Genomic DNA, 121,896 nt, shown 5'->3' with positions numbered 1-121,896 from the left:
GAAAAGCACAATGGCAGAGAAAGTGGCCGGCATCCTGCCTGCTTTTCAGCTGCTCAGTCCCCAAAATGGCAGGCAGGAAGTGTGCACACATTTCTGGCCAAGTGCACTGCCCGCCATATTGGGTAAGGACAAACAAGAGATGTCCATTACCCACGCCTGAAGCAGGCCTTAGGCCCCTTTTTTCCATTTGCTAAGTGCCTAACACCTGCTTGAGGTCCCCGCTCCGAGTCCGGTTTTGCCTCAAGGCAGCCAGCACCATCGTGGGAAACTGGCCGAGGGATTGGCTGGAACATCGGAGGTCAGTAACTTACTGGATGCACGCACTGCTGCTCCTCCCGCCCTCACACTTCACCATCCTCTCCCAACCCCCAATACAACCCCGATTGGTCGCAATGATTCCCTGACCCAGACCCCGACCCCTGACCCAGGCCCTGAACCTCTGTGACAGCCGGCCTTTTCTCTGGTCTTCACCGGTGAGACGGTGCTCTGTGCTGGCTCCATTATAATGAGGCTCCAGGCCCAATATCTGGGGAGCCTCGGGCCCTCACCATTCTGGCACAGGGAACATCCCCCAGATTTCTAGGCCAGTGCGCAATATGTGTTGTGTTACTGGGAGCAATGCCAGAGGATAGCCACATCATCAAATAATGGCAACAACATATTCAGATCCAAACAAAATATAAATTTATTGGACACATCACAGTCTCATCTTCACGCTAACCTGAAGGCTGTGACTCCTTGAGGAAGCTGGTCAGTAAACTGGCCAGAGCTAACAAGATGGTCATCACACGGAAGAAGCAGGAGGCAGTCCAGAGGGCTCTGTATTGTGCCTTTACTGTGTCTGGAGATTGTGAAGGGATCATGTTGGTGAGATTCAGCATATACCCCAGGGTCCATCCTATATCCGTGTTACTGGCCTGGCAAAGAGAGGAAGCACGAATGAAACTTTCAGGGACTTTGCATCACCCACATTGCACTCTGTGAGCTCAGGCTGCACAATCCTATTTACATCACAGCTACTCTCAAACAAGGCACCACCTGGTCAATTAGTTTAACAGCTGCGTCCCCCCTTTCCTGGAGGTACTGACTATTACTGGGATTGGGACTCCGGGACCTCACCCTAGTAACTATTCTTCATGTGTGAACTTACATCATGTTGACAAGCTATTCAACCATGGGAAACAACACGCAAGCCCAATCCCGTTCTCATTTGAAGTTCTCAGTCCAGCAATTGGGAGCAGAAACCATCCCTCGAGCCCAGGGATGTTGAGGCTACTTCTGGCAGCCCTGCTAAGAACAACTAACCCTGCACAAAAAGGGAGATTGAGATTAAGAATTTCCTGGTCTCTACAGCTCCACTGCTTATCTTACATAACACATAAATGTCACACCTCACCAAGCAAGTGCACAAACTAGTTTACTCAATGTCCAGTCACTGCCTTGTGATTTGGCCCAGTGACAGACTGGCAAAGACAAGTCAAAGACAAAAGAACATAAGAAATAGGAGCAGGGGTAGGCCATACGGCCCCTCGATCCTGCTCCGCCATTCAATCAGATCATGGCTGATCTTCGACCTCAACTCCACTTTCCCGCCCGATTTCCATATCCCTGGATTCCTCTAGCATCCATAAATTTATCTACCTCAGCCTTGAATATACTTAATGACTGAGCATCCACAGCCCTCTGGTGTAGAGAATTCCAAAGATTCACAACCCTCTGAGTGAAGAAATTCCTTCTCATCTCAGTCCTCCTTATCCTGAGACTATGCCCCCCTAGTTCTAGACTCTCCAGCCAGTGGAAATAACCTCTCAACATCTACCCTGTCAAGCCCTCTCAGAATCTTATATGTTTCAATGGGATCACCTCTCATTCTTCTAAACTCCAGAGAATATAGGCCCATTCTACTCAATCAATCTAGTGAACCTTCGTTGTACTGCTTCTAAGGCACTTGCATATCCTTCCTTAGGTAAGGAGACCAAAACTGAACACAGTACTCCAGGTGTGGTCTCACCAAAGCCCTGTACAATTGTAGCAAGACTTCCTTACTCTTGTACCCCAACCCCCTTGCAATAAAGGCCAACATTCCATTTGCCTTCCCAATTGCTTGCTGTACCTGCATGTTAACTTTCTGTGTTTCTTGTACGAGGACACCCAAATCCCTCTGAACACCAACATTTAATAGTTTCTCACCATTTAAAAAATATTCTGTTTTTCTATTCTTCCTACCAAAGTGAATAACCTCACATTTCCCCACATTATACTCCATCTGACACCTTCTTGCCCACTCACTTAGCCTGTCTATATCCCTTTGTGTCCTCCTCACAGCTTACTTCCCACCTAGCTTTGAATCGTCAGAGAACTTGGATACATTACACTCGGTCCCTTCATCTAAGTCATTAATAGAGATTGTAAATAGCTGAGGCCCAAGCACTGATCCTTGCATCACCCCACTAGTTACAGCCTGCCAACCTGAGAATAACCTGTTTATCCCTACTCTCTGTTTTCTGTCGTTTAACCATTCCTCTTTCCATGCTAATATATTACCCCAACCCCATGAGCCCTTATCTTGCATAACAACCTTTTATGTGGCATCTTACCAAATGCCTTTTGAAAATCCAAATATACTACATCCACTGGTTCCCTTTTATCCCTTCATCTCCACAGATCCCTGAAGGTAGCAGGAAAGGTAGATAAGGTGGTTAAGAAGGCATATGGGATACTTTCCTTTATTAGCCAAGCCAGAGACTATAACAGCAGGGAGGTTATGCTGGAACTGTATAAAACACTAGTTAGGCCACAGCTTGAGTACTGCGTACAGGTCTGGTCACCACATTGCAGGAAAGATGTGATTGAATGAGAGAGGGTAGAGAGGAGATTTACGAGGATGTTGCCAGGACTGGAGAAGTTTAGCTACGAGGAAAGATTGGATAGGCTGGGGTTGTTTTCATTGGAACAGAGGAGACTGAAGGGAGATTTAATTGAGGTATATAAAATTATGAGGGGCCTAGATAGAAAGTGGGATTAGGCTGGGTAGCTCATTTCCACTGGCACAGGCACGATGGGCCGAATGGACTCCTTCTGTGCTGTAAATTTTCTATGTTTCTATCTACCCTGCTAGTTACAACCTCAAAAATCTCTAATAAATTCGTCAAACACAATTTCCATTTCATAACTTCACACATTGGCAAAGACAAATCACTAACTTGCAAATACTGACAAAGATGAGTCACAAAGATGACAGATTGGCAAGGACAAATCATAGACTGGCAAAGGCAAGTCACTGACTGGGAAAGACAAGTTACAGGCTAGAAAATACAAGTCGCAGACGGGCAAAGACAAACTGTAGACTAGCAAAGACTAGTGACAGGCTGGTAAAAACTAGTGACAGACTGGCAAAGACAAGTTACAGACTGGCAAAGATAAATCATAGACTGGCAAAGCAAGTGACCGACTGTGAAAGATAAGTGACAGACTGGCAAAGACAAAGACTGGCAAAGATAAATCATAGACTGGCAAAGACAAGTTAAAGACTGGCAAAGATGAATCATAGACTGGAATAGACAAGTCACAGACATGCAAAGACAACGCAGATTGGCAAAGACTGGCAAAGTCAAATCACTGACTTGCAAATACTGATAAAGATGACTCAGAAACTGGTAAGGATAAGTCATAGACTGGCAAAATCCGATGACAGACTGGCAAAGACAAGTTACAAACTGGCAAAGACTGTGACAGATTAGAAAAGACAAGTCGCAGATGGGCAAAGACAAGTTGCAGTTAGGAAAGACAACTGACAGACCGGCAAAGACAAGTCACAGACTGGCAAAGACCGGCAAATAGAAGTCACAGACTGGCAAAGCTTGAAATTGACGAGTTACAAACTGGCAAAGACAAGTGACAGACTGGAAAATACAAGTCACAGACGAGCAAAGACAGAGTGGTAAAAACTAGTGTCAGACTGGCAAAGACAAGTCACAGACTGGCAAAGAAATGGTAAAGACCGGCAAATATAAATCATAAATTGGTAAAGCAAGTGACCGACTGTCGAAGATAAGTGACAGACTCATAAAGACAAGTCACAGACTGGCAACATCAAGTGACAGATGGGGAAAGGCAGGTGAGAGACTGGCAAAGACAAACTAGAGATTGCCAAAGCAAGTGACAAACTGTCGAAGATAAGTGACAGACTGGCAAAGACAAGTCATAAACTGGCAGACATGGCACAGACTGGCAAAGACAAATGGCAGACAGGAAAAGACAAATCATAGATTGTTAAAGCAAGTGGCAATGTGTCGGAGTTAAGTCACAGGCTGTTAAAGACACGACACAGACTGTAAAGCGAGGTCACAGATTGGCAAAGGAAATTGACAGACTGGAAAGGCAAGTCAAAGACAGTTATAAAAAACAAATCACACACTATCAAATTTTTCACATCGTTCACCTGACGAAGGAGGAAGCCTCCGAAAGCTTGTGAATTTAAAATAAAATTGCTGGACTATAACTTGGTGTTGTAAAATTGTTTACAATTGTCAACCCCAGTCCATCACCGGCATCTCCGCATCATATCAAAGATAAGTCACAGACTGACAAAGTTAAGTGAGAGACTGGCAAAGACAAATCAGAGATTGCCAAAGCAAGTGACAGACTGGCAAAGACAAGTCACAGGCTGGCAAAGACTTGTCTTTGATTTGTCTTTGCCAGTCTGTCACTTGACTTTGTCAGTTGGGAGACCCAGAGTGGCAGATTTAAACAGAGCCCGAGAGCAGCAGCAGCAGACGTATTGGGAGAGCCAGGCCCGAACCCAGAGGGAAAAACTCGGAATGTGACGTCACAGGGAACAGGAAGTGAGGAACGGCGGAGCGAAGGAATTCAAACTAATTGTTTAATTGATCATTTATCTTAGGTATTAAAAGCATCATATCCTTTAGCACCGAGGGTAAGTGGAAGTCGTTAGTCCATTGGTAAATGTTTTTAGTGTGACGCGCACCAGACGCCATCTTGGTATAGGAGTTAGCGCAGGCGCAGATACCGAACGCCGGGAATCATGTAAAGTAGGGAGAAAATGGATACAATCGTACAGGGGTACGGTAGCGTAGTGGTTATGTTACTGGGCTAGTAATCCAGAGGCCTGGACTAAAATCCAGAGTCACGAGTTCAAATCCCACCACGGTGGCTGGTGAATTTAAATTCAATTAATTAAATAAAAATCTGGAATTAAAATACTAGTATCAGTAATGGTGGCCATGAAACTACCAGATTGTCGTAAAAACCCATCTGGTTCACTAATGTCCTTTAGGGAAGGAAACCTGCCGTCCTTACCCGGTCTGGCCTATATGTGACTCCAGACCCACAGCAATGTGGTTGATTCTGAAATGGCCTAGCAAGCCACTCAGTTGTAAAAATCTCTCGCTAGGGATGGGCAATAAATGCCGGCCTTGCCAGCGACGCCCACATCCCGTGAACGAATAAAAAAAAACAATCAGTGATTTAAAGTGATAGACACCATTTTGGGAATTAATGCTCAACTCAACGCACAGTCATAACGAGGACCATCTGAACGTGTCTTAGAGTGCCTGGAGGACACCCCCCACTGGCGCTATTTAAAGGGACCATGCAGGATCTACAGGTTAGTGGCTGGATTATTGCTTCTGACAGCCAAAACATTTGTAACTGTGTTTGGAGGTCTCCTAGACTGAATACTAGGACAGGGGGACATAGCCTAACATTTAGAGTCAGGACGTGCAGGAGTGAAGTTGGGAAATACTTCTACATGAAAAGGGTGGGAGAAGTTTGGAACTCTCTTCTGCAAACAGCGGTTGATGCTAGCTCAATTGGGAATTCTAAATCTGAGATTGATAGATTTCTGTGTATTAAGGGGTACAAGGCTAAGGCGGGTATATGGAGTTAGGTCACAGGTCCACCCTGATCTCATTGAATGGTGGAACAGGCTTGAGGGGCAAAATGCCACGGCCACTTGCTGCCTCTTGATATGCGCCACCTTCTCCTGCAAGAAAGCAGGACGTGTGTCTGGGTGATGTGCCTGTCATGGTTGAATAGCTGCCAGTGTGTGTGTGGTCTATGAGTTGTGGGTGGGCGGCTTGCAACAGTGGTAATGTGTAAGGGTGAGAGGAAGCATCAGATGGGAAGAGTTGAACACTGATGGAAAGAGTTTGCTGGTATGTGGAGAATGGGGGGTGTAGTGCATGGAGCAGTGGATGTGGCACTGTCGGAGGGGCCGTCTTTCGGTTGAGACATTAAACTGAGGCCCCCATCTGCTCCCTCAGGTGGACGTAAAAGATCCCATGGCAATATTTTAAAGAATATTTCAAGTAGTTGGTAGGAGACACCACTTGACAGTTCATGTAACTAGTAGAATAGATAAGGGGGAACCAGTGGATGTGATGTATTTGGATTTTCAGAAGGCTTTTGATAAGGTCCCACACAGGAGGCTGGTGAACAAAGTTAGAGCACATGGAATTGGGGGTAATGTACTGGCAGACAGAAAACAGAGAGTAGGAATAAACGGGACTTTTTCAGGTTGGCAGACTGTGACTAGTGGGGTACCACAGGGATCAGTGCTTGGGCCCCAGCTATTCATAGTCTATATCAATGATTTGGATGAGGGAACCAAACGTAATATTTCCAAATTTGCTGATGACACAACACTCGGTGGGAATGTGAGTTGTGAGGAGGATGCAAAGAGGCTTCAAGGGGATAGACAGGCTAAGTGAGTGGGCAAAAACATGGCAGATGGAATATAATGTGGAAAAATGTGAAGTTATCCACTTTGGTAGGAAAAACAGAAATGCAGAGTATTTTTTAAACGGTGAGAGATTGGGAAATGTTGATGTTCAAAGGGACCTGGGTGTCCATGTACATGAATCACTGAAAGGTAACATGCAGGTGCAGCAAGCAATTAGGAAGGCAAATGGTATGTTGGCCTTTATTACAAGAGGATTTGAGTACAGGAGTAAAGATTATATAGGGCCTTGGTGAGACCGCACCTGGAGTATTGTGTACAATTTTGATCTCCTTACCTCAGAAAAGATATATTTGCCATAGAGGGAGTGCAACGAAGGTTCACCAGACTCCTGGGATGGCAGGATTGTCGTATGAGGAGAGATTGAGTAGACTAGGCCTGTATTCTCTAGAGTTTAGAAGAATGAGAGGTGATCTCATTGAAACGTACAAAATTCTTACAGGGCTCAACAGGGTAGATGCAGGGAGGATGTTTCCCCTGGCTGGGGAATCTAGAACCAGGGGTCACAGTCTCAGAATGAGGGGTAGGCCATTTAGGACTGAGATGAGGAGAAATTTCTTCACTCAGAGGGTGGTGAATCTTTGGAATTCTCTACCCCAGAGGGCTGTGGAGGCTCAGTCATTGAGTACATTCAAAACAGAGATCGATAGATTTCTAAATATTAAAGGCATCGAGGGATATGGGGATGTTGCAGGAAAATGGTGTTGAGGTAGAAGATCAGTCATGATCTGATTGAATGGCGGAGCAGGCTCGAGGGGCCAGATGGTCAACTCCTGCTCCTATTTCTTATGTTCTTATGTCGAAGCATTGAACTTCTTCCTGCACTGCATCCATGTTCATGATGCTGTGCGCCTGGCATTGACTTCGTCCCCCGCTGCCTCCCACTGCCTTTAGGATATATGTCTGGAGGGCCTCTTGCTCCTTCCCCCGCCCACCCCACTGCGGACATAGGATGTCCCTCCCTCTGTCCACCTCTTGCACCAAGGCCTCTGGTGCATCAGCAGAGAACCTTAGTGCACGCTCTCTCGCAGGCCTGGTACCAACTCAGATCAGCAGATTTGTGAGGTCTGGCCAGCAGATTGGAGGATGTGGGATTTAGTAGTGTGCAACCTTTTTAACATAACTCATCAGTTTGTAAACATAGGACGGGAGCTGCATCTATGATTTGCATGTGTGATGTCTGATCTCCGTTCAGATTCCGTGCAGACAGCAGACTGTTATTTTCGGCAAATAACAGGTACCAGCTACCTTTAATAGATTTTTAAGGGACAGCCTGTGGAGTCAGGGGACAGGTAGCAGAATGGATAGTAAGCAGGCTACAAAACAGAGAACAGAGAGTAGGGTTAAAGGTAGTTAATCAAACTGGCAAAAGGTGGGAAGTGGAGTTCCACAGGGATCGATGATGGGATCACTGTTGTTCACCATTTACATTAATGATTTGGATTTGGGAATCACAATTTCAAAATTTGCGGACACACCAAATTGGGGGGTGTAGTTAATACGAAGAAAGAATGTGTCAAAATACAAGAGAACATTAATAAACTTGCAGAATGGGCGTGTAATTGGCAAATGAATTTCAATATAGATAAGTGTGAGGTGGTGCATTTTGGTAGGAAGAATAAGGAGGCCACATACTGCTCGGATAATAAGAGTCTAAACGGGTTAGAGGAGCAAAGGGATCTCAGGGTACAGATACACAAATCACTAAAAGTAGTGACGCAGGTTAATAAGGCCATAAAAAGGCAAACCCAACACTGGGGTTCATTTCTAGAGGGATAGAATTGAAAAGCAGAGAAGTTATGTTAAACTTGTATAGAACCTTGGTTAGTCCACACTTGGTGTACTGTGAACAGTTCTGGTCTCCATATTATAAACAGGATATAGAGGCACCGGAGAGGGTGCAAAAAAGAATTACAAGGATGATACCAGAACTGAGAGGATGTCCTTATCAGGAAAGGCTCTTCTCTCTAAAAAAGAGAAGGCAGAGGGGTGAACTGATAGATAATGATAGGGTTTGTAGGGTTGACGAGGAGTCCAAAACTAGAAGTCATCAATATAAAATAGTCGCTAAAAAATCCAAGAGGGAATTCAGGAGAAACTTCTTTACCTAAGGAGCAGTGAGAATGTGGAACTCACTACCACAAGGAGTAGTTGAGGCAAATAGCACAGATACATTTAAGGGGAAGTTAGATAAACACATGAGGGAGAAAGGAATAGAAGGATATCCTGATAGGGTGAGATGGGGTAGGGAGGGAGGAGGCTCGTGTGGAGCATAAATACTGGCATAGAGCAGTTGGGCCGAATGGCCTGTTTCTGTGCTGTAGTTTTGATGTAACTCGATGTAAGTCTGTCACTTGTCTTTGCCAGTCTGTCACTTGCTCTCCCTTTCGACCTCCTCACTCTATGCCCCTTGTTACTGATGTCAGGATGTGGAGGCCGTGCTGATCAAAGCATCATTTACATCATTCTGTGCAGAGTCCCAGCCAATACCCGGCCTGGCCAACAGCTGCAAGAGGGCAACTGGTGCTAGGAGGCCGCAGCTGGGGCCCCATGAGGACAGACCCCGGCACTCAGTGGGGGGCGGAGTATGTGGAAAAGGTCAGGGACAGGGGAAAGGATCTGGGTAGGGATTAGGAAGAGATAAGAATCTGGGAAGGGATGGGGAAAGGATAAGAACCCGTCCGACAGGAACCCTCTCCTGACAGGTCTCCCCCAGGACCCTCCTCTTGGCAGGTTGTTCCAGGATCCGGCTCCAGGTTTTGCCTGATGGGGCAGCTGACACCCCCCCTCCCCCACTCCCCCTCCCCCCCTCCCCCTCCCCTCTCCCACCCCCCCTCCCCCAACCCCCTCCCCCCTCCCACCCCCCCTCCCCTCCCCCTCCCCCTCTCCCACCCCCCTCCCCCTCCCCATCCCCCTCTCCCCCTCCCCATCCCCTCCCCCTCCCCCCCTCCCCCTCTCCCTCCCCCTCCCCCTCCCCATCCCCCTCTCCCCCCTCTCCCACTCCCACTCCCCCTCCCACTCCCCCTCTCCCCCTCTCCCACCCCCCCCTCCCACACTCCCGCACTCCCACCTCCCCCTCCCCCACCCCCCCCCTCAGGCCTTAAACTAAATTTGCAGATTGGGTCCTGATGACATCATCGGGCCCAAACTGAAAATTTAAAGTGACCCTGCTTCCTTCCTGCCAGTATCCAGCTCGCCTGCTCAAAAGAGCAGTGGGAATTAAGTGGGATCAGAAGGGGTAAGTGATTGGCCTTATTTTAACTGCTCCCACGCCTGGTTTCTGCCAGGATGGGGCAGTTAAAATCGGGGCCAATCTTTCAACTGTTTACCCTCTCTAAACTTCTTAGTCCCTGTGGACCTTCTTTGTCCCAAGGACAAAAGTTTTAATATATTGAACCTTGCATCATAACTATCAACTCTCATCCCTGGCATCATTCTAATGAATCTTCTCTGCCTCCTGCCTATGGCTCTAACATCCTCCCTATTATGGGCTGCCATGTTCTCCTGTTAGGGCCACATCACCAACTACACACTACTTGATATTTGAGCTCCAGGGGCTAGGAACATTCTCTGTCCATCAGAATCCATGAGGTCCACAGATCCTGGGCCAATGATTGCCTAAACTCGAGTGACTTCCTCTCGCTCCTCATGGGCTGTGCTCCTTTCTGTGTCTGCTGTGTTGTCTCACACTCTGTTCATGTCTCAATTTTCTTCTCTCCAAAGCCTTCTTTCTCTCTGTGATATCCAAACTCTAGCCCTGTTCCTCTGTTCTTTCTCTTGACTTGCATCTTTGTCAGCAGGCACTCTGGCTCATTTATAAAAGATCTGTTATAAAAGATTCCCTCCTCAATGGATCAGATGATGGAAGAAACCTCAAACCATAACCCACAAACAATGTAGCTGAGCTTTCCTCCTTCTGTTTCACATCTTTGATTGTGACACTGACCCTTGTATCTCCATGGACTTACCTTCTCTTTGAAAACAATATTCTTCCAGGTGTCGGAGTCAAACTTGTAGCCATCGACTAGCAATGTGTAGATGTAGGTTGCTGAAGTACAATAGTCTCTCAGCCGATCGTGCCTCTCATTTGGGTGGGCAACATTCACCTGCAAGGGCCCAGATCTTGAACTTATTACAATGACATAGGCATTCTGGAACTCATAACAGGATGAGGAGTCGTTAACTTGTTAAATTTGATTTGGATGACATTAGCAAGGCCACATTTGCCCATCTCTAGATGCCCCAAGATCATAAAGAGTCAAAGATTGGAGTGACATGTAACACAGAGCAGGTTGGGGGGCAGGGTCCCTTCCCAGAAGGACTTGAGGGAACCAGACCTCAGTTTTATTGAGTCCATAGTCACGACATGCCATCCTGGAATGAAACTAATGACGACTGGGTGACTAAGTGAGTCCCACAGTCACGGTGGTAAAACTGATTATGATTAGGCCAGATGGATGCGATTAACATCTCTCTTCTAGTTGTAAGGGTCCACATGAAATGAATGCACAATCTCAACCCAGTCCTCAGTGGCTGTCAGTTCAATGCCCAAATTGTCTCTCCTTGGGAACAAAGAAGCAATATGTTTGAAATCTCATAGACAGAAGACACTAGGGGAAAGGGAAAGTGTTTGATGGGAGAGTGTGGAGGGAGATTTACTCTTTATTTAATCCATGTTATACCAGACTTGGGAGTGTTTGATGGGACAGTGTAGAATGAGCTTTACTCTGTATCTAACCCGTGCTGTGCCTGTCCTGGGAGTGTTTGATGGGACAGTGTAGAGGGAACTTTACTCTGTATCTAACCTGTGCTGTACCTGCCCAGGGAGTGTTTGATGGGACAATGTAGAATGAGCTTTACTCTGTATCTAACCCATGCTGTACCTGTCCTGGGAGTGTTTGATGGGACAGTGTAGAGGGAGCTTTACTCTGTATCTAACCTGTGCTGTACCTGTCCTGGGAGTGTTTGATGGGACAGTGTAGAGGGAGCTTTACTCTGTATCTAACCTGTGCTGTACCTGCTCTGGGAGTGTTTGATGGGACAGTGTAGAGGGAGCTTTACTCTGTACATAACCCGCGTTGTACCTGCCCTGGGTGTGTTTGATGGGACAGTGTAGAGGGAGCTTTACTCTGTACATAACCCGCGTTGTACCTGCCCTGGGTGTGTTTGACGAGATTGTGTATTTGGAGTTTACTCTATATCTAATCCGTGCTGTACCTGCCATGGGTGTGTTTGAGGCGCAGTGTAGAGGGAAATTAACTTTATATCTAACCTGTGCTTTACCTGCTTGGGAGTGTTTAGAATCATAGAATCACAAACTGGTTACAACACAGACGGAGGCCATTCGGCCCATCGAGACCGTGCCAACTCTTTGTAAGAGCAATCCAGTTAGTCCCTTTCCCCTGCTCTTACCCTGTAGCCCTGCAAATTTGTTCCCTTAAAGTATTTATCCAATTCCTTTTTGAAGGCCATGAATGAATCTGCTTCCACCGCCTTTTCAGCCACAGCATTCCAGATCAGAACTGCTCACTGCGTAAAAAACGTTTTTCCTCATGTCACCTTTGATTCTTTTGCCAATCACCTTAAATCTCTGTCCTCCGGTTCATGACCCTTCCACCAATGGGAACAGTTTCTCTTTATTTATTTTATCTGAACCCTTCATGATTTTGAACACCTCCATTAAATCTCCTCTTAATCGTCTCTGCTCTAAGGAGAAGAACCCCAGCTTCTCCAGTCTATCCACATAACTGAAGTCCCTCATCCCTGGAATCTTCTAGTAAATCTCTTCTGCATCCTCTCTAAGGCCTTCACATCCTTCCTAAAGTGCGGTGCCCAGAATTGGACACAATACTCCAGTTGTGGCCGAACCTGTGTTTTATAAAGGTTCATCATAACTTCCTTGTTTTTGTACTCTATGCCTCTATTTATAAAGCCCAGGATCCCGTTTGCTTTTTTAACCGCTTTCTCAACCTGCTCTGCCACCTTCAACGATTTGTGCACATATACCCCCAGATCTCTCTGTTCCTGTACCCCTTTTAGAATTGTACCATTTAGTTTATATTGCTTCTCCTCATTCTTCCTGCCAAAATATATCACTTCGCACTTCTCTGCATTAAATTTCATCTGCCAAGTGTCTGCACATTACACCAGCCTGTCTATGTCCTCTTGAAGTCTATCACTATCCTCCTCATTGTTCATTACCCTTCCAAGTTTTCTGCCATCTGCAAATTTTGAAATTGTGCCCTGTACACCCAAGTCCAAGTCATTAATATATATCAAGAAAAGCAGTGGTCCCAGCACTGACCCCTGGGGAACACCACTGTACACCTCCCTCCAGTCCGAAAAACAACCGTTCACCACTACTCTCTGTTTCCTGTCACTTAGCCAATTTCATTTCCATGCTGCCACTGACCCTTTTATTCCATGGGCTTCAATTTTGATGACAAGCCTATTACGTGGCACTTTATCAAACGCCTTTTGAAAGTCCATATACACAACAACCGCATTGCCCTCATCGACTATCTCTGCCACCTCATCAAAAAACTCAGCTAAGATGGTTAAACACATAGATCCATAGAACCATAGAAAAGATACAGATCAGAAGGAGGCCATTCGGCCCATCGTGTTCCCACCGGCTCGAAGAACAACCAAGTGCCCATTCTAATGCCACCTTCCAGCACCCGGTCCGTAGCCCTACAGCTTACAGCACTTTAGGTGCAGGTCCAGGTACTTTTTAAAAGAGTTGAGGGTCCCTGCCTCTACCACCAATTCAGGCAGCGAATTCCATACACCCACCACCCTCTGGGTAAAAAAGTTTTTCCTCATGTTCCCTCGAATCCTTCCATCAATCAGCTTAAATCTGTGTCCTCTAGTTCTTGAACTCTCCGCTAGGGGAAACAGGTACTTCCTGTCTACTCTATCTGGGCCCCTCATAATTTTGTACACCTCAATCAAGTCACCCCTCAGCCTCCTCTGCTCCGAGGAAAACAACCCCAGCCTATCCAATCTCTCCTCGTGGTTGCAATTTTCAAGCCCTGGCAACATTCTTGTAAATCTTCTCTGCACTCTCTCCAGAGCAATTATATCCTTCCTGTAATGTGGTGACCAGAACTGTGCACAATACTCCAGCTGTGACCTTACCAGCGTTTTATACAGTTCCATCATTACATCCCTGCTTTTGTATTCTATACCTCGGCTAATAATGGAGAGCATTCCGTATGCCTTCTTCACAACCTTATCTACCTGTACTGCCTCCTTCAGGGACCTGTGCACATGCACTCCAAGGTCTCTCACTTCCTCTACCCCTCTCAATATATTCCCGTTTACTACGTATTCCTTTTTACTGTTTGCCCTCCCTAAGTGCATTACCTCACACTTCTCCGGGTTGAACTCCATTTGCCACTTTTCCGCCCACTCCACCAATCCATTGATATCTTCTTGGAGTCTCCAGCTTTCCTCGTCACTATCAACTACACGGCCAATTTTCGTGTCGTCTGCAAATTTGCTAATCATGCCCCCTACATTCAAGTCCAAATCATTAATATATACCACAAACAGCAAGGGACCCACCACTGGAAACAGATTTCCATTTGCAAAGACATCCATCGACTTTTACCCTTTTGTTTCCTGTTACTGAGCCAATTTTGGATCCAATTCACCACATTTCCCTGTATCCCATGGGCTTTTACCTTTCTGACCAGTCTGCCATGTGCGACCTTGTCAAATGCCTTACTAAAATCCATGTAGACAACATCCACTGCACTACCCTCATCAATCCTCCTTGTCACTTCCTCAAAGAATTTAATCAGATTTATAAGTCTTGACCTTCCCTGAACAAATCCATGCTGACTATCCCTGATTAAACCAGGCCTTTCCAAGTGACACTTTATCCTATCTCTCAGTATTGATTCTAATAGTTTGCCCACCACTGAGGTAAGACTGACCGGCGTATAATTGTTCGGCCTTTCCCCTGTACCCTTTTTAAACAATGGTACAACGTTTTCAGTCTTCCAGTCCTCCGGTACCTCCCCTGTATCTAGTGAGGATTGGAAAATGATCCTCAGAGCATCCGCTATTTCCTCCCTGGCTTCCTTCAATAGCCCAGGAAACAATCCATCTGGCCCTGGTGACTTATCAACTTTCAAGGATTCCAGTCCCTCTAGTACTTCCTCTCTCGTAATGTTTCCCTTATCCAATATTTCACACCTCTCCTCTTTAACTACTACGTCTGGATCATCCCTTTCCTTTGTGAATACGGAGACAAAATATTCATTTATAACCCTACCCACATCCTCTGCTTCTACACACAAGTTACCCTTATCATCTCTGATAGGTCCCACCTTTTCCTTAGCTATCCTCTTGTTCTTAATGTACTGATAAAACATCTTTGGGTTTTCTTTAATCTTACTAGCTAATATTTTTTCATGCCCTCTCTTTGCTTTCCTTATTTCCTTTTTTATGTCATCCCTGTACTTTCTATACTCCTCTGGGCTTTCTGCAGTATTTAGTTTTCTGTGACAGTCATAAGCTTTCTTTTTCTGCTTTATCTTGCCCCGTATACTTCTAGACAACCAGGGGGCTCTAAATGTGGCAGTGCCACCCTTTTTCTTTGAGGGGACGTGTCTGCATTGTACCCGTAGAATTTCACTTTTTAGTGCCTCCCACTGGCTTGCCACTGATTTCTCCTCAAGTAGTTGTGTCCAGTCCACTTTTGTCAAATCACCTTAGTTCTGTAAAATTTGCCTTTCCCCAATTTAAAACATTTACTCCTGATTTAACTCTGTCCTTTTCCATAATAATGCTAAAACTAACTGAATTGTGGTCACTATCCCCAATATGGTCACCCACTGTCACTTCACCCACTTGCCCATCTTCATTTCCCAGGACTAAATCTAGAATTGCATCCCCTCTTGTTGGGCTTGTCACGTACCGGCTATAAAAGTTCTCCTGGACACCGATCAAGAATTTTGCACCCCCTGTGCCCCTCACACTGTTTGAATCCCAGTTGATGTTAGGGTAGTTGAAGTCCCCTACTATTATTGCCCTCTTATTTTTGCACTCAGAAATTTGCCTACATATTTGTTCTTCTATCTCCCTTTCACTATTTGGGGGTCTATAGTACACTCCTAGTAGTGTGACTGCCCCTTTTTTATTTCTTAGCTCAACCCATATGGCCTCAATTGATGATCCATTTAGCATATCATCGCTTCTCACAACTGGAATTGATTCTTTAACCAATAATGCTACCCCCCCTCCTTTTTTATCACCCACTCTATCCTACCTGAAAACTCGATATCCAGGGATATTGAGCTGCCAATTATCCCCCTCTTTAAGCCAGGTTTCTGTTATAGCAATGATATCATGCTGCCACGTGTCTATCTGTGCCCTTAGCTCATCTGCTTTGTTTGAAATACTCCTTGTATTGAAGTATATACCCTTTAACCCCGTCAAATTCCTGTGCTGAACACTATTTAACCTTTGCTTCTTTTGCTTTTCTGAGTCACTAACTATGTCACTAACTGCTTTTCTATTTCCCGTTTCCTGGTCTGAATTTGTCCTATCTGGACCTGCCCTTTTCCCACTTTTCCCACAATTTGCCTTTAACAAATCCGTGCTGGCTTTCCTTTATTAATCCACACTTGTCCAAATGACTATTAATTCTGTTATTGTTTCTAAAAGCTTCCCCACCACTGAGGTTAAACTGACTGGCCTGTAGTTGCTGGGTTTATCCTTGTGCTCTTTTTTGAACAAGGGTTGTAACATTTGCAATTCTCCAGTCCTCTGGCACCACCCCCGTATCTACGGATGTTTGGATGATTATGGCCAGTACCTCCGCAATTTCCACCCTTACTTCCCTCAGCAACCTGGGATGTATCCCATCCGGAACGGGTGACTTATCTACTTTAAGTAAAGTTAGCCTTTCTGGTACCTCCTCTTTATCAATTTTTAACCCATCCAGTATCTTAACTACCTCTTCTTTTACTCTGACTTTGGCAGAATCTTCGAAAGACAGATGCAAAGTATTCATTTGATACCTCAGCCATGCCCTCTGCCTCCAGGAGTAGATCTCCCATTTGGTCCCTAATTGCCCCCCCCCAGCTCTTACTACCCATTTACTGTTTACATGCCTATAGAAGACTTTTGGATTCCCTTTTATGTTGGCCACCAGTCTATTCTCATACTCTCCCTTTGCCCCTCTTATTTCCTTTTTCACTTCCGCTCTGAACTTTCTATATTCTGCCTGGTTCTCACTTGTATCATCAACCTGACATCTGTCATATGCCCCTTTTTTCTGCTTCACCTTACTCACTATCTCTTTCGTTATCCAGGGAGCTCTGGCTTTAGTTGCCCTACCTTTCCCCCTTGTGCGAATGTACCTAGACTGTACCTGAACCATCTCCTCTTTAAAGGCCGCCCACTGTTCAATTACAGTTTTGCCTGCCAATCTTAGATTCCAATTTCCCCGGGTCAGATCAATTCTCAACCCCCTGAAATTGGCCCTCCTCCAATTGAGTATTTTTACTCTAGATTGTCCTTTTCTATAATTAATCTAAATCTTATGATATTATGATCACTGTTCCCTAAATGCTCCCCCACTGACACTTTCTCCACTTGACCCACCTCATTCCCCAGAACCAGATCCAGCAATGCCTCCTTCCTCATTGGGCCAGAAACATACTGATCAAGGAAGTTCTCCTGAACATAATGCAGACATTCCTCCCCCTCTCTGCCCTTTACATGATGACTATCCCAGTCTGTATTAGGATAGTTGAAATCCCCCATTACCACTACTTTATAGTTCTTGCACCTCTCTGTAATTTCCCTGCAAATTTGCTCCTCTATCTCCTTCCCACTGGTTGGTGGCCTATAGAATACATCCAGTAATGTAATGGCACCTCTATTGTTTCTTAACTCTAACCAAATAGATTCTGTCCTTGACCCCTCCAGGACATCCTCTCTCTCCAGCACTGCAATATTCTCCTTAATCAATACTGCCACCCCCCCTCCTTTCTTTCATTCGGTATCTTTCCTGAACACCTTGTGTTCAGGAATATTTAGTACCCAATCCTGCCCTTTTTTGAGCCAGGTCTCCGTTATCACCATGATATCATATTCCCATGTGACTATTTGCACCTGCAGCTCACCAACCTTATTTACCAAACTCCGTGCGTTTCCACACACGCACTGTGAACCTATCTGAGACCTTCTCGTATTCTCTCTTAGTCTGCTCCCATCTAATACCGTACTATTTCTTAATCTCATCCTATCTGTCTCTCCCGATCCTTTGTGCCCCTTGTTTCTCCTTTCTAAAGCTACATCCTGGTGCCCATCCCCCTGACAAATTAGTTCAAATCCTCCCCACAGCACGAGTGAACCTCCCCGCGAGGACATTGGTCCCGACTCTTGAGGTGTAACCTCTCCTTTTGATGAGACAGTGTAGAGGGAGCTTTACTCTGTATCTAACCCTGTACCTGCCTTGGGGAGTGTTTGATGGGACAGTGTAGAGGGAGCTTTACTCTGTATCTAACCCTGTACCTGCCCTGGGAGTGTTTGATGGGACAGTGTAGAGGGAGCTTTACTCTGTATCTAACCCTGTACCTGCCTTGGGGAGTGTTTGATGGGACAGTGTAGAGGGAGCTTTACTCTGTATCTAACCCTGTACCTGCCTTGGGGAGTGTTTGATGGGACAGTGTAGAGGGAGCTTTACTCTGTATCTAACCCTGTACCTGCCTTGGGGAGTGTTTGATGGGACAGTGTAGAGGGAGCTTTACTCTGTATCTAACCCGTGCTGTACCTGCCCTGGGAGTGTTTGATGGGACAGTGTAGAGGGAGCTTTACTCTGTATCTAACCCATGCTGTACCTGCCCTGGGAGTGTTTGATGGGACAGTGTAGAGGGAGCTTTACTCTGTATCTAACCCATGCTGTACCTGCCCTGGGAGTGTTTGATGGGACAGTGTAGAGGGAGCTCTTGATTTCCTTCGAGTCCAAAAATCTATCCATCTCAGCCTTGAATATACTTGAATTTAATATGACTGAGCATCCACAGCCCTCTGGAGTAGAGATTTCCAAAGATTCACAACCCACTGAGTACGAAATTTCTCCTTCTCTCCGCCCTAAATGGCCGACCCCTGATCCTGAGACTATATCCCCTAGTTCTAGAATCTCCAGCCAGGAGAAACATCCTCTCAGATTCTACGCCTGTCAAGCCATCTCAGAATTTTTTATTATCCATTCGTGGGATGTAGGTGTCGCTGGCAAGGCCAGCATTTATTGCCCTTGAGAAGGTGGTGGTGAGCCGCCTTCTTGAACCGTTGCAGTCCGTGTGGTGACGGTTCTCCCACAGTTCTGTTAGGAAGGGAGTTCCAGGATTTTGACCCAGCGATGATGAAGGAACGGTGATATATTTCCAAGTCGGGATGGTGTGTGACTTGGAGGGGAACATGCAGGTGATGTTGTTCCCATGTGCCTGCTGCCCTTGTCCTTCCAGGTGGTAGAAGTCGTGGGTTTGGCAGGTTCTGTCGGAGAAGCCTTGGCGAGTTGCTGCAGTGCATCCTGTGGATGGTCCACACTGCAGCCACAGTGCGCCGATGGTGAAGGGAGTGAATGTTTAGGGTAGTGGATGGGGTACCAATCAAGCGGGCTGCTGATGATCGCAAAGTGTTCAGTTCCATCTGCAACCCCTCAGATAATGAAGCAGTCCGTGTCCGCATTCAACAAGATCTGGACAACATCCAGGCTTGGGCTGGTAAGTAACATTGGGCTTGGGCAAGTAACATTCGCACCAGACATCCAGGGATGGTGTTGAGCTTCTTGAATGTTATTGGAGCTGCACTCATCCAGGCAAGTCACACTCCTGACTTGTGCCTTGTAGATGGCGGAAAGGCTTTGGGGAGTCAGGAGGTGAGTCACTCGCCGCAGAATACCCAGCCTCTGACCTGCTCTTGTAGCCACAGTATTTATGTGGCTGGTCCAGTTAAGTTTCTGGTCAATGGTGACCCCCAGGATGTTGATGGTGGGGGATTCGGCGATGGTAATGCCGTTGAATGTCATGGGGAGTCTAAACTCTCTCTTGTAGGAGATGGTCATCGCCTGGCACTTGTCTGGCACGATGTTACTTGCCACTTATCAGCCCAAGTTTGGATGTTGTCCAGGTCTTGCTGCATGCGGACACGGACTGCTTCATTATCTGAGGGGTTGTGAATGGAACTGAACACTGTGCAATCATCAGCGAACATCCCCATTTCTGACCTTATGGTGGAGGGAAGGTCATTGATGAAGCAGCTGAAGATGGTTGGGCCTAGGACACTGCCCTGAGGAACTCCTGCAGCAATGTCCTGGGGCTGAGATGATTGGCCTCCAACAACCACTACCATCTTCCTTTGTGCTAGGTATGACTCCAGCCATTGGAGAGTTTTCCCCCTGATTCCGATTGACTTCAATTTTACTTGGGCTCCTTGGTGTCACACTCAGTCAAATGCTGCCTTGATGTCATTCTCACCTCACCTCTGGAATTCAGCTCTTTTGTCCATGTTTGGACCAAGGCTGTAATGAGGTCTGGAGTTGAGTGATCCTGGCGGAACCCAAATTGAGTATCGGTGAGCAGGTTATTGGTGAGTAAGTGTCGCTTGATAGCACTGTCGACGACATCTTCCATCACTTTGCTGATGATTGAGAGTAGACTGATGGGGCGGTAATTGGCCGGATTGGATTTGTCCTGCTTTTTGTGGACAGGACATAACTGGGCAATTTTCCACATTGTCGGGTAGATGCCAGTGTTTTAGCTGAACTGGAACAGCTTGGCTAGAGGCGCAGCTAGTTCTGGAGCGCAAGTCTTCAGCACTACAGCCGGGATGTTGTCGAGGACCATAGCCTTTGCTGTATCCAGTGCACTCAGCCATTTCTTGATATTAGTAGATGAGTGGATGATCCATCTCAGCCTCCTCCCAATGTCCCACCATCACGGAAGCCAGTCTTCAGCCAATTCGATTCACTCCACGTGATATCAAGAAACGGCTGAGTGCACTGGATACAGCAAAGGCTATGGGCCCCGACAACATCCCAGCTGTAGTGCTGAAGACTTGTGCTCCAGAACTAGCTGTGCCTCTAGCCAAACTGTTCCAGTACAGCTACAAGACTGGCATCTACCCGACAATGTGGAAAACTGCCCAGTTATGTCCTGTCCACAAAAAGCAGGACAAATCCAATCCGGCCAATTACTAATTCACGAATGCCCTTTAGGGAAGGAAACCTGCCGTCCTTACCTGGTCTGGCCTATATGTGACTCCAGATCCACAGCAATGTGGTTGATTCTTAATTGCCCTCTGAAATGGCCTAGCAAGCCACTCAGTTGTAAAATCTCGCTAAAAAATGTAATAATAATAAGACGGACCACTAGGCACCGGACACGACCAAGACAAACCAAGCCCAGTCGACCCTGCAAAGTGTTTCGTTCACAACCCCTCAGATAATGAAGCAGTCCGAGCCCGCATGCAGCAAGACCTGGACAACATCCAGGCTTGGGCTTATAAGTGGCAAGTAACATTCGCACCAGACAAGTGCCAGGCAATGACCATCTCCAACAAGAGAGAGTCTAACCACCTCCCCTTGACATTCAACGGCATTACCATCGCCGAATCCCCCACCATCAACATCCTGGGGGTCACCATTGACCAGAAACTTAACTGGACCAGTCATATAAATACTGTGGCTACAAGAGCAGGTCAGAGGCTGGGTATTCTGCGGCGAGTGACTCACCTCCTGACTCCCCAAAGCCTTTCCACCATCTACAAGGCACAAGTCAGGAGTGTGATGGAATACCCTCCACTTGCTTGGATGAGTGCAGCTCCAACAACACTCAAGAAGCTCGACACCATCCAGGACAAAGCAGCCCGCTTGATTGGCACCCCATCCACCACCCTAAACATTCACTCCCTTCACCACCGGCGCACGGTGGCTGCAGTGTGTACCACCCACAGGCACCTCGTTTGGCTGATATTCCATAATGATTATTTGACACGATTCAATATTGACCTGGAAATGCTGCCATTGACCAAAATGATTTGAATCTTTCTGAATCAGGTTGTATTCTGCTTCGTGACTCGCCCAGCCTATTCCTCGTATCATCTGAAAATCTTAGACGTGTTCTCGCAGTTCCCATTGAATGATCATTCCATTTCCCTGTAATCCCTGGACTCTGTGGTATATTCCGTAACCCCTCTAGACTGGGTGGTATAGTCTGTATCCCCATGGACTGTGTGGTACATTCCATACTGCACCCCCCCTCCGGGCTGCATGGAACAGTCCGTACACCCACCCCCACACACCCAGACTGTGTGGAACAGTCCGTACCCCCACCCAGACTGTGTGGAACAGTCCGTACTCCCCCACCCCCACGGACTGTGTGAAACAGTCCATACAAACAGTCCGTACCCTCCCCCGGACTGTGTGGAACAGTCCGTACCCTCCCCCGGACTGTGTGGGGCAGTCCGTACCCTCCCCCGGACTGTGTGGAACAGTCCGTACCCTCCCCCGGACTGTGTGGAACAGTCCGTACCCTCCCCCGGACTGTGTGGAGCAGTCCGTACCCTCCCCCGGACTGTGTGGAGCAGTCCGTACCCTCCCCCGGACTGTGTGGAACAGTCCGTACCCTCCCCCGGACTGTGTGGAGCAGTCCGTACCCTCCCCCGGACTGTGTGGAGCAGTCCGTACCCTCCCCCGGACTGTGTGGGGCAGTCCGTACCCTCCCCCGGACTGTGTGGAACAGTCCGTACCCTCCCCCGGACTGTGTGGAACAGTCCGTACCCTCCCCCGGACTGTGTGGAACAGTCCGTACCCTCCCCCGGACTGTGTGGAACAGTCCGTACCCTCCCCCGGACTGTGTGGAACAGTCCGTACCCTCCCCCGGACTGTGTGGAACAGTCCGTACCCTCCCCCGGACTGTGTGGAACAGTCCGTACCCTCCCCCGGACTGTGTGGAACAGTCCGTACCCTCCCCCGGACTGTGTGGAGCAGTCCGTACCCTCCCCCGGACTGTGTGGAGCAGTCCGTACCCTCCCCCGGACTGTGTGGAGCAGTCCGTACCCTCCCCCGGACTGTGTGGAGCAGTCCGTACCCTCCCCCGGACTGTGTGGAGCAGTCCGTACCCTCCCCCGGACTGTGTGGAACAGTCCGTACCCTCCCCCGGACTGTGTGGAACAGTCCGTACCCTCCCCCGGACTGTGTGGAACAGTCCGTACCCTCCCCCGGACTGTGTGGAACAGTCCGTACCCTCCCCCGGACTGTGTGGAGCAGTCCGTACCCTCCCCCGGACTGTGTGGAGCAGTCCGTACCCTCCCCCGGACTGTGTGGAGCAGTCCGTACCCTCCCCCGGACTGTGTGGAACAGTCCGTACCCTCCCCCGGACTGTGTGGAGCAGTCCGTACCCTCCCCCGGACTGTGTGGAGCAGTCCGTACCCTCCCCCGGACTGTGTGGAGCAGTCCGTACCCTCCCCCGGACTGTGTGGAGCAGTCCGTACCCTCCCCCGGACTGTGTGGAACAGTCCGTACCCTCCCCCGGACTGTGTGGAACAGTCCGTACCCTCCCCCGGACTGTGTGGAGCAGTCCGTACCCTCCCCCGGACTGTGTGGAGCAGTCCGTACCCTCCCCCGGACTGTGTGGAGCAGTCCGTACCCTCCCCCGGACTGTGTGGAGCAGTCCGTACCCTCCCCTGGACTGTGTGGAACAGTCCGTACCCTCCCCCGGACTGTGTGGAGCAGTCCGTACCCTCCCCCGGACTGTGTGGGGTGAGCCAGAACCAGATGTGCCAGTGGGGCTGGAGTGGTTGGTTTTTGATTCCGTACCTGTGCCCATTGCCTGGAACAGAATCCTTCGATCGTTTTTTGGGCTGTCTCCAGATTCGAGCTCCCAGATGTTAAATTCAAAAAATTGAAGACATAAAAAAATGCTGAGAATGCCTGAGGGGAGGAAAAGTCTCAGGTTACTTGCAGTTACACAGACTGTATAAATATGCGTGAGTTACACAGACTGTAACAATACCCATGAGTTACACAGACTGTAACAATACCCATGATTTACACAGACTGTAACAATACCCGTGAGTTACAAAGACTGTAACAATACCTGAGAGTTACAAAGACTGTAACAATACCTGAGAGTTACACAGACTGTAACAATACCTGAGAGTTACAAAGACTGTAACAATACCTGAGAGTTACACAGACTGTAACAACACCTGTGCATTACACAGTCTGTACCAATACCTGATATTTACACAGACTGTAATAATACCTGTAAGAAACACAGACTGTAACAACACCTGAGAGTTACACAGATTGTAACAATACCTGAGATTTACACAGACTGTAACAACACCTGTGCATTACACAGTCTGTACCAATACCTGATATTTACACAGACTGTAATAATACCTGTAAGAAACACAGACTGTAACAATACCTGAGAGTTACACAGACTGTAACAACACCTGTGCATTACACAGTCTGTACCAATACCTGATATTTACACAGACTGTAATAATACCTGTAAGAAACACAGACTGTAGCAATACCTGAGAGTTACACAGACTGTACCAATACCTGAGAGTTACACAGACTGTAACAATACCTGAGAGTTACACAGACTGTACCAATACCTGAGAGTTACACAGACTGTACCAATACCTGAGAGTTACACAGACTGTAACAATACCTTTGAGTTACACAGACTGGACAAACAGGGGGCTCTAGGGGGGGAGGAGCTAAATATGATTAAAATCACTAAGGAATTGGTACTCAGTAAATTAATGGGACTCAAGGCGGATAAATCCCCTGGACCTGATGGCTTACATCCCAGGGTCTTGAGGGAAGTGGCAGTAGGGATTGTGGATGCTTTGGTAATAATTTTCCAAAATTCTCTGGACTCAGCAAAGGTCCCGGCAGATTGGAAAACTGCTGATGTAACACTGTTATTTAAAAAGGGTAGTAGGCAGAAAGCTGGAAATTATAGACCAGTTAGCCTAACATCTGTGGTGGGTAAAATTTTGGAGTCGATTATTAAGGAGACAGTAGTGGAACATTTGGATAAACAATTTAATAGGACAAAGTCAGCATGGCTTTATGAAGGGGAAGTCATGTCTGACAAATTTGCTTGAGTTCTTTGAGGACATAACGTACAGGGTGGATAAAGGGGAACCAGTGGACATAGTGTATTTAGACTTCCAGAAGGCATTCGACAAGGTGCCACATAAAAGATTATTGCTCAAGATAAAGAATCACTGGATTGGGGGTAATATTCTGGCATGGGTGGAGGATTGGTTATCTAACAGGAAGCAGAGAGTTGGGATAAATGGTTCATTCTCGGACTGGCAACCAGTAGCCAGTGGTGTTCCGCAGGGGTCGGTTCTGGGTCCCCAACTCTTTACAATCCATATTAACGATTTGGAGGAGGGGACCGAGTGTAACATATCAAAGTTTGCAGATGATACAAAGATGGGAGGGAAAGTAGAGAGTGAGGAGGACATAAAAATCCTACAAGGGGATATAGACAGGCTGGGTGAGTGGGCGGAGATTTGGCAGATGCAATACAATATTAGAAAATGTGAGGTTATGCACTTTGGCAGGAAAAATCAGAGAGCAAGTTATTTTCTTAATGGTGAGAAACTGGAAAGTACTGCAGTACAAAGGGATCTGGGGGTCTGAGTGCAAGAAAATCAAAAAGTTAGCATGCAGGTGCAGCAGGTGATCAAGAAGGCCAACGGAATAGAGTCATAGAGTTATACAGCACGGATAGAGGCCCTTCGGCCCATCGTGTCCGCGCCGGCCGTCAAGCCCTGTCTAATCTAATCCCATATTCCACCATTTGGTCCGTAGACTTGTATGCTATGGCATTTCAAGTGCTCATCCAATGTTGGCTTTTATTGCTAGGGGGATAGAATATAAAAACAGGGAGGTATTGCTGCAGTTATATAAGGTATTGGTGAGACCGCACCTGGAATACTGCATACAGTTTTGGTCTCCATATTTAAGAAAGGACATACTTGCTCTCGAGGCAGTACAAAGAAGGTTCACTCAGTTAATCCCGGGGATGAGGGGGCGGACATATGAGGAGAGGTTGAGTAGATTGGGACTCTACTCATTGGAGTTCAGAAGAATGAGAGGCGATCTTATTGAAACATATAAGATTGTGAAGGGGCTTGATCGGGTGGATGCGGTAAGGATGTTCCCAAAGATGGGTGAAACTCGAACTAGGGGGCATAATCTTAGAATAAGGGGCTGCTCTTTCAAAACTGAGATGAGGAGAAACTTCTTCACTCAGAGGGTAGTCGGCCTGTGGAATTTGCTGCCCCAGGAAGTTGTGGAAGCTACATCATTAAATAAATTTAAAACAGAAATAGACAGTTTCCTGGAAGTAAAGGGAATTAGGGGTTACGGGGAGCGGGCAGGAAATTGGACATGAATTTAGATTTGAGGTTAGGATCAGATCAGCCATGATCTTATTGAATGGTGGAGCAGGCTCGAGGGGCCGATTGGCTGACTCCTGCTCCTATTTCTTATGTTCTTATGTACTGTAACAATACCTGTGCATTACCCAGGTTGTAACAAAGCTGAGATTTACAAAGACAATAACAGGCTGTAACAATACCTGAGATTTACACAGACTGTAACAATACCTGAGAGTTACACAGACTGTAACAATACCTGTGCATTACACAGACTGGAACAACACCAGTGCATTACACAGACTGTAAAAATACCTGTGAGTTACACAGACTGTAACAACACCTGAGATCTACACAGCCTGTAACAAAACTTGTGAGTTACACAGACTGTAACAGTACCTGTGAGTTACACAGACTGTAACAATACTTGTGAGTTACACAGACCATAACAATACCTGTGAGTTACACAGACTGTAACAACACCTGTGCATTACACAGACTGTAAGAAGACCTGAGATTTACACAGGCTGTAACAATACCTGTGAGTTACACAGACTGTAACAGAACTTGTGAGTTACACAGACTGTAACAGTACCTGTGAGTTCCACATTCTGTAACAATACTTGTGAGTAACACAGACTGTAACAATATCTGTGAGTTACACAGACTGTAACAATACCTGAGAGTTACACAGACTGTAACAATACCTGAGAGTTACACAGACTGTAACAGTACCTGTGAGTTCCACATTCTGTAACAATACTTGTGAGTAACACAGACTGTAACAATATCTGTGAGTTACACAGACTGTAACAATACCTGAGAGTTACACAGACTGTAACAATACCTGAGAGTTACACAGACTGTAACCATACATGAGTGTTGCACAGACTGTAACAATACCTGTGCATTACACAGACTGTATCAATACCTGAGAGTTCCACAGACTATAACAACACTTGTGAGTTACACAGACTGGAACAATACTTGTGAGTTACACAGATTGGAACAATACTTGTGAGTTACACAGACTGTAACAATACCTGTGAGTTACACAGACTGTAAAAATACCCATGATTTACACGGACTGTAACAATACTTGTGAGTTACACAGACTGTAACAATACCTGTGAGTTACACAGACTGTAACAATACTTGTGAGTTCCACATACTGTAAAAATACCCATGATTTACACGGACTGTAACAATACTTGTGAGTTACACAGACTGTAACAATCCAAGTGAGTGACACACACTAAAAATACTTGTGAGTTACAAAGACTTTAACAGTACCTGTGAGTTACACATACTGTAACAATATCTGTGAGTTACACAGACTGTAACAACACCTGTGCATTACACAGACTGTAACAAGACCTGAGATTTACACAGGCTGTAACACTACCTGTGAGTTACACAGACTGTAACAAAACTTGTAAGTTACACAGACTGTAACGATACCTGTGAGTTACACAGACTATATCAATACTGTTAGCTAAGATAGAAGCCCATGGAATCGAGGGAAAAGTACGGACTTGGTTAGGAAGTTGGCTGAGTGAAAGGCGACAGAGAGTAGGGATAATGGGAAGGTATTCACATTGGCAGGATGTGACTTGTGGAGTCCCGCAGGGATCTGTCTTGGGGCCTCAATTATTCACAATATTTATTAACGGCTTAGATGAAGGCATAGAAAGTCTCATATCTAAGTTTGCCGATGACACAAAGATTGGTGGCATTGTAAGCAGTGTAGATGAAAACATAAAATTACAAAGCGATATTGATAGATTAGGTGAATGGGCAAAACTGTGGCAAATGGAATTCAATGTAGACAAATGTGAGGTCATCCACTTTGGATCAAAAAAGGATAGAACAGGGTACTTTCTAAATGGTAAAAAGTTAAAAACAGTGGCTGTCCAAAGGGACTTAGGGGTTCAGGTACATAGATCATCGAAGTGTCATGAACAGGTGCAGAAAATAATCAATAAGGCTAATGGAATGCTGGCCTTTATATCTGGAGTACAAGGGGGCAGAAGTGATGCTGCAGCTATACAAAACCCCGGTTAGACCGCACCTGGAGTACTGTGAGCAGTTCTGGGCACCGCACCTTCGGAAGGACATATTGGCCTTGGAGGGAGTGCAGCGTAGGTTTACTAGAATGATACCCGGACTTCAAGGGTTAAGTTATGAGGAGAGATTATACAAATTGGGGTTGTATTCTCTAGAGTTTCGAAGGTTAAGGGGTGATCTGATCGAAGTTTATAAGATATTATGGGGAACAGATAGGGTGGATAGAGAGAAACTATTTCCGCTGGGTGGGGACTTTAGGAGTCGGGAGCACAGTCTAAAAATTAGAGCCAGACCTTTCAGGAGCGAGATTAGAAAACATTTCTACACACACAGGGTTGTAGAAGTTTGGAATTCTCTTCTGTAAACGGCAATTGATACTAGCTCAATCGCTAAATTTAAATGTGAGATAGATAGCTTTTTGGCATCCAAAGGTATTAAGGGATATGGGCCAAAGGCAGGTATATGGAGTTCGATCCCAGATCAGCCATGATCTTATCAAATGGCGGAGCAGGCACGAGGGGCTGAATGGCCTCCTCCTGTTCCGATGTTCCTATGTACCTAACACCTATGAGTTACACAGACAGTAAAAATACCCATGATTTACACAGACTGTAACAATACCTGTGAGTTCCACATACTGTCACAATTCCTGTGAGTTCCATATACTGTCACAATACTTGTGAGTTACACTGACTGTAAAAATAACTGTGAGTAACACAGACAAAACAATACCCATGATTTACACAGACTGCAACAATACTTGTGAGTAACACAGACTGTAACAATACTTGTGAGTTACACAGACTGTAACAATACATGTGAGTTACACACACTGTAACAATATTTGTGAGTTACACAGACTGTAACAGTACCTGTTAGTTACACAGACTGTAACAATACTTGTGAGTTACACAGACTGTAACAGTACCTGTGAGTTACACAGACTGTAACAATACCTGTGAGTTACACAGACTATAACAATACTTGTGAGTGACACAGACTAGAACAATACCCATGATTTACACGGACTGTAACAATACTTGTGAGTTACACAGACTGTAACAATGCAAGTGAGTTACACACACTGTAACAATATCTGTGAGTTGCACAGACCAACAATACCTGTGAGTTGCACAGGCTGTCACAATTCCCATGAGTTCCACATACTGCAACAATACTTGTGAGTTACACACACTGTAACAGTACCTGTTAGTAACACATACTCGAACAATACTTGTGAGTTACACAGACTGTAACAATACCTGTGAGTGACACAGACTGTAACAATGCAAGTTAGTTACACACACTGTAACAATACTTGTGAGTTACACAGACTGTAACAGTACTTGTGAGTTACACATACTGTAAAAATACTTGTGAGTTATACAGACTGTAACAATACCTGTGAATTACACAGACTGTAAAAATACCTGTGAGTAACACAGACTAACAATGTCTGTGAGTTGCACAGACTGTAACAAGACCTGTGAGTTGCATAGACTGTCACAATTCCCGTGAGTTACACAGACTGTAACAATACCTGTGAGTTACACAGACTGTAACAATACCTGTGAGTTACAAAGACTTGTGAGTTACACAGACTGTAACAAAACCTGTGAGTGACACAGACTATAACAATACCCATGATTTACACAGACTTTAACAATGCAAGTGAGTTACACACACTGTAAAAATACTTGTGAGTTACACAGACTGTAACAGTACCTGTGAGTTACACAGACTGTAACAAACTTGTGAGTTACACAGACTGTAACAATACATGTGAGTTACACACACTGTAAAAAATACTTGTGAGTTACAAAGACTTTAACAGTACCTGTGAGTTACACATACTGTAACAATACTGTTAGCTAAGATAGAAGCCCATGGAATCGAGGGAAAAGTACGGACTTGGTTCGGAAGTTGGCTGAGTGAAAGGCGACAGAGAGTAGGGATAATGGGAAGGTACTCACATTGGCAGGATGTGACTAGTGGAGTCCCGCAGGGATCTGTCTTGGGGCCTAAATTGTTCACAATATTTATAAACGACTTAGATGAAGGCATAGAAAGTCTCATATCTAAGTTTGCCGATGACACAAAGATTGGTGGCATTGTAAGCAGTGTAGATGAAAACATAAAATTACAAAGCGATATTGATAGATTAGGTGAATGGGCAAAACTGTGGCAAATGGAATTCAATGTAGACAAATGTGAGGTCATCCACTTTGGATCAAAAAAGGATAGAACAGGATACTTTCTAAATGGTAAAAAGTTAAAAACAGTGGATGTCCAAAGGGACTTAGGGGTTCAGGTACATAGATCATCGAAGTGTCATGAACAGGTGCAGAAAATAATCAATGAGGCTAATGGAATGCTGGCCTTTATATCCAGAGGACTGGAGTACAAGGGGGCAGAAGTTATGCTGCAGCTATACAAAACCCAGGTTAGACCGCACCTGGAGTACTGTGAGCAGTTCTGGGCACCGCACCTTCGGAAGGACATATTGGCCTTGGAGGGAGTGCAGCGTAGGTTTACTAGAATGATACCTGGACTTCAAGGATTATGTTACGAGGAGAGATTACACAAATTGGGGTTGTATTCTCTGGAGTTTCGAAGGTTAAGGGGTGATCTGATCGAAGTTTATAAGATATTAAGGGGAACAGATAGGGTGGATAGAGAGAAACTATTTCCACTGGTTGGGGATTTTAGGAGTAGGGGGCACAGTCTAAAAATTAGAGCCAGACCTTTCAGGAGCGAGATTAGAAAACATTTCTACACACAAAGGGTGGTAGAAGTTTGGAACTCTCTTCCGCAAACAGCAATTGATACTAGCTCAATTGCTAAATTTAAATCTGAGATAGATAGCTTTTTGGCAACCAAAGGTATTAAGGGATATGGGCCAAAGGATATGGAGTTAGATCACAGATCAGCCATGATCTTATCAAATGGCGGAGCAGGCACGAGGGGCTGAATGGCCGACTCCTGTTCCTATGTTCCTATGTTCCTAACACCTATGAGTTACACAGACAGTAAAAATACCCATGATTTACACAGACTGTAACAAGGTTTGTGAATTACACAGATTTTAACAATACCTGTGAGTTATAGAGACTATAACAATACCCATGATTTACACAGACTATAACAATACCCATGATTTACACAGACTGTAACAATACTTGTGAGTTGCTCAGATTGCAACAATACACATGATTTACACAGACTGTAAAAACACCCATGATTTACACGGACTGTAACAATACTTGTGAGTTACACAGACTGTAACCATACTGTGAGTTACACAGACTGTAACCATACTGTGAGTTACACAGACTGTAACAATACCTGTGCGTTACACAGACTATAACAATACCTGTGCGTTACACAAACTGTAACAATACCTGTGAGTTACATAGACTGTAACAATACCTGTGAGTAACACAGACTGTAACAATATCTGTGAGTTGCACAGACTGTAACAATACCTGTGAGTTACATAGACTGTAACAATATCTGTGAGTTGCACAGACTGTAACCATACTGTGAGTTACACAGACTGTAACAATACCTGTGCGTTACACAGACTATAACAATACCTGTGCGTTACACAAACTGTAACAATACCTGTGAGTTACATAGACTGTAACAATACCTGTGAGTAACACAGACTGTAACAATATCTGTGAGTTGCACAGACTGTAACAATACCTGTGAGTTACATAGACTGTAACAATACCTGTGAGTAACACAGACTGTAAAAATACCTGTGAGTTGCACAGACTGTAACAATACCTGTGAGTTGCACAGACTGTAACAATACCTGTGAGTTACACAGACTGTAAAAATACCTGTGAGTTGCACAGACTGTAACAATACCTGTGAGTTGCACAGACTGTAAAAATACCTGTGAGTTGCACATACTGTAACAATACCTGTGAGTTGCACAGACTGTAAAAATACCTGTGAGTTGCACAGACTATAACAATACCCATGATTTACACAGACTGTAAAAATACCTCCAAGTTACACAGACTGGAACAATTCCCATGAATTACACAGACTGTAACAATACCTGTGAGATAGACGGACTGTAACAATATCCCTGAGTTGCACAGATTGTAACAATCCCTGTGAGTTGCACAGACTGTAACAATCCCTGTGAGTTGCACAGACTGTAACAATCCCTGTGAGTTACACAGACTGTAACAATCCCTGTGAGTTACACAGACTGTAACAATCCCTGTGAGTTACACAGACTGTAACAATCCCTGTGAGTTACACAGACTGTAACAATACCTGTGAGTTACACAGACTATAATAATACCTGTGAGTTACACAGACTATAATAATACCTGTGAGTTGCACAGACTGTAACAATACTTGTGAGTTACAGACTGAAACAATCCCTGTGAGTTGCACAGACTGTAACAATCCCTGTGAGTTACACAGACTGTAACAATCCCTGTGAGTTGCACAGACTGTAACAATCCCTGTGAGTTACACAGACTGTAACAATCCCTGTGAGTTGCACAGACTGTAACAATACCTGTGAGTTACACAGACTATAATAATACCTGTGAGTTACACAGACTGTAACAATACTTGTGATTTACACAGACTGTCACAATTCCCATGAATTCCACATACTGCAACAATACTTGTGAGTTACACATACAGTAAAAATACCTGTGAGTTACACAGACTGTAACAATACCTATGAGTTACACACAGTGTTACAATACCTGTGAGATAAATCTCCGGGACCTGATGAAATGTATCCCAGGACGTTATGGGAGGTTAGGGAGGAAATTGCGGGTCCCCTAGCAGAGATATTTGAATCATCCACCGCTACAGGTGAGGTGCCTGAAGACTGGAGGGTAGCAAATGTTGTGCCTTTGTTTAAGAAGGGCGGCAGGGAAAAGCCTGGGAATTACAGACCAGTGAGCCTGACATCTGTAGTGGGTAAGTTGTTAGAGGGTATTCTGAGGGACAGGATCGACAGGCATTTGGAGAGGCAGGGACTAATTAGGAACAGTCAGCATGGTTTTGTGAGAGGAAAATCATGTCTCACGAATTTGATTGAGTTTTTTGAAGGGGTAACCAAGAAGATAGATGAGGGCTGTGCAGTAGACGTGGTCTACATGGACTTCAGCAAAGCCTTTGACAAGGTACCGCATGGTAGGTTGTTACATAAGGTTAAATCTCATGGGATCCAAGGTGAGGTAGCCAATTGGATACAAAATTGGCTTGACGACAGAAGACAGAGGGTGGTTGTAGAGGGTTGTTTTTCAAACTGGATGCCTGTGTCCAGCGGTGTGCCTCAGGGATCGGTGCTGGGTCCGCTGTTATTTGTTATTTATATTAGTGATTTGGATGAGAATTTAGGAGGCATGGTTAGTAAGTTTGCAGATGACACCAAGATTGGTGGCATTGTGGACAGTGAAGAAGGTTATCTAGGATTGCAACGGGATCTTGATCAATTGGGCCAGTGGGCCGATGAATGGCAGATGGAGTTTAATTTAGATAAATGTGAGGTGATGCATTTTGGAAGATCGAATCGGGCCAGGACCTACTCCGTTAATGGTAGGGCGTTGGGGAGAGTTATAGAACAAAGAGATCTAGGAGTACAGATTCATAGCTCCTTGAAAGTGGAGTCACAGGTGGATAGGGTGGTGAAGAAGGCATTCAGCATGCTTGGTTTCATTGGTCAGAACATTGAATACAGGAGTTGGGATGTCTTGTTGAAGTTGTACAGGGCATTGGTGAGGCCACACTTGGAGTACTGTGTACAGTTCTGGTCACCCTATTATAGAAAGGATATTATTAAACTAGAAAGAGTGCAGAAAAGATTTACTAGGATGCTACCGGGACTTGATGGTTTGACTTATAGGGAGAGGTTAGACAGACTGGGACTTTTTTCCCTGGAGAGTAGGAGGTTAAGGGGTGATCTTATAGAAGTCTATAAAATAATGAGGGGCATAGATAAGGTCGATAGTCAAAATCTTTTCCCAAAGGTAGGGGAGTCTATAACGAGGGGCCATAGATTTAAGGTGAGAGGGGAGAGATACAAAAGGGTCCAGAGGGGCAATTTTTTCACTCAAAGGGTGGTGAGTGTCTGGAACGAGCTGCCAGAGGCAGTAGTAGAGGCGGGTACAATTTTGTCTTTTAAAAAGCATTTGGACAGTTACATGGGTAAGATGGGTATAGAGGGATATGGGCCAAGTGCAGGCAATTGGGACTAGCTTAGTGGTATAAACTGGGCGACATGGACATGTTGGGCCGAAGGGCCTGTTTCCATGTTGTAACTTCTATAATACAAGTGAGTTACACACATTGTAAAAATACGTGAGTTACACAGACTTTAACAGTACCTGTGAGTTACACAGACTTTAACAGTACCTGTGAGTTACACAGACTTTAACAGTACCTGTGAGTTACACAGACTTTAACAGTACCTGTGAGTTACACAGACTGTAACGACACCTGTGAGTAACACAGACTATAATAATATCTGTGAGTTACAAAGACTATGAGGTTATGAGGAGGTTATGATGGAGCTGTATAAAACACTGGTTAGGCCACAGCTGGAGTACTGTGTGCAGTTCTGGTCGCCACACTACAGGAAGGATGTGATCGCTTTGGAGAGGGTGCAGAGGAGATTCACCAGGATGTTACCAGGGCTGGAGCGCTTCAGCTATGAAGAGAGACTGGGAAGATTGGGCTTGTTTTCCTTGGAGCAGAGGAGGCTGAGGGGGGACATGATTGAGGTGTACAAAATTATGAGGGGCACAGATAGGATGGATACTAAGGAGCTTTTTCCCTTCGTTGAGGGTTCTATAACAAGGGGACATAGATTCAAGGTAAAAAGCGGGAGGTTTAGAGGGGATTTGAGAAAGAACTTTTTCACCCAGAGGGTGGTTGGAGTCTGGAACTCACTGCCTGAAAGGGTTGTGGAGGCAGGAACCCTCACAACATTCAAGAAGCATTTGGATGAGCACTTGAAATGCCATAGCATACAAGGCTACGGACCAAATGCTGGAATATGGGATTAGAGTAGACAGGGCTGATGGCCGGCACGGACACGATGGGCCGAAGGGCCTCTATCCGTGCTGTATGATTCTATGACTCTATGACTATAACAATACTGTTAGCTAAGATAGAAGCCCATGGAATCGAGGGAAAAGTACGGACTTGGTTAGGAAGTTAGCTGAGCGAAAGGTGACAGAGAGTAGGGATAATGGGTAGGTATTCACATTGGCAGGATGTGACTAGTGGAGTCCTGCAGGGATCTGTCTTGGGGCCTCAATTATTCACAATATTTATTAACGACTTAGATGAAGGCATAGAAAGTCTCATATCTAAGTTTGCCGATGACACAAAGATTGGTGGCATTGTAAGCAGTGTAGATGAAAACATAAAATTACAAAGCGATATTGATAGATTAGGTGAATGGGCAAAACTGTGGCAAATGGAATTCAATGTAGACAAATGTGAGGTCATCCACTTTGGATCAAAAAAGGATAGAACAGGGTACTTTCTAAATGGTAAAAAGTTAAAAACAGTGGATGTCCAAAGGGACTTAGGTGTTAAGGTACATAGATCATTGAAGTGTCATGAACAGATGCAGAAAATATTCAATAAGGCTAATGGAATGCTGGCCTTTATATCTAGAGGACGAGAGTACAAGGGGGCAGAAGTTATGCTTCAGCTATACAAAACACTGGTTAGACCGCACCTGGAGTACTGTGAGCAGTTCTGGGCACCGCACCTTCGGAAGGACATATTGGCCTTGGAGGGAGTGCAGCGTAGGTTTACTAGAATGATACCCGGACTTCAAGGGTTAAGGTACGAGGGGAGATTACACAAATTGGGGTTGTATTCTCTCGAGTTTCGAAGGTTAAGGGGTGATCTGATCGAAGTTTATAAGATATTAAGGGGAACAGATAGGGTGGATAGAGAGAAACTATTTCCGCTGGTTGGGGACTTTAGGAGTAGGGGGCACAGTCTAAAAATTAGAGCCAGACCTTTCAGGAGTGAGATTAGAAAACATTTCTACACACAAAGGGTGGTAGAATATTGGAACTCTCTTCCGCAAACGGCAATTGATACTAGCTCAATTATTAAATTTAAATCTGAGATAGATAGGTTTTTGGCAACCAAAGGTATTAAGGGATATGGGCCAAAGGCAGGTATATGGAGTTAGATCACAGATCAGCCATGATCTTATCAAATGGCGGAGCAGGCACGAGGGGCTGAATGGCCTACTCCTGTTCCTATGTTCCTAACACCTATGAGTTAAACAGACAGTAAAAATACCCACGATTTACACAGACTGTAAGAATACCTGTGAGTTACACAGACTATAATAATACCCATGATTTACACAGACTGTAACAATACCCATGAGTTACAGACGAGAACAATACCCATGATTTACAGACTGCAACAATACTTGTGAGTTACACAGATTTTAACAATACCTGTGAGTTGCACAGACCAACAATACCTGTGAGTTACACAGATTGCAACAATACCCATGATTTACACAGACTGTAAAAATACCCATGATTTTAACGGACTGTAACAATGCAAGTGAGTTACACAGACTGCAACAGTACCTGTGAGTTACACATACTGTAACAATACTTGTGAGTTACACAGACTGCAACAGTACCTGTAAGTTACACAGTCTATAGCAATATCTGTGAGTTACACAGACGATAACAATACCTGTGAATTACTCGGACTGTAAAAATACCTGTGAGTTACACTGACTCTAACAATACCCATGATTTACACAGACTGTAACAATACATGTGAGTTACACAGACTACAACAATACCCATGATTTACACAGAGTGTAACAATACTTGAGAGTTACACAGACTGTAACAATACCTGTGAGTTGCACAGACTGTAACAATACCTGTGAGTAACACAGACTGTAACAATACTTGTGAGTTACACAGACTGTAACAATACCTGTGAGTTACGAGTTACACAGACTGTAACAATCCCTGTGATTTGCACAGACTGTAACAATACCTGTGAGTTACACAGACTGTAACAATCCCTGTGAGTTACACAGACTGTAACAATCCCTGTGAGTTACACAGACTGTAACAATACCTGTGAGTTGCTCAGATTGATGAAAGAGAGTGTTGTCTTACGTAGAAGGGCCCATTGACTGCAGGTTGATAGACTCCATCAAATGAACAGTTCGCACTCCCTCTGCATGCAGTGAAATTGAAGACGGCCTTGATTGCCTGTTTGCATTCAGTTATTTTCCCCGATCCAAAGACTGTTACATTTTGTGTTCTGTCATACGGTGACGGTCTCTGGGCAGAGGTACATACGCTGTCATAGATGGAGCCCAAAGTCAAATTCGTCTCATACCCCCTCAGGTAGCACGGGTTCTCAATTGGCGTGTTCAAATTCACACCCTGGAAACAAACAGTTTATCAGCTGTGTCTGAGACAAAAAGCATGAACCTAATCGAGGGGTTCAGGGGGTTTATATAAAGAATAACAGATACCCGGGAGTGAGTTAAAGACTGGAATCTCATCGAGGGGTTCGAGGGGTTTATATATAGAATAACAGATACCCGGGAGTGAGTTACAGACTGGAATCTAATCGAGGGGTCCGGGGGGTTTATATATAGAATAACAGATACCCGGGAGTGAGTTAAAGACTGGAATCTAATCGAGTGGTTCGGGGGGTTTATATATAGAATAACAGATACCCGGGAGTGAGTTACAGACTGGAATCTAATCGAGGGGTTCGGGGGGTTTATATATAGAAAAACAGATACCCGGGAGTGAGTTAAAGACTGGAATCTAATCGAGGGGTTCGGGGGGTTTATATATAGAATAACAGATACCCGGGAGTGAGTTAAAGACTGGAATCTAATCGAGGGGTTCGGGGGGTTTATATATAGAATAACAGATACCCGGGAGTGAGTGACAGGCTGGAATCTAATCGAGGGGTTCGGGGGGTTTATATATCGAATATCAGATACCCGGGAGTGAGTTACAGACTGGAATCTAATCGAGGGGTTCGGGGGGTTTATATATCGAATAACAGATACCCGGGAGTGAGTTACAGACAGGAATCTAATCGAGGGGTTCGGGGGGATTTATTTTTAGAATAACAGATACCCGGGAGTGAGTTGCTGGCTGGAATCTAATCGAGGGGTTCGGGGGGATTTATTTTTAGAATAACAGATACCCGGGAGTGAGTTACAGACTGGAATGTAATTGAGGGGTTTCGGGGGGTTCATATATACAATAACAGATACCCGGGAGTGAGTTACATTCTGGAATCTAATCGAGGGGTTTGGGGTGGTTTATATACAGAATAACAGATACCCCGGAGTGAGTTACAGACTGGAATCTAATTGAGGGGTTCGGGGATTTCTTTATAGAATAACAGATACCCGGGAGTGAGTTACAGACTGGAATCTAATCGAGGGGTTTGGGGGGTTTATATATAGAAAAACAGATACCCGGGAGTGAGTTACAGACTGGAATCTATTCGAGGGGTTCGGGGGGTTTATATATAGAATAACAGATACCCGGGAGTGAGATAAAGACTGGAATCTAATCGAGGTGTTCGAGGGGTTTATATATAGAATAACAGATACCCGGGAGTGAGTTACAGACTGGAATCTAATCGAAGGGTTCGGGGGGTTTATATATAGAATAACAGATACCCGGGAGTGAGTTACTGGCTGGAATCTAATCGAGGGGTTCGGGGGGTTTATTTATAGAATAACAGATACCCGGGAGTGAATTACAGACTGGAATCTAATCGAGGGGTTCGGGGGGTTTATATATAGAATAACAGATACCCGGGAGTGAGTTACAGACTGCAATCTAATCAAGGTGTTCGGGGGGTTTATATATAGAATAACAGATACCCGGGAGTGAGTTATAGGCTGGAATCTAATCGAAGGGTTTGGGGGGCTTAAAAATAGAATAACAGATACCCGGGAGTGAGTGACAGGCTGGAATCTAATCGGTGGGTTCGGGGGGATTTATTTTTAGAATAACAGATACCCGGGAGTGAGTTACAGACTGGAATGTAATTGAGGGGTTCGGGGGGGTTTATATTTACAATAACAGATATCCGGGAGTGAGTTTCAGACTGGAATCTAATCGAGGGGTTTGGGGGGGTTTATATACAGAATAACAGATACCCCGGAGTGAGTTACAGACTGGAATCTAATTGAGGGGTTCGGGGATTTCTTTATAGAATAACAGATACCCGGGAGTGAGTTATAGACTGGAATCTAATCGAGGGGTTTGGGGGGTTTATATATAGAAAAACAGATACCCGGCAGTGAGTTACAGACTGGAATCTAATCGAGGGGTTTGGGGGGTTTATATATAGAAAAACAGATACCCGGGAGTGAGTCACAGACTGGAATCTATTCGAGGGGTTCGGGTGGTTTATATAAAGAATAACAGATACCCGGGAGTGAGTGACAGGCTGGAATCTAATCGAAGGTTTCGGGGGGTTCATATATAGAATAACAGATACCCGGGAGTGAGTTACAGACTGGAATCTAATCGAGGGGTTCAAGGAGTTTATATATAGAATAACAGATACCCGGGAGTGAGTTACTGGCTGGAATCTAATCGAGGGGTTCGGGGGGATTTATTTTTAGAATAACAGATACCTGGGAGTGAGTTACAGACTGGAATGTAATTGAGGGGTTCGGGGGGGTTTATATTTACAATAACAGATACCCGGGAGTGAGTTACAGGCTGGAATCTAATTGAGGGGTTCAGGGGGTTTATATATAGAATAACAGATACCCAGGTGTGAGTTCCAGGCTGGAATCTAATCGAGGGGTTCGGGGAGTTTATATATAGAATAACAGATGCCTGGGAGTGAGTTACAGACTGGAATCCAATCGAGGGGTTTGCGGGGGGTTTATATACAGAATAACAGATACCCGGGAGTGAGTTACAGGCTGGAATCTAATCGAAGGGTTCCGGGGTTTATATACAGAATAACAGATAGCCGGGATTGAGTTACAGACCGGAATCTAATCGAGGGGTTCAGGGGGTTTATAAAAAGAATAACAGATACCCGGGAGTGAGTTACAGACTGGAATCTAATCGAGGGGTTCGGGGGGTTTGTCTATAGAATAACAGATACCCGGGAGTGAGATAAAGACTGGAATCTAATCGAAGGGTTTGGGGGGTTTAAAAATAGAATAACAGATACCCGGGAGTGAGTGACAGGCTGGAATCTAATCGAGGGGTTCGGGGGGTTTAAAAATAGAATAACAGATACCCGGGAGTGAGTTACAGTCTGGAATCTAATCGAAGGGTTTGGGGGGTTTAAAAATAGAATAACAGATACCCGGGAGTGAGTTACAGACTGGAATCTAATCGAGGGGTTCGGGGGGTTTATATATAGAATAACAGGTACCCGGGAGTGAGTTACAGTCTGGAATCTAATCGAAGGGTTTGGGGGGTTTAAAAATAGAATAACAGATACCCGGGAGTGAGTGACAGACTGGAATCTAATCGAGGGGTTCGGGGGGTTTATATATAGAATAACAGATACCCGGGAGTGAGTTACAGACTGGAATCTAATCGAAGGGTTCGGGGGGATTTATTTTTAGAATAACAGATACCCGGGAGTGAGTTACTGGCTGAAATCTAATCGAGGGGTTCGGGGGGATTTATTTTTAGAATAACAGATACCCGGGAGTGAGTTACAGACTGGAATGTAATTGAGGGGTTCGGGGGGTTTATATATACAATAACAGATACCCGGGAGTGAGTTACATTCTGGAATCTAATCGAGGGGTTTGGGGGGTTTATATATAGAAAAACAGATACCTGGGAGTGAGTTACAGACTGGAATCTATTCGAGGGGTTCGGGGGGTTTATATATAGAATAACAGATACCCGGGAGTGAGTTCCAGACTGGAATCTAATCGAGGTGTTTGTGGGGTTTATATATAGAATAACAGATACCCGGGAGTGAGTTACAGACTGGAATCTAATCGAGGGATTCGGGGGGATTTATTTTTAGAATAACAGATACCCGGGAGTGAGTTACAGACTGGAATGTAATTGAGGTGTTCGGGGGGGTTTATATATAGAATAACAGATACCCGGGAGTGAGTTCCAGACTGGAATCTAATCGAGGTGTTTGTGGGGTTTATATATAGAATAACAGATACCCGGGAGTGAGTTCCAGACTGGAATCTAATCGAGGGGTTTGGGGGGGTTTATATACAGAATAACAGATACCCCGGAGTGAGTTACAGACTGGAATCTAATTGAGGGGTTCGGGGATTTCTTTATAGAATAACAGATACCCGGGAGTGAGTTATAGACTGGAATCTAATCGAGGGGTTCGGGGGGTTTATATATAGAATGACAGATTCCCAGGAGTGAGTTACAGATTGGAATCTAATTGAAGGTTTTGGGGGGTTTATGTATAGAATAACAGATACCCGGGAGTGAGTTACAGACTGGAATCTAATCGAGGGGTTCGGGTGGTTTATCTCTAGAATAACAGATACCCGGGAGTGAGTTACAGACTGGAATGTAATTGAGGGGTTTGGCGGGGTTTATATGTAGAATAACAGATACCCGGGAGTGAGTTACAGACTGGAATCGAATCGAGGGGTTCAGAGGGGTTTATATATAGAATGACAGATACCCGGGAGTGAGTTCCAGACTGGAATCTAATTGAAGGTTTCATGGAGTTTATATATCGAATAACAGATACCCGGGAGTGAGTTACAGACTGGAATCTAATCGAGGGGTTCGGGGGGTTTATATATAGAATAACAGATACCCGGGAGTGAGTTACAGGCTGGAATCTAATCGAGGGGTTCGGGGGGTTTATATATAGAATAACAGATACCCGGGAGTGAGTTACAGGCTGGAATCCAATCAAGGGGTTCGGGGGGTTTATGTACAGAATAACAGATACCCGGGAGTGAGTTACAGGCTGGAATCTAATCGAGGGGTTCGGGGGGTTTATATATAGAATAACAGATACCCGGGAGTGAGTTACAGACTGGAATCTAATCGAGGGGTTCGGGGGGTTTATATATAGAATAACAGATACCCGGGAGTGAGTTACAGGCTGGAATCTAATCGAGGGGTTCGGGGGGATTTATTTTTAGAATAACAGATACCCGGGAGTGAGTTACAGACTGGAATGTAATTGAGGGGTTCGGGGGGGTTTATTTTTAGAATAACAGATACGCGGGAGTGAGTTACAGACTGGAATCTAATCGAGGGGTTCGGTGGGAGGGTTATATATAGAATAACAGATACCCGGGAGTGAGTTACAGACTGGAATCTAATTGAAGGTTTCGGGGGGTTTATATATAGAATAACAGATACCCGGGAGTGAGTTACAGGCTGGAATCTCATCGAGGGGTTCGGGGGGTTTATATATAGAATAACAGATACCCGGGAGTGAGTTACAGACTGGAATCTAATCGAGGGGTTCGGGGGGTTTATATATAGAATAACAGATACCCGGGAGTGAGTTTCAGGCTGGAATCTAATCGAGGGGTTCGGGGGTTTCTCTATAGAATAACAGATACCCAGGAGTGAGTTACAGGCTGGAATCTAAATGAGGGGTTCGGGTGGTTTATATAAAGAATAACAGATACCCGGGAGTGAGTTACAGGCTGGAATCTAATCGAGGGGTTCGGGGGGTTTATATATAGAATAACAGATACCCAGGAGTGAGTTACAGGCTGGAATCTAAATGAGGGGTTCGGGTGGTTTATATAAAGAATAACAGATACCCGGGAGTGAGTTACAGGCTGGAATCTAATCGAGGGGTTCGGGTGGTTTATATATAGAATAACAGATACCCGGGAGTGAGTTGCAGGCTGGAATCTAATCGAGTGCTTCGGGGGGTTTATATAAAGAATAACAGATACCTGGGAGTGAGTTACAGACTGGAATCTGATCGAGGGGTTCGGTGGGTTTATATATAGAATAACAGATACCCGGGAGTGAGTTACAGGCTGGAATCTAATCGAGGGCTTCGGGGGATTTATACAGACAATAACAGATACCTGGAAGTGAGTTCCAGGCTGGAATTTAATCGAGGGGTTTGGGGATTTATGTCGAATATCTCGGGGTTGGCGGTATCATTAGCATGGATTGAGGATTGGTTGAGGGACAGAAAACAGAGAGTTGGAATAAACGGGTCATTTTCAGGTTGGCAGATTGTAACCAGTGGGGTGCCGTGAGGATCAGTGCTTGGGCCTCAGCTATTTCTCTATTAATCTATATTAATGAAGGGATCGAGTGTAATTTTTAAATGATAAGAAACCATTAAATTCAGAGAGATTTGGATGTCCCAAGAAACACAAAAACTTAACATGCAAGCAATTAGGAAAGCAAATGGAATATTGGCCTTTATCACAAGGGTGCTGGAGTACAAGAGTAAGGAAGTCTTCCTGCAATTGTACAGAGTTTTGGTGAGACCTCACCTGGAGTACTGTGTACAGTTTTCGTCTCCTTATCCCATTGAAGCATATAAGATTATGAAGGGGCTTGACAGGGTAGATGCTGAGAGGATGTTTCCCATGACTGGAGAGTCTAGAACTCGGGGGCATGGTCTCAGGATAATGGGTCGGCCATTCAAGACTGAGATGAGGAGAAATTTTTTCACTCAGTGAATCTTGGTGTTGTAAAATTGTTTACAATTGTCAACCCCAGTCCATCACCGGCATCTCCACATCAGAATCTTTGGAATTCTCTACCCCAGAGGGCTGTGGATGCTCAGTCGTGAGTATATTCAAGGTTGTGATCAATGGATTTTTGGACTCTCAGCGAATCAAGGGATATGGGGATCGGGCGGGAAAGTGGAGTTGAGGTCGAAGATCTGCCATGATCTGATTGAATGGCGGAGCAGGCTCGAGGGGCCGTATGGCCTATTCCTGCTCCTATTTCTTATGTTAACAGGTCCCCACGAGTGAGTTACTGGCTGGAATCTAATAAACACAGGAAATCAAAAGGGAAATGCCTGGGTATTAAAGGGCAGAATATAGGAAATGAAACTGGGAACCAGTCAATGATTAAATCGAAAATCAGCATCGGCAGAAACACAAAGCGAGCCTCCACGTTTATTAAATCTGTGAGGAAGGGTTGAAGTGTCATGGTACTAATAAGGGAAAGATTTGCGTGTCAAAATAACGGTGAGGTTAATGGCGCTCGCCGTTATTTATGCACAAATCTCGGGCAACGTCAGGTGAAGGGCAGACGCGTGGTTAAACGTGGAAATCCAGAAGTTGCAGTCCGAGATGCGCTGCTCTGCCATTAGCTTCGCGAAAACGGCATCTCACCGTCTGCCTCACTGTTGAAATGCACTGAACGATGTGAAGTTGCTGTATTTGTGCAGTAGATACAAACTAAACTCACCACAGAAAGTTAAGTCTTGATAAGCGTTAATTACTGCCATTCAACCTCACTGATGCTGTAAATTAACTATTACAAGCAGGGAGTCTCATTCCTTCAGGTCTTATTTGTTGTTGGAGATTATTGAAAAAAATTAAATTAAATTTTTAAAAACATTTTTTTTCTGTCGCTTTTTCCTCTCTCTCTCTTAATACAATCTTTCTTCCCCTCTCTTTATGTCTCTCTCTGGCAGTCCCTCAAGGTTGAGGATGACTTGCTTCCACTCTGGGAGAGGAAGATGCCTGTGTGTGGATTCTTTGAATGTGGAGTGGCCGTTGCACACCGACCATCACCCGGTCCCAGCGGATCAAGGTCTTGGTCCAATGGCAGGAAAATCCGAGACGATTGGAGAGCAGGCTCTGCTGTAGGACGAGGATTTCTTCAGTACTGCACTGGGAGTGTCAGCCAATATTTTTTTGTGCTCAAGTCCCTGGAATGGGGCTCGAACCCATGACCTTCCGACTCAGAGGCGAGACTGTGTCCCATGACCTTCTGATTTGACGATGGCCAGAAATTGCTTAAAATAGAACAAGCAGCTCATCAGCACTCTCTGTTTTTAGTGGTGAAATTGAAGGGTAAGATCCAGCGTTCACACACGTAGAGTGAAACAGGGAAATCCAGAACTCGCTCCTCCTTGTTCACCAGCGATATGACAGCTTCGAATTAAAGGGAAATCGCCAGCTGGAATCAGTGAAAACAAGGGACCGGGGCCAACTTACTCAACTACCCAGCTGAAAGTAACTAAGAACATAAGAAATAAGGGCAGGAGTAGGCAGCTCCCACCGTGGTCAGTTTGCCCATCCTCCCTGTAGTCTTTGTTCTCATCCATACAGGTAGCCAGAACTCTGGCCCATTGACCTGACGTCTTAGCCCCACTGAGGTGTGACAGGTGCTTGCACTGCGCAATGAGTTTTGTAGCGAAGACATCAACAGGTTTCGCTTGTAGCAACTGTGCCTGGGCAGTCTTTACAGAATCGTTGTTATCTTTCATCTCGGGCAGCAAGATACTGACTTGTGTATCTTCATGTAAACAATCTTACAACACCGGGTTATAGTCCAACAATTTTATTTGAAAATCACACCGGGTTATAGTCCAACAATTTTATTTGAAAATCACAATGGACATTCACCTGACGAAGGAGGAAGCCTCCGAAAGCTTGTGATTTTCAAATAAAATTGTTGGACTATAACCTGGTGTTGTAAGATTGTTTACATTTGTCAACCCCAGTCCATCACCGGCATCTCCACATCTTGTGTATCTTCAGGTAGAGGGACCTTGGCGAACAACTTCATTAACATGGTCTGGTGCACTCTGGTAATGACATGTCAGCTGGACAAGGTCAAAGACTGAGGCTCTTCCATCACTGCATCCTGGGTCCCCATACCTGCCTGACTCTCAGTCACATCCTCCTGTCCCTGACCACTGACCAAATCTAAACTACTACCTAACCTAAGGGGTGTGACTGTCTCCTGGCTCAAATTGTCCAGGTAACTCTCCCCCTCCCTGATGCATCGTAATGTCTGCACCTCGGACTCCAGCTCAACAACTCTGAGCCGAAGTTCCTCCAGTTGCAGACACTTACTGCAGATGTGTTTCTCGGGATCTCGCTGCTCTCCACAAACTCCCACATGTTGCAGTTACAACACATCACCTGTCCTGACATCTCTCTCTAACCTTGTTTTATTTATTTACTTAAAATTTTTATGTAATTAATTCAGGTTTACTTTTAGTTATTTTTTAAACTGGTTAGTTTATCCAGTTAAGTTATTAATTTAATAAAGTATTAGAAAGTTGGAGGTTCCTAGATTAAACCTCCCCGAACTCACAGAGCAAAAAATGTATCACTGACCAACCAGTCAGCAACCTGCTGTCCTCTGATGTCACTCTTTCGAACTTCTACCTGTTTTTGAGTTGGTCTCAACTTTATATCCCCCACTCTGCCCTCGGTCACTGCTCCCTCTCCTTTATATCCCCACTCTGCCCTCGGTCACTGCTCCCTCTCCTTTATATCCCCACTCTGCCCTCGGTCACTGCTCCCTCTCCTTTATATCCCCACTCTGCCCTCGGTCACTGCTCCCTCTCCATTATATCCCCACTCTGCTCTCGGTCACTGCTCCCTCTCCTTTATATCCCCACTCTGCTCTCGGTCACTGCTCCCTCTCCTTTATATCCCCACCCTGCTCTCGGTCACTGCTCCCTCTCCTTTATATCCCCACTCTGCTCTCGGTCACTGCTCCCTCTCCTTTACATCCCCACTCTGCCCTCGGTCACTGCTCCCTCTCCTTTACATCCCCACTCTGCCCTCGGTCACTGCTCCCTCTCCTTTATATCCCCACTCTGCCCTCGGTCACTGCTCCCTCTCCTTTATATCCCCACTCTGCCCTCGGTCACTGGTCCCTCTCCTTTATATCCCCACTCTGCTCTCGGTCACTGCTCCCTCTCCTTTATATCCCCACTCTGCCCTCGGTCACTGCTCCCTCTCCTTTATATCCCCACGCTGCCCTCGGTCACTGCTCCCTCTCCTTTATATCCCCACTCTGCTCTCGGTCACTGCTCCCTCTCCTTTATATCCCCACTCTGCCCTCGGTCACTGCTCCCTCTCCTTTATATCCCCACTCTGCCCTCGGTCACTGCTCCCTCTCCTTTATATCCCCACTCTGCCCTCGGTCACTGCTCCCTCTCCTTTATATCCCCACTCTGCCCTCGGTCACTGCTCCCTCTCCTTTATATCCCCACTCTGCCCTCGGTCACTGCTCCCTCTCCTTTATATCCCCACTCTGCTCTCGGTCACTGCTCCCTCTCCTTTATATCCCCGCCCTGCTCTCGGTCACTGCTCCCTCTCCTTTATATCCCCACGCTGCCCTCGGTCACTGCTCCCTCTCCTTTATATCCCCACTCTGCCCTCGGTCACTGCTCCCTCTCCTTTATATCCCCACGCTGCCCTCGGTCACTGCTCCCTCTCCTTTATATCCCCACTCTGCCCTCGGTCACTGCTCCCTCTCCTTTATATCCCCACTCTGCCCTCGGTCACTGCTCCCTCTCCTTTATATCCCCACTCTGCCCTCGGTCACTGCTCCCTCTCCTTTATATCCCCACTCTGCTCTCGGTCACTGCTCCCTCTCCTTTATATCCCCACTCTGCCCTCGGTCACTGCTCCCTCTCCTTTATATCCCCACTCTGCCCTCCGTCACTGCTCCCTCTCCTTTATATCCCCACTCTGCCCTCGGTCACTGCTCCCTCTCCTTTATATCCCCACTCTGCTCTCGGTCACTGCTCCCTCTCCTTTATATCCCCGCTCTGCTCTCAGTCACTGCTCCCTCTCCTTTATATCCCCACTCTGCCCTCGTTCACTGCTCCCTCTCCTTTATATCCCCACGCTGCCCTCGGTCACTGCTCCCTCTCCTTTATATCCCCACTCTGCCCTCGGTCACTGCTCCCTCTCCTTTATATCCCCACTCTGCCCTCGGTCACTGCTCCCTCTCCTTTATATCCCCACACTGCCCTCGGTCACTGCTCCCTCTCCTTTATATCCCCACGCTGCCCTCGGTCACTGCTCCCTCTCCTTTATATCCCCACTCTGCCCTCGGTCACTGCTCCCTCCCCTTTATATCCCCACTCTGCCCTCGGTCACTGCTCCCTCTCCTTTATATCCCCACTCTGCCCTCGGTCACTGCTCCCTCTCCTTTATATCCCCACTCTGCCCTCGGTCACTGCTCCCTCTCCTTTATATCCCCACTCTGCCCTCGGTCACTGCTCCCTCTCCTTTATATCCCCACTCTGCCCTCGGTCACTGCTCCCTCTCCTTTATATCCCCCACTCTGCCCTCGGTCACTGCTCCCTCTCCTTTATATCCCCCACTCTGCCCTCGGTCACTGGTCCCTCTCCTTTATATCCCCGCCCTGCCCTCGGTCACTGCTCCCTCTCCTTTATATCCCCACTCTGCTCTCGGTCACTGGTCCCTCTCCTTTATATCCCCGCCCTGCTCTCAGTCACTGCTCCCTCTCCTTTATATCCCCCACTCTGCTCTCGGTCACTGCTCCCTCTCCTTTATATCCCCCACTCTGCTCTCGGTCACTGCTCCCTCTCCTTTATATCCTCCACTCTGCTCTCGGTCACTGCTCCCTCTCCTTTATATCCCCACCCTGCTCTCGGTCACTGCTCCCTCTCCTTTATATCCCCGCCCTGCCCTCGGTCACTGGTCCCTCTCCTTTATATCCCCGCCCTGCCCTCGGTCACTGCTCACTCTCCTTTATATCCCCACCCTGCCCTCGGTCACTGGTCCCTCTCCTTTATATCCCCACTCTGCTCTCGGTCACTGGTCTCTCTCCTTTATATCCCCACCCTGCTCTCGGTCACTGCTCCCTCTCCTTTATATCCCCACTCTGCCCTCGGTCACTGCTCCCTCTCCATTATATCCCCCACCCTGCTCTCGGTCACTGCTCCCTCTCCATTATATCCCCCACTCTGCTCTCGGTCACTGCTCCCTCTCCTTTATATCCCCGCCCTGCTCTCGGTCACTGCTCCCTCTCCTTTATATCCCCGCCCTGCTCTCGGTCACTGCCCCCTCTCCTTTATATCCCCGCCCTGCTCTCGGTCACTGCCCCCTCTCCTTTATATCCCCACCCTGCTCTCGGTCACTGCTCCCTCTCCTTTATATCCCCACTCTGCCCTCGGTCACTGCTCCCTCTCCTTTATATTCCCACCCTGCTCTCGGTCACTGGTCCCTCTCCTTTATATCCCCGCCCTGCTCTCGGTCACTGCTCCCTCTCCTTTATATCCTCGCCCTGCCCTCGGTCACTGCTCCCTCTCCTTCATATCCCCACCCTGCCCTCGGTCACTGCCCCCTCTCCTTTATATCCCCGCCCTGCTCTCGGTCACTGCCCCCTCTCCTTTATATCCCCACCCTGCTCTCGGTCACTGCTCCCTCTCCTTTATATCCCCACTCTGCCCTCGGTCACTGCTCCCTCTCCTTTATATTCCCACCCTGCTCTCGGTCACTGGTCCCTCTCCTTTATATCCCCGCCCTGCTCTCGGTCACTGCTCCCTCTCCTTTATATCCTCGCCCTGCCCTCGGTCACTGCTCCCTCTCCTTCATATCCCCACCCTGCCCTCGGTCACTGCTCCCTCTCCTTTATATCCCCGCCCTGCTCTCGGTCACTGGTCCCTCTCCTTTATATCCCCACTCTGCTCTCGGTCACTGGTCCCTCTCCTTTATATCCCCACTCTGCCCTCGGTCACTGCTCCCTCTCCTTTATATCCCCGTCCTGCTCTCGGTCACTGCTCCCTCTCCTTTATATCCCCGTCCTGCTCTCGGTCACTGCTCCCTCTCCTTTATATCCCCACCCTGCTCTCAGTCACTCCTCCCTCTCCTTTATATCCCCACTCTGCTCTCGGTCACTGGTCCCTCTCCTTTATATCCCCACCCTGCTCTCGGTCACTGCTCCCTCTCCTTTATATCCCCCACTCTGCTCTCGGTCACTGCTCCCTCTCCTTTATATCCCCCACTCTGCTCTCGGTCACTGCTCCCTCTCCTTTATATTCCCACCCTGCTCTCGGTCACTGGTCCCTCTCCTTTATATCCCCGCCCTGCTCTCTGTCACTGGTCCCTCTCCTTTATATCCCCCACCCTGCTCTCGGTCACTGCTCCCTCTCCTTTATATCCCCACTCTGCCCTCGGTCACTGGTCCCTCTCCTTTATATCCCCACTCTGCCCTCGGTCACTGGTCCCTCTCCTTTATATCCCCACTCTGCCCTCGGTCACTGGTCCCTCTCCTTTATATCCCCGCCCTGCCCTCGGTCACTGGTCCCTCTCCTTTATATCCCCGCCCTGCCCTCGGTCACTGGTCCCTCTCCTTTATATCCCCGCCCTGCTCTCGGTCACTGGTCCCTCTCCTTTATATCCCCGCCCTGCCCTCGGTCACTGGTCCCTCTCCTTTATATCCCCGCCCTGCCCTCGGTCACTGGTCCCTCTCCTTTATATCCCCACTCTGCTCTCGGTCACTGCTCCCTCTCCTTTATATCAGGACTCGGCCAGCTCGGTCAGTAGTGGTGCTACCGAGCCACTCTTGGTGTTGGACATTGAAGTCCCCCACCCAGAGTACATTCTGTGCCCTTGCTACCCTCAGTGCCTCCTCCAAATGGTGTTCAACATGGAGGAGGACTGATTCATCAGCTGAGGGAGGACGGTAGGTGGTCATCAGCAGGAGGTTTCCTTGCCCATGATTGAACTGATGCCATGAGATTTCAGAGGTGGGGATATAAAGGTTACGGTAAGGTTGTGGTCATGTTACTGGAACTAGTAATCCCGAGTCATAAATTCAAATCTTTTTATGGTCGCTGGGGAATTTAAATTCAATTAATTAAATAAAAAATCTGGAATAAAAAGGAACTAATCTCAGTTATGGTGGCCATGAAACTACTGGATTGTTGTAACAACCCAACAGATTCGACCTGCTATTCTTACCCGGTCCGTCCTCTCTGTGACTCCACACCTGCAGCAATGTGGTCAATTCTTAATCACCCTCTGAAATGGTCTAGCAAGCAACTCAGTTGTAATATCTCAGCTACAAAAAGTCATAATAAGAATAAAACTGGATTGGACACTGGACTCTGTAGTCCTGCCACATCCAGTTGTGAATGGTGATGAACAATTAATGGGAGGAGGAGGCTTTGTTAACATCCCCATCCTCAATGATGGTCGAGTGCAGCACGTGAGTGCAAAAGGCTGAAGCTGTTTGCAACCATCTTCAGCCAGAAATGCCGATTGGATGGTCCATCTTGGCACTTCTGTTAGAGGTTCACTCTTGCTCTTTCCCAACCTCTGTGCTTTTGTAAAGATCCTTGCACTATCCCTATCTGACACACCCTCGTTACAATTAGTTCATCAACTTCCAACCACAATAATTAACATCGAGCCAACAACCTCGTGTCGCCAAAAACAGGTACGGGTAAAAATACCAGGTCTAAACTAAGTTTTACCAGCGCAGAGAGTCTTAATGATTGTCTAATAACTAAAAACTCATGTTTAAAAGCGTGGACTCTCATTACTCCTGATTTTAATAGTTTTTGGTCATTAAAAAAAAATTAATTGAAAAAAAAATGTTTTTACTTTTTCTTTCTGTCTCTTTTATTTAATTCAATTATTTCTTACCCTCTTTTTTTCTCTTTCTACAGCTGTTTTTACAAATGATTTCAGTGTTGTCCCTTTCACTTCCTGGATTTTACGTTCTAGCTCGCAGAAGCTCTTTGCAGCTTGATCAAAATGCTGCAATCGGAGTGTTCGAGGGGAGAGATCGATCCTCTCACTTCTCCCATGGCTGCAGCTAATGCTGGGCTCCTCTCCACTTCCGACTGGGGGAGGTGCACCCAGTAAAGACTGTGGTAAGTTCGTGGGTCAGTATAAATGTATGGAGTGGGAGCAGTGTTGGTTCACCACTCCCAGCAATCTCTGGGCCACTGAATTCACTGTTCTCACTTACACTTCCTCGTTCCGACTCTGTGCTGTTCATTTAACGATCTTTCAATCTGATTGGTGAAGGAGATACCCAGTTGCTTGTCCTGTTCACGCAGATCCCAGATGCCCTGTAGAGGGCACTGTGCTGTTTCCATCTCCCATTTCCAGCGACTTGCAGCACAAAATCTCATGGAGATTAAACGAGCAAGGGCGAACCTAACTAAGAGCGGGCATCGCTCGGTCACCGGCTCCCGCAAAATTTGGACTTGAAAAGAGAAAGGGGAATCACGACTGAATGGTCTCCATTGGGTGAGAGGGATATTTGGTAAATGCGGCTGCAGTTTTCGGGTTTGGTGTAATTTGATAGAGAGCAGTAATCTAACCTTTAGTAGGGTGGCAATGTACTTCTTGATGAATTGTTGCTGCCCATAACACAGGTAGCTGTGAGTGTAGACATTGTAATCATAACCGTACAGTTTCAAACCCATCTCCGCTGGCGTATGGTTACTGGCTGGTGTCGGGGTGAAGGTAATTTGGGTGGATGAGCCTCCGAGATCCAGGGCTCCCTGGATTTGGGCCGATTCTGGGTGCAGCCAGTTCCCATCCCAGGAATACTGCAACAAAGGAAAGGGAGCATCAGTTCTCGGGAACATTTTACAGCCAGTTTCGGAGTGAATTTCATTCAATGATCGAGCCCCAATCCTGCTCTGGGTCTTGTTATTTTCTCCAGGATATTCCAATTTTTACTGAATTTTCCACATTCTTTTTCAGATTTTTATCTCCTGAATGTTACCAACTTTTAGGATTGACCAAAGTGGAACAGGGGAGGGTGTGACGGGGGAGGGTGTGACGGGGAGAATGTGACAGGGGAACATGTGACAGGGGAGTGTGGGACAGGGGGAGGGTGTGACGGGGGAGGGTGTGACGGGGAGAATGTGACAGGGGAACATGTGACAGGGGAGTGTGGGACAGGGGGAGGGTGTGACGGGGGGAGTGTGGGACAGGGGGAGTGTGGGGACAGGGGGAGTGTGGGGACAGGGGGAGTGTAATTATGTACTATGTATATCCACTGGGAATGATATACGAGGATATGTAAATTGGGTATGGTATACAGGGATATGTAAATTGGGTGTGGTATACAGGGATATGTAAATTGGGAATGATATACAGGGATATGTAAATTGGGAATGATATACAGGGATATGGAAATTGGGTGTGGTATACAGGGATATGTAAATTGGGAATGATACAGGAGCCAGAGGTGAGATGAGGAAACATGTTTTCTATGCAGCGAGTTGTTATGATCTGGAATGCGCTGAAAGGGCGGAGGAAGCAGATTCAATAGTAACTTTCAAAAGGGAATTGGATAAATACTTGAATGGAAAAAAATTACAGGGCCATGGGGAAAGAGCAGGGGAGTGGGACTAATTGGATAGCTCTTTTGAAGGGGCGGCACAGGCACGATGGGCTGAATGGCCTCGTCCTATGCTGCTCCTGCTATGATACAATGGTACGTCCACTGGGAATGATATACAAGGGTATGTGGCTAACTAGAGAAGCTAAGGATAGTATTAGATTAAAAGAAGAGGCTTACAAAAAGAGTAGTAAGCCTGAGAATTGAGAAGGTTTTAGAAAGCAGCAAAGAATGACCCAGAAATTGATAGAGGGAGAAAATTGAATATTGAGAGTAAACTTGCAAGAAATATAAAAACAGATTGTAGGAGCTTCTACAAGTATGTAAAAAGGAAGAGAGTAGTGAAAGTAAACATTGGTCCCTTAGAGGCTGAGACAGGAGAAATTATAATGGGGAATCAGGAAATGGCAGATGCGTTAAAGAAATATTTTGTATCTGTCTTCACAGTAGAAGACACAAAAAAATTCCGGAAATAGTGGGGAACCAAGGGTCTAATGAGAGTGAGGAACTTAAAGCAATTGAGATTAGTAAAGAAAAAATACTGGACAAATTAATGGGACTAAAAGCCAACAAATCCCCTGGATCTGATGGCCTACATCGTAGGGTTCTAAAAGAGGTGGCTGCAGAGATAGTGGATGCATTGGTTGTGATCTTCCAGAATTCCCTAGATTCTAGAATAGTCCCAGTGGATTGGAAAGTAGCAAATGTAACCCCGCTATTCAAGAAGGGAGGGAGAGAGAAAACATAGAACTACAGGCCCGTTAGCCTGACATCAGTAGTAGGGAAAATGCTAGAATCTATTATTAAGAACGTAGTAACAGGGCAGTTAGAAAATCATAATATGATTCCACTGAGTCAACATGGTTTTATGAAAGGGAAATCATATTTGACAAATTTATTAGTTTTTTGAGGGTGTAACTAATAGGGTAGATAAAGGGGAACCAGTGGATGTCGTATATTTGAATTTTCAAAAGGCATTTGATAAGGTGCCACACAAGGTTGTTACACAAGGTAAGGGCTCATGGGATTGGGGGTAATATATTAGCATGGATTGAGGAATGGTTAACGGACAGAAAACAGAGAGTAGGAATAAACAGGTCATTCTCAGGTTGGCAGGTTGTAACTAGTGGGGCATCGCAAGGATCAGTGCTTGGGCCTCAGCTGTTTACAATATATATCAATGAGTGAGATGATGGGACTGAGTGTAATGTATCCAAGTTTGCTGATGATACAAAACTAGGTGGGAAAGTAAGCTGTGAGGAGGGCACAAAGAGTCTGCAAAGGGATATAGACAGGTTAAATGAGTGGGCAAGAAGGTGGCAGGTGGAGTATAATGTGGGGAAATGTGAAATTATCCATTTTGGTAGGAAGGATAGAAAAACAGAATATTTTTTAAATGGTGAGAAACTATTAAATGTTGGTGTTCAGAGGGATTTGGGTGTCCTCGTATACGAAACACAGAAATTTAACATACAGGTACAGCAGGCAATTAGGAAGGCAAATGATATGTTGGCCTTTATTGCAAGGGGGTTGGAGTACAAGAGTAAGGAAGTCTTGCTGCAATTGTACAGGGTTCCAGTGAGAGCACACCTGGAGTACTGTGTACAGTTTTGGTCTCCTTATCTAAGGAAGGATATACTTGTCTTAGAGGCAGTGGAATGAAGGTTCACTAGATTAATTCCTGGGATGAGAGGGTTGTCCTATGAGGAGAGATTGAGTAGAATGGACCTATACACTCTGGAGTTTAGAAGAATGAGAGGAGATCTCATTGAAAGGTATAAAATTCTTAGAGGGTTTGACAGGGCAGATACTGAGAGGTTGTTCCCCTGGCTGGAGAGTCTAGAACTAGGGGGCATAGTCTCAGGATAAGGGATCGGTCATTTAGGACCAGATGAGGAAAAGTTCTTCACTCAGAGGGTTGTGAATCTTTGGAATTCTCTACCCCAGAGGGCTGTGGATGCTCAGTCATTGAGTATATTCGAGATTGAGATTGATGGATTTTTGGACTCTAAGGGAATCAAGGGATATGGGGATCGGGCGGGAAAGTGGAGTTGAGGTCGAAGATCAGCCATGATCTGATTGAATGGAGGAGAAGGCTCGAGGGGCCTTATGGCCTCCTCCTACTCCTATTTCTTATATTCTTATGTTCACTGGGAATGATATACAAGTTACATCCACTGGGAATTATATGCAAGGATATGGCCACAGAATCATAGAATCATAGAATGGTTACAGCACAGAAGGAGGCTATTCGGCCCATCAAGTCTGTGCCGGCTCTTCGTAACAGCAATCCAGTTAGCCCCATTCCCCCGCTCTTTCCCCGTAGCCCTGCAAATTTTTTCCCTTCAAGTATTTATCCAATTCCTTTTTGAAAGCCATGATTGAATCTGCTTCCACCGCCCTTTCAGGCAGCACATTCCAGATCATAACAACTCGCTGCGTAAAAACGTTTTTCCTCATGTCACCTTTGGTTCTTTTGCCAAACACCTTAAATCTGTGTCCTCTGGTTCTCCACCCTTCTGCCAATGGGAACAGTTTCACTTTATTTACTTTATCTGAACACTTCATGATTTTGAACACTTCTATCAACTCTCCCCTTAACCTTCTCTGCTCTAAGGAGAACAACCCCAGCTTCTCCAGTCTATCCACGTAACTGAAGTCCCTCATCCCTGTAACCATTCTAGTAAATCTTTTCTGCATGCTCTCTAAGGCCTTCACATCCTTCCTAAAGTGCAGTGCCCAGAATTGGACACAATACTCCAGTTGTGGCTGAACCAGTGTTTTATGAAGGTCCAACATAACTTGTTTTTGTACTCTATGCCTCTATTTATAGAGCCCAGGATCCCGTTTGCTTTTTTAACCATTTTCTCAACCTGTCCTGCCACCTTCAACAATTTGAGCACATATACCCCCAGATCTCTCTGTTCCTGCACCGCCTTTAGAATTGTACCATTTAGTTTATATTGCCTCTCCTCGTTCATCCTACCAAAATGCATCACTTCACACTTCTCTGCGTTAAATTTCACCTGACCTTGCAGCCACAGTGTGTGTGTCACAAGGCCTCTGTAACTCAGTCCCGGAGAGGCAGCGAGAGCGATCCCTGACTCTACCTGATCATCAAACACATGGAGTTCATTTATCCAACTTCCCACCTTGAGGAAGGACTCCAGAAGATAGTTGACACTGATCCAGCCATAGATTCCCTCATCTATTCCTGAGATAATCCGAGCCTCATGGAATCGAAATGGGTAGGAGCGGATTGTTCTAGAAACTTCATCAAGGATCATCCTGGACTGTGATTGGTTCTGAATTCTGTATAAAAAGACCAGCTGAAAATTATTCAATTATATTCACTTTCATCTTCTAGAAATGTTTCCTTCCTCTTTTCCAGGTTACTGAGATAGGGTTCCCGAGACACCAGTACCATTTGGTTAGTGCCCATGGAACATAGGAACGTAGGAACATAGGAACAGGAGGAGGCCATTCAGCCCCTCGAGCCTGCTCCGCCATTTGATAAGATCATGGCTGATCTGTGATCTAACTCCATATACCTGCCTTTGGCCCATATCCCTTAATACCTTTGGTTGCCAAAAAGCTATCTATCTCACATTTAAATTTAGCAATTGAGCTAGTATCAATTTCAATTTGCGGAAGACAGTTCCAAACTTCTACCACCCTTTGTGTGCAGAAATGTTTTCTAATCTCACTCCTCAAAAGTCTGGCTCTAATTTTTAGACTGTGCCTCCGAGTACCTGTATCCCAGGACCTGGAACATGATTACTGCCCGTGGAACATATACCCCAGGACCTGGAACATGATTACTGCCCGTGGAACCCCAACCCCAGGACCTGGAACATGATTACTGCCCGTGGAACCCCAACCCCAGGACTTGGAACATGATTACTGCCCGTGGAACCTGTACCCCAGGACCTGGAACATGATTACTGCCCGTGGAACCCCAACCCCAGGACTTGGAACATGATTACTGCCCGTGGAACCTGTACCCCAGGACCTGGAACATGATCACTGCCCGTGGAACCCCAACCCCAGGACCTGGAACATGATTACTGCCCGTGGAACCCCAACCCCAGGACCTGGAACATGATCACTGCCCGTGGAACCCCAACCCCAGGACCTGGAACATGATCACTGCCTGTGGAACCCCAACCCCAGGACCTGGAACATGATCACTGCCCATGGAACCCCAACCCCAGGACCTGGAACATGATTACTGCCTGTGGAACCTGTATCCCAGGACCTGGAACATGATTACTGCCCGTGGAACATATACCCCAGGACCTGGAACATGATTACTGCCTGTGGAACCCCAACCCCAGGACCTGGAACATGATTACTGCCCGGGGAACCCCAACCCCAGGACCTGGAACATGATTACTGCCTGTGGAACCTGTACCCCAGGACCTGGAACATGATCACTGCCTGTGGAACCCCAACCCCAGGACCTGGAACATGATTACTGCCTGTGGAACCCCAACCCCAGGACTTGGAACATGATTACTGCCTGTGGAACCCCAACCCCAGGACCTGGAACATGATTACTGCCTGTGGAACCCCAACCCCAGGACCTGGAACATGATTACTGCCTGTGGAACCCCAACCCCAGGACTTGGAACATGATTACTGCCTGTGGAACCCCAACCCCAGGACCTGGAACATGATTACTGCCCGTGGAACATATACCCCAGGACCTGGAACATGATTACTGCCCGTGGAACCCCAACCCCAGGACCTGGAACATGATTACTGCCTGTGGAACCCCAACCCCAGGACTTGGAACATGATTACTGCCCGGGGAACATATACCCCAGGACCTGGAACATGATTACTGCCTGTGGAACATATACCCCAGGACCTGGAACATGATCACTGCCTGTGGAACATATACCCCAGGACCTGGAACATGATCACTGCCTGTGGAACATATACCCCAGGACCTGGAAAATGATTACTGCCTGTGGAACCCCAACCCCAGGACCTGGAACATGATTACTGCCTGTGGAACATATACCCCAGGACCTGGAACATGATTACTGCCTGTGGAACCCGTACCCCAGGACCTGGAACATGATTACTGCCCGTGGAACCTGTACTCCAGGACCTGGAACATGATTACTGCCTGTGGAACATATACCCCAGGACCTGGAACATGATTACTGCCTGTGGAACATATACCCCAGGACCTGGAACATGATTACTGCCTGTGGAACCCGTACCCCAGGACCTGGAACATGATTACTGCCCGTGGAACACGTATCCCAGGACCTGGAACCTCTCCTTGTTGTGACCCATATCCTAACCTCAGAACAGCAATTCATTGTGACATTTACATGTGTTACTTTGATCATCCTGGGATACTGTCAGCAGGAGATGGAGATTGGCAGTTTGGTGTAATTTTGTGAGTTAGGAGCATCTTTGAGATGTAAACTCACAACCTGGAGGAAATTAGTTTGCCTTTGACGAACTCGTTTGCACCAGAGATCCGGAAAATTGAGAGTGGAGATATTTGTAACGATACTGAAATTGGGTCATTCTGAGATTAATAATCGGCAACAGCGCAAATGTATTATTCACGTACTTGTTCCGTCATTAAAAAAATTTGGGAGCAGAGGGAAATGAGAACAGTTTGGTATTAACAGTGCAAGTGATCCATCAAGAAGGGATCAAAATATTACAGACACTTGTGTCGAAGCTTTTTACAGAGGTTGAGAATTAAATAACTGGGTACAGAATGTGATTGTTTAATAACTGGGTACAGAATGTGAGAGTTTAATAACTGGGTACAGAATGTGAGAGTTTAATAACTGGGTACAGAATGTGAGAGTTTAATAACTGGGTACAGAATGTGAGAGTTTAATAACTGGGTACAGAATGTGAGAGTTTAATAACTGGGTACAGAATGTGATTGTTTAATAACTGGGTACAGAATGTGATTGTTTAATAACTGGGTACAGAATGTGATTGTTTAATAACTGGGTACAGAATGTGAGAGTTTAATAACTGGGTACAGAATGTGAGAGTTTAATAACTGGGTACAGAATGTGAGAGTTTAATAACTGGGTAGAGAATATGAGAGTTTAATAACTGGGTACAGAATGTGAGAGTTTAATAACTGGGTACAGAATGTGAGAGTTTAATAACTGGGTACAGAATGTGATTGTTTAATAACTGGGTACAGAATGTGAGAGTTTAATAACTGGGTACAGAATGTGAGAGTTTAATAACTGGGTACAGAATGTGAGAGTTTAATAACTGGGTAGAGAATATGAGAGTTTAATAACTGGGTACAGAATGTGAGAGTTTAATAACTGGGTACAGAATGTGAGAGTTTAATAACTGGGTAGAGAATGTGAGAGTTTAATAACTGGGTAGAGAATATGAGAGTTTAATAACTGGGTAGAGAATGTGAGAGTTTAATAACTGGGTAGAGAATATGAGAGTTTAATAACTGGGTAGAGAATGTGAGAGTTTAATAACTGGGTACAGAATATGAGAGTTTAATAACTGGGTAGAGAATATGAGAGTTTAATAACTGGGTAGAGAATATGAGAAAACCATTACTCTCAAAACCATTTCCGTCAAAGCCAAGACCCTCAAAACCATTAACCTCTAAACAATAACCCTCAAAATCACTGCCCTCAACACCGTTAGCCTGAAAATCATTGCACTCAGAAACATTGCCCTCAAAACAATTACCCTCAAAATCACTGCTCTCAAAATCTTTGCCTGCAAAACCTATCGGTGGTGTCAGAGTGGCAGCTTTCAACCGAGCTCGAGAGCAGCAGCAGCAGAGCCTATTGGGAGACCCCAACTTTAGGCCAGAGTGAACTCAAAAACTGAGGTCACAGTCAGCAGGGATTGAGGAGTGGCGGAGGCAAGGAATTAGAATAATTGTTTAATTGATCATTCATCTTAAGTATTAAGATTATAATATCCGTTAGTGCCGAGGGTAAGTCAGTGTAAGTAATCTGTCAATTGGTAAATGTTTTCAGTGGATATTGTGTTTAGTGGATCGTGTCTTTAGTGGTTGGTTCGTGTCTTTTGTGGTTGGTTCGTGTCTTTTGTGGTTGGTTCGTGTTTTTAGTGGTTGGTTCGTGTCTTTAGTGGTTGGTTCGTGTCTTTTGTGGTTGGTTCGTGTTTTTAGTGGTTGGTTCGTGTTTTTAGTGGTTGGTTCGTGTCTTTAGTGGTTGGTTCGTGTCTTTAGTGGTTGGTTCGTGTCTTTAGTGGTTGGTTCGTGTCTTTTGTGGTTGGTTCATGTTTTTAGTGGTTGGTTCGTGTCTTTTGTGGTTGGTTCGTGTTTTTAGTGGTTGGTTCGTGTTTTTAGTGGTTGGTTCGTGTCTTTAGTGGTTGGTTCGTGTTTTTAGTGGTTGGTTCGTGTCTTTAGTGGTTGGTTCGTGTCTTTAGTGGTTGGTTCGTGTCTTTAGTGGTTGGTTCGTGTCTTTAGTGGTTGGTTCGTGTTTTTAGTGGTTGGTTTGTGTTTTTAGTGGTTGGTTTGTGTTTTTAGTGGTTGGTTTGTGTTTTTAGTGGTTGGTTCGTGTCTTTTGTGGTTGGTTCATGTTTTTAGTGGTTGGTTTGTGATTTTTAGTGGTTGGTTCGTGTCTTTAGTGGTTGGTTCGTGTCTTTAATGGTTGGTTCGTGTCTTTAGTGTCTTTAGTGGTTGGTTCGTGTCTTTAGTGGTTGGTTCGTGTCTTTAGTGGTTGGTTCGTGTCTTTAGTGGTTGGTTCGTGTCTTTAGTGGTTGGTTCGTGTCTTTAATGGTTGGTTCGTGTCTTTAGTGGTTGGTTCGTGTCTTTAGTGGTTGGTTCGTGTTTTTAGTGGTTGGTTCGTGTTTTTAGTGGTTGGTTCGTGTCTTTAGTGGTTGGTTCGTGTCTTTAATGGTTGGTTCATGTCTTTAGTGGTTGGTTCGTGTCTTTAATGGTCGGTTCGTGTCTTTAGTGGTCGGTTCGTGTCTTTAATGGTCGGTTCGTGTCTTTAGTGGTTGGTTCGTGTCTTTAGTGGTTGGTTCGTGTCTTTAGTGGTTGGTTCGTGTCTTTAGTGTCTTTAGTGGTTGGTTCGTGTCTTTAATGGTTGGTTCGTGTCTTTAGTGGTTGGTTCGTGTCTTTAGTGTCTTTAGTGGTTGGTTCGTGTCTTTAGTGGCTGGTTCGTGTCTTTAGTGGTTGGTTCGTGTTTTTAGTGGTTGGTTCGTGTCTTTAGTGGTTGGTTCGTGTTTTTAGTGGTTGGTTCGTGTCTTTAGTGGTTGGTTTGTGTCTTTAGTGGTTGGTTCGTGTCTTTAGTGGTTGGTTCATGTTTGTGGTGGTTGGTTCGTGTCTTTAGTGGTTGGTTCGTGTCTTTTGTGGTTGGTTCGTGTCTTTAGTGGTTGGTTCGTGTTTGTGGTGGTTGGTTCATGTCTTTAGTGGTTGGTTCGTGTCTTTAGTGTTAGGTTCGTGTCTTTTGTGGTTGGTTCGTGTTTTTAGTGGTTGGTTCGTGTCTTTAGTGGTTGGTTCGTGTTTTTAGTGGTTGGTTCGTGTCTTTAGTGGTTGGTTTGTGTCTTTAGTGGTTGGTTCGTGTTTGTGGTGGTTGGTTCATGTCTTTAGTGGTTGGTTCGTGTCTTTAGTGGCTGGTTCGTGTCTTTAGTGGTTGGTTCGTGTTTTTAGTGGTTGGTTCATGTCTTTAGTGGTTGGTTCGTGTTTTTAGTGGTTGGTTCGTGTCTTTAGTGGTTGGTTTGTGTCTTTAGTGGTTGGTTCGTGTCTTTAGTGGTTGGTTCATGTTTGTGGTGGTTGGTTCGTGTCTTTAGTGGTTGGTTCGTGTCTTTTGTGGTTGGTTCGTGTCTTTAGTGGTTGGTTCATGTCTTTAGTGGTTGGTTCGTGTCTTTAATGGTTGGTTCGTGTCTTTAGTGGTTGGTTCGTGTCTTTAGTGGTTGGTTCGTGTCTTTAGTGGTTGGTTCGTGTTTTTAGTGGTTGGTTCGTGTTTTTAGTGGTTGGTTCGTGTCTTTAGTGGTTGGTTCGTGTCTTTAATGGTTGGTTCATGTCTTTAGTGGTTGGTTCGTGTCTTTAATGGTCGGTTCGTGTCTTTAGTGGTCGGTTCGTGTCTTTAATGGTCGGTTCGTGTCTTTAGTGGTTGGTTCGTGTCTTTAGTGGTTGGTTCGTGTCTTTAGTGGTTGGTTCGTGTCTTTAGTGGTTGGTTCGTGTCTTTAGTGTCTTTAGTGGTTGGTTCGTGTCTTTAATGGTTGGTTCGTGTCTTTAGTGGTTGGTTCGTGTCTTTAGTGTCTTTAGTGGTTGGTTCGTGTCTTTAGTGGCTGGTTCGTGTCTTTAGTGGTTGGTTCGTGTTTTTAGTGGTTGGTTCGTGTCTTTAGTGGTTGGTTCGTGTTTTTAGTGGTTGGTTCGTGTCTTTAGTGGTTGGTTTGTGTCTTTAGTGGTTGGTTCGTGTCTTTAGTGGTTGGTTCATGTTTGTGGTGGTTGGTTCGTGTCTTTAGTGGTTGGTTCGTGTCTTTTGTGGTTGGTTCGTGTCTTTAGTGGTTGGTTCGTGTTTGTGGTGGTTGGTTCATGTCTTTAGTGGTTGGTTCGTGTCTTTAGTGTTAGGTTCGTGTCTTTTGTGGTTGGTTCATGTTTGTGGTGGTTGGTTCGTGTCTTTAGTGTTTGGTTCGTGTCTTTTGTGGTTGGTTCGTGTCTTTAGTGTTTGGTTCATGTTTTTAGTGTTTGGTTCGTGTCTTTTGTGGTTGGTTCGTGTCTTTAGTGTTTGGTTCGTGTCTTTTGTGGTTGGTTCGTGTCTTTAGTGTCTTTAGTGTTTGGTTCGTGTCTTTTGTGGTTGGTTCGTGTCTTTAGTGTTTGGTTCGTGTTTTTAGTGGTTGGTTCGTGTTTTTAGTGTTTGGTTCGTGTCTTTAGTGGTTGGTTCGTGTCTTTAGTGTTTGGTTCGTGTCTTTAGTGTTTGGTTCGTGTCTTTTGTGGTTGGTTCGTGTCTTTAGTGTTTGGTTCGTGTTTTTAGTGGTTGGTTCGTGTTTTTAGTGTTTGGTTCGTGTGTTTAGTGTTTGGTTCGTGTCTTTAGTGGTTGGTTTGTGTTTTTAGTGGTTGGTTCGTGTTTTTAGTGGTTGGTTCGTGTTTTTAGTGGTTGGTTCGTGTCTTTAGTGGTTGGTTCGTGTCTTTAGTGGTTGGTTCGTGTCTTTCATGGTTGGTTCGTGTTTTTAGTGGTTGGTTCGTGCCTTTAATGGTTGGTTCATGTTTTTAGTGGTTGGTTCGTGTCTTTAGTGGTTGTTTCGTGTTTTTAGTGGTTGGTTCGTGTTTTTAGTGGTTGGTTCGTGTCTTTAGTGGTTGGTTCGTGTCTTTAGTGGTTGGTTCGTGTCTTTAGTGGTTGGTTCGTGTCTTTAGTGGTTGGTTCGTGTTTTTAGAGGTTGGTTCGTGTCTTTAGTGTCTTCAGAGGTTGGTTCGTGTCTTTAGTGTCTTTAGTGGTTGGTTCGTGTTTTTAGTGGTTGGTTCGTGTCTTTAGTGTCTTTAGTGGTTGGTTCGTGTCTTTAGTGTCTTTAGTGGTTGGTTCGTGTCTTTGGTGGTTGGTTAGTGTTTTTAGAGGTTGGTTCGTGTCTTTAGTGTCTTTAGAGGTTGGTTCGTGTTTTTAGTGGTTGGTTCGTGTCTTTAGTGTCTTTAGTGGTTGGTTCGTGTTTTTAGTGGTTGGTTCGTGTCTTTAGTGGTTGGGTCGTGTTTGTGGTGGTTGGTTTGTGTCTTTAGTGGCTGGTTCGTGTCTTTAGTGGTTGGTTCGTGTCTTTAGTGGTTGGTTCGTGTCTTTAGTGTTTGGTTCGTGTCTTTTGTGGTTGGTTCGTGTCTTTAGTGTTTGGTTCGTGTCTTTTGTGGTTGGTTCGTGTCTTTAGTGTTTGGTTCGTGTTTTTAGTGGTTGGTTCGTGTTTTTAGTGGTTGGTTCGTGTCTTTAGTGGTTGGTTCGTGTTTTTAGTGGTTGGTTCGTGTCTTTAGTGTCTTTAGTGGATGGTTCGTGTCTTTAGTGGTTGGTTCGTGTTTTTAGTGGTTGGTTCGTGTCTTTAGTGGTTGGTTTGTGTCTTTAGTGTCTTTAGTGGTTGGTTCGTGTTTTTAGTGGTTGGTTCGTGTTTTTAGTGGTTGGTTCGTGTTTTTAGTGGTTGGTTCGTGTCTTTCATGGTTGGTTCGTGTCTTCAGTGTCTTTAGTGGTTGGTTCGTGTTTTTAGTGGTTGATTCGTGTTTTTAGTGGTTGGTTCGTGTCTTTAGTGGTTGGTTCGTGTCTTTAGTGTCTTTAGTGGTTGGTTCGTGTCTTTAGTAGTTGGTTCGTGTCTTTAGTGGTTGGTTCGTGTTTTTAGTGGTTGGTTCGTGTCTTTAGTGTCTTTAGTGGTTGGTTCGTGTTTTTAGTGGTTGGTTCGTGTCTTTAGTGTCTTTAGTGGTTGGTTCGTGTTTTTAGTGGTTGGTTCGTGTTTTTAGTGGTTGGTTCGTTTTTTCAGTGGTTGGTTCGTGTTTTTAGTGGTTGGTTCGTGTCTTTCGTGTCTTTAATGATTGGTTCGTGTCTTTAGTGGTTCGCGTGTTAGTGATTGTTGAGCTTTAAGGCTTTTTAACTAACAGTTTAAAAAGAGCAAGAAACCAGAGCAGTTAAACAAACTGGGGGAAAAAAATCGCAAAAGGTGATGTGATGGTCAGCAGAGAGAGGGCGTGGCCAGACCAGAGGGAATTCAACTAAGTTCGAGCCCAGAGGTTGGGAAAGATAGAGAGTGAACCTCTAATGGAGTGAACCTTTAATGGAGTGAACCTCTAACGGAGTGAACATCTAACGGAGTGCACCTCTAACGGAGTGAACTTAAAACGGAGTGAATCTCTAACGAAGTGCACCTCTAACGGAGTGCACCTCTAACGGAGTGAACCTCTAATGGAGTGAACCTCTAACGGAGTGAACCTCTAACGGAGTGCACCTCTAACGGAGTGCACCTCTAACGGAGTGCACCTCTAACGGAGTGAATCTCTAACGGAGTGAACCTCTAACGGAGTGAACCTCTAACGGAGTGCACCTCTAACGGAGTGAACCTCTAACGGAGTGCACCTCTAACGGAGTGAACCTCTAACGGAGTGAATCTCTAACGGAGTGCACCTCTAACGGAGTGCACCTCTAACGGAGTGCACCTCTAACGGAGTGAACCTCTAACGGAGTGCACCTCTAACGGAGTGAACCTCTAACGGAGTGCACCTCTAACGGAGTGCACCTCTAACGGAGTGCACCTCTAACGGAGTGCACCTCTAACGGAGTGCACCTCTAACGGAGTGAACCTCTAACGGAGTGAATCTCTAACGGAGTGAGGACTTTCAACTGGGAATTTGGTGAGTGGGAATTAGGTGTAGAGGGAAGGAGGTGCTGAGTGATTTGAACCAAAAAACTGTAGATTGAGACTGAGCGGAGCAGAAAGGGAGACGCACGAGGAATGAAAACATGGCAAGGAGGAGCGCCGGGGGTAAGTCAGTGAGCATTTAGTTCATTGGTTAGTGTTTTTTAGTGGTTAGTGTTTTCGTGTCAGATAAACAGTAAAGTGCCTTAGAGCTAAACAAACTGTTTAAATAACTTTTGCTAACATGGCAGGACAGCTGGGGCCTGTCACATGCACATCCTGTGCCATGTGAGAACTCCAGAATATTTTGTGCGACCTGGAAAACCACATATCCAGGAAGTGCCACCAACTGCCGGAGCTCGAGCTCAGAGCTTCTGAGATTGAGGGATGGCTGGTGTCACTACAGTGCATACAGGAAGCTGAGAGGTTTGTGGATAGCACGTTTCAGGAGGTGGTCACCCCGCAGCTACTGAGAGTTCAGGTGGAGAGGGAGTGGGTAACCACCAGACAGACTAGGAGGGACAGGCAGGCAGTGCAGGAGTGCCCTGGAGTGAGGCACTCACAAACTGGTATTGAATACCAGTGAGGGTGATGACACCTCGGGGGAGTGCAGTCAGGAGCAAAATTCACAGCACCGTGGAAGACTCGGCTGCACAGGGGGACAAAAGAAATGCAGTTGTTATAGGGGATTCGATAGTTGGGGGAATAGACAGACATTTCTACAACCTCCCTCCTGAGTCCCGCAAAGTGTGTTGCCTCCCTGGTGCCAGGGTAAAGAGCGTCACAGAGAGAGTGCAGGACATTCTGCGGGTGGAGGGGAACAGCCAGAAGTCGTGATCCATGTGGGAACCAATGACATAGGAAAGGAAAGGGTCGAGGTCCTGCAGTCAGAGTTCCAGGAGCTGGGGAGGAAGTTAGAAAGCAGAACCTCAAAGGTAATAATCCCTGGATTACTCCCAGTGCCACACGCTAGTGATTATAGGAATAATAGGATAAGGCAGGTTAATGCGTGGATGGAGAAATGGTGCAGGAGAGAGGGATTCAGACTCTTGGGGCATTGGGACCAGTTCTGGGGCAGGAGGGATCTGTTCAAGATGGACGGGTTGCACCTTAACAGAGCCGGGACCAATGTCCTCACGGGGAGATTCACTAGTGCTGTGGGGGAGGGTTTAAACTAATTTGGCAGGGGGATGGGCACCAGGATGTAGCTTTAGAAAGGAGAAACAAGATTCCCAGAGGACTGGGAGGGTCAAATAGCACTAGAGTAAAGAATAGTTTAGAAACAGGAGGGATCAGACAGGGGTAAAATGCGAGGCAGTCTAAGATGAGTTTAGAGTGCATGTGTGTAAATACACGTAGTGAGGTAAATAAGGCTGGTGAGCTATAGGCTCAAGTCTCCACATGGGACTATGATATAGTGGCAATAACAGAGACCTGGCTCAAAGAAGGGGAGGATTGGGAACTTAATGTTCCGGGCTACAAGGTATTCAGGAAAGATAGGGAAAGAAAGTAAGGAGGGGATTGGCTGTATTGATCAAAGAAACGATTCTAGCACTGGAAAGGGATGATGTAGTTGAGGGTCAAAGACAGAATCTATTTGGTTAGAATTAAGGAACAACCAAGGATCTATCACACTACTGGGTGTATACTATGGGCCACCAAATAGTGGGAAGGAGATAGAGGAGCAAATTTTCAGGCAAATTATAGAAAGATGCAAGAACGATAGAGTAGTGATAATGGGAGACTTCAATTATCCCAATTATTCACTGGGATAGTAACAGTGTAAAGGGCAAAGAGGGGGAGGAATTCCTGAAATGCGTTCAAGAGAACTTTCTTGACCCAGTGTGTTTCCAGCCCAACGAGAAAGGAAACAGTGCTGGATCTGGTTACATAAGAAATAGGAGTATGAGTCGGCCATTCGGCCCCTCGAGCCTGCTCCTCCATTCAATCAGATCATGGCTGATCTTCGACCTCAACTCCACTTTCCCGCCCGATCCCCATATCCCTTGATTCCCTTAGAGTCCAAGAATCTATCGATCACAACCTTGAATATACTCAACGAGTGAGCATCCACAGCCCTCTGGGGGAGAGAATTCCAAAGATTCACAACCCTCTGAGTGAAAAAATTCCTCCTCATCTCAGTCCTAAATGGCCGACCCCTTATCCTGAGACTATGAACTCTAGTTCTAGACTCTCCATCCAGGGGAAACACCCTCTCAGCATCTACCCTGTCAAATCCTCTCAGAATCTTATATGTTTCAATGAGATCACTTCTCATTCTTCTAAACTCCAGAGAGTATGGGCATCATTTTAGCACCCGCTATCGGGTGCGTTCCTGGCCGGGGGGGGGCTCCGAAAATCGGAGAATCCCGGAGTGGGTCCGGAGCCCGACTCCAACCCGCCCACTTCCGGGTTCCCCACTGACGCGCCGGCGTGCGCGCAGCCCCCGCTGGTGGGAATCCCGCAGGCAATTAAAGCCAGCGGGGTTCCACTTGAAGCTATTTATTTTGCTCGTTCAGGTCATTAACTGACCTGATTAAGGGATTATGTGAGGAGGGGTGGGATTTTATAGCAAACTGGGACTGTTTCCCGTACTGGGGGAAACACTCCCAGTTCAAATGGACCTGTTGCAGCCACCAGCCTGTGGCAGCTGCAAAGGTCCATTTGACAGGTGGTGGGGGAGACCCTCACTCATTGCAGGAGGCCACTCTGTCACTTGGGACAAAGTTTGGCCTCCACCACCCTCCTCCTGACAATCAAATTCACCAACCTGCACACTTACCCCGGGGTCCAGAGACATGTACCTACCTTGCGGACCCCCTCAGATGTACATATTCCGGATGGGGGCCGCCGTAGCTGCAGTCATGTATACGTGTATTTACACACATGCACTCTAAACTCATCTTAGACTGCCTCGGAGGGCGAACAGCATCACCAGCCTCGCCATCCACGCCGTCCACCTCTGACACGTGGAGCTCCACAACAGCGTGCTGTGACACATCCACCTGTACAGCAGGAGGGAGGGCTACCGCAGAGAGAGATGCGTCGCAGAGGGCACTACCCTCGCCACAGGGTCAACAGACCGAGGCTCAGCCTCTTGGACCTCTCTGAGCAGCAGTGCACATGGAGGCTCAGAGTCACTCGACATGTAGTCGTGGACATCTGCAGCCTCCTTCATGCCAAGCTGCTCCCGGCTGGCCCGAGCACCATCTTCTTACCTGTCGCTGTCAAAGTCACCACTGCCCTCAACAACCTCTCCTTCGCATCCTTCCAGGGTGCAACCGGGGACATCGCCGACGTCTCTCAGTCGTCTGCACAAAAGAGCCCTGAAAATACACCTACACCCACTCTGCAGTGACACAATGGGTGGCATCAGTTGTGGGTCTTCATTGTGATCCTCAGGAAAGGGCATTATTGCACAAACCAGACAGGATTCGCGAAGACGTGGCAGTAGTGGTGCCAATATAATATGTAATGTGAGTTGCTCAGAAATTAAATATAAGTAACAACCATGACAAACCCTCAAACACCCTTGTGCATCCCCTTCATGCTCACGACACGTTTGCCTTACGCTTCCTACTGCACATATGTGATGCATGCCCTGTGGCTGCAGCACAGGTAGTGGCAGGTTGAGTGAGGCTGACTGTGAAAGAGATGCATGAGAGGGTGAGTGTGAGAGAGAGCCATGAGATTGTATGAGGATTGGGTTGAGTGGTAGTGGCGGGATGAGTACTGGCGAGGTGAGTAGGTGCAGGTAAGATGAGGATGAGGTTTGAGTGGGTGTGAGGGGTGATGTGACAGAGTAGTGTTGGCAGGGCTGAAGGAGATGTGGGGTGGGGGTGGTGATGTGGCAGACGGAGTGTAAGGGAATGAGTAAGTGTACTCACTTTGGCTGACCTACTGAGGTCATTGGAGCGCCTCCTGCACTGTATGCAGGTGGGCGATATATTGGTGGTGCAGGTGACCTCCTCTGCCACCTCGAGCCAGGCCTTGTTGGTGACAGAGGCAGGCCGCTTCCTCACGCACGCCGGAGGGAACATCTCTGTCCTCCCCCTCCTCCTCACCCCATGTATTGATACCTGGAGTGAGGCATCATTAAACTGGGAGCAGCCTTCCCCTTGGGCTGCTCCATGCTGTAATTTTTCCTATTTGTTGCAGCATCTGTCAGTGGAGGACTGCCCCTTTAAATAGAGCTCCTCCAGCTGACAGATCTTACTGCGCATGCGCAGCCCGCCCGACGCGCAGATCAGCAGTGGGGAACCCGGAGGAGCAGGTAAGTGGATCCAATTGGGCTGCGATCGCGCGGGTGGCAGACTGATTTCGCCATAACCCCCCCACCGAGAACCCGCAGCCCTGGTAACATTGGGCCCTATAGGTCCATTCTACGCATTCTCTCATCCCAGGAATCAATCTAGTGAACCTTTGTTGTACTCCCTCTAAGGCAAGTATATCCTTCCTTAGATAAGGAGACCAAAACTGTACACAGTACTCCAGGTGTGGTCTCACCAAAGCCCTGTACAATTGCAGCAGGACTTCCTTACTCTTGTACTCCAACCCCCTTGCAATAAAGGCCAACATGCCATTTGCCTTCCTAATTGCTTGTTGGACTGTCATGTTAACTTCCTGTGTTTCTCGTACGAGGACACCCAAATCCCTCTGAACACCAACATTTAATAGTTTCTCACCATTAAAAAAATATTTTGTTTTTCTATTCTTCCTTCCAAAGTGAATAACCTCACATTTCCCCACATTATACTCCATCTGCCACCTTCTTGCTCACTCATTTAACCTGTCTATATCCCTTTGCAGACTCTGTGTGCCCTCCTCACAGCTTACTTTCCCAACTAGCTTTGTATTGTCAGCAAACTTGGATACATTACACTCGGTCCCTTCATCTCAGTCATTAATATAGATTGTAAATAGCTGAGGCCCAAGCACTGATCCTTGCGGTACCCCACTAGTTACAACCTGCCAACCTGAGAATGAAACCTTTTATTCCTACTCCCTCTTTTTTGTACGTTAACCAATCCTCTATCCAATCTAATATATTACCCCCAATTCCATGAGCCCTTATCTTGTGTAACAACCTTTTGTTTGGCACCTTATCAAATGCCTTTTGAAAATCCAAATATACTACATCCACTGGTTCCCCCTTGTTACATCCTCATAAAATTCTAATAGATTTGTCAAACACTTTCATAAAACCACATTGACTCTGGGGAATGAAGTGGCGAAAGTGGAGCATGTTTCAGTGGTGGAGCAGTGACCATAATATCATTAGGTTTAGAATAGTCATGGTAAAGGACAAGGACGTGTTAGCCTGACATCAGTGGGGAAAATGCTAGAATCTATTATAAAGGATGTGATAACAGGAAACCTAGAAAATAATAATAGGATTTGGCAGAGTCAACTTGGATTTATGAAAGGGAAATCATGTTTGACAAACCTATTGGAGTTCTTTGAGGATGTAACTAGTAGAATAGATAAGGGGGAACCAGTGGATGTGGTGTATTTGGATTTTCAGAAGGCTTTTGATAAGGTCCCACACAGGAGGCTGGTGAACAAAGTTAGAGCACATGGAATTGGGGATAATGTACTGGCAGACAGAAAACAGAGAGTAGGAATAAACGGGTCTTTTTCAGGTTGGCAGACTGTGACTAGTGGGGTACCACAGGGATCAGTGCTTGGGCCCCAGCTATTCACAATCTATATCAATGATTTGGATGAGGGAACCAAACGTAATATTTCCAAGTTTGCTGATGACACAAAACTAGGTGGGAATGTGAGTTGTGAGGAGGATGCAAAGAGGCTTCAAGGGGATATAGACAGGCTCAGTGAGTGGGCAAGAACATGGCAGATGGAATATAATGTGGAAAAATGTAAAGTTATCCACTTTGGTAGGAAAATCAGAAATGCAGAGTATTTTTTAAACGGTGAGAGATTGGGAAATGTTGATGTTCAAAGGGACCTGGGTGTCCTTGTACATGAATCACTGAAAGGTAACATGCAGGTGCAGCAAGCAATTAGGAAGGCAAATGGTATGTTGGCCTTTATTACAAGAGGATTTGAGTACAGGAGTAAAGATTATATAGGGCCTTGGTGAGACCGCACCTGGAGTATTGTGTACAATTTTGGTCTCCCTACCTAAGAAAAGATATATTTGCCATAGAGGGAGTGCAACGAAGGTTCACCAGACTGATTCCTGAGATGGCGGGATTGTCGTATGAGGAGAGATTGAGTAGACTAGGCCTGTATTCTCTAGAGTTTAGAAGAATGAGAGGTGATCTCATTGAAACATACAACATTCTTACAGGGCTCGACAGGGTAGATGCAGGGAGGATGTTTCCCCTGGCTGGGGGTGCTAGAACCAGGGATCACAGTCTCAGAATGAGGGGTAGGCCATTTAGGACCATTGAGGAGAAATTTCTTCACTCAGAGGGTGGTGAATCTTTGGAATTCTCTACCCCAGAGGGCTGTGGAGGCTCAGTCATTGAGTACATTCAAAACAGAGATCGATAGATTTCTAGATATTAAAGGCATCAAGGGATATGGGGACGTTGCAGGAAAATGGCGTTGAGGTAGAAGATCAGTCATGATCTTATTGAATGGCGGAGCAGGCTCGAGGGGCCGGATGGTCCCATTTCTTATGTTCTTATGAACAATCAAATGTGAAAACGCTTAACTGGAGGAGGGCTAATTTCAGTGAGTTAAAAAGGGATCTTGCCCAGGTGGAGTGGAATCAAAAATTGGTGGCAAAACAGAAATTGAACAATGGGAGGTCCTTCAAGGAGGAGTTGGTTTGGGTACAGAGTAGACACAAAAGGGGAAGGAGGGGCATTGACAGCTAGAGCTCCCTGGATGACTAAAGATATAGAGATTAAATTGAAACAGGAAAAGGAGGCTTCTGACAAATGTAAGGTTCATAATACAGAAGAGAACCAGGCTGAATATTGAAAGTACAGAGGAGATCTAAAAAAGGACCAAGAGGTGCAAGGAGAGAGTATGAGAATAGATTAGTGGCCAATATAAAAGGCAATCCATTTTTTTTTACAAACGTCTAAATAGTAAAAGAATAGTCAATGGAAGGGTGGGACAGATTAGGGACAATAAAGGAGATCTTCTTGTGGAGGCAGAGGGCATGGCTGAGGCACTAAATGAATACTTTGCATCAACCTTCACTAGAGAAGAGGATGCTGCCATTGTAGCAGTAAAGGAGGAGGTAGTAACGATATTGGAGAGGATAAAAATAGATAAAGAGGAGGTTAAAAGAGTGTCAGGACTCAAAGTAGAAAAGTCACCCGGTCCAGATGGGATGCTTCCTAGATTATTGAGGGAAGTAAGGGTGGAAATTGCGGAGGCTCTGGCCACAATCTTCTAATCCTCCTTAGATATGGGGATGGTGCTGGAGGACTGGAGGATTGCAAATATTGCACCTCTGCTCAAAAAAGGGAAGAGGATAAACAGGCCAGCCAGCCTAACGTTGGTGGTGGGGAAACTTTTAGAGACAATAATCAGGGAGAAAATTAATTGGCACGTGGAAAAGTCTGGGCTAATAAATGAAAGACATCACAGATTTGTTAAAGGAAAATGGTGTTTGACTAACTGGATTGAGTTCTTTGATGAAGTAACGGAGAGTGTCGATGAGGGCAGTGCGGTTGATGTGTATATGGACTTTCAAAAGGCTTTCGATAAAATGACACATGATAGACTTGTAAGCAAAATTGAAGCCCATCAGATTAAAGGGACAGTGGGGGCATCAATACAAAATTGGCTAAGGGACAGAAAGCAGAGAGTAGTGGTGAACGGATGTTTTTCAGACTGGAGAGAAGTATACAGTGGTGTTCCCCAGGGGTCAGTATTAGGACCACTGCTCTTTTTAATATATATTAATGACCTGGACTTGGATATAGAACACTTTTTCTGATCAGGTACCTGAGGTGTGGCAGTTGCCTGGCCGGAAAAAGAATCGTAAAAATAAACAAACGGTGCGCCATATTACACAGCATGTTGAAGTGGACAGCAGAGCCAGCTCCCCAATGCCATCAATGCTTACTGTCGCTGGGTGGCCATACAACAGCCGTGATGGGACAGGTAAGCAAAAGACAAAATTAATGTTTGCAGCACCTTCTTGTCGAGGGATATGCTTAAAATTTAATGGCTATTATCATCGAATCATTGAATCTTACAGCACAGGAGGAGGGCATTCGCCCCAATGTGCCTGTGCCGGCTCTTGGAAAGAGCTATCCAATTAGTCCCATTCACCTGCTCTTTCCCCATAACCATGTATTATATTATGCTACAGTAAATCTGAGTATATGTAATGTTTTTATAGTTTTTTAACTTTAAGTTGAATGGTCTCGCCATTAAGTGAAGTGTTTCAAATAAGAACTGATAGTACACATTTTAGTGGCTGGGAGAAGCTTTGCAAAATCATAATGGTATGTGAATTTATTGGATTTTTAAAAAGGTCGAGATAAATTCTGATACTGTGATCCCTTCAATAATCTGCCAAGTAGGGACCTTTAAATTATTGTCATCTTAAAATTTGACGTGGAATAACACTCTTGCTACCCCACAAAAGTCATTTTACCATTGGGTTGGTTGAGTAGACTGCAACAGAGTGCTTGTCAACATGTCGCCTCCTTAAATTGTTGGGTAGGTGTGGTGGACCAATGGACATGAGAACAATGTCACATTTGTTACTTTAGTTGATTTGGTGGCAAATGATAGTAGTTGGGGTTGGGGATATACTAGAATTTTTTTTACAGGTTGACATCTGGAGGGATCAGGCTGCAATCATTCTGCTGTGGTAGTTGGATTAAGTAGAATCCACTTTTTTTCTTGAAAAGAGTGCAGTTGCTAAAGGGACCAAAGGATATGGGGAAAAAGCGGGAACAGGGTACTGAGTTAGACGATCAGCCATGATCATTTTGAATGGCGGAGCAGGCCCGAAGGGCCGAACGGCCTACTCTTGCTCTTATTTTCTATGTTTCTATAGAGAGTGTAATTTCAAAGTTTGCAGATGATATGAAACTTGGAAATGTAGCAATCAATGTGGAGGATAGTAACAGACTTCAGGAGGACAGAGACAGACTGGTAAAATGAGCAAACACTTGGCAGAGGATTGGTTAAGGGACAGAAAACAGGGTAGGAATAAACAGGTCATTCTCAGGTTGGCAGGCTGTAACTAGTGGGGTGAAGCAAGGATCAGTGCTTGGGCCTCAGCTATTTATAATCTATATTAACGACTTAGATGAAGGGACTGAGTGCAATGTATCCAAGTTTGCTGACGATATAAAGCTAGGTGGTAAAGTAAGCTGTGAGGAGGGCACAAAGGGATATTGACAAGTTAAATGAGTGGGCAAGAAGGTGGCAGATGGAGTATAATGTGGGGAAATGTGAGACTTTGGTAAGAAAAATAGAAAAATGGAATATTTTTTAAATGGTGAGAAACTATTAAATGTTGGTGTTCAGAGGGATTTGGGTGTCCTCGTACATGAAACACAGGAAGTTAACATGCAGGTACAGCAAGCAATTAGGAAGGCAAATGGAATGTTGGCCTTTATTGCAAGGGAGTTGTACAGGCCTTTGGTGAGACCACACCTGGAGTACTGTGTACAGTTTTGGTCTCCTTATCTAAGGAAGGATATACTTGTCTTAGAGGCGGTGCAATGAAGGTTCACTAGATTGATTCCTGGGATGACAGAGTTGTCCTATGAGGAGAGATTGAGTAGAATGGGCTGATACTCTCTGGAGTTTAGAAGAATGAGAGGTGATCTCATTGAAACATATAGGATTCTGAGAGGGCTTGACAGGGTAGATGTTGAGAGGATGTTTCCCCTGGCTGGAGAGTCTGGAACTGTGAACCATAGTCTCAGGATAAGGGATCGGACATTTAAGACTGAGATGAGGAGGAATTTCTTCATGCAGAGGGTTGTGAATCTTTGGAATTCTCTACCCCAGACAGCTGTGGATGCTCAGTCGTTGAGTATATTCACAGCTGAGATCGATAGGAGGATTGATGAGGGCAGTGCAGTGGATGTTGTCTACATGGATTTTAGTAAGGCATTTGACAAGGTCCCACATGGCAGACTGGTCAGAAAGTTAAAAGCCCATGGGATACAGGGAAATGTGGTGAATTGAATCCAAAATTGGCTCAGTAACAGGAAACAAAGGGTAAAAATCGATGGATGTCTTTGCGAATGGAAATCTGTTTCCAGTGGTGTGCCACAGGGCTCAGTGTTGGGTTCCTTGCTGTTTGTGGTAAATATTAATGATTTGGACTTGAATGCAGGGGGCATGATTAGCAAATTTGCAGACGACACGAAAATTGGCCGTGTAGTTGATAGTGACGAGGAAAGCTGGAGACTCCAAGAAGATATCAATGGGTTGGTGGAGTGGGCGGAAAAGTGGCAAATGGAGTTCAACCCGGAGAAGTGTGAGGTAATACAATTAGGGAGGGCAAACAGTAAAAGGGAATACGCAGTAAACAGGAATATATTGAGAGGGGTAGAGGAAGTGAGAGACCTTGGAGTGCATGTGCACAGGTCCCTGAAGGTGGCAGTACAGGTAGATAAGATTGTGAAGAAGGCATACGGAATGCTCTCCGTTATTAGCTGAGGTATAGAATACAAGGAAGGAGGAAGCCTCCGAAAGCTTGTGAATTTAAAATAAAATTGCTGGACTATAACTTGGTGTTGTAAAATTGTTTACAATAGAATACAAAAGCAGGGATGTAATGATGGAACTGTATAAAACGCTGGTAAGGCCACAGCTGGAGTATTGTGCGCAGTTCTGGTCACCACATTACAGGAAGGATTTAATTGCTCTGGAGAGAGTGCAGAGAAGATTTACAAGAATGTTGCTAGGGCTTGAAAATTGCAGCTACGAGGAGAGATTGGATAGGCTGGGGTTGTTTTCCTCGGAGCAGAGGAGGCTGAGGGGTGACTTGATTGAGGTGTACAAAATTATGAGGGGCCCAGATAGAGTAGACAGGAAGTACCTGTTTCCCCTAGCAGAGAGTTTAAGAACTAGAGGACACAGATTTAAGCTGATTGATGGAAGGATTAGAGGGGACATGAGGAAAAACTTTTTTACCCAGAGGGTGGTGGGTGTATGGAATTCGCTGCCCGAATTGGTGGTCGAGGCAGGAACCCTCAACTCTTTTAAAAAGTACCTGGACCTGCACCTAAAGTGCTGTAAGCTGCAGGGTTATGGACCGGGTGCTGGAAGGTGGGATTAGAATGGGCACCTGGTTGTTCTTCGAGCCGGCACGGACACGATGGGCCGAATGGCCCCCTTCTGTGCTGTATCTTTTCTATGGTTCTATGGTTCTATGATGGATTTTTGGACTCTAAGGGAATCAAGGGATATGGGGATCGGGCAGGAAAGTGGAGTTGAGGTTGAAGATCAGCCATGATCTGATTGAATGGTGGATCAGGATCGAGCGGCCATATGACCCACTCCTACTCCTATTTGTTATGTTATTATGTTTCTTATGGCAGATGAAATGTAACGAGGAGTAGTGTAAAGGGATGCATTTTGGTGGGAAGAATGAGAAGAGGCAATGTAAGGTGAATGGTACAATTTTAAAGGGGGTGAATGTCCACAAACCTTTGAAGGTGGCAAGATAAATTGAGAAGGTTTTTAAAAAAGGCATACGGGATCCTGGGCTTTATTAATAGAGACATAGAGTACAAAAGTAAGGAAATTATGCTAAACCTTCACATAACACTAGTTAGGCCTCAGCTGGAGTATTGTGTTCAATTCTGGGCACCGCACTTTAGGAAGGATATGAAGGCCTTGGAGAGGGTACAGAAGAGATTTCCTCGAATGATTCCAGGGATGAGGGACTTTGGTTATATGGAGAGACTGGAGAAGCTGGGGTTGTTCTCCTTCGAGCACAGAAGGTTAAGGGGAGATTTGATCGAGGTGTTCAAAATCATGAGGGGTTTTGATAGAGTAAATAAGGAGAAACTGTTTCCAGTGGCGGAAGGGTCGGTAACCAGAGGACACAGATTTAAGGTGATTAGCAAACAAGCCAGAGGTGATATGAAGAAACATTTTTTTACGCAGCGAGTTGTTATGATCTGGAATGAAAGGGCGGTGGAAGCAGGTTCAATAATAACTTTCAAAAGAGAATTGGGAAAATACCTGAAGGGAAACAAATTTACAGGGCTATGGAGAAAGAGCAGGGGAATGGGACTAATTGGATAGCTCTTTCAAAGAGCCGGCACAGGCACAATGGGCCAAATGGCCTCCTTCTGTGCTGCACCTACTATGAAAACCATTACCCTCAAGACCAATCCTCTGTCAGCTCAATCATCTCGGCTATTTGGAATTGAACGGGTGGTGTGATTTGGTGATCTGTGCCAAAGATCTGGTAAAGTCCTGAGGTCATGAAAAGTGTTATATAAATGCAAGTCTTTCTTTTTCTTTCTTTATTCCCTGCGATGAATGATCATTAACACACTATCTAACACACTCCTGAACAGATTGAGAGCGATGATTCAGCCTTCAATCACCATTGGAATCTAAATCAGAGGCACAAACCCCTGGTCAGCAATAAATGAGCCAAACACGAGCTGGAGCCGAGCCAGACACAACGGGGCCGATTTTCGGATGGCCGAGCGGGTGCGTTGGGGGGGGGGGGGGGGGGCTCCGTAAATGGCGGAATCCCGGAGCGGGTTCAGAGCCCGGCTCCAACCCGCTGACTTCCGGGTTCCCCAGTGACACGTTCAGGTGCGCGCAGCTCCCGCATACGGGACTCCCACCGGTAATTAAAGCCGGCGGGATGATGATTTAGATACTTATTTAGCTTGTTGAGGTACTTGAGAGATCTCACTGAGCGGACATTTTGACGGGGGTGCGATTTTGAAGGATCCTCAGTGTGTTTCCCGTGCTGTGGGAAACACTCCCTGTTGGAGCAGACGTGTTTCACCAGCAGCCAGTGGGAGATGCACAGGATTATTTGACAGTTGGGGGGAAAACCTCATTTATTGCAGCCGGGCACTCTGTCACTTCAGACAAAGTTTTGGCTGCAACACCTTTGTCTTTCCACTCAAAATTATTAATTTACACCCTAAACTCTGCTGTGCAAACATATTTACCTACTTTGCGGACCCCCTCAAACTCACACCTTCAGGATGGGGGGCGCCATGTCTGCATTCCCCACTACATCCGAGGACGAGCAACATCACCAGCCTCACCAGGCATGGTGTCCACCTCCGCCACGTGGAGCTCCACAACACAGTGCACCACAGGGACCTGCACAAAATAATCGTGCAACTACACATACACCCACTGTAGGGTGACCCAATGGGTGGCATCAAGTGTGGGTGTTCATGGTGAACCTCATGAAAGGGACTCATTACACAAGCCAGTCAAGAATGGCCAAGATATGGCAGTAGTGGTGACAATAATAATATTTAATGTGCCATTAACAAAAATCAAAGATAAATAAAAAACATGACAAATTGTCAAACATCCCCTTTGTGCTCAAAAAACCTTTGCCTTTTGCTTCTGACTACTCCTACGTGGTGCTTCCCCTGTGGCTGCAGCAGAGGTAGTGGCAGGTTGCTCTTGTTCATGCCCTGACCGATTAGATGCTTTCGGCCGATGCCCTTTGGGTTTTGGTGTCCGTGAGGGCCCCTCCAAAGACTGCTGCCCCTGCACTTGAGCAGGGCAGACTCGGCCACCTGGAGAGGAGGCAGCATTGTGGGTACTGGTTGAGAGGGGGGCAATGGGTGAGACGTGGCTTTGAGTGGCATCCCCACTTCCATGTCCCCTTTCGCCATCATCCCTCTCCTGGGCCAGGCACACATCACTCCTACCACCCTGCAGGACGACAGTTTGGAGGACATGTATGAAGCCTTGTAAGGTCAGTGCTAGTGTATCTGCCTGCCTGTTTAAGGTTTCAGAAAGTTGCTCACCCTGAGTCCGATGGGCCGTTGTCATGGCCTCAATGCACTCTTTGGTGAGCCGTGCTTGAAGCTCGATGGAGGCTAGCCTTCCCTCCATCGCAAACATTCCCGCACTTACCCATGACACTATCTCAGAGATGCCCTCCCTTACCTGTGCCACCATTCCATTCATGCAGGAGTTGGACTCCTCCATCCTCTGCACGATTGTGGAGAGTGTGCGTGGCACCTGTTCCAGCACCTCGCAAATGTGCTGCTGCCCCTCGATCATTTTCCTTTTAAAGGATGGCCCCCAGGGTTCAGCATCTGTGTCCAGCTGAGCAGAGCCTGGAGAGGAGTGCTCCCACTGAGGTGGACTCTCCACAGCTGCCCCTGCCACCAGTGTCTGCTCGTGCTCAAGTTTGTGGTGACTCACCATGTGAAACCCCAACCAAGTAAGGACGGGGACCCACCGAGGTGTGAGTATCTGCGCTGGTGGATGGCTCGGTCAGATGTGACGGTGCCCCCTCAGAGGCCGGCAGGTCCTCTGAGGAATCGCCCGCTGCCGTCACAGCAGTCGTTGAAAGCCCTTTAAGAGAACAGAAGGCAATATTAAGCATGATGACACATGTTGAGGTGCTGAAGATGGCAAGACATGTTAACATCAATTGATATTGTGTGCACTGAATGTTAAAGTTCTGTCACCAGCCGTTTGTCTCGGCGTCCCCGACGGACAGGCACTCGAGGGTGCGGCTCACTTCAAGAGCCTCCATTCCGCGTCTGTGAGGACAACCTGATGTTGCGGCCCCCCTCCGGTCTTCACCCCCTCCCGTGCATTCTGGGCTCTCTTCTTCTATAAGGGGAGAAAGTAGAGAGGCGTGAGTGAGGGATGGTGACATGGCCAACCGCTGAATGCATTGGTTTGGGTGAGGCTGACGGTGAAAGAGATGCATCAGAGGGTGAGTATGAGACAGAGCCGTGAGATTGTATGAGGATTGGGTTGAGTGGTAGTGGTGGGGTGAGTGCTGGGGAGGTGAGGAAGTGTTGAGGAAGTGCAGGGAAGTTGAGGATGAGGTTTGAGTGGGTGTGAGGAGTGATGTGATAGAGTAGTGTGGACAGTGCAGAAGGAGTTGTGGGGTGGGGGTGCCCCATGTGGAAGACCTGGAGTGAGGTATCACTGAATCTGGGAGCAGCCTTTCCCCTGGGCTGCTCCATTCTACAATTTTGGTTCTTTGCTCCAGGAGCAGCCATTGGAGGACTGCCCCTCTAAGTCGAGCTCCTCCAGCTGACAGCCTGTGATGTGGGTGTGCAGTCCGCCCGCTGCGCAGGTTTCTGACGGGAAACTCGGAAGCCACGTTAAGTGGCTTAAATTTACCCGCGATCGCATGGCGAATGGACGGATTTCATTGGGCGGGTTACCCACGCGCCCAGTCGCCCCCCCCCCGCTGCCATCCGGCCACCCTGGTAATATCGAGTCCAACATGTGGAACACAAACCCTTTCTACACAGAGATAAGTGTTGCAAATATCTTTACTCAAGTAAACGCATGCCAGCTGTTGCTCCCAGACAGATGTGTGTTTTCTGCTGTTTCTCAGACGGGATGTAGTTGAGCACTTGATTTAAACACGGTCTGAGTGACTGTCCAGCCTGCGGTGGGTCATTGGCATAGCTGGAAATGCCAGCACCTGTGAACACATTAACACCGCGTTACAGGCCGTGGCTGCACTCTGTGTGTCATCATCACAACCACAGCCTCTTGTCAACATACACAACCACTTCTAGGAATGAGATCAAAATAACATTAGGGAGCAAACACAATGGACCAACAGTCAAAGATGTTTGGATATTAACTGGCTGCATTTTCCCAGTGAGTTCACTCCCCCCCCATCACTGAATGATACCAAGCCAGGCCTCATTGAAATCCCACTGGATAATGTGGTGGGAAACAGCGCAGCCCGGAATCTGCCCACCGACATAAGGAAGGGAGCGGGATTGGGTTCCAGGTGCCCTCTTGTGAGAACCTCGTGTGTGGGAGGGGAAGGGAGTCCAGGGCAGGGGAGGCCTCGGCTTGACTCTTTCTTCAGTTCTTTACCTTTATCAGCCTCTCCCAGGCCTGAAACTCAGGGTATGTCCCGTGTATCAGGGGCAAAACTTGACCTCCTCTTGGGAAATAAGGAAGGGCAGGTGACAGAAGTGTTAGTGAGGGATCACTTTGGGACCAGTGATCATAATTCCATTAGTTTTAAGATAGCTATGGAGAAGGATAGGTCTGGCCCAAAAGTTAAAATTCTAAATTGGGGAAAGGCCAATTTTGATGGTATTAGACAGGAACTTTCAGAAGTTGATTGGGAGAGTCTGTTGGCAGGCAAAGGGACGTCTGGTAAGTGGGAGGCTTTCAAAAGTGTGTTAACCAGGGTTCAGGGTAAGCACATTCCTTATAAAGTGAAGGGCAAGGCTGGTAGAAGCAGGGAACCTTGGATGACTCGGGAGATTGAGGCACTAGTCAAAAAGAAGAAGGAGGCATATGACATGCATAGGCAGCTGGGATCAAGTGGATCCCTTGAAGAGTATAGAGATTGCTGGAGTAGAGTTAAGAGAGAAATCAGGAGGGCAAAAAGGGGATATGAGATTGCTTTGGCAGATCAGGCAAAGGTGAATCCAAAGAGCTTCTACAAATACATAAAGGGCAAAAGGGTAACTAGGGAGAGAGTAGGGCCTCTTAAGGATCAACAAGGTCATCTATGTGCGGAACCACAAGAAATGGGTGAGATCCTGAATGAATATTTCACATCGGTATTTACGGTTGAGAAAGGCATGGATGTTAGGGAACTTGGGGAAATAAATAGTGATGTCTTGAGGAGTGTACATATTACAGAGAGGGAGGTGCTGGAAGTCTTAACGCGCATCAAGGTAGATAAATCTCCGGGACCTGATGAAATGTATCCCAGGACGTTATGGGAGGTTAGGGAGGAAATTGCGGGTCCCCTAGCAGAGATATTTGAATCATCCACCGCTACAGGTGAGGTGCCTGAAGATTGGAGGGTAGCAAATGTTGTGCCTTTGTTTAAGAAGGGCGGCAGTGAAAAGCCTGGGAACTACAGACCGGTGAGCCTGACATCTGTAGTGGGTAAGTTGTTAGAGGGTATTCTGAGGGACAGGATCTACAGGCATTTGGAGAGGCAGGGACTAATTAGGAACAGTCAGCATGGTTTTGTGAGAGGAAAATCATGTCTCACGAATTTGATTGAGTTTTTTGAAGGGGTAATCAAGAAGATAGATGAGGGCTGTGCAGTAGACGTGGTCTACATGGACTTCAGCAAAGCATTTGACAAGGTACCGCATGGTAGGTTGTTACATAAGGTTAAATCTCATGGGATCCAAGGTGAGGTAGCCAATTGGATACAAAATTGGCTTGACGACAGAAGACAGAGGGTGGTTGTAGAGGGTTGTTTTTCAAACTGGATGCCTGTGTCCAGCGGTGTGCCTCAGGGATCGGTGCTGGGTCCGCTGTTATTTGTTATTTATATTAATGATTTGGATGAGAATTTAGGAGGCATGGTTAGTAAGTTTGCAGATGACACCAAGATTGGTGGCATTGTGGATAGTGAAGAAGGTTATCTGGGATTGCAACGGGATCTTGATCAATTGGGCCAGTGGGCCGATGAATGGCAGATGGAGTTTAATTTAGATAAATGTGAGGTGATGCATTTTGGTAGATCGAATCGGGCCAGGACCTACTCCGTTAATGGTAGGGCGTTGGGGAGAGTTATAGAACAAAGAGATCTAGGAGTACAGATTCATAGCTCCTTGAAAGTGGAGTCACAGGTGGATAGGGTGGTGAAGAAGGCATTCAGCATGCTTGGTTTCATTGGTCAGAACATTGAATGCAGGAGTTGGGATGTCTTGTTGAAGTTGTACAGGGCATTGGTGAAGCCACACTTGGAATACTGTGTACAGTTCTGGTCACCCTATTATAGAAAGGATATTATTAAACTAGAAAGAGTGCAGAAAAGATTTACTAGGATGCTACCGGGACTTGATGGTTTGACTTACAGGGAGAGGTTAGACAGACTGGGACTTTTTTCCCTGGAGAGTAGGAGGTTAAGGGGTGATCTTATAGAAGTCTATAAAATAATGAGGGGCATAGATAAGGTCGATAGTCAAAATCTTTTCCCAAAGGTAGGGGAGTCTATAACGAGGGGGCATAGATTTAAGGTGAGAGGGGAGAGATACAAAAGGGTCCAGAGGGGCAATTTTTTCACTCAAAGGGTGGTGAGTGTCTGGAACGAGCTGCCAGAGGCAGTAGTAGAGGCGGGTACAATTTTGTCTTTTAAAAAGCATTTGGACAGTTACATGGGTAAGATGGGTATAGAGGGATATGGGCCAAGTGCAGGCAATTGGGACTAGCTTAGTGGTATAAACTGGGCGACATGGACATGTTGGGCCGAAGGGCCTGTTTCCATGTTGTAACTTCTATGATTCTATGATTCTATGTCCCGTGTACCAGGGTATGTCCCGTGTACCAGGGTATGTGCTGTGTACCAGGGTATGTCCTGTGTACCAGGGTATGTCCTGTGTACCAGGCTATGTCCCATGTACCAGGGTATGTCCCGTGTACCAGGCTATGTCCCATGTACCAGGGTATGTCCCGTGTACCAGGGTATGTCCCATGTACCAGGGTATGTCCCGTGTATCAGGGTGTGTCCCGTGTACCAGGCTATGTCCCGTGTACCAGGGTATGTCCCGTGTACCAGGGTATGTCCCGTGTATCAGGGTGTGTCCCGTGTACCAGGGTATGTCCCGTGTATCAGGGTGTGTCCCGTGTATCAGGTTATATGCTGTGTACTGGTGTATGTCTCATGTACCCTATTACACAGCACTATCGGGTCCTGCTCTCCTCTGCCAAAACTGCTCATCCTGGAATGTAACGATAATCCCCGGCTTCTCTTCTCCGCTACAAACCGTCCTCTTAAACCCCTCTCCCCTCCCCCCTCCACCCTCACCTCCAACAACAAGTGCGAGGAGCCAGTGTATGTCCCGTGTACCAAGGTATCTGCCGTGTAAGGGCAGGGGGATAGGGAACCGTTAACAATATCAGCTAACATGGGGGCCAGGAAGGAACGGTCCCTGGTACACAGCATATACCCTGCTACACTGGGCTTTCCCGGGTACACAGCACACATCCTAGTAAACAGGACACAGTCTGGTACATGTCACATGCCCTGTGAATTCTTTGTCACTAAGATTGAGACCATCCGTTCAGCTGCCTCTGTCACTTCCCTCCCCTCCCCTAGCCCACTGAGCCAAACTTCCCCTCCGGTTCCCCCTGCCCCAGCCCTGAACTCACATCCTTCTCTAGTTTCTCTCCTCTCTCCCCTTGTTCGCTCTCCGAGCTCATCTTGACCACGAGACCCACCTCCTGCTCCCTCGACCCTGTTCCCACCAAACTGCTGACCACCCAACTTCCCTTCCTGGCCCCCATGTTAGCTGATATTGTTAACGGTTCCCTCCCCTCAGGTACTGTCCCCCTCCGCTTCAAATCTGCCGTCATCAACCCCCTCTTCAAAAAATCCACTTCACCCCTCTGTACTTGCAAATTACTGCCCCCTCTCCAACCTCCCTTTCCTCTCATTGTCGCCTCCCAAATCCGTGCCCATCTTTCCCGCAGCTCTATATTTGAACCCGTCCAATCAGGTTTCCGCCCCTGCCACAGCACTGAAACGGCCCTTATCAAAGTTACAAATGACATCCTGTGTGACTGTGACCGTGGTGAACTCTCCCTCCTCATCCTTCTCCACCTGTCCGCAGCCTCTGACACGGTGACCACACCATCCTCCTCCATCACCTCTCCTCCATCGTCCAGCTGGGTGGGACTGCCCTCTCCTGGTTCCACTCATACCTATTCAATCCTGGCCAGAGAATCACCTGCAATGGCTTCTCTTCCCACTCCCGCACCGTTACCTCTGGAGTCCCCCGAGGATCGATCCTCGGCCCCCTCCTATTCCTCATCTCCATGCTGCCCCTCGGCGACATCATCTGAAAACACGTCAGATTCCACTTGTACACTGAGGACACCCAGCTCTACCTCACCATCACCTCCCTCGACCCCTCCACTGTCTCTGATTGGTCACACTGCTTGTCCGGCTGGATGAGCAAAAATATCCCACAACTAAATATTGGGACGATCGAAGCCATTGTCTTCAGTCCCCGTCACAAACTCCCTTCCCTGACCGCTGACTCCATCCCTCTCCCTGACCACTGTCTGAGGCTGAACCAGACTGTTCACAACCTTGGCCTCCTATTTGACCCTGAGATGAACTTCCGACCATCTTTGCATCTGTCTTCACTGTAGAGAATACAAATAACATGCCAGAAATAACTGTGAATCAAGAGGTGAAAGGGAGGGAGGAACTTAAAACATTTACAATCACCAGGGAAAGGGTTCTGAAAAAAATATTAGAACTAAAAGCTGACAAGTCCCCAGGTCCTGACGGACTTCATCCTAGGGTCTTAAAAGAAGTCATAGAGTTATACAGCACGGATAGAGGCCCTTCGGCCCATCGTGGCTGCAGAGATAGTAGATGCATTGGTGTTAATTTTCCAAAATTCCCTAGATTCTGGAAGGGTCCCATCAGATTGGAAAATAATGAATGTAACTCCTCTATTCAAGGAAGGAGGGAGACAGAAAGCAGGAAACTACAGGCCAGTTAGTTTAACATCTGTCATAGGGAAAATGCTAGAATCTATTATTAAGGAGGTTATAGCAGGGCACTTAGAAAATCTCAATGCAATCAGGCAGAGTCAACAAGGCTTTGTGAAAAGGAAATCGTGTTTGACTAATTTATTAGAGTTCTTTGAGGAAGTAACAAGCAATGTGGATAAAGGGGATCCTGTGGATGTGGTGGACTTGGATTTCCAGAAGGCTTTTGACAAGGTGCCACATCAAAGGCCACTACACAAAATAAGAGCTCATGGTGTAGGGGGTAACATATCATGGATAAAGGATTGGTTAGCTAACAGGAAGCAGAGAGTAGGCATAAATGGGTCATTTTCAGGTTGGCAAGATGTAACGAGTGGAGTGCCACAGGGATCAGTGCTGGGGCCTCAACTATTTACAATCTATATCAATGACTTGGATGAAGGGACCGAATGTATGGTTGCTAAATTTGCTGATGACACAAAGGTAGGTAGGAAAGTAAGTTGTGAAGAGGACATAAGGAGTCTGCAAAGGGATATAGATAGGTTAAGCGAGTGGGCAAAAATTTGGCAAATGGGGAAATGAGAACTTGTCCACTTTGGCAGGAGGAATAGAAAAGCAGTATATTATTTAAATGGAGAGAGATTGCAGAACTCTGAGGTACAGACGATCTGGGTGTCCGAGTACATGAATCACAAAAAGTTAGTATACAGGTACAGCAAGTGATTAGGAAGGCAAATGGAATGTTGTCATTTATTGCAAGGGGAATGGAATATAAAAGTAGAGATGTTTTGCTATAGTTGTTCAGGGCATTGGTGAGACCACATCTCGAATACTGTGTGCAGTTTTGGTCTCCTTATTTAAGAAAGGACATAATTGCTTTAGAGGCGGTTCAGAGAAGGTTCACTCGACTGATTCCTGGGATGAGGGGGTTATCTTATGAGGAAAGGTTGGACAAGTTGGGCCTGTAAACACTGGAGTTTAGAAGAATGAGAGGTGATCTTATTGAAACATATAAGATCCTGAGGGGACTAGAAGGGGTAGATGATGAGAGGATGTTTCCCCTTGTGGGAGAGACTAGAACTAGGGGCCATAGTTTAAAAATAAAGGATCTCCCATTTAAGACGGAGATGAGGAGAAATTTTTTCTCTCAGAGGGTCGTGAGTCTGTGGAACTCCCTTCCCCAGAGAGCGGTGGAGGCAGGGTCATTGAATATTTTTAAGGCTGAGTTAGATAGATTCCTGATTAACAAGGGAGTCAAAGGTTATAGTAGGTAGATGGGAAAGTAGGGTTGAGGTCACAATCAGATCAGCCATGATCTTATCAAATGGCAGAGCAGGCTCGAGGGGCCGAATGGCCTACTCCTGCTCTTAATTCGTATGCTCGTATATCCACTCCATCACCATGACCGCCTACTTCCACCTCCGTAACATCGCCCGTCTCCGCCCCTGCCTCAGCTCATCTGCTGCTGAAACCCTCATCCATGCCTTGGTTACCTCCAGACTGGACTATTCCCTAACGTTCCCCCAGACTATTCCAATGCTCTCCTGCCCGGTCTCCCACCTTCCCCCCTCCATCAACTTGAGCTCATCCAAAACTCTGCTGCCCGTATCCTAACTCGCACCAAGTCCCGTTCACCCATCACCCCCTGTGCTCATTTACCTACATCAGCTCTCGGTCCGGGAACACCTCGATTTTAAAATTCTCATCCCTGTTTTCCAATCCCTCCATGGCCTCGCTCCTCACTATCTCTGTAACCTCCTCCAGCCTTCCAGCCCTCCGAGATCTCTGCACTCCTCCAATTCTGGCCTCTTGTGCATCCCCGATTTTAATTGCTCCACCATTACTGCCTAGGCCCTAAGCTCTGGAATTCCCTCCCTAAACCTCTCCGCCTCTCCAGCTCTCTCCTCTTTTAAGATGCTCCTTAAAACCTCCCTTTTTGACGAAGCTTTTGGTCACCTGTTCTAATATCTCCTTATATGGCTCGGTGTCAAATTTTGTTTGATAATCGCTCCTGTGAAGAGCCTTGGGATGTTTTAATACGTTAAAGGCGCTATATAAATGCAAGTTATTGTTGTTGTTGTTGTATACCAGGGTAAGTGTCATGTAATAAGGTATGTCATGTGAGCCAGGCATACCCGGGTATGTCATGTATACTAGGGTATGTGTCGTCTACCAGAATATGTGTCATGTACCAGGGAATGTGTCATGTACCAGGGTATCGCCCGTATACCAAGGTATGTGCTATGCACCAGGGCATGTCCCATGTACCAGGTTATGTGAAATGTATGTCCTGTATACTATGGTATTTGCTGTGTACCAGGGTGTGTGCTCTGTACCAGGGTATGTCTCATGTACCAGGAAATGTGCTGTGTACCAGGTTAAGTGCATGTACCAGGGCACGCGCTCTGTTCCACAGTGTGTGTCATGTATGTGATGTGTACCAGGGTGTGTGCCTTATATCAGGGTGTGTGCCTTGTATCAGGGTATATGCTGTGTACCAGTGTATGTGCTGTATATCAGTGTATGTGATGCTTACTAGGGTATGTGCTGTGTACAGGGTGTGCTCTGTGCACCAGAGTCTGCACTGTGTACCAAGTTATGTGCAGTGTACCAGGGTATATCCCGTTTGCCAAGGTATCTGGCATGTATCAGGGAATGTGCAGTGTGAGGGGCTATGTGCTGTGTACCAGGTGTCTTCTGTACCAGGATATGTCATGTGTACTATGTTTAGGGGTTTGTGTTGTGTACTAATGTATGTCCAGTGTACCAGGGTGTCTGCCTTGTACCAGGATATGTGCTGTGTACCAGGGTATATGCTGCGTATCTGGGTATGTCATGTGTGCCAGTGTATGTGCCATGTACCAGGGTACAGGAACATAGGAATGGGAGAAGGCCATTCAGCCCCTCCAGCCTGTTCCGCCATTCAATGAGATCATGGCTGATCTGTGACCTAACTCCATATACCCGCCTTAGCCCCATATCCCTTAATACCTTTGGTTAACAAAAATCTATCAATCTCAGATTTAAAATTAACAATCGAGCTAGCATCAACTGTCATTTGCGAAAGAGAGTTCCAAACTTCTACCACCATTTGTGTGTAGAAGTGTTTCCTAACTTCACTCCTGAAATCCTGGCTCTAATCTTTAGTCTATGTCCACTAGTCCGAGACTCCCCAACCAGCGGAAATAGTTTCTCTCTATCTCCCCTATCTGTTCCCCTTAATATCTTGAAAACTTCGATCAAATCACCCCTTAACCTTCTAAATTCCAGGGAACACAACCCTAGTGTGTGTAATCTCTCCTCGTAACTTAACCCTTGAAGTCCGGGTATCATTCTAGTAAACCTACGCTGCACTCCCTCCAAGGCCAATATGTCCTTCCGAAGGTGCGGTGCCCAGAACTGCTCACAGTACTCCAGGTGCGGTCTAACCAGGGATTTGTATAGCTGCAGCATAACTTCTGCCCCCTTGTATTCTAGTCCTCTAGATATAAAGGCCAGCATTCCATTAGCCTTCTTGATTATTTTCTGTACCTAACCATGACATTTTAATGATCTATGTACGTGAACCCCTAAGTCCCTTTGGACTGCCACTGTTTCGAGCTTTTCATCATCTGATCTATCCATTTTAGGTCCAAAGTGGATGACCTCACACTTGCCTACATTGAAATCCATTTGCCACAGTTTTGCCCATTCACTTAATCTATTAATATCTCTCTGTTTGTGATGTGTCCCATGTACCATGGTATGTGCTGTGTACTAGGATATATGCTGTGAATCAGGGTGTGTGCTGTGTACCAGGTTAAGTGGTGTGTAACAGGGTATGTCACGTGTACCAGGGTATGTGCTCTGTATCACGGTATAAGAACATAAGAACATAAGAAATAGGAGCAGGAGTAGGCCAGTCGGCCCCTCGAGCCTGCTCCGCCATTCAATAAGATCATGGCGGATCTGATCCTAACCTCAAATCTAAATTCATGTCCATTTTCCTGCCCGCTCCCCGTAACCCCTAATTCCCTTTACTTCTAGGAAACTGTCTATTTCTGTTTTAAATTTATTTAATGATGTAGCTTCCACAGCTTCCTGGGGCAGCAAATTCCACAGACCTACTACCCTCTGAGTGAAGACGTTTCTCCTCATCTCAGTTTTGAAAGAGCAGCCCCTTATTCTAAGATTATGCCCCCTCGTTCTAGTTTCACCCATCCTTGGGAACATCCTTACCGCATCCACCCGATCAAGCCCCTTCACAATCTTATATGTTTCAATAAGATCGCCTCTCATTCTTCTGAACTCCAATGAGTTGAGTCCCAATCTACTCAACCTCTCCTCATATGTCCACCCCCTCATCCCCGGGATTAGCCGAGTGAACCTTCTTTGTACTGCCTCGAGAGCAAGTATGTCTTTTCTTAAGTATGGAGACCAAAACTGTATGCAGTATTCCAGGTGCGGTCTCACCAATACCTTATATAACTGCAGCAATACCTCCCTGTTTTTATATTCTATCCCTCTAGCAATAAAAGCCAACATTCCGTTGGCCTTCTTGATCACCTGCTGCACCTGCATACTAACTTTTTGATTTTCTTGCACTAGGACCCCCAGATCCCTTTGTACTGCAGTACTTTCCAGTTTCTCGCCATTAAGATAATAACTTGCTCTCTGATTTCTCCTGCCAAAGTGCATAACCTCACATGGTATGTGCCATGTATGTGCTGTGTACCAATGTATGTGCTGTGTACCAGTGTATGTGATACTTACCAGGTTATGTGCTATGTACAAGAGGATGTTATGTGTACCAGAGTCTGCGCTGTGTACCTGGGCATATGATGTGAATCAGGGTATTTCCCGTTTAACAGGGTATGTCATGCGTACCAGGTTATGTGCCGTGTACCAGGTTATGTGCCGTGTACCAGGGTATATTCCGTGCACCAAGGCACAGAGTGAACAGCTGAGAGTTTGGTGAGTGTGGGAGTTTAAGGGTTAATCTCTTTACAATCTAGTGTAAATTGCTATCAACAGTTCAAGTTCAAATTTAAAGTTTAAATTTTTAAGTTGCTGTCAGGCTTCAGCAGAGAGAGCTGCTGTAGTCAGTTAATTGGTTAGCTCGATTAAACTGGTGCCTGAAGGTGGGGCAGGCCTGACTCATCTGAGTCACAAACTGTAGAAATACAGGGGCCTGTCAGTGCTAACGGAGCACAGAGTGCAGCGGGCACAGAGTGAACACTTCAGAGTTTGGTGAGTGTGGGAGTTCGGTGAAGTGGGGGAGGGAGGTGCTGCTGTGCTTTGCTTTTCCTAACTTTTTCCCCAGAGCAGCGGAGTACCTGAGCAGCAGAAGACTGAGAGTGGGGATAGAAGCAGCAGAAGACTGAGAGTGGGGACAGAAGCAGCAGAAGACTGAGAGTGGGGATAGAAGCAGCAGAAGACTGAGAGTGGGGATAGAAGCAGCAGAAGACTGAGAGTGGGGATAGAAGCAGCAGAAGACTGAGAGTGGGGATAGAAGCAGCAGAAGACTGAGAGTGGGGACAGAAGCAGCAGAAGACTGAGAATGGGGATAGAAGCAGCAGAAGACTGAGAGTGGGGATAGAAGCAGCAGAAGACTGAGAGTGGGGATAGAAGCAGCAGAAGACTGAGAGTGGGGACAGAAGCAGCAGAAGACTGAGAGTGGGGATAGAAGCAGCAGAAGACTGAGAGTGGGGATAGAAGCAGCAGAAGACTGAGAGTGGGGATAGAAGCAGCAGAAGACTGAGAGTGGGGATAGAAGCAGCAGAAGACTGAGAGTGGGGATAGAAGCAGCAGAAGACCTGCAACAAGAGACAACTACTGTGTGATGTCACAGGTGAGGCAGGAGAGTCCGAGAGGTGAGCACAGTATAAAAGGAGAGTCCGAGAGGTGAGCACAGTGTAAAAGGAGAGTCCGAGAGGTGAGCACAGTATAAAAGGAGAGTCCGAGAGGTGAGCACAGTATAAAAGGAGAGTCCGAGAGGTGAGCACAGTATAAAAGGAGAGTCCGAGAGGTGAGCACAGTGTAAAAGGAGAGTCCGAGAGGTGAGCACAGTGTAAAAGGAGAGTCCGAGAGGTGAGCACAGTATAAAAGGAGAGTCCGAGAGGTGAGCACAGTATAAAAGGAGAGTCCGAGAGCGGGAGGAGAGTCCGAGAGGTGAGCACAGTGTAAAAGGAGAGTCCGAGAGCGGGAGGAGAGTCCGAGAGGTGAGCACAGTGTAAAAGGAGAGTCTGAGAGGTGAGCACAGTGTAAAAGGAGAGTCCGAGAGGTGAGCACAGTGTAAAAGGAGAGTCCGAGAGCGGGAGGAGAGTCCGAGAGGTGAGCACAGTGTAAAAGGAGAGTCTGAGAGGTGAGCACAGTATAAAAGGAGAGTCCGAGAGGTGAGCACAGTATAAAAGGAGAGTCCGAGAGGTGAGCACAGTGTAAAAGGAGAGTCCGAGAGGTGAGCACAGTATAAAAGGAGAGTCCGAGAGGTGAGCACAGTGTAAAAGGAGAGTCCGAGAGGTGAGCACAGTATAAAAGGAGAGTCCGAGAGGTGAGCACAGTATAAAAGGAGAGTCCGAGAGGTGAGCACAGTATAAAAGGAGAGTCCGAGAGGTGAGCACAGTATAAAGGGAGAGTCCGAGAGGTGAGCGCAGTGTAAAAGGAGAGTCCGAGAGGTGAGCACAGTATAAAAGGAGAGTCCGAGAGGTGAGCACAGTATAAAAGGAGAGTCCGAGAGGTGAGCACAGTATAAAAGGAGAGTCCGAGAGGTGAGCACAGTATAAAAGGAGAGTCCGAGAGGTGAGCACGGTGTAAAAGGAGAGTCCGAGAGGTGAGCGCAGTGTAAAAGGAGAGTCCGAGAGGTGAGCACAGTATAAAAGGAGAGTCCGAGAGGTGAGCACAGTATAAAAGGAGAGTCCGAGAGGTGAGCACAGTATAAAAGGAGAGTCCGAGAGGTGAGCACAGTGTAAAAGGAGAGTCCGAGAGGTGAGCACAGTATAAAAGGAGAGTCCGAGAGGTGAGCGCAGTGTAAAAGGAGAGTCCGAGAGGTGAGCACAGTGTAAAAGGAGAGTCCGAGAGGTGAGCACAGTATAAAAGGAGAGTCCGAAAGGTGAGCACAGTGTAAAAGGAGAGTCCGAGAGGTGAGCACAGTATAAAAGGAGAGTCCGAAAGGTGAGTACAGTGTAAAAGGAGAGTCCGAGAGGTGAGCACAGTATAAAAGGAGAGTCCGAAAGGTGAGCACAGTGTAAAAGGAGAGTCCGAGAGGTGAGCGCAGTGTAAAAGGAGAGTCCGAGAGGTGAGCACAGTGTAAAAGGAGAGTCCGAGAGGTGAGCACAGTGTAAAAGGAGAGTCCGAGAGGTGAGCACAGTATAAAAGGAGAGTCCGAAAGGTGAGCACAGTGTAAAAGGAGAGTCCGAGAGGTGAGCGCAGTGTAAAAGGAGAGTCCGAGAGGTGAGCACAGTATAAAAGGAGAGTCCGAGAGGTGAGCGCAGTGTAAAAGGAGAGTCCGAGAGGTGAGCACAGTGTAAAAGGAGAGTCCGAGAGGTGAGCACAGTGTAAAAGGAGAGTCCGAGAGGTGAGCACAGTATAAAAGGAGAGTCCGAAAGGTGAGCACAGTGTAAAAGGAGAGTCCGAGAGGTGAGCGCAGTGTAAAAGGAGAGTCCGAGAGGTGAGCTCAGTATAAAAGGAGAGTCCGAGAGGTGAGCGCAGTGTAAAAGGAGAGTCCGAGAGGTGAGCGCAGTGTAAAAGGAGAGTCCGAGAGGTGAGCACAGTGTAAAAGGAGAGTCCGAGAGGTGAGCACAGTGTAAAAGGAGAGTCCGAGAGGTGAGCGCAGTGTAAAAGGAGAGTCCGAGAGTGGGAGGAGAGTCCGAGAGGTGAGCGCGGTGTAAAAGGAGAGTCCGAGAGGTGAGCACAGTGTAAAAGGAGAGTCCGAGAGGTGAGCACAGTGTAAAAGGAGAGTCCGAGAGTGGGAGGAGAGTCCGAGAGTGGGAGGAGAGTCTGAGAGGTGAGCACAGTGTAAAAGGAGAGTCCGAGAGGTGAGCGCGGTGTAAAAGGAGAGTCCGAGAGCAGAGAACAGTGTAAAAGGAGAGTCCGAGAGGTGAGCACAGTATAAAAGGAGAGTCCGAGAGTGGGAGGAGAGTCTGAGAGGTGAGCACAGTGTAAAAGGAGAGTCCGAGAGTGGGAGGAGAGTCCGAGAGTGGGAGGAGAGTCTGAGAGGTGAGCACAGTGTAAAAGGAGAGTCCGAGAGTGGGAGGAGAGTCCGAGAGTGGGAGGAGAGTCTGAGAGGTGAGCACAGTGTAAAAGGAGAGTCCGAGAGGTGAGCGCTGTGTAAAAGGAGAGTCCGAGAGGTGAGCACAGTATAAAAGGAGAGTCCGAGAGGTGAGCTCGGTGTAAAAGGAGAGTCCGAGAGGTGAGCACAGTGTAAAAGGAGAGTCCGAGAGGTGAGCTCAGTGTAAAAGGAGAGTCCGAGAGGTGAGCGCAGTGTAAAAGGAGAGTCCGAGAGGTGAGCTCAGTGTAAAAGGAGAGTCCGAGAGGTGAGCGCGGTGTAAAAGGAGAGTCCGAGAGGTGAGCACAGTATAAAAGGAGAGTCCGAGAGGTGAGCGCAGTGTAAAAGGAGAGTCCGAGAGGTGAGCGCGGTGTAAAAGGAGAGTCCGAGAGGTGAGCACGGTGTAAAAGGAGAGTCCGAGAGGTGAGCGCGGTGTAAATGGAGAGTCCGAGAGGTGAGCACAGTGTAAAAGGAGAGTCCGAGAGGTGAGCACAGTGTAAAAGGAGAGTCCGAGAGGTGAGCACGGTGTAAAAGGAGAGTCCGAGAGGTGAGCTCAGTGTAAAAGGAGAGTCCGAGAGGTGAGCACAGTATAAAAGGAGAGTCCGAGAGTGGGAGGAGAGTCTGAGAGGTGAGCACAGTGTAAAAGGAGAGTCCGAGAGTGGGAGGAGAGTCCGAGAGGTGAGCACAGTATAAAAGGAGAGTCCGAGAGGTGAGCGCGGTGTAAAAGGAGAGTCCGAGAGGTGAGCACAGTGTAAAAGGAGAGTCCGAGAGGTGAGCTCAGTGTAAAAGGAGAGTCCGAGAGGTGAGCACAGTATAAAAGGAGAGTCCGAGAGTGGGAGGAGAGTCTGAGAGGTGAGCACAGTGTAAAAGGAGAGTCCGAGAGTGGGAGGAGAGTCCGAGAGGTGAGCACAGTATAAAAGGAGAGTCCGAGAGGTGAGCACAGTATAAAAGGAGAGTCCGAGAGGTGAGCACAGTATAAAAGGAGAGTCCGAGAGGTGAGCACAGTATAAAAGGAGAGTCCGAGAGGTGAGCGCAGTGTAAAAGGAGAGTCCGAGAGGTGAGCACAGTGTAAAAGGAGAGTCCGAGAGGTGAGCTCAGTGTAAAAGGAGAGTCCGAGAGGTGAGCACAGTATAAAAGGAGAGTCCGAGAGGTGAGCACAGTGTAAAAGGAGAGTCCGAGAGGTGAGCGCGGTGTAAAAGGAGAGTCCGAGAGGTGAGCGCAGTGTAAAAGGAGAGCCCGAGAGGTGAGCGCAGTGTAAAAGGAGAGTCCGAGAGGTGAGCGCAGAGTAAAAGGAGAGTCCGAGAGGTGAGCGCAGTGTAAAAGGAGAGTCTGAGAGGTGAGCGCAGAGTAAAAGGAGAGTCCGAGAGGTGAGCACAGTGTAAAAGGAGAGTCCGAGAGGTGAGCGCAGAGTAAAAGGAGAGTCCGAGAGGTGAGCGCAGTGTAAAAGGAGAGTCCGAGAGGTGAGCGCAGAGTAAAAGGAGAGTCCGAGAGGTGAGCGCAGTGTAAAAGGAGAGTCCGAGAGGTGAGCACAGTGTAAAAGGAGAGTCCGAGAGGTGAGCGCGGTGTAAAAGGAGAGTCCGAGAGGTGAGCACAGTGTAAAAGGAGAGTCCGAGAGGTGAGCGCAGTGTAAAAGGAGAGTCCGAGAGGTGAGCACAGTGTAAAAGGAGAGTCCGAGAGGTGAGCACAGTATAAAAGGAGAGTCCGAGAGGTGAGCACAGTGTAAAAGGAGAGTCCGAGAGTGGGAGGAGAGTCCGAGAGGTGAGCACAGTGTAAAAGGAGAGTCCGAGAGGTGAGCACAGTATAAAAGGAGAGTCCGAGAGGTGAGCACAGTATAAAAGGAGAGTCCGAGAGGTGAGCACAGTATAAAAGGAGAGTCCGAGAGGTGAGCACAGTATAAAAGGAGAGTCCGAGAGGTGAGCACAGTATAAAAGGAGAGTCCGAGAGGTGAGCACAGTATAAAAGGAGAGTCCGAGAGGTGAGCACAGTATAAAAGGAGAGTCCGAGAGGTGAGCACAGTGTAAAAGGAGAGTCCGAGAGGTGAGCACAGTATAAAAGGAGAGTCCGAGAGGTGAGCACAGTATAAAAGGAGAGTCCGAGAGCGGGAGGAGAGTCCGAGAGGTGAGCACAGTATAAAAGGAGAGTCCGAGAGGTGAGCACAGTATAAAAGGAGAGTCTGAGAGGTGAGCACAGTGTAAAAGGAGAGTCCGAGAGGTGAGCACAGTATAAAAGGAGAGTCCGAGAGCGGGAGGAGAGTCCGAGAGGTGAGCTCAGTGTAAAAGGAGAGTCTGAGAGGTGAGCACAGTATAAAAGGAGAGTCCGAGAGGTGAGCACAGTGTAAAAGGAGAGTCCGAGAGGTGAGCACAGTGTAAAAGGAGAGTCCGAGAGGTGAGCACAGTGTAAAAGGAGAGTCCGAGAGGTGAGCACAGTGTAAAAGGAGAGTCCGAGAGGTGAGCGCGGTGTAAAAGGAGAGTCCGAGAGGTGAGCACAGTATAAAAGGAGAGTCCGAGAGGTGAGCACAGTGTAAAAGGAGGGTCCGAGAGGTGAGCACGGTGTAAAAGGAGAGTCCGAGATGTGAGCACAGTGTAAAAGGAGAGTCCGAGAGGTGAGCACAGTGTAAAAGGAGAGTCCGAGAGGTGAGCACAGTGTAAAAGGAGAGTCCGAGAGGTGAGCGCGGTGTAAAAGGAGAGTCCGAAAGGTGAGCACAGTGTAAAAGGAGAGTCCGAGAGGTGAGCGCGGTGTAAAAGGAGAGTCCGAGAGGTGAGCACAGTGTAAAAGGAGAGTCCGAGAGGTGAGCACAGTGTAAAATGAGAGTCCGAGAGGTGAGCACGGTGTAAAAGGAGAGTCCGAGAGGTGAGCGCGGTGTAAAAGGAGAGTCCGAAAGGTGAGCACAGTGTAAAAGGAGAGTCCGAGAGGTGAGCGCGGTGTAAAAGGAGAGTCTGAGAGGTGAGCACAGTGTAAAAGGAGAGTCCGAGAGGTGAGCACAGTGTAAAAGGAGAGTCTGAGAGGTGAGCGCGGTGTAAAAGGAGAGTCCGAGAGGTGAGCACAGTATAAAGGGAGAGTCCGAGAGCGGGAGGAGAGTCTGAGAGGTGAGCACAGTATAAAAGGAGAGTCCGAGAGGTGAGCACAGTGTAAAAGGAGAGTCCGAGAGGTGAGCACAGTATAAAAGGAGAGTCCGAGAGGTGAGCACAGTATAAAAGGAGAGTCCGAGAGGTGAGCACAGTGTAAAAGGAGAGTCCGAGAGGTGAGCACAGTATAAAAGGAGAGTCCGAGAGGTGAGCACAGTGTAAAAGGAGAGTCCGAGAGGTGAGCACAGTATAAAGGGAGAGTCCGAGAGGTGAGCGCAGTGTAAAAGGAGAGTCCGAGAGGTGAGCACAGTATAAAGGGAGAGTCCGAGAGGTGAGCGCAGTGTAAAAGGAGAGTCCGAGAGGTGAGCGCAGAGTAAAAGGAGAGTCCGAGAGGTGAGCGCAGTGTAAAAGGAGAGTCCGAGAGGTGAGCACAGTATAAAAGGAGAGTCCGAGAGGTGAGCGCAGAGTAAAAGGAGAGTCCGAGAGGTGAGCGCAGTGTAAAAGGAGAGTCCGAGAGGTGAGCACAGTATAAAAGGAGAGTCCGAGAGGTGAGCGCAGAGTAAAAGGAGAGTCCGAGAGGTGAGCACAGTATAAAAGGAGAGTCCGAGAGGTGAGCACAGTATAAAAGGAGAGTCCGAGAGGTGAGCACAGTGTAAAAGGAGAGTCCGAGAGGTGAGCACAGTATAAAAGGAGAGTCCGAGAGGTGAGCGCGGTGTAAAAGGAGAGTCCGAGAGGTGAGCACAGTGTAAAAGGAGAGTCCGAGAGGTGAGCGCAGTGTAAAAGGAGAGTCCGAGAGGTGAGCGCGGTGTAAAAGGAGAGTCCGAGAGGTGAGCACAGTGTAAAAGGAGAGTCCGAGAGGTGAGCACAGTGTAAAAGGAGAGTCCGAGAGGTGAGTGCAGTGCAAAAGGAGAGTCCGAGAGGTGAGCACAGTGTAAAAGGAGAGTCCGAGAGGTGAGCGCGGTGTAAAAGGAGAGTCCGAGAGGTGAGCACAGTATAAAAGGAGAGTCCGAAAGGTGAGCACAGTATAAAAGGAGAGTCCGAGAGGTGAGCACAGTATAAAAGGAGAGTCCGAAAGGTGAGCACAGTATAAAAGGAGAGTCCGAAAGGTGAGCACAGTGTAAAAGGAGAGTCCGAAAGGTGAGCACAGTGTAAAAGGAGAGTCCGAGAGGTGAGCGCAGTATAAAAGGAGAGTCCGAGAGGTGAGCACAGTATAAAAGGAGAGTCCGAAAGGTGAGCACAGTATAAAAGGAGAGTCCGAGAGGTGAGCACAGTATAAAAGGAGAGTCCGAGAGTGGGAGGAGAGTCCGAGAGGTGAGGACAGTATAAAGGGAGAGTCCGAGAGGTGAGCACAGTGTAAAAGGAGAGTCCGAGAGGTGAGCACAGTGTAAAAGGAGAGTCCGAGAGCGGGAGGAGAGTCCGAGAGGTGAGCACAGTATAAAAGGAGAGTCTGAGAGGTGAGCACAGTGTAAAAGGAGAGTCCGAGAGGTGAGCGCGGTGTAAAAGGAGAGTCCGAGAGGTGAGCACAGTGTAAAAGGAGAGTCCGAGAGGTGAGCGCGGTGTAAAAGGAGAGTCCGAGAGGTGAGCACAGTGTAAAAGGAGAGTCCGAGAGGTGAGCACAGTGTAAAAGGAGAGTCCGAGAGGTGAGCACAGTGTAAAAGGAGAGTCCGAGAGGTGAGCACAGTGTAAAAGGAGAGTCTGAGAGGTGAGCACAGTGTAAAAGGAGAGTCCGAGAGGTGAGCGCGGTGTAAAAGGAGAGTCTGAGAGGTGAGCACAGTGTAAAAGGAGAGTCCGAGAGGTGAGCACAGTGTAAAAGGAGAGTCTGAGAGGTGACCACAGTGTAAAAGGAGAGTCCGAGAGGTGAGCTCAGTGTAAAAGGAGAGTCCGAGAGGTGAGCGCGGTGTAAAAGGAGAGTCTGAGAGGTGAGCACAGTGTAAAAGGAGAGTCCGAGAGGTGAGCGCGGTGTAAAAGGAGAGTCTGAGAGGTGAGCACAGTGTGAAAGGAGAGTCTGAGAGGTGAGCACAGTGTAAAAGGAGAGTCCGAGAGGTGAGCACAGTATAAAAGGAGAGTCCGAGAGGTGAGCACAGTGTAAAAGGAGAGTCTGAGAGGTGAGCGCAGTGTAAAAGGAGAGTCCGAGAGGTGAGCACAGTGTAAAAGGAGAGTCCGAGAGGTGAGCACAGTGTAAAAGGAGAGTCTGAGAGGTGAGCGCAGTATAAAAGGAGAGTCTGAGAGGTGAGCACAGTGTAAAAGGAGAGTCTGAGAGGTGAGCGCAGTGTAAAAGGAGAGTCTGAGAGGTGAGCGCAGTGTAAAAGGAGAGTCCGAGAGGTGAGCACAGTGTAAAAGGAGAGTCTGAGAGGTGAGCGCAGTGTAAAAGGAGAGTCCGAGAGGTGAGCTCAGTGTAAAAGGAGAGTCCGAGAGGTGAGCGCGGTGTAAAAGGAGAGTCTGAGAGGTGAGCACAGTGTAAAAGGAGAGTCCGAGAGGTGAGCGCGGTGTAAAAGGAGAGTCTGAGAGGTGAGCACAGTGTAAAAGGAGAGTCTGAGAGGTGAGCACAGTGTAAAAGGAGAGTCCGAGAGGTGAGCACAGTATAAAAGGAGAGTCCGAGAGGTGAGCACAGTGTAAAAGGAGAGTCTGAGAGGTGAGCGCAGTGTAAAAGGAGAGTCCGAGAGGTGAGCACAGTGTAAAAGGAGAGTCCGAGAGGTGAGCACAGTGTAAAAGGAGAGTCTGAGAGGTGAGCGCAGTATAAAAGGAGAGTCCGAGAGGTGAGCACAGTGTAAAAGGAGAGTCTGAGAGGTGAGCGCAGTGTAAAAGGAGAGTCTGAGAGGTGAGCGCAGTGTAAAAGGAGAGTCCGAGAGGTGAGCACAGTGTAAAAGGAGAGTCTGAGAGGTGAGCGCAGTGTAAAAGGAGAGTCCGAGAGGTGAGCACAGTATAAAAGGAGAGTCCGAGAGGTGAGCACAGTGTAAAAGGAGAGTCTGAGAGGTGAGCGCAGTGTAAAAGGAGAGTCTGAGAGGTGAGCGCAGTGTAAAAGGAGAGTCCGAGAGGTGAGCACAGTGTAAAAGGAGAGTCTGAGAGGTGAGCGCAGTGTAAAAGGAGAGTCCGAGAGGTGAGCACAGTGTAAAAGGAGAGTCTGAGAGGTGAGCGCAGTGTAAAAGGAGAGTCCGAGAGGTGAGCACAGTATAAAAGGAGAGTCCGAGAGGTGAGCACAGTGTAAAAGGAGAGTCCGAGAGGTGAGCACAGTATAAAAGGAGAGTCCGAGAGGTGAGCACAGTATAAAAGGAGAGTCCGAGAGGTGAGCACAGTGTAAAAGGAGAGTCCGAGAGGTGAGCGCGGTGTAAAAGGAGAGTCTGAGAGGTGAGCACAGTGTAAAAGGAGAGTCCGAGAGGTGAGCGCGGTGTAAAAGGAGAGTCTGAGAGGTGAGCTCAGTGTAAAAGGAGAGTCCGAGAGGTGAGCACAGTGTAAAAGGAGAGTCCGAGAGCGGGAGGAGAGTCCGAGAGGTGAGCACAGTATAAAGGGAGAGTCCGAGAGCGGGAGGAGAGTCTGAGAGGTGAGGACAGTGTAAAGGGAGAGTCCGAGAGCGGGAGGAGAGTCTGAGAGGTGAGGACAGTGTAAAAGGAGAGTCCGAGAGCGGGAGGAGAGTCCGAGAGGTGAGCACAGTATAAAGGGAGAGTCCGAGAGCGGGAGGAGAGTCTGAGAGGTGAGGACAGTGTAAAGGGAGAGTCCGAGAGCGGGAGGAGAGTCTGAGAGGTGAGGACAGTGTAAAAGGAGAGTCCGAGAGTGGGAGGAGAGTCTGAGAGGTGAACGCAGGGTAAATCTAAAGCCAGTCATGGCAGCACAGCTCGCACCCGTGATATGCTCCTCCTGCACTATGTGGGAAGTCATGGACACTACCAGTGTCCCTGGCGATCATGTGTGCAGGAAGTGTGTCCAGCTGCAGCTACTGGCTAACCGCATTTCGGAGCTGGAGCTGTGGGTGGATTCACTGTGGAGCATCCGTGATGCTGAGACTATCGTGGATAGCACGTTCAGTGAGGTGGTCACACTGCAGGTAAAGATTACGCAGGCAGAAAGGAAATGGGTGACCGCCAGGCAGAGTGAAAGGACTAGGCAGGTAGAGCAGGAGTCCCCTGGGGCCATCTCCCTCTCAAACAGATATTCTGCTTTGGATACTGTTGGGGGAGATGGCTTATCAGGGGAAAGCAGCAAGAGCCAGGTTCGGGGCACCACGGGTGGCTCTGCTGCACAGGAGGGGAGGAAGAAGAGTGGCAGGGCTATAGTGATAGGGGATTCAATTGTAAGGGGAACAGATAGGCGTTTCTGTGGCCACAAACATGACTCCAGGATGGTATGTTGCCTCCCTGATGCTAGGGTCAAGGATGTTGCAGAGCGGCTGCAGGACATTCTGGAGGGGGAGGGTGAACAGCCAGTAGTCGTGGTCCATATTGGTACCAACGACATAGGTAAAAAAAGGGATGAGGTCCTGCAAGGTGAATTTAAGGAGTTAGGAGATAAATTAAAAAGCAGGACTTCAAAGGTAGTGATCGCAGGATTACTACCGGTGCCACGTGCTAGTGAGTACAGGAACAGGAGAATAGACAGGATGAATGCGTGGCTGCAGGGATGGTGTAGGAGGGAGGGATTTAGATTCCTGGGACATTGGGACCGGTTCTGGGGAAGGTGGGACCTGTACAAGCGAGACGGGTTAGACCCGAGCAGGACCGGGACCAATGTCCTCGCGGGGGTGTTTGCTAGTGCTGTTGGGGAAGGTTTAAACTAGAGTGGCAGGGGGATGGGAACCTGAGCGGGGAGTCAGAAGGGAGTAAAGTTGAGAGCAGCAAGAGAGGGGAAGACCCAGGGGAAATTTACAATACAAATAGTACAAACAGTTGTTCAAGAACAAGTGAAAGGGAAAAGCGTAGAGCAACAGAAAGAAAGTGTACTTTAGACACTACAGATAAAGTGAAAACTCGAAGGCGTAAGGCGATTAACCCAGCATCAAAGCTGAAGGTCAGGCTAGGGTGTGTGGCCCAACTAAGAGTTCTATATACAAGGAATAAATTAAATGAACTACAGGTTCAAATTCAAATTGGAGGGTATGACATGACATGGCTGCAGGATGGTCAGGATTGGGAACTAAATATACCAGGTTATAAGGTCTACAGGAGAGATAGGGAAAATGGAAGAGGGGGAGGAGTAGCCTTAATGATTAGAGATTAAATCACTTCAATGATAAAGGGGGATATAACGAGAGGTAAGCAGCCAACAGAGACCTTATGGGTTGAATTGAGAAATAGGAAAGGATCTAAGACTATAGTGGGAATTGTGTATAGGACCCCTGGCAGCAGCTCTGAAGTGCTGGATTGTATAAATGCAGAGATTAGACAAGTGTGTAACAAAGGCATAGTGGTCTTAATGGGGGACTTTAACCTTCACATAGATTGGGGAAAGCAGACTAGCAACTGTCAGAAAGGTAGTGAATTTCTTGAGTGTGTCCGGGATAGTTTTCTACAGCAGTATGTCCTAGAGGCAACAAGGGGGCAAGCCATACTTGATTTAGTAATAAGTAATGAACCAGATTTAGTTAACGGCTTAACTGTGCGTGAACATCTATCCAATAGTGATCATAACATGATCGAGTTCAATGTAGTGTTTAAAAGGGAAAAAAGTGAGTCAGCTGCTAAGATTCTAGACTTGGGTAAGGCCAACTTCAATGGGATGAGACAGAGACTGTCCACAGGAAACTGGGCAAATCTGTTAATGGGTAAAACGACTGATGATCAGTGGGAAATGTTTAAAGAAACATTTAACGTGATACAGAATCGGTTTGTACACCTGAGGGGCAAGAACTCTACTTGCCAAAAAAAACAGCCATGGACAACTAAAGAGGTAAGGGACAGTATAAGATATAAGGAAAGGGCATACAAAAAGGCAAAAAATGGCACAGATCCTGGCGAATGGGAAAGATACAAAGATCAACAAAGGGTCACAAAACAGATAGTAAGAGCTACAAAAAGAGAGTATGAAAAGAAACTTGCAAGGGATATCAAAACCAATACGAAGAACTTTTATAGTTATATTAGGAAAAAGAGGGTGGTCAGGAGCAGTGTTGGCCCCTTAAAAACTGAAAGTGGGGATATTGTCATTGACAATGGGGAAATGGCGGACATGTTGAACGATTACTTTGCGTCAGTATTTACAGTAGAAAAAGAGGATAGCATGCCGGAAATCCCAAGAAAACTAATATTGAATTGGGGACAGGGACTCGATAAAATTAATATAAGTAAAGCAACAGTAATGAAGAAAATAATAGCACTAAAGAGTGACAAATCCCCAGGACCAGATGGTTTCCATCCCAGGGTTTTAAAGGAAGTAGGTGAGCACATTGCGGATGCCCGAACTATAATCTTTCAACGTTCTCTAGATTCAGGAACTGTCCCTCTAGATTGGAAAATTGCACATGTCACTCCGTTTTTTAAGAAAGGAGAGAGAGGGAAACCAAGGAATTATAGACCAGTTAGCCTAACATCTGTTGTGGGGAAAATGCTGGAGTCTATAATTAAGGATAGGGTGACTGAAGACCTCGAGAATTTTCAGTTAATCAGAGAGAGCCAGCATGGATTTGTGAAAGGTAGGTCGTGCCTGACAAACCTGATTTAATTTTTTGAAGAGGTGACGAAAGTAGTGGACAGGGGAATGTCAATGGATGTTATTTATATGGACTTCCAGAAGGCATTTGATAAGGTCCCACATAAGAGACTGTTAGCTAAGATAGAAGCCCATGGAATCGAGGGAAAAGTACGGACTTGGTTAGGAAGTTGGCTGAGCGAAAGGCGACAGAGAGTAGGGATAATGGGAAGGTACTCACATTGGCAGGATGTGACCAGTGGAGTCCCGCAGGGATCTGTCTTGGGGCCTCAATTATTCACAATATTTATTAACGACTTAGATGAAGGCATAGAAAGTCTCATATCTAAGTTTGCCAATGACACAAAGATTGGTGGCATTGTAAGCAGTGTAGATGAAAACATAAAATTACAAAGCGATATTGATAGATTAGGTGAATGGGCAAAACTGTGGCAAATGGAATTCAATGTACACAAATGTGAGGTAAAAAAGGATAGAACAGGGTACTTTCTAAATGGTAAAAAGTTAAAAACAGTGGATGTCCAAAGGGACTTAGGGGTTCAGGTACATAGATCATTGAAGTGTCATGAACAGGTGCAGAAAATAATCAATAAGGCTAATGGAATGCTGGCCTTTATATCTGGAGTACAAGGGGGCAGAAGTTATGCTGCAGCTATACAAAACCCTGGTTAGACCGCATCTGGAGTACTGTGAGCAGTTCTGGGCACCGCACCTTCGGAAGGACATATTGGCCTTGGAGGGAGTGCAGCGTAGGTTTACTAGAATGATACCTGGACTTCAGGGGTTAAGTTACGAGGAGAGATTACACAAATTGGGGTTGTATTCTCTGGAGCTTAGAAGGTTAAGGGGTGATCTGATCGAAGTTTATAAGATATTAAGGGGAACAGATAGGGTGGATAGAGAGAAACTATTTCCGCTGGTTGGGGATTTTAGGAGAAGGGGGCACAGTCTAAAAATTAGAGCCAGACCTTTCAGGAGTGAGATTAGAAAACATTTCTACACACAAAGATACTAGCTCAATTGCTAAATTTAAATGTGAGATAGATAGCTTTTTGGCAACCAAAGGTATTAAGGGATATGGGCCAAAGGCAGGTATATGGAGTTAGATCACAGATCAGCCATGATCTTATCAAATGGCGGAGCAGGCTCGAGGGGCTGAATGGCCTACTCCTGTTCCTATTTTCCTATGTTCCTATCTATTGTGTACCAGGTTATGTGCTGTGTACCAGGATACTTCCCGTGTACCAGGATATATGCCTTGTACCAGGGTATGTGCAGTGTACCAGGGTAAGTGCCATGTAACAGGGTATGTACTCTGTACCGATGGTGTGTGTCATGTACCAGGGTATGTGCCATGTACTGGGGTATGTGCTGCATTCCAATATATGTACGGTGTACATGGGGATGCGCTGTGTGCCAGGGTATGCGCTGTGTGCCAGGGGTCGTCCCTTGCAACAAGGTATGTTATGTGTACCACGGTATGTCCAGTGTACCAGGGTATGTTTATGTCTCGTGTCCCAGGTTATGTGCAGTGTACAAGGGCATGTCTCATCTGCCAAGGTGCCTGCTGTATACTTGGGTATGTACAGTGTTCCAGGGTATGTGCTGACTACCAGGGCATGTCCTGTGTAACAGGGTATGTGTGTTATAACAGTGTATGTGACATGTACCAGAGTATGTCACATATACTAGGATATGTGCTGTACGTCCCATGTCCCATGTACCAGGTGGTGCGGAAGTTTTTAGAAACGATAATCCAGGACAAAATTAACAGTCACTTGGATTGATTAGGGAAAGTCAGCTCTGATTTGTTAAAGGCAAATCGCGTTTAATGAACTTGATAGAGTTTGTTGATGAGGTAACAGAGAGGGTCGATGAGGGTAGTGCAGTTGATGTGATGTATATGGACTTTCAAAAGCGTTTGATAAAGTGCCACATAATAGGCTTGTCAGCAAAATTGAAGCCCATGGAATAAAAAGATCAGTGGCAGAATGGATATGAAATTGGCAAAGTGACATGAAACAGAGAGTAGTGGTGAACGGTTGTTTTTCGGACTGGAGGGAGGTGTACAGTGGTGTTCTCCAGGGGTCAGTGCTGGGACCACTGCTTTTTTTGATATGTATTAATGACTTGGACTTGGGTGTACAGGGCACAATTTCAAAATTCAAGGTGACACAAAACTTGGAAGAGTAGTAAAGAGTGAGGAGGATAGTGATAGACTTCAAGAGGACATAGACAGGCTGGTGGCATGGGCGGACACATGGTAGATGAAATTTAATGCAGAGAAGTGTGAAGTGATACATTTCGGTAGGAAGAATGAGGAGAGGCAATATAAACTAAATGGTGCAATTCTAAAGGGGGTTCAGGAACAGAGAGACCTGGGGGTATATGGGCACAAATCTTGGAAGGTGGCAGGACAGGTTGAGAAAGTGGTTAAAAAAGCAAACGGGACCCTGGGCTTTATAAATAGAGGCACAGAGTACAAAAGCAAGGAAGTTATGATGAACCTTTATAAAACACAGGTTCGGCCACAACTGGAGCTTTGTGTCCAATTCTGGGCACCGCACTTTTGGATAGATGTGAAGGCCTTAGAGAGGGTGCAGAAGAGATTTACTAGAAGATTCCAGGGATGAGGGACTTTAGTTACGTGGATAGACTGGAGAAGCTGGGGTTGTTCTCCTTAGAGCAGAGACGATTAAGAGGAGATTTGATAGAGGTGTTCAAAATCATGAAGGGTTTGGAAAAAGAAAATAAATAAAAAGTGAAGAAAATACCAGGGTATGTGCCGTGTACGAGGGTGTGTGACAAGTACCGGGATACGTGATGTGTATCAGGGTGAATGCCTTTTAGCAGTGAATGTGCTGTGTACCAGGGTGTGTCATGTGTACTACGGTACGTCCATTGTACTTAGGTCTGTCCTGTGTACCAGGGTATGTGCTGTGAGAAGGGACCTGAGTGATCATTAAAAGGAGGGAGAGGGGACCCGAGTGATCATTAAAAGGAGGGAGAGGGGACCCGAGTGATCATTAAAAGGAGGGAGAGGGGACCCGAGTGATCATTAAAAGGAGGGAGAGGGGACCCGAGTGATCATTAAAAGGAGGGAGAGGGGACCCGAGTGATCATTAAAAGGAGGGAGAGGGGACCCGAGTGATCATTAAAAGGAGGGAGAGGGGACCCGAGTGATCAATAAAAGGAGGGAGAGGGGACCCGAGTGATCATTAAAAGGAGGGAGAGGGGACCCGAGTGATCATTAAAAGGAGCAGGGAGTGGGGACCCGAGTGATCATTAAAAGGAGGAGGGAGAGGGGACCCGAGTGATCAATAAAAGGAGGGAGAGGGGACCCGAGTGATCATTAAAAGGAGGGAGAGGGGACCCGAGTGATCATTAAAAGGAGGGAGAGGGGACCCGAGTGATCATTAAAAGGAGGAGGGAGAGGGGACCCGAGTGATCAATAAAAGGAGGGAGAGGGGACCCGAGTGATCATTAAAAGGAGGGAGAGGGGACCCGAGTGATCATTAAAAGGAGGGAGTGGGGACCTGAGTGATCATTAAAAGGAGGGAGAGGGGACCCGAGTGATCATTAAAAGGAGGGAGAGGGGACCCGAGTGATCATTAAAAGGAGGGAGAGGGGACCCGAGTGATCATTAAAAGGAGGGAGAGGGGACCCGAGTGATCATTAAAAGGAGGAGGGAGAGGGGACCCGAGTGATCATTAAAAGGAGGGAGAGGGGACCCGAGTGATCATTAAAAGGAGGGAGAGGGGACCCGAGTGATCATTAAAAGGAGGGAGAGGGGACCCGAGTGATCATTAAAAGGAGGGAGAGGGGACCCGAGTGATCATTAAAAGGAGGGAGAGGGGACCCGAGTGATCATTAAAAGGAGGGAGAGGGGACCCGAGTGATCATTAAAAGGAGGGAGAGGGGACCCGAGTGATCATTAAAAGGAGGGAGAGGGGACCCGAGTGATCATTAAAAGGAGGGAGAGGGGACCCGAGTGATCATTAAAAGGAGGGAGAGGGGACCCGAGTGATCATTAAAAGGAGGGAGAGGGGACCCGAGTGATCATTAAAAGGAGGAGGGAGAGGGGACCCGAGTGATCATTAAAAGGAGGGAGAGGGGACCCGAGGGATCATGAAAAGGAGGAGGGAGAGGGGACCCGAGTGATCATTAAAGGAGGAGGGAGAGGGGACCCGAGTGATCATTAAAAGGAGGGAGAGGGGACCCGAGTGATCATTAAAAGGAGGGAGTGGGGACCCGAGTGATCATTAAAAGGAGGGAGAGGGGACCCGAGTGATCATTAAAAGGAGGAGGGAGAGGGGCCCCGAGTGATCATTAAAAGGAGGGAGAGGGGACCCGAGGGATCATGAAAAGGAGGAGGGAGAGGGGACCCGAGTGATCATTAAAGGAGGAGGGAGAGGGGACCCGAGTGATCATTAAAAGGAGGGAGAGGGGACCCGAGTGATCATTAAAGGAGGAGGGAGAGGGGACCCGAGTGATCATTAAAGGAGGAGGGAGAGGGGACCCGAGTGATCATTAAAAGGAGGAGGGAGAGGGGACCCGAGTGATCAATAAAAGGAGGGAGAGGGGACCCGAGTTATCATGAAAAGGAGGAGGGAGAGGGGACCTGAGTGATCATTAAAAGGAGGGAGAGGGGACCCGAGTGATCATTAAAAGGAGGGAGAGGGGACCCGAGTGATCATTAAAAGGAGGGAGAGGGGACCCGAGTGATCATTAAAAGGAGGGAGAGGGGACCCGAGTGATCATTAAAAGGAGGGAGAGGGGACCCGAGTGATCAATAAAAGGAGGGAGAGGGGACCCGAGTGATCATTAAAAGGAGGGAGAGGGGACCCGAGTGATCATTAAAAGGAGGGAGAGGGGACCCGAGTGATCATTAAAAGGAGGGAGAGGGGACCCGAGTGATCATTAAAAGGAGGGAGAGGGGACCCGAGTGATCATTAAAAGGAGGGAGAGGGGACCCGAGTGATCAATAAAAGGAGGGAGAGGGGCCCCGAGTGATCATTAAAAGGAGGGAGAGGGGACCCGAGTGATCATTAAAAGGAGGGAGAGGGGACCCGAGTGATCATTAAAAGGAGGGAGAGGGGACCCGAGTGATCAATAAAAGGAGGGAGAGGGGACCCGAGTGATCATTAAAAGGAGGGAGAGGGGACCCGAGGGATCATTAAAAGGAGGGAGAGGGGACCCGAGTGATCATTAAAAGGAGGGAGAGGGGACCTGAGTGATCATTAAAAGGAGGGAGAGGGGCCCCGAGTGATCAATAAAAGGAGGGAGAGGGGATCCGAGTGATCATTAAAAGGAGGGAGAGGACCCGAGTGATCATTAAAAGGAGGGAGAGGGGACCCGAGTGATCATTAAAAGGAGGGAGAGGGGACCCGAGTGATCATTAAAAGGAGGGAGAGGGGACCCGAGTGATCATGAAAAGGAGGAGGGAGAGGGGACCCGAGGGATCATTAAAAGGAGGGAGAGGGGACCCGAGTGATCATTAAAAGGAGGGAGAGGGGACCCGAGTGATCATTAAAAGGAGGGAGAGGGGACCCGAGTGATCATTAAAAGGAGGGAGAGGGGACCCGAGTGATCATTAAAAGGAGGGAGAGGGGACCCGAGTGATCATTAAAAGGAGGGAGAGGGGACCCGAGTGATCATTAAAAGGAGGGAGCGGGGACCCGAGTGATCATTAAAAGGAGGGAGAGGGGACCCGAGTGATCATTAAAAGGAGGAGGGAGAGGGGACCCGAGTGATCATTAAAAGGAGGGAGAGGGGACCCGAGTGATCATTAAAAGGAGGGAGAGGGGACCCGAGTGATCAATAAAAGGAGGAGGGAGAGGGGCCCCGAGTGATCAATAAAAGGAGGGAGAGAGGACCCGAGTGATCAATAAAAGGAGGAGGGAGAGGGGCCCCGAGTGATCATTAAAAGGAGGAGGGAGAGGGGACCCGAGTGATCAATAAAAGGAGGGAGAGGGGACCCGAGTGATCATTAAAGGAGGAGGGAGAGGGGCCCCGAGTGATCAATAAAAGGAGGGAGAGAGGACCCGAGTGATCAATAAAAGGAGGAGGGAGAGGGGCCCCGAGTGATCATTAAAAGGAGGAGGGAGAGGGGACCCGAGTGATCATTAAAAGGAGGGAGAGGGGACCCGAGTGATCATTAAAAGGAGGGAGAGGGGACCCGAGTGATCATTAAAGGAGGAGGGAGAGGGGACCCGAGTGATCAATAAAAGGAGGGAGAGGGGACCCGAGTGTTCATTAAAAGGAGGAGGGAGAGGGGACCCGAGGGATCATTAAAAGGAGGGAGAGGGGACCCGAGTGATCAATAAAAGGAGGGAGAGGGGACCCGAGTGATCATTAAAAGGAGGGAGAGGGGACCCGAGTGATCATTAAAAGGAGGGAGAGGGGACCTGAGTGATCATTAAAAGGAGGGAGAGGGGACCTGAGTGATCATTAAAAGGAGGGAGAGGGGCCCCGAGTGATCAATAAAAGGAGGGAGAGGGGATCCGAGTGATCATTAAAAGGAGGGAGAGGGGACCCGAGTGATCATTAAAAGGAGGGAGAGGGGACCCGAGTGATCATTAAAAGGAGGGAGAGGGGACCCGAGTGATCAATAAAAGGAGGGAGAGGGGCCCCGAGTGATCATTAAAAAGAGGAGGGAGAGGGGCCCCGAGTGATCATTAAAAGGAGGGAGCGGGGACCCGAGTGATCATTAAAAGGAGGGAGAGGGGACCTGAGTGATCATTAAAAGGAGGGAGAGGGGACCTGAGTGATCATTAAAAGGAGGGAGAGGGGCCCCGAGTGATCAATAAAAGGAGGGAGAGGGGATCCGAGTGATCATTAAAAGGAGGGAGAGGGGACCCGAGTGATCATTAAAAGGAGGGAGAGGGGACCCGAGTGATCATTAAAAGGAGGGAGAGGGGACCCGAGTGATCAATAAAAGGAGGGAGAGGGGCCCCGAGTGATCATTAAAAAGAGGAGGGAGAGGGGCCCCGAGTGATCATTAAAAGGAGGGAGCGGGGACCCGAGTGATCATTAAAAGGAGGGAGAGGGGACCCGAGTGATCATTAAAAGGAGGGAGAGGGGACCCGAGTGATCATTAAAAGGAGGAGGGAGAGGGGCCCCGAGTGATCAATAAAAGGAGGGAGAGGGGACCCGAGTGATCATTAAAAGGAGGAGGGAGAGGGGACCCGAGTGATCATTAAAAGGAGGGAGAGGGGCCCCGAGTGATCAATAAAAGGAGGGAGAGGGGACCCGAGTGATCATTAAAAGGAGGGAGAGGGGCCCCGAGTGATCAATAAAAGGAGGGAGAGGGGACCCGAGTGATCATTAAAAGGAGGAGGGAGAGGGGACCCGAGTGATCATTAAAAGGAGGGAGAGGGGACCCGAGTGATCATTAAAAGGAGGGAGAGGGGACCCGAGTGATCATTAAAAGGAGGAGGGAGAGGGGACCCGAGTGATCATTAAAAGGAGGGAGAGGGGCCCCGAGTGATCATTAAAAGGAGGGAGTGGGGACCCGAGTGATCATTAAAAGGAGGGAGAGGGGCCCCGAGTGATCATTAAAAGGAGGGAGTGGGGACCCGAGTGATCATTAAAAGGAGGGAGAGGGGACCCGAGTGATCATTAAAAGGAGGGAGAGGGGCCCCGAGTGATCATTAAAAGGAGGGAGTGGGGACCCGAGTGATCATTAAAAGGAGGGAGAGGGGCCCCGAGTGATCATTAAAAGGAGGGAGTGGGGACCCGAGTGATCATTAAAAGGAGGGAGAGGGGCCCCGAGTGATCATTAAAAGGAGGGAGTGGGGACCCGAGTGATCATTAAAAGGAGGGAGAGGGGACCCGAGTGATCATTAAAAGGAGGGAGAGGGGACCCGAGTGATCATTAAAAGGAGGGAGAGGGGACCCGAGTGATCATTAAAAGGAGGGAGAGGGGCCCCGAGTGATCATTAAAAGGAGGAGGGAGAGGGGACCCGAGTGATCATTAAAAGGAGGGAGAGGGGCCCCGAGTGATCATTAAAAGGAGGGAGAGGGGACCCGAGTGATCATTAAAAGGAGGGAGAGGGGACCCGAGTGATCATTAAAAGGAGGGAGAGGGGACCCGAGTGATCATTAAAAGGAGGGAGAGGGGACCCGAGTGATCATTAAAAGGAGGGAGAGGGGACCCGAGTGATCATTAAAAGGAGGGAGAGGGGACTCGAGTGATCATTAAAAGGAGGAGGGAGAGGGGACCCGAGTGATCATTAAAAGGAGGGAGAGGGGCCCCGAGTGATCATTAAAAGGAGGGAGAGGGGACCCGAGTGATCATTAAAAGGAGGGAGAGGGGCCCCGAGTGATCATTAAAAGGAGGGAGAGGGGACCCGAGTGATCATTAAAAGGAGGGAGAGGGGACCCGAGTGATCATTAAAAGGAGGGAGAGGGGACCCGAGTGATCATTAAAAGGAGGGAGAGGGGACTCGAGTGATCATTAAAAGGAGGAGGGAGAGGGGACCCGAGTGATCATTAAAAGGAGGGAGAGGGGACCCGAGTGATCATTAAAAGGAGGGAGAGGGGACCCGAGTGATCATTAAAAGGAGGAGGGAGAGGGGACCCGAGTGATCATTAAAAGGAGGGAGTGGGGACCCGAGTGATCATTAAAAGGAGGAGGGAGAGGGGCCCCGAGTGATCAATAAAAGGAGGGAGAGGGGACCCGAGTGATCATTAAAAGGAGGAGGGAGAGGGGCCCCGAGTGATCATTAAAAGGAGGGAGAGGGGACCCGAGTGATCATTAAAAGGAGGGAGAGGGGACCCGAGTGATCATTAAAAGGAGGGAGAGGGGACCCGAGGGATCATGAAAAGGAGGAGGGAGAGGGGACCCGAGTGATCATTAAAAGGAGGAGGGAGAGGGGACCCGAGTGATCATTAAAGGAGGAGGGAGAGGGGACCCGAGTGATCATTAAAAGGAGGGAGAGGGGACCCGAGTGATCATTAAAAGGAGGGAGAGGGGATCCGAGTGATCATTAAAAGGAGGGAGAGGGGACCCGAGTGATCATTAAAAGGAGGGAGAGGGGCCCCGAGTGATCATTAAAAGGAGGGAGAGGGGACCCGAGTGATCATTAAAGGAGGAGGGAGAGGGGACCCGAGTGATCATTAAAAGGAGGGAGAGGGGACCCGAGTGATCATTAAAAGGAGGGAGAGGGGACCCGAGTGATCATTAAAAGGAGGGAGAGGGGACCCGAGTGATCATTAAAAGGAGGGAGAGGGGACCCGAGTGATCATTAAAGGAGGAGGGAGAGGGGACCCGAGTGATCATTAAAAGGAGGGAGAGGGGACCCGAGTGATCATTAAAAGGAGGAGGGAGAGGGGACCCGAGTGATCATTAAAAGGAGGGAGAGGGGACCCGAGTGATCAATAAAAGGAGGGAGAGGGGACTCGAGTGATCATTAAAAGGAGGGAGAGGGGACCCGAGTGATCAATAAAAGGAGGGAGAGGGGACCCGAGTGTTCATTAAAAGGAGGGAGAGGGGCCCCGAGTGATCATTAAAAGGAGGGAGAGGGGACCCGAGTGATCATTAAAAGGAGGGAGAGGGGACCCGAGTGATCAATAAAAGGAGGGAGAGGGGACCCGAGTGTTCATTAAAAGGAGGGAGAGGGGACCCGAGTGATCAATAAAAGGAGGGAGAGGGGACCCGAGTGATCATTAAAAGGAGGGAGAGGGGACCCGAGGGATCATTAAAAGGAGGGAGAGGGGACCCGAGTGATCATTAAAAGGAGGGAGAGGACCCGAGTGATCATTAAAAGGAGGGAGAGGGGACCCGAGTGATCAATAAAAGGAGGGAGAGGGGATCCGAGTGATCATTAAAAGGAGGGAGAGGGGACCCGAGTGATCATTAAAAGGAGGGAGAGGGGCCCCGAGTGATCAATAAAAGGAGGGAGAGGGGATCCGAGTGATCATTAAAAGGAGGGAGAGGGGACCCGAGTGATCATTAAAAGGAGGGAGAGGGGACCCGAGTGATCATTAAAAGGAGGAGGGAGAGGGGCCCCGAGTGATCATTAAAAGGAGGAGGGAGAGGGGCCCCGAGTGATCATTAAAAGGAGGGAGCGGGGACCCGAGTGATCAATAAAAGGAGGGAGAGGGGACCCGAGTGATCATTAAAAGGAGGGAGAGGGGACCCGAGTGATCATTAAAAGGAGGGAGAGGGGACCTGAGTGATCAATAAAAGGAGGAGGGAGAGGGGCCCCGAGTGATCATTAAAAGGAGGGAGAGGGGACCCGAGTGATCAATAAAAGGAGGAGGGAGAGGGGACCCGAGTGATCATTAAAAGGAGGGAGAGGGGACCCGAGTGATCATTAAAAGGAGGAGGGAGAGGGGACCCGAGTGATCAATAAAAGGAGGGAGAGGGGACCCGAGTGATCATTAAAAGGAGGAGGGAGAGGGGCCCCGAGTGATCAATAAAAGGAGGGAGAGGGGACCCGAGTGATCATTAAAAGGAGGAGGGAGAGGGGCCCCGAGTGATCAATAAAAGGAGGGAGAGGGGACCCGAGTGATCAATAAAAGGAGGGAGAGGGGACCCGAGTGATCATTAAAAGGAGGAGGGAGAGGGGCCCCGAGTGATCATTAAAAGGAGGGAGAGGGGACCCGAGTGATCAATAAAAGGAGGAGGGAGAGGGGCCCCGAGTGATCATTAAAAGGAGGGAGAGGGGACCCGAGTGATCAATAAAAGGAGGAGGGAGAGGGGCCCCGAGTGATCAATAAAAGGAGGGAGAGGGGACCCGAGTGATCATTAAAAGGAGGGAGAGGGGACCCGAGTGATCATTAAAAGGAGGGAGAGGGGACCCGAGTGATCATTAAAAGGAGGGAGAGGGGACCCGAGTGATCATTAAAAGGAGGGAGAGGACCCGAGTGATCATTAAAAGGAGGGAGTGGGGACCCGAGTGATCATTAAAAGGAGGGAGAGGGGACTCGAGTGATCATTAAAAGGAAGGAGAGGGGACCCGAGTGATCATTAAAAGGAAGGAGAGGGGACCCGAGTGATCATTAAAAGGAGGGAGAGGGGACCCGAACGGTGAAATCAAAAAAATCAAGAAATGAACAAAAACTGACATCAGAGAGAAACGCCGAGCGTCATTAGTGTAAAGGTTCAGTTTGTTGCTGGTTACTTATTTACTGGTTAGTGTCTTTAGTGGTAGTTACTCTTTTTAGTGGTTTGTGTCTTTTATTGGTAGTTACTGTTTTTAGTGGTTAGTGTCTTTTAGTGGTAGTTACTGTTTTTAGTGGTTAGTGTCTTTTAGTGGTAGTTACTGTTTTTAGTGGTTAGTGTCTTTTAGTGGTAGTTACTGTTTTTAGTGGTTAGTCTGTTAGTGTTCGTTAAAAAGCCTGAAAACTAAAATTAGAAAGAGTGGGAAATTAGAATAAAGTAGATAAATTAATTAGTTTTCAAAAATAAAATAAACCAAGTCAATTAATTACATAAAAACTTTGATGAAGTAAATAAATAAAACAAGGTTAGAGAGAGATGTCAGGACAGGTGATGTGTTGTAACTGCAACATGTGGGAGTTTGTGGAGAGCAGCGAGATCCCGAGAAACACATCTGCAGTAAGTGTCTGCAACTGGAGGAACTTCGGCTCAGAGTTGTTGAGCTGGAGTCCGAGGTGCAGACATTACGATGCATCAGGGAGGGGGAGAGTTACCTGGACAATTTGAGCCAGGAGACAGTCACACCCCTTAGGTTCGGTAGTAGTTTAGATTTGGTCAGTGGTCAGGGACAGGAGGATGTGACTGAGAGTCAGGCAGGTATGGGGACCCAGGATGCAGTGATGGAAGAGCCTCAGTCTTTGACCTTGTCCAACAGGTACGAGGTACTTGCTGTCTGTGTGGATGAGAACAAAGACTGCAGGGAGGATGGACTAACTGATCACGGCACCGTGGTACAGGAGGCCATTCCAGTGGGGGGAGTAAAAAGGAATGTGGTAGTGGTCGGGGATGATATAGACAGGGGGACAGACACTGCTCTCTGCAGCCGCGGCGAAGAGTCCCGAAGACTGTGTTGCCTGCCCGGTGCCAGGGTTAAGGACATCTCCTCACGGCTGGAAAAGAACTTGGAGCACGAGGGGGAGGATCCAGTTGTTGTGGTCCACGTAGGAACCAATGAACTAGGAATGGGGTTCTGATGAGGGAGTTTGAGGAGCTCGGGTCCAAATTAATAAACAGAACCTCAAAGGTAATAATCTCTGGATTACTACCTGATCCACATGTAAATTGGCATTGGGTCAAACAGATCAGAGAGTTAAATGTGTGGCTCAAAGAGTGGTGTGGGAGGCAGGGCTTTCAATTCATGGGGCACTGGCACCAGGACTGGGGAAAGAGGGAGCTGTTCCATTGGGACAGACTCCACTTAAACCGAGCTGGGAGCAGTGTCCTGGTGAATTGAATAACTCGGATTGTAGACAGGGCTTTAAAAAGCAGGTGGGGAGGGGTTTAGGTGAGGGGAACTTCAGAAATCTAATGAGAAAAGTCAAGGTAACAGGGTAGTGTAGTGATTTGGGTAACGATAGGCAGAGTGTGGCAGGAGGGGACAGAGAGTTTATCGGCAATAGTGTATCAGTAAAGAAGGTCAAAGCAGAAAAATGGTGAAAAGTTAAAATTAAAGGCTCTTTATCTGAATGCACGGAGCATTCGGAACAAGATAATTACACAAATAGTGATAAATGGGTTTGATCTAATCGCCATTACAGAGATATGGTTACAAAATGACCAAGGTTGGGAACCAGATATTCCAGGGTACATGACGTCTTCAAAAGACAGGCAGAGTGGAACAGGAGGGAGGGTAGCCCAAATAATAAAGGATGAGATAAGGAGAGTGGTGAGAAAGGATCTTGGCTCAGAAGATCAGGAAGGAGAATCAGTCTGGGTGGAAAGAAGAAATAACAACTGCCCTGGGTGAATAAACCTAATTTGTTTTAAACGTTAAGCTCTATCATTGTGCCGAACTGACCACTGGGTCCTTGGCCTGAATCAGTTTGTTACACGGGGTGTGTATTGTGTGTCGGGGTGTGTGTGTGTGTCGGGGTGTGTATTGTGTGTCGGGGTGTGTGTGTGTGTCGGGGTGTGTGTGTGTCGGGGTGTGTGTGTGTGTCGGGGTGTGTGTGTGTGTCGGGGTGTGTGTGTGTCGGGGTGTGTGTGTGTCGGGGTGTGTGTCGGGGTGTGTGTGTGTCGGGGTGTGTGTGTGTCGGGGTGTGTGTGTGTCGGGGGTGTGTGTGTCGGTGTGTGTGTGTGTCGGGGTGTGTGTGTCGGGGTGTGTGTGTGTGTCGGGGTGTGTGTGTGTGTCGGGGTGTGTGTGTCGGGGTGTGTGTGTGTGTCGGGGTGTGTGTGTGTGTCGGGGTGTGTGTGTGTCGGGGTGTGTGTGTGTGTGTCGGGGTGTGTGTGTGTCGGGGTGTGTGTGTGTCGGGGTGTGTGTGTCGGGGTGTGTGTGTCGGGGTGTGTGTGTGTCGGGGTGTGTGTGTGTCGGGGTGTGTGTGTGTGTCGGGGTGTGTGTGTGTCGGGGTGTGTGTGTGTCGGGGTGTGTGTCGGGGTGTGTGTGTGTCGGGGTGTGTGTGTGTCGGGGTGTGTGTGTGTCGGGGGTGTGTGTGTCGGTGTGTGTGTGTGTCGGGGTGTGTGTGTCGGGGTGTGTGTGTGTGTCGGGGTGTGTGTGTGTGTCGGGGTGTGTGTGTCGGGGTGTGTGTGTGTGTCGGGGTGTGTGTGTGTGTCGGGGTGTGTGTGTGTCGGGGTGTGTGTGTGTGTGTCGGGGTGTGTGTGTGTCGGGGTGTGTGTGTGTCGGGGTGTGTGTGTCGGGGTGTGTGTGTGTCGGGGTGTGTGTGTGTCGGGGTGTGTGTGTCGGGGTGTGTGTGTGTCGGGGTGTGTGTGTGTCGGGGTGTGTGTGTCGGGGTGTGTGTGTGTCGGGGTGTGTGTGTGTCGGGGTGTGTGTGTGTGTCGGGGTGTCGGAGTGTCCGAGTGTCGGGGTGTCGGAGTGTCGGAGTGTCGGAGTGTCGGGGTGTCGGAGTGTCCGAGTGTCGGAGTGTCCGAGTGTCGGGGTGTCGGGGTGTCGGAGTGTCGGAGTGTCCGAGTGTCGGGGTGTCGGAGTGTCGGAGTGTCGGAGTGTCGGGGTGTCGGAGTGTCCGCGTGTCGGGGTGTCGGAGTGTCGGAGTGTCGGAGTGTCGGAGTGTCGGGGTGTCGGAGTGTCGGGGTGTCGGAGTGTCCGAGTGTCGGGGTGTCGGAGTGTCGGGGTGTCGGAGTGTCCGAGTGTCGGGGTGTCGGAGTGTCGGAGTGTCGGGGTGTCGGAGTGTCGGAGTGTCGGAGTGTCGGGGTGTCGGAGTGTCGGGGTGTCGGAGTGTCCGAGTGTCGGGGTGTCGGGGTGTCGGAGTGTCGGGGTGTCGGAGTGTCCGAGTGTCGGAGTGTCCGAGTGTCGGAGTGTCGGGGTGTCGGAGTGTCCGAGTGTCCGAGTGTCGGGGTGTCGGGGTGTCGGGGTGTCGGAGTGTCGGGGTGTCGGAGTGTCGGGGTGTCGGAGTGTCCGAGTGTCGGAGTGTCGGGGTGTCGGAGTGTCCGAGTGTCCGAGTGTCGGGGTGTCGGGGTGTCGGGGTGTCGGAGTGTCGGGGTGTCGGGGTGTCGGGGTGTCGGGGTGTCGGAGTGTCGGAGTGTCGGGGTGTCGGAGTGTCGGAGTGTCGGGGTGTCGGAGTGTCGGGGTGTCGGGGTGTCGGAGTGTCGGAGTGTCGGAGTGTCCGAGTGTCGGGGTGTCCGAGTGTCCGAGTGTCGGAGTGTCGGGGTGTCGGAGTGTCGGAGTGTCGGGGTGTCGGGGTTTCGGAGTGTCCGAGTGTCGGAGTGTCCGAGTGTCGGGGTGTCGGGGTGTCGGAGTGTCGGGGTGTCGGGGTGTCGGAGTGTCCGAGTGTCGGAGTGTCCGAGTGTCGGAGTGTCGGGGTGTCGGAGTGTCCGAGTGTCCGAGTGTCCGAGTGTCGGGGTGTCGGAGTGTCCGAGTGTCGGAGTGTCCGAGTGTCGGGGTGTCGGGGTGTCGGAGTGTCGGAGTGTCGGGGTGTCGGAGTGTCGGGGTGTCGGGGTGTCGGAGTGTCGGAGTGTCGGGGTGTCGGAGTGTCCGAGTGTCGGAGTGTCCGAGTGTCGGGGTGTCGGGGTGTCGGAGTGTCGGGGTGTCGGAGTGTCCGAGTGTCGGGGTGTCGGGGTGTCGGAGTGTCGGAGTGTCGGGGTGTCGGGGTGTCCGAGTGTCGGAGTGTCGGAGTGTCGGGGTGTCGGAGTGTCCGAGTGTCGGAGTGTCCGAGTGTCCGAGTGTCGGGGTGTCGGGGTGTCGGAGTGTCGGGGTGTCGGAGTGTCGGAGTGTCGGAGTGTCCGAGTGTCCGAGTGTCGGGGTGTCGGGGTGTCGGAGTGTCCGAGTGTCCGAGTGTCGGAGTGTCGGGGTGTCGGGGTGTCGGGGTGTCGGAGTGTCCGAGTGTCGGAGTGTCGGGGTGTCGGAGTGTCCGAGTGTCGGGGTGTCGGAGTGTCGGGGTGTCGGGGTGTCGGAGTGTCGGAGTGTCGGAGTGTCCGAGTGTCGGGGTGTCGGGGTGTCGGGGTGTCGGAGTGTCCGAGTGTCGGAGTGTCGGGGTGTCGGAGTGTCCGAGTGTCCGAGTGTCCGAGTGTCGGGGTGTCGGGGTGTCGGAGTGTCCGAGTGTCCGAGTGTCGGAGTGTCCGGGTGTCGGGGTGTCGGGGTGTCGGAGTGTCGGGGTGTCGGGGTGTCGGAGTGTCCGAGTGTCGGGGTGTCGGAGTGTCGGGGTGTCGGGGTGTCGGAGTGTCCGAGTGTCGGAGTGTCCGAGTGTCGGGGTGTCGGGGTGTCGGAGTGTCGGGGTGTCGGAGTGTCCGAGTGTCGGGGTGTCGGGGTGTCGGAGTGTCCGAGTGTCCGAGTGTCGGAGTGTCGGAGTGTCCGAGTGTCCGAGTGTCGGAGTGTCCGGGTGTCGGGGTGTCCGAGTGTCGGAGTGTCGGGTGTCGGAGTGTCGGGGTGTCGGGGTGTCGGGAGTGTCGGAGTGTCCGAGTGTCGGGGTGTCGGGGTGTCGGGGAGTCGGAGTGTCGAGTGTCGGAGTGTCCGAGTGTCGGAGTGTCGGGGTGTCGGAGTGTCGGAGTGTCGGAGTGTCGGAGTGTCCGAGTGTCGGGGTGTCGGAGTGTCGGGTGTCGAGTGTCGGAGTGTCGGGGTGTCGGAGTGTCGGGGTGTCGGAGTGTCCGGAGTGTCGGGGTGTCGGAGTGTCCGGAGTGTCGGGGTGTCGGAGTGTCGGGGTGTCGGAGTGTCGGAGTGTCGGAGTGTCCGAGTGTCCGAGTGTCGGGAGTGTCGGGGTGTCGGGGTGTCGGGGTGTCGGAGTGTCGAGTGTCGGAGTGTCGAGTGTCGGGGTGTCGGGGTGTCGGGGTGTCGGAGTGTCGGGGTGTCGGAGTGTCCGAGTGTCCGAGTGTCCGGAGTGTCGGTGTCGGGGTGTCGGAGTGTCGGGGTGTCGGAGTGTCCCGAGTGTCGGAGTGTCCGAGTGTCGGGGTGTCGGGGTGTCGGAGTGTCGGGGTGTCGGAGTGTCCGAGTGTCGGAGTGTCCGAGTGTCGGGGTGTCGGGGTGTCGGAGTGTCGGGGTGTCGGAGTGTCCGAGTGTCGGAGTGTCGGGGTGTCGGGGTGTCGGAGTGTCCGGGAGTGTCCGAGTGTCGGAGTGTCGGAGTGTCCGAGTGTCCGAGTGTCGGAGTGTCCGGGTGTCGGGGTGTCCGAGTGTCGGAGTGTCCGAGTGTCGGAGTGTCCGAGTGTCCGAGTGTCCGAGTGTCGGAGTGTCGGAGTGTCCGAGTGTCCGAGTGTCCGAGTGTCGGGGTGTCGGGGTGTCGGAGTGTCGGGGTGTCGGAGTGTCCGAGTGTCGGAGTGTCGGAGTGTCCGAGTGTCCGAGTGTCGGAGTGTCCGGGTGTCGGGGTGTCCGAGTGTCGGAGTGTCGGGGTGTCGGAGTGTCGGGGTGTCGGGGTGTCGGAGTGTCGGAGTGTCGGAGTGTCCGAGGTGTCGGGGTGTCGGGGTGTCGGGGAGTCGGAGTGTCGGAGTGTCGGAGTGTCCGAGTGTCGGAGTGTCGGTGAGTGTCCGAGTGTCCGAGTGTCGGAGTGTCCGGGTGTCGGGGGTGTCCGAGTGTCGGAGTGTCGGGTGTCGGAGTGTCGGGGTGTCGGGTGTCGGAGTGTCGGAGTGTCGGGAGTGTCCGAGTGTCGGGGTGTCGGGGTGTCGGGGAGTCGGAGTGTCGGAGTGTCGGAGTGTCCGAGTGTCGGAGTGTCGGAGTGTCGGAGTGTCCGAGTGTCGGGGTGTCGGAGTGTCGGAGTGTCCGAGTGTCGGAGTGTCCGAGTGTCGGGGTGTCGGGGTGTCGGAGTGTCGGGGTGTCGGAGTGTCCGAGTGTCGGAGTGTCGGGGTGTCGGGTGTCGGAGTGTCGGGGTGTCGAGTGTCGAGTCGAGTGTCCGGAGTGTCCGGAG

General features: G+C 47.7%; 1 protein-coding gene across 1 annotated transcript; it reads right to left on the bottom strand.

The window, feature by feature from the left end:
* Positions 1-695: 695 nt before the first annotated feature.
* Positions 696-81,490, bottom strand: LOC137308830 (ectonucleoside triphosphate diphosphohydrolase 8-like; the record flags this gene model as incomplete). Its single annotated transcript, XM_067977290.1, has 6 exons — positions 696-917; positions 10,729-10,866; positions 37,435-37,707; positions 52,562-52,792; positions 56,745-56,904; positions 81,340-81,490. Coding segments are annotated over 6 exons (1,154 nt in total), but the record flags the coding sequence as incomplete, so codon positions are not given.
* Between the last annotated feature and the right edge of the window lie 40,406 nt (positions 81,491-121,896).

Source organism: Heptranchias perlo, unplaced genomic scaffold (assembly GCF_035084215.1).
Source record: "Heptranchias perlo isolate sHepPer1 unplaced genomic scaffold, sHepPer1.hap1 HAP1_SCAFFOLD_140, whole genome shotgun sequence".
NCBI lineage: Eukaryota > Metazoa > Chordata > Chondrichthyes > Hexanchiformes > Hexanchidae > Heptranchias > Heptranchias perlo.
Note: the sequence above shows the minus strand (reverse complement) of the source record. Positions and strands in the feature narration are given on the sequence as shown.